Below are 144,179 nucleotides of genomic sequence, written 5' to 3' on the forward strand. Positions count from 1 at the left end.
CTGTTTCTCCTGCTCTATTGTGGAAGCAGGTCGAGTGCATTGTCTTTGGACAAAGAGGCCATGCACGACCCACAACAAAAAGTGACATCAGCGCAGAGGAAAAAAACAAAAACACTGCAGGGGAGCGAGGGAGCGGAGGAGGAGGGGAGGAGAGCTCCCAGGACATTTCACTCAGAAGTGCGAGGAAGCAGATATTCAGCGCGTTTGAGCCGAAGCATTATGGGAACAAACCGCTGACACAGGAGACGTTTCACAGCTGAAACCCTTTATAAATATCCCAAATACACCAAAGTGATTATCTAAAAGTCCCGTGTATTTATAGGGTATATTCCAAGAAGGGCGGCAACTAACGATTATTTTCATTATCAATTAATCTAAAGGATAAATTCACACAAAAATGAAAATGTAGTCATTATCTTCTCACCCGAATGTCAAAACAGAGTTGCTGCATTTTTCCCCCCAAACAACTGAAGTAGATGGGGACTTCTTTTAAAGGGTTAAAAAAAAAAGAATGTTCATTTTAGGGTGAACTTTTCCTTTAATATGACAAATCGATTAATTGTTTAGTCTTCAAAATGTCAAAAAACTGTGTAAGAACACAAACACCTCCAAACTGCTTCTTTTGTCCAACAGTTCAAAACCCAAGGACTCTTCATCTACTATTATAAATAATCAAGAAAGCAGCAAATCCTTTCATTCATTTAAGAAGCTGGAACAAACAAACATTTGACACTTTTGCATGAAAAATGACTGAAAAGATTTAATTATTAAAAAGAGTTGCCGCTTAATTTTCTCTTGATTGACGAGTTTGCTGCTCTAATTCCCAGTTGATCAATCATCAAGCATCTCTGAAAGAGGCAACTCTAAATACTTGAAGAAGTTGTTTTCTCGGTGTGAAATGTTTGTACCAAGAGCTACTTTGCACCTCTACCAAATTAAAATATTCATGCCTCTTGATGGATTTCAGTGCACCGTTTGCCTTCCTTTGAAGAACTCAGCGCTCCCTGACGCTTGTGGAGCTTCAAATTTCTTCACATCATAAACAAACTAAAAAAAAAATAAAAAATCACAAATCCACTTCAACTTTTTTAAACACTTACTCTAACACGCTAATTCAGGCTTAACTGCTGCTCAGCCAGAAGACAATTATTCAATGCATGACATGCAATCTGCTAAAAAACAACAAACCTCCACCTCCAGATAACAGAGAGAGGAGAGAGGGAGAGAGAGAGGCCTGCTGACAAGGATTGGCCATTTCGGCTTAATCTCGGAAGGAATTTTTTTTTTTTAACAGCAGCCCGAGAAGTCCTCAGACACGATTAGGAGAGGAGAAAGGAAAAGACAGACGAGGACAGGAGGCAGAGAGAGGAGGAAGAGAGAGAGAGGAGGAGGAAGTTAGAGACAGAAACCGAGAGAGGAGCAGATGAGACAGAGCAACCCCACCCTGATTCCAGTGAAAGCAGGTTGACAAGAGCAAACAAGCTGCCCAGAAAGCAGTTCTGATGGCAGTTGAGTGCGGTTGGTCTTATTTGCCTGTGTGTATCTGCAACTGCAAGCTCGCGCAGCACAACGACGCCTATTGTCTTACGGCAGACAACAGGGCCGAGGCTTATGGCTCGACATGATGCTGCACTTCATCGACCCCGCGGCTGTAACGTAAACCCCACAGATCGTTTGTCCACAGACAGCATGAGAGTCCAGACATGAAAAACACATGCACCTTAACTCGACTTCTACTGACACACATCTGATCAGACTTACTCTCTTCTTCGTTTGCATGAACAAATGATGCTGCTCTCGACAGAACATCCAGTGGTGTCTCCATGCTTGGACGCCTGTGGGACAGAGGGGAGGGCACGGTGCTGAAAAGGTTGAGGTGAAATGAGAACTGTTGTAGCACTTTATATGAAGGCAAGGAAATATAACATCCGGAAGAAGGAGAGTTGATTACTGAGTGTTTGTTTATATTTGGCGGGCCCTGCCACCTTTCTTAAGTTATGGAAAAGATGAATATTTTTGAGTTTGTGTTATTACCTCATTAATGTAATCTCCAAAACTACACAGTGCCCCTTTAAGAACGGTTTCAAAGGTCTGTTGTAAGTTTTTGGTACTTTTTTCGTAGCATTGTTATTTTATGAATCGGGCTGGAGGACATGGCCTTAAAATAATATCATAGTATTTTTTATGCTTTATTCACTACACGATACAAATCTTGATGTTTTGAAATCTTCTCAAACCGGGCGACGAAATCAAACATCAGAACATTTTTGACTGAGGGCGGGAATCACAGAGTAACTCACGATATGATACGATTCAAGATATGTCGCCCACGATAATGACAATATCACGATACAGCGTTTCTGCAGTGATCGATGCAGTGCAAGACAATCATCTAATCATTTAATGATACGTCACGACATCTGTCAAGCTGAGGAAGAAGAAAAAATACCCCTTAAAAAGGCAAAGTGCAGGGATGATGTATTTGTTCACTGCATTGTGGTGTCAGCTTCACAGATTTTGACATGTGCTGAGCTGAAACGATGTTTAAAAAAGTGACTGTGTCCATGTGGGAAATCACTCAAAGTTCTGGAGTTCATATGTTTAAAGGATGGATACAACTACGGATCAGAAAGTTACACCACAGGGAGTCACGAAGTTAAACCCCTGCATGTTTTAATATAAACAGCAGTATTTGGCGCCAGCGTATTGATCATTGTATTGCAAGAGAAAGCTGTATGATACATATTGATATTTTGGTTCCAGCTCCTCTAATGTAAGAATCTGCTGCTCTTCTTTATCATGTATGAGACTAAATTAAAAATGATTGAGTTTTGACCTGATAAAGCAAAGAATTTTTTAACAAGAACAAACTTTCTTTGATTTCAAGCCTCTTGTCAACTTTTTAGACCAAATGATGAATTTATTGAGAAAATAATCAACAGATATACAATTTTAATTGCAGCCCTAGTGTTAAATGTTATTTGCAAATCTACATCAACTGCTTGTGCTAATAAATCGTGATATGAGACTATATATCCTCTTATATTTTGGATATTGTTATATTGTGATATGATATACAGTAAAGTGATCTAACTTACTGAACTTACCAGTTCTACTTGTTTTAGCACTTGCCTTTACCTTCTTAGTCATTATATCCACATGACTGGTGATCAGTTATCAAATATCTCATTGTTTTAAAGGGGCACTATGTAGTTTTGGAGAAGAAATTCAAGCTCAGAATTGTTATGTTTACAATAATAATGAGTGAATAATAAAAAAAATGTCTCCATAACTAAATAAACAGGCTGTTCTCAGAGGACAATAAGGTTCCCAGAACACTGTTTGAAGCTAAAGGTGGCAGGGTCCACCACATATAAACAAAGTAAAACAGTGTGAAGTTGTGTTGTCCTTTGAGGTCAGTTTGTTTATTTAGATTATTATGTCATGAAAACAAAGAAACATAAATGGTCAATGAATATCTTTCCCTCTGATTAAATTTCTTCCCCCAACACTACACAGTGCACCTTTAAGTTTTGATGCAGGACTCTTACTTGTATTGTAGCATTGGCTTCACTGTTATTGTCCTGTAGTTTGTTGTATTATCTCTGGCCTTCCAGCATATGTTTGAGCATTTGTTGGAGCGTTGCTGTCCTACATTGTATCAGGATCCTTCAGTCTATCTCCGCTATGAGAGGTATTTGTGGATAAGAAAAAAAAAAAAAAAAACTCTCCAGCGCGCTTCTCTTCCCTCTTTCTGCATTCCTCAAATACCTTTCCCTCGTTTTACCAGGAAAACAGCGTTTTGAGCGAGATCATTAAAGACTACAGCTTCGGACTGACCTGGAGTAAACACTTAGCGTTCATTGTCCTGTAGCTCTGACAACACGCACCGCCTGCGTGCTGCGCGTAAAGACACTTTTTAATGATCCACTCGCGCAAAACTGAAACCAACTCTACTCGCAGCAAGTGCGTCCGCTTTTATTCCCACCAGCCTTTTTTTATTTATTTATCTATACCAGCGCTTCCTTGTCGGGCTCGTTGAAATAAAAAGCAAATCACAGCTTTAAGTTGAAGTGAAAGATCGCGAATTGATTTCGGGATATCAGAGCGACGACTACATGTCTCCAAATCCCCCGGAGAGAAAGCATATGGCTAAAGAGGGTTTCTTGACGTGGGAAAGTTTGGGAACCCGCCAGCAGCTCCGCTTCATATCGTGAATGAAATTCCCCCCTCGTATAAGCAGGCGGGTTTCATCTCAGCCCTGTTTTATATCCAAAAGTGTTCCTTTACGCGCTGGACATTTCACTTAAAACGGCTGATTTTGCGCCACAGGACTAAAAATAAGAAGAAAACGAGCTCCCTCTCATCCTCCAAACCCGAAACAATGTCAGTGAGACACAACTTCATGTTCAGCAGCACATACCTCCTTCAAGCGCCACTTTGGTATCGTCCAGTCTGATAGAGTCCACACAGAAAAATAAATAAAAACAAAATATATCCCACAGAGAGTCACAACAAAACAGCCACGGATGGTTTGACGCTTCGGGTACGAGGGGAGACAATAGTAGCAGAGCTGTCGGGACTAACTTGGTTGTAGGCTAAACGAGGAAGAGGAGGAGGAGGAGGAGGGAGGAGGGAGGGAGGGAGGGAGGAGGGCAGGAATGCATGGAATGATGGAATTCAGTTCCTAGCAGGTGGTGAAAGTGAAGCGCGCTGATTGGCGGAGGGCTGCAGCGATGATATCAGCATATATTATGATAATAAGTGCGTTGCATCACATCCTCTGGAGGTGAGGCTGCTGTCACTGTGTTTATTACTCAGGCAGCCTGACGTGCTGAAACATTTAGGAGGTGATTAAAGCTGAATCCCTTTACTACTACTACTACTACTACTACTTCATAAGTGCCTTTGAGCCTTTAAGTCCTCATACAGTATTTAATCGGTCATGTTTACACAGGTAAAGCCTCAAGATAAGTCCTTATAAAATGCTTTTTGACATTATTATGTGTTACAATATAAGTTCTAATGATAGCACCATAAACATGTTTATTGTTAAATTATAAGATATTTATAAGCACTTATATAAACTTCACAGATTATAGACTGCTAAAGACCCATTTGTTTACAATAGCATTACAAACACAGAGCATGACTTTAATTAATGTACCTATTATGTCATTATTAAATCTTTACAAAGCTTTGTGTTGCTTTTTTATAAGACACACTTTATAATGCATATATTAGCAGTTATCTATGCACTTAACAAATAAAAAATATTTAGAAATCCCTCTGTAGCTGTGTACATTGTAGCATGTTGTTACCCATTTATTACATATTATCTGCTGCTTATAATGCTACATAGGGGGATTTAAGTTAAGTGTTACTGAAGATGGAAAAACTGAAGAAAAGTAAAAGTATCTTAAAATTGTATTTAATTACAGTACTTGAATAAATAAACTTAGTTACTTTCCATCACTTACAGCTGTGGTTGGTTGTGTTTGGACTCTGTGTGGAATTGCAAAAATGTTGACATGAAGCGTGCAGAAAGAAAGGCATGTGTGGTCAGGAAACTGTACACAGTGTACACAGAGTACACAGTGTACACAGACATGATAAAAAAATGCAGTAGAGGCGGGTAGATTACTGGTGAGAGGAAAGAGCAGACAAGATCGTACGAGGTGATGTGAGTCTACTTGGGGATGATTCATGTGTCCGTAACTGAAGTCATTCTACAGTCTGACTCATGATGAAGAGGCAAATAAAAAGGTGGATAAAAAAAGCGAGTGATGGTACCATGAAGTTACTGGTCCTGTCAACACTGACTGCACTCCGATGGAATGAACGACCAGTAGACCTTCATCGTTTTATAAGCAACCTCACCACAGCACTGACCTTAATACTTTTTAGTGATTTTTTCCCCCTTCAGATACGTTGGCTTTAGGATTTTTGATTATGAGAGGGAAGATGAAAGCAACAATGATGTGATCGACCTTTTTTATGGCCTAACTCTACATAAATAAATGTAACTGTACACTGCCTGTATCTTAAAGGGGAAAAAAGCTTTTGTTGCTTTGTATTAAAAGTGCAATATGTAAGAATTGGCCTCCTCTCCATTTCATATCTAGGGGGCAGCATATCAGCACAGTTACCACTAACTGCACTCCGTTCATAGTTAGCTCAGTTAAACGTGCAGCTAGCTGACGGGGGCTAGCTGTTAGCATGCTTTAGTAGATATCTCTGCAACACAAAACATTTACATCTTTGAGATGATGTCAAAACTGTTATTTCACATTGAGTGCATTATTTTGCTTCAACTAAAATTCTTACATATTGCACCTTTAATACTGATATGCAATTGTCTGTTGTACATGTTTGTACCCCTTGACTAGCATGTATTAAGTAATACCAAACTTTTTAATTCAATATTTTTTCACATTGTGGATTCAAAAATCAATCAATTAGGAAAAAAATACTAATCCATCATAGATGCTGTTGTATTAAATTTTTAATTACTGTCAACCCATTTCTTGTTTACAGCAAGTAATTGTGAAACAATGCATTTTCCCATTGAAGACCTCCAGTTGTTGATATGAAAAGCTCATAACAATAAGGTGTCAGAGAGGTGAAGAGTAACAGGTTAACAACGAGGAACATTTTAACAAAATAAATGGGATCCTATTTTTTAACTCTGTGTATACTGACATAAACAAACGCGGTTAAAAGACGAGGATGAGAAGTGCATGCGTTACATGTAACACCAGTCCACATGTAAACAGTCGTCTCTCAACACAGAGAGGATAATGTAGAAATATCGTTCTCAATTTATGCACTCTTTCAGCATCTTAGGTGTCCATCATCTTTGCTCTTAGCTTTAGCACCAGTCACATCGAAAATGCACAGAAACACTTACTCAAAAGACGACAGATGACACACAAGTCGTTTCTTCATTATACTTGTGGCAAGCTGTGTTCACTCACTGTGTGCTGTGGCTCTAGACACAGCCAATTCAGCAGTTCCTCGCCAGGCACTGTAGTCATTATCCAGAAAGGTCCAGTCTGTAGTATCATTAAATGTCAGCCATAATTCAGTCAGCCTGGTGAAATGTCACCCGCTTTTCTACTACTTTTATGAACTGTGTATAAAGGGCAGTTGTACAGACAGTTCTACACTATTCAAACACAGTCTTTCATCTGGTAAGTGAGGCGATAGCAGAGTGATAGAACCAGAGGCGAGTGTGCGATGGTTCCAGCCGCAGTTTGTTTCGGGGTAAAATCAAAGGAGAGGCTGACAGTCACAGAGGAAGACAGGCTCCTGGGAGACAGACAGAATCAGGACATCTGTGAGACAGACGGCTTCCTCCTCCAACCCTTCCACATCTTCATCAGTTTCTTTGAGCTGTACGACACCGTCTTCCACAGGCCTGGGGAAGAGCCGGACACACAGAGCACTGAACATTAACAACCACATCAGAAGAAGACCATTTCTGCGTGACAAAAGTTTGAAACACAGGTTAAAGACGTCTAGTTTGTCCAAAATGCCATTACCATTTCTTAAATGTGGAAAATCTTTCATAGTATCATCCATTTTTCTAATTAAAGGTGCAATATGTAAGAATTTTAGCTGAAATTATCAACAGATTGTGAAGAAGTAACAGTTTGGAAGTCATGTCAAAGACATCTATGTTTTGTGTTGAAGAGATATCTACTGAAGTTAGCATGCTAAGCAGCTAGCCCCGGGCCTGAAAACCTCTTTCTCCGTGCTGTCTAAGGCTCCCGTGCTAGCAATGTAAACATCAACACTCCCCTGGTAGTCCGGCTAGATGCACAGCTAACTGCGCTAACGGTAGCTACAGTAATGAACGTATAAAAAAGTTAGCTAAAAAAGTTAGCAGCAGTTAGCAGTTACTCTGGTGGAATGCTGACCCTATTTGTTGGGAGTGTGAATTCAAGCCGGCCAATTTCTTACATATTACACCGTTAAGGTAATAGACACAATGATTAAAGACCATGTTGAAGGAATAGTTGAACATTTTTGGAGAAAAGGGTTATTCATCTTCTTATTGACAGTTCAATGAGAAGATCAATACCACTGTCATATCTGTACAGTAAATATTGAGCCATCACCGGTTAGCTTTGCTTAGCATGAAGACTGGAAACAGGACATAGCAGGACTCGAGCTTATAGTAGAGCGCTGGACACTTTTGATAAGTGTCGCTCAACATAAAATGACATTGTATTTTGCGCTGTCATGTTCTTTGGTGCCATGTGATTGAGTAGTGTTACAAACATCGACATGGAGATAGCAGCTGTCTGTCAGCAGCAGCTTGTAGAGAGCGTTAACAAACTGAGTGACAGCAGACATCACTGGGCCAAAATATTTTTTCATGTCAGCTCCATTGGGACAAATCTCCAGTCTTCCTTTTTATTGATTCATTGATTTTATTTCCCAGAGGACTGTAGGGAGTGAGGGGATTCTGCTGCTAACATGCAGACTGGGAGCTGATCAATTAAAAACATACGGTATATGAAGCTGGATATATGTTGTATTTAAAGAGTTGTCTGTGGATTAGAGGGTGACCAATATGGTTTTATCAGGGCTGATACCGATATAGATTATTAGTAATCCAGGAGACCGATAATTGGAAACTACATTTACAGGAAAAATGCAAATCTTAGTCTCAAAGTTGAGAATAGTCAGTGATGCAATGTGAATAGAAAGCAAAAAGTGTTGAGCTCCCCATCATAAATCAGGCTCGACTCTGTCTAAAGGTGACAAAATCCACCTTTCAGCACCTTAAAACCATAAATTGTAATGTAATTAGCTTGAGAGGTGCTTGTACTTTAAGACAGAGACATGCTAGTTGTTCCCACCTGTTTCCTGTCTTTATGCTAAGCTAAGCAGCTGCAGATTTAGGACACAGACATCAATCAATAACTCCCGGCAAGAAAGCAAGTGTATTTCCTAAAATGTCAAGCTATTCCTGAAGCCCCAAAACAACCTTTACTGACACAACTTGACAATATATACAGCAGGATTTTGCCAAAATATCAAACAAAGAAGAAAAGAGTGCCTACCAGCTGTAGCAATGCCTTTGATGCTCTGTGTTATACTGGAGGTTTTCACAATAGATGAAATACCTGAGGAGGAACAAAAACATGTTATAGAACAATTAATATCTCATCACCCTGCAATTTGATTTAATGGCTGGTAGTTATGGGTAGAGGTTATCAAACAACCTCAAACTAATACAACAGTTTTTTTTTCTGCTTAAATAAACAACAAGGTGATGAAATCTGTCCATCCACAGACTTGTTATGGGTAAACATACAAATTCTGAGTGATTTACATTTGCTTCAACATGACTCATCTTGGAGCTGATGGGCCTTGGCTGCCATTGAAGGACATGTTTATTTGATTTACTACTTGTTTATGTATTGTACATTGACTCAGGGGATGTTTTGGCACTGTGTTGGCTGTGTCAGTGTGTGATTCCTTCCATTATTCATTTGTCACACAGTCATACCTTATTTTATATTCACCACATGTGATAAGGACCATCATCTGTACTCTCGGATACAGTGTATCATAATAAAACATCGGGGAGTGATGGCTTTCTCCTTCCATCTACCCCTCTCTCTTTCTCTGCCAGTCGAACCATTATCATGCATCATACCCAGAGAACATATTATAGAGTAGGTTGTCTTCAGTCCGAACCTTGCTGTACGACAGCTCCACAGTCTGGGTCCTGAGCGACCTGCAGCAGGATCTCCTCCACGTCTCGGTTTTTCCCCGGAGGATCCACCAGCTTTGTGATCCTTTGCTGCAGAGTCCGAGGCAGCGCCATCAGCTGGATAAACTGGCCCTCTGGGCTTTTGTCCACCTGCAGGCGCACAAACAAGATCAATTAACAGAGACACAATCAGTGGACAGAAAACCAGCAGCAACAACAGCTAACTGGAAACTAATGTCACTGTGGTGAACTCGGCAACAATCCAAGCTTGAGTTTTAAAGCGCATCCTGCCTTTTCCTTGCTGGCCGTTGTTGAGAAAGCAGTCCAAAGTAAAATAGTTAGTGCCTGCATATTTTTCCAATTTTCATCATAACAAAGATAATCCATTCGATCTTGGATGGTCGGAGTAGATAAAGACGTCTGTGTAGGTTCTTGCAGACAACAACGGAGAAATTGGGGTGTTTTGTTGACCTTCCACATGTTTGTGTTACCGAAGTCAGAAAACAGTAAGTACTGGATGTAGCTTTAGTTCTAAGAGTACGTGTTCAGCCATTTAACTGCATGTTATCACAGCCACATTATTTCTGGTATGCTAAAACACTTATGGCAGTAGTGACGTTATTGCAAAATCCAATGTCGTAGCAGAATGCGACACCGGTGACGGTCATGAAACCAAGATACCGCCCACCCCTCAAACATATCTGTGGTGTTCATGTGCTGCAATATCTTGTTATTCAATCACTGGAGTGAGTATATGTGGCTTTTTTTGTGTGTGACTCATTTCACTAAGTGCCAAACATTTATCCTCAACTGTTTGCCAAAGCTTTTTTCGGGTGTTAAGTGAAATTTTAGTGAAATGTTTGACTCAAATCTGCCTTCTGGGTGCACAGCAGTCTGCAGCTGGTTCAGCATGTGCGACTTCTGCTGCACTGTCTAATGACGTACAAGGGCACAAAGGTATTTAACACGTACAAGGCTCACAGTGCACAATACCCCGGAGCACTGTTTACTGCGAAATGTGTTACTCACTCACACACACACACACACAGACACACACACGTATTTCATGATGGTGTGATAATAAGTATTTTCTTAGTACAACAGGGAGTGGTGTTAACAGTTAAATAATAATAAAGAGAAGATGTAACCTTACACCACAAAAATGAAGAGGCATATTTCATTCCTGCCATCCAGTGTGTAAATGCAGACCAACCCATGTCTTACATGTTGTACTGGTTAATACTGTGTGTTAAGCAGGTAACACGGCAAAGTGCCAAGTCAGTCACACCCCATTTAAAATGTACTACCAAGGCTGTGAGGACACTCTGTACTGTTCTAGTCAAGCCTGTGTTCCTTTTGAGTTTTGTTTTTGTTCATAGACCAGGCATCACACAATGTCTGTTCATTTTATGACTCTAATTACAAACCATGTGTTTTTGGTAACATTCTTGTAGCCATGTTTTGTGAAAGTTTCAAGGTATCAGATAAAAGTTCAGAGGATTTTTGACATTTTACGCCCCTTAAATAATGAGTGTTAGGTGAACAGAGGCGTTACTGTCAATACAGCACACACTGTACTACTGTCGTAGGTGTGTGTCCTGTGCATTTGTGTACGTGTCATCTGTTACCTCTAGTTTTCCTTGTTGTGGTTTGTACACCACCTGAGGGCAGTCCCGCAGGATGTTGCTGTACAGAATCCGGAAGTGCTGAATGTTGTCTTTGACGATATTTGCCACCTTGGATTTATCTTCTCCAATCACCATTCGGAAATCCCCTGAAGAGACAGACAAAATGCTTCCCCTTAAGTTTAATATATTTGCTGTGATAGCTGTAGTACCACACTGTAGCAGGAAGGAACTCCTTCTGGTATGAAATTTATGATGGTGACCTAACACTCATTAGCTCTTTATTCATGACATGACCTTCTGCTTCTGTAGGTCAGGAAACTACATGTTATATCTGAATCCATTCTTCCCACTGGAAGAATTATAGCCAAAAAATGAAAAGCCCAAAAACCTGAGAAATGCTAATGCCTTATTTAAGCTGGATCTAGTCTTATCCTTCTGTCTTTTATGTTTGTATTCCCCGTTTGTTGTGTTTTTCTGTCTTTGCTGGGTCTTCCTTAGAAAAGAGATTTCAGTCTCAAGGGGCTTCCTGGTTAAATAAAAGTTTAACAAATACATATAAACACTCCCACTGTGAGCACATTTTTAGCGTGGAAACATTTGTAGAAACAACACAAAGGAGAGAATTAATCAAGCTGCTTCAAATCAAACAAATTAGTTCTGTGTCTTGAGGTTCTAGAGCCATCAATCAACAGCAGCCAACTGACTCATAACCTTTCTGATAGATGGATTACAAACAACATCCAGCATGTTGGATTGCATTAATATTCAAAGCGTTTGAACCACACCAGCATGACTGTTTTTTGTATGAAAGCCACAAGCTTTGATACTGCTAACTCAGCTGTCTTTGAATAACAACGATAAGAAGTGTGTGTGAGCAAAAGAGGAATTATTTTCATATCTGCATCTAGAACGCTTATCTGTGTTTACTGAATGTATTGGATCTTTTTTAATACAAGAGTTTTAAAATTGTGTTCGTATTTGATGCGCTCAGTTTTTTGTAGCTGTGCAGTTGAATTACCGGCATAAGAGAGACCGGCTATCTGCAGGAAGAGGTCTTCCTCAGTGAAGCTCTCTGGCAGCATGAGGAAGGAGGCTGTCACAGCACTCTTCAGGTTGGCAACCAGAGCAGCGCGGAGCTTTCCGTTCTCACTCTGCGCCAGCATTTTCACCTGCACGAGAAGCAGCAAAACATGCATGCACAAATATAAGCATGGATGAAAAAACATTTGTGCACATACGCTTTAGTAAAATTAAGAAAAGATTTAAGTGAATAGGTAGTCATTTTGACACAGTCAAATGTGCAAGAACTACTAGTCATTTTAAATAACTTTTATTGTTATTTGACAATAAACATAATATGTAAAATGTAATCAGATTTATACATCTCAGTTTTTCTTATCCAAAACAGTGTGATCGTGGTACTGACTGGTTTGTGAAGGCGTCCAGCAACATACATGGTCTTCCAGTGCATCAGGTCATCTATCAGAGCCTCTGTACTAATCACACCATATTTGATTATCTGAAAAGAGGATACGAAGATTTAAGTATGCGGTTGATAAAGTCAAGCCAGACAAAAACAAGAAAACAAGCTTAGATAAAGTTTTGGAAGCCAGATATGACAAAGTCTGTCCGTGCTCAGACCCAGCAGCGGACTTATATTACTTCTGCCAGTAGCGATTATCTACAGTCAAAACAAACACTAAAGGATTACAAAAGTGGATTCCTGTGAAAAGCAATCACACAGTGAGAAACTATGGCTGCTTAAAAAACACGAGAGGAGAGTCCAGTATTGAATGAGAAATGAACGGTTTCAGCAAGAAAAAAAGGAGGTGAAGAAAAGTAGAAGGTTGATGCGGAAAAAGATGCAGATACATAAAAACTAAATTTACCCTCCCGTCCACAGGCACCAGTGTGTTGTAATATACTGAAGCCCCGTGTTCATTTTGTATGGAGCTGATCATCGTGGGCCCCAGCAGCTTGAGGATGGAGTAGTGTTTGCGATTCTGCAGCAGATTCATGGTGTGCCACGTCACTGGGTCGTCCACCGCAATCACAAAGTCCAGCATGTTCTTCTGTTAATATAAGGGGTAAACAGAATAGGGAACATCACATCATCTCGTACAATGACTTAGGATACAGCTTTAAATTCTAACATAGTAGTCAGTTGTGAGCAATCAATTCAAGTGGCAGTGGCTCAGGAGGCAGAGTGGTCGTCCACTGATTGGAAGGTCGATTGTGGTTGGAGTCTGTATGTCAAAGAGACCTTGGGTGAGATATTGAACTGAAATTTGCTCCTGAAGGCATAGCCAGCGGTGTGTGAGTATGTTTGTGAATCGGTGAGTGCTGGCTTGTGTTGTAAACACAACCCAACACTTGAAAATCACTGTATAAAATAAAGTCCATTTACCATTTGTTTATCAACTTTTACTGGAATCATATTGTGACGATATAATCACATTGTTCTGTTGCCCAAACTAAAGAAATTGTAACACAAAAAATAACAATGAGTTATGATTGAGATGTGAATATTGTAAGTGTTATTATTTATTCAGGTTGATTTTGGTCGTTGCTCACTACATCTGAGGTGTGCACGAAAAAGCATAAAAATGTCGGTTTCTATTATCTGTTATCATATCGGCTGAAAAAAATCCATATTGTGCATCCCTGGTTGTAAACAAAAACAAGTGTTGAATAAAACTCTTCAAACATGCATAACAATAACTTATTATTGTGATATATGTGTGAAGAGTTTTATTAGATGTAATGCATAACAGTTCATTGTACTGAAAACAATGACGATGTTGTTACATTTTTGTAAAAGGTCTTTGGAAAACTGTGATCTTAATATTAACATTCATATTAATATAGAGACACTGATTTCAAACACCCATAGTAATATAGCAGTATTGATTTCCCATATCAAAAGTTATATTGACTTCAACCACATTGGCTAACTCTTCATGTTTTAAAGCCTAAACAATATAAAAATTTTCACTGTTGACTGACTGAAAACAAAGAAAGTAAAGGAAATACAGCAGTAATAAAGTGTCTCCTTTTAGGAAACGGGATCATCAGACCTTTTTTACTCGAGCATGTGCAGTTTAAATTGCTAACGATGTGTTAATGTGGTCCAGTTGACTTGACGTGCAAGTTTAACGTCATGAGCAGAGTTTGGAAACTGGCAGGGCAGCTGTCACTAACCTCCATTTGACCTTGGCTGGTCCCGTGTTGTTTGAAAACGCCAGATCCATAGGCAAAAGCTAAACTGATATCCTGAGGAAACTGTGACAAAATCCTCCTGTAAACCACACCGGTGCCGTGCAAAGCTGGAAGAGTCATTTTGAACTAGCTAGGATAGCTTTCCAGCAACGACACAAGCTTGTTTATCAGCGGGATAACCGGCTAAATAACGTATAAAACGAAGTTGCGGACACATAACCTGTGAGATACATTTCAGACTGAGAGGCTCGATGCCGCTAAACACGACAACAGCCGCTACATCGCACTAAAATGATCACTTTTAACGTTCAACTGCGTCTTTCAAGTCAGTTTGGGTCAGCGGTGTGTTTGACAGTCGACTAAAATATACGTCACAGAGTGCGCTGCGAGCCAGGGGCTCATGGGAAATTGAGTCAAAGATGGAAGGTCAGCAACTTTAATCGTTTAACTGCCGTAAAAGAGACGACATGAGGATTATTCTGTGAGTTATTGTGTACTTAGTTACTTCTATGATGGATAAAGTCGTTAAATGTCAATTGGAAAGAAAACTGATGCATTTTAATACTTTGAAGAAAACATTTTATCAGCTCTAAGTTTAGCCAGCAGAGGGTGGTTGTCGACCAAGTTTAGCTAGGTGAGGTAATTCTGTTTTCTATGGTGTGTTAGAGATGCTAACTGCAACTGCAACAGTCAGTATTCACTGTATTATACAGTGTGAAAGTACTATCAAAAGAAAAATTATACATACAATCTATATATAGCATGTATATTTCCATCTCTATTGACTTAATGCATTTATCTTACAGAAGTGTATCACAATTGTGAGATAATTTGAATGCAATAGAAGTATTCAATGATTGACTGTAACTACATACATTTACTCAAGTGCTATACTTAAGTACACTCTTGAGGTACTTTTACTTTACTTGAGTTTTTTCAATTTCTGGTACTTCATACTTTCACTCCACTACATTTTGGAGGCAAATATTGTACGTTTTGCTCACTGCATTAATTTAAAAAAAATTACTTACTTGTTACTTTTCTGATTACATGTTGCATCAGAGCCGAATGAGTGCATGTTTAAATAAATAAAAAAAAACACTGATTCCAATAATTAAAGAAATGCTGAATATTGGATCTGATATTTGTCTAGGCCGATGATTTAATGACCCATAGTATAAAGTACATACATACATACATGTAAATATATGTTTAATATATGTGTACTTTTGATACTTAAGTCCATTGAGTGACTTTCACTTTTACCAAAGTAATAATATAACATGATAGCACATTTTCTTTTCTTTATTTTTTGTTTTTGTGAGAATAGAACAGATGGCATAAAAGTTGGGGCTGGTTATTCAGTGAGGTTTGTTTTCAATTTTCTGTTTTGTCTAAAGTTCGTATTGCATTACACATCTTGTAAAAGATACATAAGAATTAAATCATGCTGACATGATAATGATGATTTCTGCTGTCAGGATCCAGACCGTCATATTTAGCAGCAGTGTGCTGGGCTGAAGTTCTGGAGAAACTGTGAAAGAAAAGCATATAATGTATTTAAACATCACTTTATACTGTATTTGACAGCTTGTTAACTCTCACTTTGCTTGAAACCAAATGCTTAAAAGAACATTTGTGAAAGTGAAATTAATCTTGACTGTGAGATTCAGTTTAAAATACTGCAGCAGCACTAAAAGCCAAAAAGCCTGTGAGGCCATCATCAGTCTTCACCCCTGCAACAGTTGCTTGGCTTATTGGCCCGATGCTCACATCTATTTGAATTAATTAATATTGAATGTAGATTCATGACAGTTAGCAATATCTCTGCAGCTCATTTTGGGATTGTCAAGAGCAGGATAAATATTATCTTCTCCATAATTGCCGAGAGCCATCTTTCAGCCAAATGAATATTAATAAGGTCACTAAATCCTCCTGACGAACAAGCTCACTCACTCTTTGCCTTAATTCAGGAACAGTTAAGCACCAGTAGGAATAAAAAGGTTATTTGTTCATCCTATACTGCATCATGTACATCGAAATAAAGCTTGAGATTATGACCCCAGAGACCTACTTTAGTCCATATGCTTTCTGCTTTCCTGCCTACAATTTATAATCAGTGTGGTTTCCTTGGATAGGGATGGACCAATATATGTTTTTATTGCGAAATGCAATAAAAAACAATAATGAGAAGTTGATCAAGATGAATTTCCAGTATTGGGATTTTGTGAATCGGAAATTATTCTCCTTTGATTCAAGTCTGGCTATAGTCTACAGGGCATTTCAAAATTGAGAAAAAATAAACCCTATTTTAAGATTGTGAATTGTGATTGTGATTAATGTGATATTATTACCGTTTTGTCCATTTAGTCTATTCCAATTTGCACCATTCTGAGTGATTCATTAGTTTTCATTAGTCATTAATGTAGTACAGTGTGCTCAGTGAAAAAAGAAAAAATGAACATAAGTAGAGAGGGCATCTTTGATTACAGACGATGCTACAGTGACTAATAAAACAACAACAAGGTTGAGTTATAACAGTGAAAGTTATTAGTGGATCAATTCATTATTCATTTAACATCCTTTTTCCTCTTCCAGACTTTGTGTCTGACAAAAACAAAATGCAAATGCACCAATTTCAAAAAGCGTAAAAGGTCTTAATCAAACATTGGCATACGCTTGGTATGTCATAACTAAAGACATGGTGCCATTTAAAATAGCTGGAGAGCCTGGCTTTTCGAACCCCAGAAAATGGAGAATCAACAAAGAGCAATTAGTGTTCATCACTACAGATAATGCTGCAAATATGCAAAAGACGCTGTCAGAGCCTGCTGCCGCCCTGTCGAGGGGTTCTTGAGAACGAGAGTTGAAGGCTAAGCAAGCCCCTCTGGAGCTGCGACTGAAGTCATTTATCCATGATGTGGTTATTCAGTGAGGATCAACATATCACCCCACATACCCAACTTTGATACATCTTACTTAATATAGTATGTGAATATATCATGAACAAAAAACAGATAATAATATTGCTAACAATTGTTTTTGTTGTTGTTTGCATGTGTGTGCTCTTTTGACAGGTAAGCCAGAGGTTAAGATTTGTCTCTTCCATCCATTGAAGCAGATGAGGCCTCATTGCTGTGGTTGAGTGGTCATGCAGGAGATATGCCTCAGCTTTCCAGGGCAGCATAAAGGCTTCTGCACATACCCACCACCAGTGTTCCCTCCGAGAATTTTTTGTTCCAGTGGGCAGATTCTCACACCTCAACTAGCACAACCACAGCCAAAAAAAACTGAACTTGCTGATTTTTTTATACTTGCACTTTAATCTATCTTGAAAAGGACTATGGCTAGTCACATCTCGCTCTCTAGGCCAGAAGTCTTTAATGTTGGATAACTGTATTACTTAAGTCGGGGCAGGGTAAATAAATTTATGCAGATGATGAAATTCTTGTCTGTACCATTTGACATAATGGCAGATGCGTGAAAAATGTAGCCTGAGACCTGGGCACTGTTTCAGTTAATGCCTGATCAGTGGACACCTTTTGAACTAAGTAGTCCCAATGAAACTGTCTGTTATTGGAACACATTAGCAAGCTAAGATCTCACTATAATAATGAGTGACTTCAACATTACTTTTAACCTAACTGGAGAACATGACAACTTTAAAGACTGGGTTACCACTGAAAATGGGGAAATTAAAAAAGAGAAGGAAGAAATGGCACAAGGCGGTAACACCAAGAGGATAACATCTAAAAGAAGATGACAAAGATGGGATCAACACAACAACAACATCGAAATGGGCAGTTAACACACTGAGGGACTTGAACGGATGCTCTGAATGAGACCCTGCAGGAGATTTATGCCACTATCCAGTCCACCAATGCAACAGAAGAGCAGCCTAAGGAGTCTGAGGGCTGGTGTAAGCCATCGTTTAACTAAATTCAATGTCATGACGGAAACCAGACTCAAGACCGGAAATGTGCTGTTTAAAGCCACACTTGAACATTACGGGACAAGCTGTAAAGATTCCAGCCTCCACTATCCCCCAGATCGCTGAGTCTGACCATCAACTAATTAGAAATTCCACTGCACTGTCTCCCCATACACCCCTTGGCCGGGTAAGCAAAGTCTGGCTTGACATCCATTTGTGTTTAGCTTGGCGTGAAAGGGAAGGCAACTGGGAGCTAACCATGGCATCTTTCATCCTCCAGTAAGATGAAGATGGGGTCACGTGTGTCAGTCTGGCGCCAATCCAGAAGAACAGAATGACCCAGAAGAGGAAAGCCTAAGAGGTTTTATGTTTGCTACTGTGTACAGTTGCAAGTTTTAAGAATTATATTTCCAAATGTCCATCAGATGCCAACTCTTTACTACCTCCACCTGAAGTGAGCTGAAGGTAAGTGCAGACTTGGATGATAATTCTCTGTTGGCCTATCTCTATGAGACAATTTCTTTCTCCATTGTTGATGTAAAACAATATGAAAAATTATGGCAAATGTTCTTTAGAGCTGTTTTAAACTTGCAAAACATTGACCCATCAACACCTTGTTAGCAAACAGTCGCAAATTTTCAGATCTGACAGATTTTGACCAACATTATGACTTGGAGTCATGTTTCTGGCCACCTGATGAATCCAAGTCCAATCTTTACTTTCTTTTAGCTATGTTTTGTGTCCACCAAGTCTTGAGGGAAATATCTGGCTCTCTCATCTGGCTCGAGCTACTAAATGTTCCACTATGTTCACCAGCTTGTCGCTAACTGTGTCTGGCTGCCATTAAGCGCTGAGCAGGTAGGGGAACAGTGGGTTTCTTCACCAAAAACAGCTGCCTGCTGTGGCCGATAATGAGACCAGTGAGAGTAAACAGAAACAGTGAAGTTACAGGCTGGACAGTGAGCTGGGAGCTGCAGTTTTAGGGGATCATTCCCTATAAGCTCATCACTACAAGCCCTTTCACATATTGTTTTCATTTGATACATTTACAAATATTTATTATAGCCGCTTTAAGGAAACCACACAATATAGTCCATATGTGGAAATTCAGGACTTAAACACTATTTGTACTCAGTGTTGCCAATTATTTCCAGTGCATCATTTAGGCACAGGGGGTAGCGGTCTTAATACGTCTAGTGAGGCAAAGAAGAAGAGTAATATTTCCTGATTTCACAGCTTTTCTAGTCTTTGAGTCCACCACTCATCTACTTTTGTAAAGCTTGTGAAGGGACAGTAAACTGTTTGCAAGCAAGTAGACAGGAACAAAGGCTTGTAAATATATATTGCTAATCACGGCGAGAATCCTTCAATCACACCTCAATCTTTCCTCACAGTGTTTGTGTGGGCCAGTGTGAAAATGGCTGAAGTGATTGGAATGAAAGCAAAGGCTGCCTTTGTAACTTTTTGCTTGGAAGGAGAACAACTAATCAAATTGGATCAATGTTTGCAATGATTGCACATTGATTTTCCAATTTAAATCGATTCGAGCAATGTTTCTTGTGTATTAGTCTGAAAGTGGCTCATGATTTACAGCTTACAGTGCCTCTCCCTGCTTCTGAGTGTCTGCCTCAGGAGCAATTAATTTGGATGGCTACAGCTTTGATAGGTTGGCTGGCAAAGACCAAGACTGCAGTTCAGCCTGCAGTTAAGTGTTGCTGTTAAAATATAAATACCTGCCAGTCTCTGAGTTCAGTAGGCATATGATAATAAAACTACAAGAAAGGGAAAACAGATTATGGTAAAAGCTCACCTGACAGTAATGCGCCAGCTTGCACTGCGTGTGTGGCTAAAACCCTGATACAAACATGTACACACACACACACACACACACACACACACACACACATGCACTTACTATGATAATCTTTTCAGCTTTCGCATGCCTGTTGCCATGGCGATTGCCATTGCTGCCCATGCCTAGTGAAGAAACATCAAAAGAAAATGCACCATTAAGCACACAAACAGACACATACTTCAGCAGATGCACAGCTGCTCCAGGGCCCCATAAGAGGAGACAAACAGAAGCTTCCTCTTCCATCTTACTCCACTGAACGTTGTGTTGTCACTGAGCATGGAGTAAGTCCATAATATTCAAAATAGGGAGTCAGAAGCGATTGAAAACTGGACTAAAACAAGGTAAAATTAGACACTGAGTGACAGTGTTGATATTAACAGGATGCTCCGGTGTCCTAACCATATTAATCCTGGTTTAAAATACAGATTTTTAGTTTTTCTGGTTTTTTTGGATTATTAAATAACTATTTGATTATGTATATAAAAAAAAAAGTAGGCTAATATTGTATGTTTCAGTGGTGGGGTTCATGTAACCATAACGTGAACACTCTTCATGGAAATTGCCATTAGATCAATATTTGATTTCAAGCTGGATTGTGCCAGGTATATTAGTTCAATAGCTGTTTTTAGAACAATGCACAACCACATACATGCATACATATTAATCAGACGCTATGAATTTTCCACCTCCTCCTGTTGGCAGATGTTTGTTTTTAGAATGTCATGATATTCCAACTCATTCTCCCTCCCGACAAATACGGCAGCTTGGTCAGTGAACGTAAGCTTCAAACTACGACACTCTACCTACCCCTCTTGCATCTTAAACTCTGTCAGAGTTGTCAAGTCAACTCTGACTTCTTTGCTCTTTATACTACTGCACTAGAGGGGCACTTAACGAAGTGACGCAAGAGTGGTACCTACAGCGTCAAACTAAGAACTATAGAGTCACTGACATACAAAAATGTATGTGTTGCTGTAATGATAATAAAAATACTACTTTACTTAAATTACTGCACATTAAGAAGTCTGTACTTCAGCCAGGTCACAAGTTTTTAATTGTGTGGAAATGTGTTGGTGGCATTTTAAAGCATGTGTCGATACATTTGTTGAATCGGGGGTGGGGGTTGAATATTCCACTATAACATACCTGTAACGCTTCCGTGTCCACGTTTTTTTGGTCACCTTGTACATCCAACAAACCCTTTGTAATATGCCATCTTATTTAACCCCTCAGTGATCTGCTCACTGTTGTGCTCTGCCTTGCCTGCTGAAAGCTTTGCTGTAACTACTGCTGTTCGTACCATTTGATAAGCTTGCCTCCAGCCTAATTTGATAAGCGATAAGCCTCGCCTCCATCCAAGCATCCACCTGTCGAACTGTTCTTAAACTGTTACTGTCACTTCCCAGTCCCTGCTGCGCTGCGCATTGTGTATCACTGTGGTTATAGTTTCTTGTGTTGTGAATTGCTCATCATCAGTACACGTATTTATCACGACTGTGGAGCTTTTATTGTTGAGCTTCTCAAGCCAACTTCTGCCCTACTTGTTGCCATGGCAGTTTTGAATCTTCAGTTTTCTGTTCCTAAAAATATACAGTACAACTGAGCTTAGCTAAAAAATACAAGCACGAGTCTCTTCAGCAAGTAAGTTTTGCTGTGTCCGTGCACGTGTATGTGTGTGGTGCGCACAAAGCTGGTTTGATGGTGTTTTGGGGGATTTGCTGCAGATATCTGAGTTGTGTGTGGGTGTTTTAATCTTGTTGCTCCATCCATCGACACGGCGCTGTTAAAGTTCATTCAGAGAGCTATCTTTTATAATAGCTCGACTGAATCTACAATATTCCCTACAGCAGCTTCAAAGGTGTGGATAGACAGTTTAATCTTTGTTTTTCTTGTTTTTTCTGGTGTTTCTGGCATCCACACTCATTTCTAATGCCGGAGGCACAGTCAGATGACTTCTGTGAAGGTCTACCATTGTAAGACCTTGTGTGTAACTTTATAATAGCACTGCCCCGTAACAGCCCTGTTGTTTCCTGGGTTGAGCCCCCTGTGTTTTCAATTAACCCGTAGGTGCATCTGACGTTACCCCCCGCAACGCAGACTTCCATTTGTTCACTTTTGCACTTCACTATTAGCTGCCTCATTATGTCTAGTCATTAAAAAGTCATTTATCAATTTAATAACAGTGTTAGCATGTTCAGGATTGAGTTGAAATTGAATTGAATTATTCATTAAAAACTTGATCATTTGCAACTCTATGCATACTTAACTGAGGTTGTAACTTGTATTACAGCATGTCATGAGCACCTACCGTTGATACCAGATGTGCAAAGAGCTCAAGTGTTTAGATTTTCCATGGATTATCGAAATTGAGCCAGTGAAGCCACAGGAGGTTTGACCCTCATATATTCACCCGCTCGGATATCTGCTGCAAATCCCCCAAAGCAGCATTTATCCAGGCTCGTGCACACAACACACACAAACACAAACAATAAAAAACATGAAATGTGTAAATGTCCTACCCTCCAACAAACTTGTTTTATATTTTAAAATCCTTCATCTGCTGATAAAGGATCTCATTAACATTTTTATTACTGAATGAATTAGTGTTAAATAGAATGACTTATTTTATTCATTGATGCAAAATAATGAATTCATTTATCTACACTCACTCAAAATGTGTGTATGTGTCTGCAATTATACTAACCTTATTAACAGTGATGAAGCTTGAAGCAAAGGGCTATCTGTGTTTGTATGTCAGCATCTGCGTTTCTGCATACATGTCAGAGTGTGTGTGTATGTGTGAGGATGTGTGCATATATTTGAGTCTGTCACATGCGTGTGTGTTGACAGATGAGTGCTACTGGCGTTGTGGATGTGCTGTTTGCGTATCCATACTGTGTTTCTTCCAATGCAGCAGCACAGGGCAGATCATATCATGCTCTCCTCTCTAAGCTATAGCTAAACCAGACTTAACCAGAGTGAAGAGAAGTAAAGTGAACATGAGGAACGTTGGGGGGCATAATCCTTTTCAGATTTATGATATTATGTATGTTATAATTGCGTGGGGAGAATGGGAAGAAAGTAGGAAGAAAAATACACTTGATTCTGATGCACAAGTTGCCTGACTCCATTGTCAGCATAATTTCATGCACACACGATTTATTTAATGGCCGTTTGAAATGTGTGCTGTATGTGTGTCATGAAACATGTAGGCCAGGATGAGCTTAGGCCGTCGCTACAGTTCACACTGCAGCTCTGACTGTGACTCACTCTCCGGCTCTCTTCTGCTTGACTGACCCCCCCAACCCACCCACCCCTACTGGATTTGACTCATCGTGACTTGCTACAAATGTGCATCCTGCATGTTATGCAAGACGGCCTCTTTTGAGGACTGAACACAGGTTAATTTATTAATTATTTTTCCAACATCATATTCCACTTTACCGTGGTGTTGCTTGAGTCCAAGGAACAGTGTGCGTATGGACATATCTCTTTGGTCATGTCGTTTTCTTAATGACAAGTGGGTTCATCTCTTTTCTGCCATCAGCACATTTTCCATCACGCGTATACACTGTATACATTTAGATGCACCCTTAGGGCATTTAAAAGCACAATTTGATGTGCTGATGCTGGTGGCCAAATGTGGAGCAATATGTGTGCAATATACATAGGATACTCGCTTCTCGCCTGCAAAAAAACCCCCCCCAAATATGAGTCATTCGAAAATAAATAGCTGAGGTTCAAAAGAGATATGGCCAGATGAGTGTGTCATAGTAAAGCTGAAAAGCAGCCCTCAATGGCATAAAGGTCAATGAATACATTTCCATCAATTGAGATCAGTATCAGTGCTGTATTGAAACCTGCTAGTTTCCAGAAATCTCAATGCGTGACGGTGAATGAACAGTCAGCGTTTCAGATATACATGGTTTGAAGAATATCTGCTTTACATCCCTGAGGGAATAATTTCCGAGTGAAGCCAAGATAGAACTGCTGTAGGTCCATATTTCCTTTCTACTGCAGTGTTCTTGAGTGTGTGGTTCAGACGTGTGGGATTTTCTCCCCAGTTTAATAATCTTCGTTCTCTCTCTTTGTTCTGTCATCTTCTGGCTGTTTTTTCTTTTTTCTTTTTTTTTTTGAAGTGACGTGAGCAAACAGCTGCGGCTGCTGCTGCTGATGGCATTTAGGAATCGTGCTCTACACTCATGCCCTGAAATGCATAATAAAGCCAGGCATAGGGAGGAGATATTTGTTTAAGATGTCTCTTTAGAAGTGAAAGCAACATGAAAACAAATAGTGTGGAGTAGTGTAGAAAAAGAAACCGTATCTTTAACAGAAAGGAGATGATGTTTTTAAGTGTTCTGCGAGGAAATCGAGGTTTGCTAAAACTGTGCATTTACTGGCTGTACAGAGAAATGTGCCATTTGCGACTTTACACCCTGATGGCAGATCCTCTTACAGAGATCAAAGGATGATGAAAAATGCATCTAAAATCATGCTGATCACTACAGGGGTTCCTCCAGCTTGGCTGCCATTTACTACCATTACCTCCATGTGCAGCTTTCTCAGGCTGCAGAACAGGACACATTTATGAAGAGCAACACATTCCATCCGAGGGAATCATATCACTCATTAAGTCAGTCGATGGAAACCATGAGAGAGTAATAAATCTCTGTTCCTACTGACCTCTACGAGGGTTTCTCCCTCATGGAAAATGAATACAGATCAACCCTGCCCTCCGATGCTTTTGGTGCAAAATACAGGCATGTGTGCATTCTCAGTTGGGGGTATTTTTTCAGTGCTACTCTCTGTCGCATCCATGAGCAATGGTGGGAAAAGGGATGAAGGGAAATTGAGGAGGAGGGTAGAAATGATAGGCGAATGAAGGGATGGTGGGAGATGGAGGTGGGGCTTGCAGAGCAGGGTGGATGGTGTTTCCATCTGTGAACTCCACCTTATGCACACTAGCAGGAAACCCCTTCCAGTGGTTGCACACGGCACGCAGCACCACAAGGCTGCAGCACGACACACACACGTAGCCAGTGATGTAGGAGGATGATGACAGGAGAGAGGAGGGGGAGGGGGAGACGGCGTGCCGAGTGAGAGTGAGCGAGAGGAAAAGGGCAGAGGGAGCGTGAGTGAGTGAGCGGGTGAGATAAGGAGAGAGAGAGCAGCATCTCTTGAGCGCATTCGGCTTGCAGCAGCTCAGGAGGCAGGAAGGCAGAGTAGAGGGGGGAGAGCAGCAGCACCTCGCAGAAGGGGGCGACACCACACCTCTCTCTCTCTCAGACACACACTCTTTTACGTCACACACACACGCATTTTGTGAGGAGGCGTGAGGCTCTCGAGGAGGACCACTACATACACGCGCACCGTTCTGCTGGCTTAGCTGCGCTTTGGAGAGCTGTCTCTTGAAGACTGGACCAGAGCTGTATCCATCGCTTCATCCATCCTTTCTGTCCCTCCTGCTCTTCATTCCTCCAACAGAGAAGCAGCTCTCCGTCACACGCCTCCTCGATCATTTGGACAGATCTGCTCTCTGTCATTCATCATCTGACCTCTGATCTCTCTGTACCCATTTCTGCCTGTCGCTGCTTTGACTCCATTTACAGCCAAAAAAATCAAGAGACACACAAACCCATCGACTGAGAGACCGACCTTTCAACCGCAATCATGAACTTCCTCCGCCGCCGTCTCTCGGACAGCAGCTTCATGTCCAACCTGCCCAATGGATACATGACAGATCTCCAGAGGCCTGACCCACCTGCTCCTGTTCCCCCCACTGCCTCCTCCCCTTCCCAGCAGGGGGCACCTCCAGCCACGGCGCCTGCCCCTGCCCAGTCCCCGACCAAAGCTCCAGCACCGTCCCAGGCTCCAGCCAGCTCCCCCGCATCTCAGGAGCGCCGCCTGAGCCAGCTGGCTCAGCAGCCTCAACAGGCCCAGTCCTCCTCCTCCTCTGGTGGCTCCTCCGGCTTCTTCAGCTCCTTCAGCTCCATCACCAACGTGGTCAAACAGACGGCTGCATCCGCCGCCGGGTTTGTGGAGCAGTCGGCTCCCTCTCCCTCCCTCTCCAAGAAGTTCAAGATCCTGTTGGTCATCGATGAGCCCCAGCATGAGTGGTAAGTGTCACATGCAAGTGACTTTAATGATCAATTGAGTTTAGTCCAATTGACTGATGGAAGTTGGTGCAGTCGCTGGTTGTGTTGATTGGCACACTGTCCCCGAGTTTTTGGGATGAGCTACAGATTTGGCGTAAAAGATGTTTGATAAACAGTCAGCTAGAAGGAACATGATGTCTTGTGTGGGTGAAGTGGCCTTATGCTGATTGACACAAATAATTATGATTGATTTTGATCTAAAATTAAATGAATTCTTACATCCTCATTTCCTATTCCGTGTTTTTGTTTGTACTCTAAGTCTTTTTATTAAACTGTATTCTCCCCTCTCACTAAAGCTGATCCCAAAATAGAAACAGCTCTATTAATCTGAACAGACAGAGGAGCTTTTCTCCGGGGTTTGTATTCACACATCCCACCACCTAGCCCTGTTACCTGCCTCTGTTTTTATGTTTTTATGTGAGCCTCTATGACGCCATGTGTGCGAGCATGTTCATACTAATGTGAATATGTGGGTGTTTAGAGAGCTATGAGTAAGTGTTCCAATCCCTTGACAGCACAACTTGGCCAACAGCATATTATCCTTACGCTATCAACTTGTACGTCATACACTGTCATACAGGAGCATGTAGCTCTGAATAAAACATCCCCTTCTACAAGTGAAGTTAAAGCCCTCGGCTCTGTAATAGTCTTGCTAACCCACTCACCGCTTTCTGTTCCTGCAAATCACATTTTCCAGCTATAAAGGTTTTTTCTGTGTGGATGTTGATGATGGATTTTACAGCCACTTATCGCTGCCATTACCTCGGTGTGGTTATATCTTGTCAACCTTGTATTGGATGGTGGTGTGATAAAGCGGCGACCGCATGAGACACTTTTGTCCTTTTCAATTTAATGGAGTATCTAGAGTATTGTCAGATGGCAATAATTGTTGGTATTCACGTAAAAATGAGTGTTTTCACAGAAAAAACTGTGTGCTATGGTCCAATGCATAGCAGAGCAAAGGGTAAGTAGATCTTGAGTTGAGATTGTTGCAGTTTCCAAGGTCAAGATTAAAGTGTCAGGCTTTTAAGCCAACACAGACATAAAGTCCTAAAGGGGCTCAGACTCTAAAGTTTAGTCTAACCTGCTAAAAATAGGTGATTGATTCCTTCCCCATTGCCAGTAGACGAGCTTGCCTTTAATTTTTTGTGTGTGTAACATTTGACGCAAACAACACACAGGGAACAGTAGAAAGCACCAGAACAAATGCAGCATTCACATGCTCCTCGGATGGTCCCGTTTCCCGAGTTGGGAAGTTGTTCTTCCAACTTCGGTGTGTTCATGTTGGAATGTGGGATAACAACATGTGTCAATTCTGATTGGAGCTGGAGCTGATTAACACCTACAACCACTGCAGAGTCGTTCGACCTGGGAATGAAAGCAGATTGTACCCTTTCCCATTGAAGACAAAGCCAGATGTTAGTGGGAGTCAGTGGGTTTCTCTTGTCCAGTGTGAAAGGGGTGTAAGTGGACTTTTTGAGTTGAGATTAGTTTGTCAAGCTTGCATGAAAACGCATCTTGACAAATGTTAAGATAGATTGGAAAATTGAATTTCCAATTCTAGTTCAGTAAATCTTTGTCATACAGATATATTTAAACAACTTTGCTGCACAGAGAATTTATGGATGTATCCCTCCTTGGGATCTTGCCATTGTAGGTGTCTGATTCTGAGATTTAAGTGTCTGCAAAATATAAAATGCAAATGTAAATGTAATGCAGTGTCACTGTTAGACAATTTGGCAAAAGTTCCAAAAAGGTATTGTTCAGTATTTCAATGCCATAATATTGTCCGGCTACAATACCTAGTTAATTACTGGCATCTGAAAAATAAACTGGTGCCATGTACCACTGATTAAGTAAAGTTTGAGTTACAGACACTGGTGCTTAAAAGTAATTGTGAATTGTTTTCGCTGTTGAGTGCAGTGAATACGATTTCCAACACAATCAGCCCAGGATTATCTCCAAAACAGTGTATTATGCATATACATGCATGAGTGTCTGAGGTTCCACTATGCTGCCTGAATGTGAATGACAGCTCTACATTATGGTAATCCTGCATCTCTTGCTGTGATTGTTTTGGTGGCTCATGATTAAACGGCTGCCACCATTGTGATGTGATGTCTGGACGTGAGACACTGCAGTCTACATTCAGAAATAGTTGCACTTGAATGCATGGCTTTTCATTTACAAAATATGTAATGACCACACATCAGAAGTACATGTACCGCACATAAAAAATGCTGAGGGTGAAGAAATGTAAAGTCCAAGTAGGGTAGAGATGGGAACGTTAACCGAGGAGTTCTTGTCTGGTATGAAACTAAACCTAACTGTGACCGTTACTGTTATGCTATGGATCTACTCTCCGCAGAAGTTAATAGGAAGGACTGGCAACAGACAAATGTGTGCTAAGTGAATGCAGTAAAATATAATATATTTAAGATGTAGCTAATGTAGAAATACATGCCTATGCCCTTGTAAATGTCTTTGCCTTGGTAAAATACAAGTGTGTTGCAAGCAAGGGCAACTTTTATGATGCCAAGTACGTAATATAATGTATCATTTAAGAAATATAATGCAATGAATTTGCAACTTGAGTGGCACTTTTTTGTTTGCAAACAATATTTTACCCAAAGAGCTCAACATAAATATTAATGTTAATTCTTTGAGATAGAGCAGACAGAGCTTCCCTTAAAGCATCAGGGACAGAGGCATTCTGCTAAATGTTATTGATTTTCCACTCAGCAAAGAGCCAGGCCAGAGGCTCTCAGTAGTAATAACTTGGAAACAAAAAAAATCACACTGGAAATTTCTACTCTGTTCTGATTTTATGTGAGGTTCACATCAAGGCCATGTTCTGATTAATCAGAAATTAGAGGACATGGTTGTCAGTTTGACTTGGTTTGTATCTCTACTCATAAAAACTTTTTGATGGATAGCATCAGCCTGAAGCCAGACTTCAGATGACTCCTCGTTAAGAAGCTTTTATCCTTCCTTTTATTTTGAATGAAATCACAAAAGTTATTCTGCAAAATGAGCATGTCTGATTACTTAGATTGAAGATGCCAGTTGGAGGCATCTTTATGCCAGTTTGTTACAAATAGGGCTGTCACATTTATCATGACGAAACATATGCACAGTAATGATATTATCGCAATATCTATAAAAAAATGTTATCACACAACTTATACTTCTTTAACTTACTTTGTGTTTTGGTTCTTTTTTAGCAAATAGAGAACACATTATTTAGGGAGGCGTAGAGATTATGTAATCATAACTGTACAAAGTTAACAATTACACACCCTAGTTAGAAAGTTTGGTGTCTCAAACCTGTCCAGAGCCAACCATCTTCTAAATTAATCACGGATCTTTGGCAATGTTATCATTTAGGTCCAGTTCAGTTTTTCCTCTTCAGGGACACCTTTATCAAAGGATCGATAAAGGATCTCTGAAACATCTTACCTTGGAACCACTGGTAAGCTAGCTGTGTTCTCTTAAGTGTTTTTGAAGTCCTCGCCAGCTGCAGTGCCAATTGAGCTAACTAGCTAAAGGTAGCTACAGTTAGTAGCAGTTAGCGGTTACTGTGGTGATATGCTGCCCCCTATTTGTTTGAATTCGTCAGGTGGCCAATTCCTACAAAAAATATCTTTAAAACAGTTTGGTTATTTTTTGATAATGTAGATTTCTTTGTTTCTGTGCCACAAAAAAGGGGTCAATAACAACAAAAACAAACTGAACAACAACAAATAGGTACATCTTTACCTAGAATCTAATACAAACAGGGCCCTCTTACGCCCACACTAATTAATAATAAGCTAATTTTGATTAACAGATTGATGGAGAAGCTAAAAGGGATGGGCATACAATTAGTATTGGTCAATTCTGCCTGTCAATTATGATTAACTGTAACATCGTAGTAAATATTAGTCACAGTGGTTTTGTTGATACCTTTAGAGCAGGTCATATTAAAGAGAAGCAATGAGGCTTTTACTCTCTCTCTCTTCAAGTCCTTTGTACCTTGATTCACCTCTTTCCCAAATTAGAATTCTTCTTCTATTCCCCAATTTAACCTTCCCTTTCCACATCCATTTTACCTCGCATCAAAAACAGACGAAATTAGCATTATGCACGCTTTGCTCCTTGATGGAAACCAAACAAGCAGTTACAAACACGCTGTAACTCTAAATAATGCTGGCATCCCCTTTAAAATAGCTGGCAGTTGCATAAGCAACCCCAGGTATCACGACTCTCTGCGTCTGACATCTCATTCTCTGAGCTTTCAAATACCTGATGGCTTTCTCTGACTGAGCCACAAAAAAGACCACAATGGGCATCCAGCAATAAAGCTGCAAGACGAAAGAGTGAATGTATTTTGCAGTCAACTCAGATTGCGAATGTGTGTGTGTGTGTGTGTGTGTGTGTGTGTTTGATGTATTCCTTATGTAACAGACCCAAGCCCATTGAGGTGGGTGAGGGAAGAGACAGCGTCCTCCGGGGCCTTTCAAGGTGATGTCAGCACAGAGGGGAGAACTGCGAAGGATAGAGGACAAAGAGCTGGGAATCTCCCCTCATGGCATTCTCTTTCCTGTTTGTCTCACCCCCCCTCTCTTTTTTTATTTTCCTCTGTCGCTCTCCTCTGTGCTGCCTCTCTCTGCCTTTTAACGCAACGGTCTCTCTGTGCGTGGCTTTAGAGAAAGTGCCCTGGGTTCATGATGCGATGAAGTAATGAGAAGAGACGTGGTGATTCAGCAGTTTCAGCCCAAAGGCCACATCTGCTCTCTTTCTTTTGCTCTCCATATCTGTCTACATCTCTCCCGCTCCCTCTATTTGCTCTCCCTTCCTGTATCTCTATTTATCTATTGAGGATGCAGCTTCTGCCTGAGTACAAGTGAACATTTTTAAGATCTATTTTACATAAATACCCATCAGAGGAGATTATTTTGGACTGTTGACTTTTCGATATGACTCATAGCGGAGGGTTTTGTTGGTTTGACGCACGGTTCTCCGACGAGCAGGGGGTGATGGCGAATGTCAACCCAGTTGCCCTGCAGATAAAGCTCGAACTTTAAACTCCAGCTTTTACTGGTTGGTATTTAAAAGTGATTAGCAAACAAGTCCCAACATTTGAAGCTGCTTCACAAAAGTGGTGGGGGTATAAACATTATTTTAATTAGTCATGGTTATTGCATCAGTACTCGCGAAATTCAGTCCTCTTACCAACAAACAAAAACTGATGAGAGAAGAAAAGCACAATATTTCTGTTAGGGTTATTTGGTTGTCTGTGGTTGCACAACAGAAAATGTGTTGTTTTTATTAACACATTTTTGGTATGATGACAACAACCTAAATTAAATGTAAACAAAAGTGTTCAGTGAGATTATGCCTGTGTGCTTGCATTCATGCATGTGTTATAAAAATGTCTCCCTTGTCAGTGGAGAGGGGAGTACACAGTGAGAGCAGGTGGGGAGGTGGAGCTTTGTCTATCTCCATCAACATCTTACACACACACACACACACACACACACACACACACACACACACACACGTATGAGCATCTGCATTCTCTGCTTCTATTTTCTGTCATCCAATTATACATGACAGGGGAAAAGTGTTACATATGCAGTGCTGTTCCTTGTTTCTGCTGACCGAGTTCACTATAAAACAGTGGTTTGGGAATAAAGCTCATTCATTGTTAAAATATTTCCTTTGCTCTCTAAATGCACCTTTTCACAGCCCACCCACACGCAGATGAGTACAGACGCTATAATCAGCAAACAGGTGAGATCATTGTCACGGGTGCTTGTGATTTTGGCTAGATGTTGCTGGCAGTGATTAGGAATTATCTGTGGCATTATGGTTCACCGCTGTAGGCCAGAATCTCGACGCACACCGGCTGAGGACTGACCTTATTAAGACCAGAGTGTCATGTTGACATTAAGAGGTCCTCTTGGTTTCAACCTGGTGATGTCTTGTACCTGTCAGCCCTTGTCATACTAGACCGGTGGCATTTTCAGCCTGAGAGGGGTGATACAGAGACAACTCCGAGGTAAAATGTATGACTTCGTAAAGCAAAATACGACATGATAGTTTTACAGCTTCAAAATTTGGTTGTTGTGTTGAAACCAGGGATGTCAGTTTTGGTTAATTTTGCTTTGGATAAGCTAACACTCATTAAACGTTAACTAATCGGTTATTTATTGACTATTAATTTGTAATAAAAAAAAAGTTTTATCATAGCAACTTTTTAGAAGTCACTGAGATGAGATGTCATCCTACAGATAGCTAGGACAGATTGGAAAATCCTCATAAAAAGTGTAAAAACAATGTAGTAGTATGTTTTCTGGGCTTGAATGCGTGGCCATGTATACAGTACAGTATGTAGAGAAACAAACAATGACATATTAAACACACGCGCAACATGAATTTCGACCCGATTACCAAGTTGTTATTCCTTTAAAAAAATCAAATCGATCTATAAAATAATTTATATGTTGCCGCTGGTTTCATTGTGCAGCTTTCATGATGAGCATGTTCTAATAATGCTTAATATTTCAAACTGTCCCTGAGAGGAATACTTAAGTAAACAGAGGGCCTGTGCTTGCTCCCAGGAGACCAGACTATTAGTGAATGCAGATTTCTGGCACCGTCTATGTCAATACTGACTGAGTAATAAGAAGCTTTTATCCCTGAGGCCCGGTGAGGGTTGAAGATCACCCCATTATATTTATGTCAAGAGACAGTTAGCCTTGTAGCTAATTTAAATGCGACAGGAGGGAAAACATCCCGTGTGTATTGGTGAGTACGTATGTTTCCCTTTACATTTTCATGACTTTGCTCTTTTTTTTCACGCTGTCAACCGTGGCAGACATTTTGTAAAGACAAATACATAAGCACAGTACTTAGCAACTGCCTGTCCTATCTGCATAAATTTACACCTCAACAGGCTGTTAAGCTAAATGAGCCAAACAGCTTGAGAGGCTTTATTCCACAAAATTGAATCTATCCAAGAAGCCACAGGCAGCAGAATAGGTTGGTGGTTTAATGGTTAATTGAATGCTGAAACAAAACTAATTGATCTCTTGTCACAACAGAACAAAGAGGCTAACTGCCAAGAGAGGTTATGTCATTCTTTTCAAAATATGTACAGCTATAAATAAAACTGTCCATTTATTAGAATAATACTCAGGAATACATAAAAAGACATTTAGCAGGGACCTCTAACCAGCTAAATAAAGAGTGTTAGCTGGTTAGCTAAGCACCACCTCACAAAAAACACATTTTAAAAAATTAGTGATGGGAATGATAGAAACATCAACTTACAGTATATCCCCAGTGAAAAGGCCACGGCCCAGTATACATGCCAGCTATTTCCGAATTTGTTTTAATCCAATCTTGCATTTTGACCTTCAGTCTGATTGTAGCATGTGCTTATCGTAAAATAACAGACATCTTCAATCCTCTTCTATTAAATGGCCTCTTCGGTAGGATGAGGAGGCTCCACTAACGAGCAGCTCATTACCAGGGCAGTTCTGTATAGATCTATTGGAGGTACTGCGAAAATCTGTACCACTTTATTACTCGTAATATATTTGCATTGAACCAATAGTTCAAATTTTAGAAGAAGAGTTTGGTAAAACTCTTGAATTCTACCGTAGGAAAGCTCCAGCTTTATTAACCAAGATAAACTAGAGATGATGAGGCCGTCATGGCTCATTGTGTCCAATAGCTTTTTTCCCGCAATGGACTGATTGACCAACATAATTACCTTTACTATCTGCTGTTTACAAGTAAAGTCACATAGAAAAAGGCACCTGGGAAAAGCAACGTGTTCAGTAACACAAAGACAGCAGAATTCTGTTGATTGCGTTGTTGGTGGTATGATTGTATTTATGTTGGGTGCCACTCTGAGCCCTCTGCAGTATTCCAGAGATAAACCTGTTACTATGCATGAGGCATACGGGTACCTTGGAGGGCCATAAAGGAGACCAATCAGCATCCCAACCTCTGGTGAAATAGCCCTCTGTTGCTATGGCAACAGGTAATCCTCTTCAATAATTTTAAAATTTTATGGTTCAAAAGAGCCGTTGATGTGATTTTGCCACAAAGAAGTGTTAACAGTTTACATGTTGTTGCACAAATAAAAAAATACATGAATTTAAGCTGTCTTATATCACATCTCACCTTCTCTTTCTTGCTTTTGTAGTTGTTTTATCAGAATGAAATACAAAGTACAACAAGTAGAAGTATTAAATTCAGTCAGGATCCATGACAGTGCTAATGATTAATCAGTCAATTGATCCGTAATGTCGTGTTTTTACAGATACGTACTTGCATTTCTGACATTATCAAATGGTACATCAACAGTTAACATCCTACTACAGGAACGTTTGGGACTTTTTACATTTTTATTTCAGCAAATGGCTCAAATTTGGAGAATTCCAGTAAAAAAGATATTTGTGAAATGTCCATCTCTTCTTGACACCATGTAACTGGACACGTTTTGACGCTTGCCAAAATAACCCAACAGCTAAGGGCCATGTTATGCCAGAAAAAAAGGCAGTTCGTACAAGAAGTCCGTCAACCATGTATGAAGACAAAACTGTTTACACTGAGGTTGGATGAAAAGCCTGCCATCATAGAGAGGCAGAAGACGTGATAATCACTTAAATGTGATTATCCCCCCTTGGAGCCCATCTTCAGACATCCACTGCTGGAGGAAGAAGAGAGAGGAAGGGAGGCTTAAGGGAGTTCAAACTCTGCCAACTTTCTCACCTTCACACACCTAGCCAAAAGCTGTGTGAAGTGGGTGTGAATGTTAGATCGACAGTTAGATTTTGACGCAACTCCCCCAAATCCCATGTGGGAAAGGTGAGGGAGGGCGGGGTTTCTGAAGTTGTTTGACCATCTGACAAGACCTTCTGTTTAAGGCATGCTGGCCCCTTGAACCCCCATGAGGTGATTTTGATGTAATGGCCACAATCAGAATACTGAATCTAGTCATATGAGCCACTGTTTGGCTTAAACAGTCTATTTCCATACACAATCAATACAAAACAAAGAAGAAGAAGAAGAAGAAAAAACTTAATTATTTCCTGACCATCACAAACATGGACAAATGGATGTACTATCAATATCAATATCAATATCAATATCAATTTGAGCCATTAGTTCCAGGATAAGGTCCAGCGTGAAGGACTGCGAGAGATGGAAGATAAGGAATCTTTGACAAACATCGACTGCTGTGTACATCCTGATGCTGTGCTTCCAAATACATCACTTTTCCTAAACAGCATTGGGATCTGCTGTTCATGTTATTGGGACTGATAAGTATGCGTTGGTATTTGTGTTTTGTTATTTTTTAATGAGTTTATAACATTTTGAAACAAAATTTGTCTGAGTGGCTGTTCCAAATATGTGCTAATTCTTCATCCAAAAATCATATTAATAATGGCCTATATATATCACATATTACACACATTACACATCAAAAGTGAGCTGGTTTAGTGATTGTGAAAAATTCAAATAATGTTAATAACTTTTCCTCCATCATTGTACTGATAAGTTAAGCATCAGAGCTCTTGAACATTGTCTGATATCTGTGTTGGATGTGGTTGTGTTGGACTGTCAAACCTCTTCAAAGATGTGGATGCATGTTCCCAACCTTGAGAAATGTATGGTATGCTGCATTAGCCGATAATAAGAGTGGGCTGCGTGAGGTCAATAGAGAGAGAAGAGCAGCAGCAGTTTGTCTGATTAATTATGATTCAGCCTTTGAAATATTTGATGTACTGACATTTGGCTTTCAAAGGTTTTCAACATATATACTGTTATGGGATGAAGACACGAAACATTTCCCTTATCTGGAGAAATGTATCTCATGTCAACAGATCCATCTCCATGAAAATTGAGTAACTTTCAGTTGCTCATGAAAACAGCATAATATGTTGAAGACTCCGGCAAGAGAACAAGTGGACATTTTCTCGTGATTGTATGAATGTCCACCACATGTCATTTTGTCTTATTTATGTAGACTTTACAAAGCACCTGATGGCACAACTCATTCACAAACTATTCTTGAGCCAGTACAAGTTTTTAGCTTTTAGAGAACATTGTTATGAATCCGTCAAAATGTGGGATGTGGTAAGAAAAGGGCGATCTTCTATGATCCTCCTGCTACTGCTGAGAATGAAATATTTTTTGACATAAGGAAAATGGCCATGATGTTTAGTACAGAAATAGACAGACTAAATATTGTGCGAGCATTATTGCTGCATTAAAGCGAGAAATATGTTATACTCTGTTATATTTTTGTGCTAAAATTAGTGTATACTATGTATGTTGTCTATACTAATAATCATTTAGCTTCTGAATGTTTCAGTCTGTAATTTTTTTCTCGTGAGAGAAGTGTGAGAGAACAGTGCAGGCACTTGCTGTGATAATATCCCCAGCACAGGAAAAGGAGTTATTATGGAAACACAAATATTTAACTTCTTCCTTGACTCTAATAACAGCTGAGTCAAGTAGCCAGCACTTACATTCAGTACAGGTTTCAATAATAGTGGCCCACATGCATAGAACTGAAAGAACTGACACTATAATATTTGTATTCAAACTAAAGCCATTGAACTCAAGGTAACAAGTACTGTGTCATAGGTGGCATTAAAAACAACTGAAAGATCTGAGATTAAAAGCTCATGTCTGATAGAATTCAGTTAATTGGCAGTAGAGTCATATCAGCACAGACGCATAAACACATAGACAATAGCTGACTACCACAAACACAGGAAACACACTAGCACAAATAACAGTCACACCAGATACAATGATGCACCGTTACACTATTGACATGTACTAATTATTTGTTAGTATTTGGATTGTAAGATGGATGGCTAGCTGTAAACGTGTCCGCAGGTCTAAAGGCGTGACTTTACTACCTGATTAATGACACACTTTGGACTAATTCTTCAGGCTGGTCCTGTATTGTTCACTATTGTCCATATGAACAAATATCCAAAACTAAAACCCTCCTTAGTGTCGGAACAGCTCTGGTCCCAATAAGGGGACACACTATTTGGCCAATTGTAATGAAATTCACCACAGATAATGAGGGACTCCATCTTGGTTACAGCAACTACTCTGTTGTTTTTTCCCTTGAACAAAAAAATGACAACAATGATTTTTGCACTGCTTTCATAATGTTTTTATCTCAGATCTAGCAGCAACACAAAGACACACACGGTCAGTCTCTTCTATCCTAGTTGCCATGGAAACATACTAATTAAATAGTTTTCCATTAACAGTCAGGCATACTGAACAATATGTGCTGTGGTGTTGACATCATTAGTGTACAGTTTCAGTCTGTAGAAAGTGCTCACTGTGTAACACACTTTCACTGAGCCTCACAACAGTCGGTGCTGCACTGCTCTGGGTTTACAGGGAAATGTATCTCTATGACATGGTTAAATGTTCCCCGTAATACCTGAACGTTTTCTGTACTGTAGTTAAAACTCCACATTTTATGTATGTATTTATATTCACAATGGGCTCATACAGAACAAGAACAATTTCATATTCCTATTAAAAAACACTCTTACTGTATTCTGTGACGTTTGCTTATATGTCAGACTTTTTAAAATCCTAACCAATTTTAAAATCAGGTTACATCACGCACTTAGGAATAAACTTCACAAATGCTATTTTTTTTTTGTAGTCTCAAACATGTAGACACTTCATGATTTGAAAATAATGCATCACACACTACAGAATATCATTAAGGTTATCATGCCAGAGGGAGCAATGTACCACATCCCGTGAGCAGAAACAAAATGGAGACTGGTATGGTGCAGCTACTAGCTGTAGTAATGCTTTGCAGTGAGACACAACAGAAGCAGAAAGCTAAAATATATGATAAATACATATCACATGGTTGGGGAGATGAGGTCACCACAGGTGAGGAGCATGAACTGGAGGTGTCAACAGTGGTATGCTAGCTAATGTTAGCCTAAAGGGATATGTTTCCCGTTGCTTGGCAACATGGGTCCATCCTTCTGTTTCCTTGCAGACTCTCATTGGCTGTTGTGGTCCTGCTCGGAAAGTGCTAGCGTTAAACCCTTAATATCAAACATGTCAATATCATATCAGTACATGAATGTTCAAATTATTAGGTCAGCCCTGAAGAATCTGCAAGCAGTTTGGGAATTTTAAGACTCGATCTGTAACATTCACAAGCCAGGTTTTCATCCAAAAGTAGTGCCAATTATAACAGATTATTCAGAACATCAGTAAATAGAATTTATGCATATTGTCTCCATAAGCTAGAAAAAGAGGCTGCAAAGAGATGACATAGTTACAACTAGACCACTTGTGAATTTAATTCGTGCTTAAGAGAGAAGTCTAAAATGGGTAAATGCCAGAAATGTTCTTAAATCATTAGCACTGCCACTTACGGATGTGTTCATACGAGTGGTTCTCACATGAGGCCCAGTGTTTCTTGTGGCTAGCAGCTCATGCGGTTAGTTTATACTGTAATTGTGCTGAAAGTACACATAATTTGATCAGCTCAGCAGTAACTCAATGCAATAAGCTGACTGGGCGAGGGTTTTTCCCTCGAACCAGTCTTGCATGTTCTCAGAGAGCTGTGCAGACCTTTGGAAAGAAGCATCTACCAAATGGCGTATAAGTCTGCTGTGTGATTAAGCGCAGGGCTCCCGAATTAATTACGGAGGTTCTGTGGATCCCCTCTCGCAGGATTTAGATGGAAAGTCAAGTCTGCACGGTATACCCCTTTTTGTCTTGGAGCTGTGAGAAGAGCAGGTTCGGCCTGCGTTTGTTTGTCCTCCATTAAGCTACGGTCAATATGAAGTGCTGTTAGTTTTGGAGTCAGCAGGGAATCAGGGGTATCTGAAAGGCTGAGGATGTAAGGAGTAAGGGGGAGATATAGAGAAGAGGAACCACACCGTAGACAGAGAGAGCTGGTGAGAAAGGGGGCTATGAACATGAAAATGAGCTCAGCAGAAGAAAAGATTGTTCATCCATAACCATTAGCTGCTTATGGTGTATAACAAGAAGCTGTATTGAATGGAGCTCTAGGCTTTTCTCCCCTGGTAACCATCTTCTCAGTGCCTGTTGCTCTCTCTCCCTTCTTGCTCTCTCACACTGTCTCAGTTCAATCCATATAATGAGAAGCTCCTATCCATCAGAGGATCAGATAGGCCTAAAGCCAGTCTGAGCCACTGGCTGCTCGGATCACTACTGATGTTGGTGCTGTTGCCTACGCATTACTTGCCAAGTGGGACCTCGTTTTAAGATGGAAACAGTCGAGACGTCCCCTGTGCCTAGTATTTATTTTTGTATTTTACCAAATCTCGAAATAGATTAACTGTTATACCAGATATATGTGACATAACTTCAGTTACGTGCGCAATATCAGATCATGATAGAGACATACAGTATATGGAAATATGGCAATTTTCTGCAAGACTGAGTGATTGAACTGAACAATACGGGGATCTCCACTTAATCCAAATTGAGGTACTTCATCATATTGATGCAACGATTCAATGCTTTAATAAAATGTCTCCAGGCTGAGTCACAGTATACCTTCATTTCACCCAAACCTCACTGGCACCAGCAGCAGGAAATTCTAAGCCTCGACACTATTTTAAAGTCGAAGTTCTGGCTGCTGGTGCACTGTGAAATTAATCTGATAAAGTGTTTTGTGAAAGATGAAGTGGTTTAGATAATGAGGCGGCTCTGACCTTGGTCCTGCAGTGTTTCGTCATCACTTTCTGTAGCATGAAGGGTACATTGCATCAACAGAGAGGACAGAAAGTACCACACAGCAACATGGAAACTGCAGACCCCACACATATAGTGACATTTAACACAGAAGCTGTCTCCCACCCTGCATCTAGTCACCATTAGTTCAGCAGCATCCTCCAAATTTAGTGTCTGCTCAAACCTGTGCCTCTCTCAGTTCTAACGACCAAACTGAAATGTCACATTGTACAGAAGCTGTTTCTCTGAAGTGAGCAGACATGAAAAGAAGATTTGATTTTTGCAGTAATCACGAAGTACAGCAGCACTGAAGACAGAAGACAGAAGACATCAAGTGGAAAATGGGACTAGCTGAATCTAGCTGTGACTCAAAATTTAGTGAGGCCTGATAGGCTAGCCAGGTTTTTAGGGCTTTAGCCAGCTGCAGCGTAGCGTCAAATAGTAATTCTCTGAGGTCTTAAATGGCTCAGTTGACCATATGGTGTAAGGTGCAATGGTGCATTTTGGCAGGAAATACAGCACAGTTAACACACACACACACACGTATTTGCACACCTACACTTGTGAGGTCCACACATGCAGAAAAGCACGAAATCATAATCTTAACCACTGTAACTACATGTGTTATCACAGCTTCTACTCTTAATATGCGTAGGTCCACAGCTATGCACCAAGCTTCATTACTTGACCTTTTACTACGAGCACTTCACTTCCAACTTTACTTCATGCTGTTTACAACGTTCATTATTAGAAGGTAGGTCAGCTCAATTTACGTGTATTATTATCATTAAAACACCCTCCAAAAATACAGTAAATATATCTCTGTCATGTTTTCTTCTTTGTTTGCCACTATTTGAGGTTTGACTGGCACGCTTTAATTGTGGTTAATCTTCTTGCGCCCTCGTCCTCTGCCGTGGTTTAATGGCACCCCACTGGAAAATTAGCGCCACTAACTGTTTATCTCAATGCTTCCGACTCCTAATATTCAAATGATTATACTAATTAATTTGCTCTTTTGCTGGTGATTCGGTTTAAATTTGCACTACATTTGACACCTGCGTGATGAGTTAGTATGGTAATATGGAAACTGGATTTGCCAAAATAAATTTGGCCACATTGTCCCTCATGCCAGTGAGAGACAACCCTCATTAGTGAAAGATCGTCATTAAGGCTCCCTAGGAGGTACAATAGAGTAATTAATCTACTTAACATACAGCATTACATTTTAATGTGTATAATACATCTACAGAGCTTGTGGAATAGTGCAGAATAATAGTGTCTCTTTTCCTTAAAAACATTATTATGATTATAAGCAAGTTGCGGGGGGTTTGTTGGAAAAACGTGAGAATGGCTGAGGTCTTCAGTATGCACCCAACAACATTCTTAAGTATGAAGAATGTTGTAATAGCAACACATCTCCTCTGACCGCTTATGTAATGGCTAGCTTTTGTGAGCAATAAACTGTTCACAGGAAATCTAGCAAATCAGACTCACACAATATCAATAAACACTAAATTTTAACCCTTTTAACACAGAGACAACATTACTTGGCCTAAACTAAAACCACTGACAAATTCGTACCATACCCTCCTGTCTCATGGTTGACTTCAGACCATGCTGGCCAGTTTATACTCTGGCAGAACAGGAATATATAGAAGTGGATAGTGTGACACAGCTGATATATAACTTCATCCATTATGGAGACTCTCCAGTTCTCTCTGCCCACACAAAGGTCAACTCTGTCAAGATGATTTGTGAGTGGTCTAGGGTGCAAATGTACGTGCCAAAGATCACCAAAGTTGAAGAAACTGCGAAAGCACCAAGCCATTTACTTGAAATGAAAATGTATTTAATCCTAAAATTTGGTCCTTATGAGCTTGTATCAAGAACCTGTCTGAACCTTTGAACGACCATTTTTAAGAAAGAGAACTTTCCCCAAAACACTAAACAGCAGATTTGGCTTCAACAGCACACGAACACGCAGAATAAATGTATTTTACTCACCGTTTGTCTCTCTCTCCCTCACATACGTACACAAACACATGGTGCATAGCTTGCTCATGCCATGCAGCACTGTGGTAGGTGTAAGTGTCAAACTGTCAATATGGAAGCACTGTAAGCTGCAAAGGCCGAGCGGGAGATCGCTTCCTGTCGTCTCTCTGTATAAACAAACAGAACACACACACAGTACACAAAACAAACACTGATACAATCACAATATGATATAATGATGCATGATGTATCAGCTATGTAAGCCCACACCTGCTCTCGGATGAATCAAAAGGCACTCCAACTTTGTGTTCGCAATTATTTCCAATCAAGACTGATGTCTTCAGGGATTTTACAACTCTCTGCAGCACAGATGGGTTGAGAGGAAAAAACAGAAAAGAGCTATTGGAGCGAATGTGAGATGGTGACTGGTGATTAAAAGACTATAACCCCGAAATTCCACCAGATCCGTGTTCGGTCTGTCGGTAGACAGGAAGTCACACACCGAAACAACAACATAACATCCGGTTAATTTCCAGAATAAAACACTCAAAATCTCAAAAATGAGACAAATCCAAGCACTTCTTCTAATTTTTGGGAAACGGTTGGGAACACTTCTTGTTGTTGTGTTTATAACACATACCGATCACTTTAGCAGTCCACCAGGATCTGTTTCTGAACAAATTTTGGTGTGACCCAGTTGCTCATATCAGATCTAAAAGGCCTAATTTATAAGTTGGTTCCGACACTACTGCATTTCCTCTGTTTCGGGTTAGTGAGCGACTTTAGTCCGAATCAATCCTACTGTCTCACTAGATTTGGCGACTTTTCAGATCCTCTCAGTGACTTTATTTCCCAAAGGCGACTAGCAACAAATGTTGCCACTTATTCAGACCATCAAGGAAAAGGCGAGAAATAAATAGAAATATATTTAATTATAATTAATACCCATGCATGCTGCTCTTCTGCCAGCAGTGCCGGTGTCGCTCCCCTTTTTCTTGCGCTGTGTGCAGGCAGTCAGTAGGTGTGGCTTGTGGGCCTCGCAGGAGGATGTTGCTCACTGCAGAAGTGGGAGTTAGGTTGTAGTGACTTTCTATGGTTATGTAAATGTGCTCGCTCTTAAAGTAAATACTATGTCTCACTGGATTAGGGTATTCCTACTGTATGCTTGTAAATTTTTAGAAGTAGTAGTAGTATGTGTGTTTGATCTTGTAAATAAATAAATAGTTAACTTTATTCCCCCACCTTGTGAACTGTTAGCAATGCCAGGCGAGTAGACGTCACAACCCAACCCTCTTTGTCCACCTGCTTCTTTCTGTCATTTTTCTGGTTGACAGTCATTGCTTCGATGTCTTCCTGCAACTGTTATTCATCCTGTCTGCAAACAGAGGCCCCATAAATCAATGCTTAAGTAATTGGACTTCTGTATGTGATAGCTGGGAGCAAATGTTACCACACCTAAACTGTACTCTAAAGGAATAATTACCGCTACGCTGAAGAGATTAGGAGTGGAGGAAGGGACGAGCCAAAGATGCTTTTTTTGAATGTGAAAACTAATTGTGTCGGCTGCTTTCTGTCCTCTGTAGATAAGTGTGTGTGTGTGCATGCGAGTGTGTGTGTGTGTGTGTTTCCATATGCGCTTTCACTGTAGGTGTGGGCTTGCGTGGGTGGCTTTCCAGCGACTGACTGTGTGTGCTCTCATGCTGAAGGCTGCATATGGATCCACCATTCACATGTTTGCATTTCACGCTCCTGCAGGGAAAGTCACATGACTTGTCTCAGCAAGCACGTTTCGAAAATGGCATGAAGAATTATGGCAGGAAAACGTCAGCATTTGTCAAAACGTGTGTGTGCGTGTGTGTGTGTGTGTTTGCATGTGCAGTGTGTGCTGCCTTTGAGTCGTGACCAGAAAATATCCTCCTCCCTGAGCACGTCTCGAACACCCACACTCAGGGTTTGCTGCTGCTGATAGTGAGCTGCAGCGAATACAGTGTCGTGCATGTATTTGCTTGTCTTACTGTACGGTGTAGCAGGAGCAGAGGGCAGATAGGAAACTGTGGTTAAAGTGTTTTACTCTCTCCAAGACCACAGGAATCCTTAAAACATCGATTACCAACTGGCAGAGCCCCAACTCTTAGTGATGAGGCTTGATTGGCCACATCGTCTGCTCGCAGCTTCCCCCTCACAGGTGGTGCAGCTGCTTTAACCCTTTAGAGTTCAATAGTAAGCAGTTTATCATGGGCGAGCCGGGTTTGAAAACATCCTCAGGGGTCAGATCAAGGTCATTAACTTTTGGCCACAAGACCCAGATACTGCGCCTTATAAATCATCTATCGTCTGCCTCTTTACTCAGCCTACTTGGTTTGTCCTTTTCTAATATTCACACCCGTCCTTATCCTTCCCAACTCAGTGCCAGTGGGACAAAGAGCTATAATAAAAAAAAAAGAGGCCACCCAGGGGAGATAATCATCGATCAAAGTGAAAAAATGACTTCTTCTTGCCCGCAGCATGGTGTATTATTTTGTTCTCAAAGTCTTCTCCTGGGGTGCCTGGATAGGTGTGGTTGGAACTGTAAGTCATTTTGGGGCAGTTTATTACTTTTTTCATGCTAAGGAGGTGTTTTTGGAATGTAATTTGGAGATAGAAGATGAAAATCCATCCACTTTCACCTCCGCTTCCCTACTCCTGATGTGTTGTGAGAAAAGAACAATCTCTAAATCCTAAATAATGTTCGTTCTCTTGTATTGTGAGCTGCAACTGTTGTAGAGACACGAATATTAGTGGATTATTTGACTCAAACTTAAAGTGTAACTCCATCACTTGTAATATGTAACATGTACAGTGTCTTTGTTGCACAATGGGCAATGTAGGCGCCAGGTTTTGAAAAACAATCCACTGGTCTGCTTTGCACTCCTTTTCACTTTTCAAAACCTGGTACCTACATTACCCAAAATGCAGCGTGGCCACTGTGTGACATCACTGGAGGATGTTAATCAGATTACATGCAGCTTCCTCTGGAGCCACAAACGACTTTAATATGTGAAATTGGTGGAGTTAACCTTTAATTGGCAACTATTTTTACAAATGTTAAATCTTTTAGGTTGTGGTTTATGCAAAAGTGCCAAGTGTTCCCTCAAATGTGAATATTTGCTGGTTTTCTTTGTCTTTGGCGAAAACAAAAACAAATTGGACAAAACTAACCTGAATACATTAACATGGGACATTTCTACTATTTTATGACATTTAATAGGCCAAACAAGAAATGTAACATTAACAATGAGTAAACCTGAACTCTAAGAGGAGGAATTTCGTAAAGTAAAGACAAAGATTGAAAGAAGGAAAGACAAAACACCTTTATCATTTAGCTACAGAATTCCTGAGACCAATTTCAGGTCCTCAGACAACTCAGATAAGTGGTAATTAACAAGGCAATTAAAAGAGATACAAGTTCCACAGACAGTGGAGGTCAGGGGAGAATTAATCTTGTTTGATCCACTGGGACATTTTGTATTATTAGTGTTCATTTAGGAGAGGGTAGTGGATTCTCCTCTGCATCATATTACACTATTGGGTATTCGTCTCGAGAGGCCCAAATTGTCATATCAATTTTATATAAATGCACGAAATTTGTCATACTTCTCTCATCCTAAAATCCACATTTAAAAGGCTCCAGTCGACAGCTTGTCATAAAAAGCAAATAATTAGATGAGTAAGTATAATGAACAAACTCTCAATCTCAACTTTTAAGACAATGTAAGGGGCAATTTGTGAGATTGCAGTCCAGGCAAACTTCAGTCAGCTAATAGGGCCACTAGCTCCACGGATAACTGAGCTACTTAGCTAACGGTAGCTAACTGCAGCCAATGATAACTAGCATATAGCAGCAGTTGTATTTGGCGTTGTGCTGCCCCCTATATCTTTGGGGCTACCTTACAAATGACACCTTTAAAGGTTTCACCAGGTTGATGTGTGCTTGCTGATCCGTTTGGAGGGTACTGAATCTATATATGTTTGAGGCTAAGGCTAAGGCTAATGTGCATCAAAATAGTTAAGTCAGTTTAATGTTTCCAGGGTTGTTTTTAGCTGATATAAATTCAGTTCTTAGCAGCCTCGGGGGAAACCGGAAAAAGCACCAATAAAAATGTTGCTGCTGAGTTCTGCTCTGATTTTCTACATGGAGCAAGGACACAATACAGTCCTTGGTCTGTGGAAAAAATGAACTGTGAAAAAATAATGTGAAAAGTGACACCATCAGAGGTGTCCGCAGTCATTTTCTCCTATATAGATGTAATTCAAAAAATACAACAAAAGGTGTGATTTTTGAATGCATTTCTAGATCATGCTGCGCAGTCTTGAAATGAAAGTGTAACTGTTTGCTTTGGCATGAGATAGATATAATTCTCCGTTCGTTACAAGAAGATGATTTTTCATAAGTGACTAACGACACCCAGAGGCAATATATGCTTTATTTGTTGAAGCCCTTGACTTTTAAACAGGAGCGAACACAGAATATTTAGCAGCCCTGCACGGCCTTGTGTTTTGGTCGATATGTATGCAAGGAGTATAATTAAATTTCAGAGGAGAGGATAACCAGTGTGCAGCAGCAAGAGGGAAGGATTGGGCTGAAGGCTGAAGGCTGAAGGCTGGGTGGAGGATGAATGAAAGTGAATAGAGGACAAATATAATTTGCCTGGACATGTTCTTACTAAAGAGTGAGAGAGGATTAGGCCGGAGAACCGAGGTGTTTGAAAAAAACATGTTAAGAGATGAAAAGGGTGGACTGACACAGACAGAGAGGTAAATGAGGAGAGGCAGGGGGAAAAAAGCTGAGAAAACAACAAAGAGCAAAGTAAAAAAGGCTCTGAAGGACATTAAGGATACATGAATGGAGAGAGATTGTGTGCGAGAGAGACAGAGGGTCAGAGAGAGAGACAGGTTTGTGCTGAATGGTAACCGGAAAGATCTGCCACACGTGTCTCCATCGTCCGAATGCTCACCCCGGCACATGACTGCCCCAGGGCTGCTGCACTCAGCCATGTCATGGCTCAACGATCTCACGGTCTCACACACACACACAGGAGGAGAGACTGACAGGAGGATGAGAGGGTGAACGAGCAGGCAAGAGAGAGAGAGAGAGAGTGAGTGAGAGGTCATAAGACAGGAAATGGAGAGTGAGGTGTGGAGAGATGTCAGCTGAAGGAGTGAGATAAGGCGGAGGAGTGAAAGAAAGAAAGGCACAGAATCTTTAGATTCAGCTGCAGAAAATATTTCCACGCTGCAGCTGTGTTAATCTGTTCCCTTGACTCATTTATTATTTGTGCACAGGTGAGCCGGACTGTCCTGAGGAATTAAAGCTCAAGTTCATTTAATAGCATGCGACTGGAGAGAAAGTGTGTTGGTGGAGTAATGAGAGTACAGCAGATCTCTGAGGCGAAGCCACAGTAAGGCCATTGAGCCTCAGTGGGGCTGCTACTGCCTGTGGCTTGTTGATCTACAAAAGGCTCAAATTTGATTATCCTGTTTGTGTTTGATACCTTTTGTACAATGATTTTGAAATAGCATAGCACTTTAGCGCATATTGGATTAGTTAGAGCTCATATGGGAGTACTGGCACCTGCACGGTCAACATAACTAAACTCTAATCGTGCATGAGGTCCCTGTATTTCTCTGGCTATTGCCCTCTTGTGCATTTTGTATATTAAGCAAAAAGGCTTGGGAGTTTTTTGTTTGTTATCATGCATATTCTGCATAATGTACACACTTTTCTTCTCTTAAAATATGAATAAACACTTTTGTTTCCTCTGTACGTATCAAAGTGAGAGGAGTGTTATTTCTTATCATGTGATCTAATTGTAGGCAGAGCTGTCTTTTTTTGTCCGTATTTCTAACCGGTTATTTGTGAAGACAAAGACCTTGCAGGTTGTAATGTTGCATTTAAACATTAAATATGTAACTTCTGCCGCAAAGGGGCTTGCCACTGCTCAGCCGCTAAGAGCCGGCTAGGGATTCTGGATTAGAGCCAGAAAGATCTTATAATAATTGCTGTGCAAAGATGACGATGGTGCCAAAGTTTTAGGAAAGGACACAGCTACATTTAACTAGATGTTATTAATGAGTTAGAAGACAAGTCATTAAAATGGGTGAATGGACGCAGTTCCAATGTCACATAGTTTTAATGCCTGTTGGACCAGGGCGCCCTTTAATGAGTCATGGGGACAGTTAGACTCGAGTCGTAATGACGCATTTCTTTCACTCATTTCTGTTAGAATTGATTTCAAACTACCGTTAATCACTTTCATAGTGTAACAGAGTATATAACTGAACTTCTGACTGCTAATTGTCCTGCGAGGCCCCTCAGAACCCCCTTGTTCCGCAAGTTTAAAGTTGAATTGCTAAAGGCTATGGTGATAGAAGTTAAAGCAGGTCAAAGCTTTTGTTTTACTGGTTGTTTTGGTCTATAACAGCTTGCCACGTATCATCCAGTCAGTCTCAGCTTATATATCTTATCTGAAAGCAGTGTGAAGTTATGTGTACATTCAGTGTGCAGTGTTACTGAGCTGAAAGCATTGTGTGCATCCTTGAGGTGTAACAAATGTGTTGAGTGCATTTATTTCCTCATAAAACATTAAAGTCAACAACGTATTTTAAATCCAGCAGAGTTCACATCCATGTTTACTAGCTTGCACTCCTTTTCTTCTCTGTATGTACTGGTGCATTGCAGCACATCTTGCCACTTCTTGATCAGAGGTGTAGAGTGAAACCATTGAGGCATATGTACTGCATCACCCACGTAGTACATGTGTGTTCATCCATGTGCATGTTCACGAGATAAACAAAATGGACTCCGTGGCGCTACTCAAAACCTCCACAGGGAACCTTTAAAACCTGGAAATCTAATTCAATAGTTACTCTTATGATAGTATATTATCATTGTTATCATTATTACACTTAATTAAATCAGCCTTTGTGTTCCCTATTTTTTTTTTTTTTAACCTTTATTTAAAGAGGACAGTGCACATTAATGAACGTAACCGTAAAAGTGCCAGTGTTAGCCAGAGGCTAATTTCCAACTGTAGTCCTCTGGCAAGATTTAAAAGCCATTTAAATATACAATGACACAAGGGACATGAAAACACTACTGAGAACAAAAACAACAGATAGACAGTAATACACACAAAGAAACAAACAAAGAAATCGAACAAAAAAAACGAACAAAACTTAGCACAACTCTTGTTGGAGTTGTGCTACAATGGATTGAGAAACACAACGAAACCAAAGACATACAATATAATAAAGTGCTACAGTGCTCAAGTAAAGTGTTGCAGTGCTCATTTAACTCTCCATGCTACTTTGCCTTATAGTCTGACTTTATAGTGACATTAGCAAGCTGTTTTTTTCTTTGTATACATTACAAATGAATACAAAAGATAATGAATGAATGAGTGCTGGTCCACATAATTTTACCTGGCAGCAGAATGATGCTTCTAGAGTTGTTAGATATATATGATTATGATATCTACTAATGTTTAGATGAAAACTGTACTTGAATGAGTTCATTTTTTTATTCAGTAAGAATACTGTAGAAGAATAGAAGAGTAGAATAGAAGACTGTACTGGGGCTGGGACCTCAGCTGTGTATTGTCATCGCTTCTTCAGTAAACACCCTGTTTTCTAACCTCCTGCACGTACTGCTGTGTAACTTACCTGACGTGGTCTAATTAAAAGTGCAATGCCATCCGCACCCTGATCCCATATGTTAATGCAAATGTCCCCGACTCTCTTTAATCACACACTACAAGCCCTGGACTGAACATTTTAAAGCGCTTTGTGTAGTAATTCTCTATAAGCAGATTTCCATAGGGAGGAGGGACACAAGCAATAGCTCATTGAAATTCTGTACAATCAGTGTGAGTCTCCTTTTAAACTCTTTCCCTGACACATACTGAGAATACGGGGTGTAAGATGCAGTTAATAAGTTGCTCTGAACCACAGAAAAGCAGAGGTCCTTGGTGTTGCCATTATGTCACAAGTAATTATACAGAACAATGAAAGAAGGAAACCACTTTGAAGGACTTCTTGTGTTCGGGCATTTGCTGCATGTACATGCAGAGCTGAACAACCCCAGTGAGTTTTTTCCTTTGGATCTGAGCTCAGAGGATGATACAACAGACAGTTCTTGCACCATGGCTAAGGAGGACCTTGGATTGTCTCTGATGTTTCCATGTGGCAAGAGTACCTGCACACTGTGACTCTAAGACAAGTGAATTTACTTTGTTTTGTGTCAGGATGAAAAAAGCTCATTTTCTTTTGTATTTTATTTCATATTTCATCTTTGGTAGGATTTTCTTTCCCCCTTGGATGTTCTACATACCCTTATTTGCTTTCTTGCTGTTAGTTAGATGAAAGCATCGATACCACTCTGGTGTCTGTACGCTACAGTAAATAGAAGCTGGAGCCAGCAGCTAGTTATCTTAGCCTAGTATACAGCTAGCCAGTCTCAGTCCGAAGTAAACAGAAGTTGCTTACCAGCACCTCCAAAGCACAATAATTAGCATGCTTATTTATTTAATATGCCCCCCCCCAAAAAAGTGTAAAAATGACATGATATAGTTTTAAGGAAGTAATTTGCAGGAATTGAACCTCACGTGACAACAAGATACCTTTCTGATCGCCAATCAATTTTAAAGATATAATGTGTCACATTTCTGCATTAAAATATATCTTAAAACAACTTAACCTTTGTTGTATACATTGTTGTTGTGTACTTACATTATTCCAAATGTTTTCAGCAATGTTCAAACCCAGAGTAACTTGTACTTTTATTCAAGTTGAAACTGCGTTTCATCAGGCCTTTCACTATAACTTCTGAGAGAGAGTCAGAGAGTGAGAGGGGAAGTCACCGAACATGACTAAACTTAATGTGAATAAACTTTAAAACATTATCTCGTCCATGAAAATTTCTGCCTGAGTCATGAAGAAAGATTTCATCCGCAATGGTAGTTGGTTAAAGCACCGAAATGTAACTTCCTGGAGAAAGATAGTGGAGTGCTGGATCTCATCTCACGGTCTTCGAATTCTGACGTCAACCCAAAGCTTCCACATCATCCTCAGCACTAAAGTCATGCTGCTTCCACGTTTGCTTCTGAAAGAGGACAGTTGGCAGAACCACAACAAGTCAGTTGTTAGGTACACATTGTATGGCACTGTCTCGCACAGAGAGGACACAGACTGCTGCTTTCACCTCTGATACACTCATCATCATTTGCTTCTTTTCACCTGAGGTTTTATCTACACACTACACCCACGGCCAAGTCTGTCCAGACACCTGATTAACTAGCAGGAGATACCACTTCAGCGACGAGCCTTCCCACCCACAAACACTGCCAGTTGCCTTCGATCGAGCCAAACCAGATTAATTGAGAAATCTTTAATCTATCCTTCTGTGTGGGGCAGAGAATTGTAAACACACACATTTATCATGACTGAATACATTCTCTGTACAGTGGGGAGGTGCAGATTAGCTCGTTGTTGTCAGGTCACACCTGGTTTTCAGTGTGTGTAAAGTTACACATTAAAACTGTAACCATAGTGATGATTTCAGCTGGAGGTGAAGAATTTTGATCCCGTTTTCGTGCTCATTGCCTCGCAAGTCGTATGAGGAGACCACAGCAGGCATCTGATTATACGCCTCGTTATAATGCCACTTAAAAATAAGTCAAAATGAAATGAAACAAGGTATTTCTTTCTCTTAAAAAGAAAAAAATCTGCCAATGAAACAAGTGAAAATTAGACAAATATACTTAATAAGATTTTGAGCTTTTGCAGTGCTTTGTGTGTGTGTTTATTTGTGTGTGTGGGCGTAGTATTTTAATTATCTCGCAGTGATAGATGGGAACTTACAGTTCAGGTTTAATCTCTATTAACCCTAGTGCAAGCTGCTTCCATTTCTCATCAGTTCATCAGACTAAAATGATTAATCCATTAGAAATTGTAAAACAGCTCTTTCACGGTTTCTTTTCATCCAACTGTCTCCCTCCTTCTCACTGTTAATAGCTCCTTGTACCGTTCATGGCGTCTATGACCTTCAGTGTCTCTCTCTCGCTGTTGGAGAGTCTGAAGGAACCACTGAAGGGAAACACAATCATCTGTTCGGTTACTTAATCAGTAACTCGGAGGCTATATAAGCTATAAAGCTTGGTATGATATGGAGCCAACACTGGACTGATATAGCGTGAATTGCTGCAGATGCCCAGTGGAGCTGGTTTAATGTTATTACTACAAGCAGCTGTTCTACACAGATGACCTGCAATACATGTACATACACAGACACGAAGGTCCTGTTCTGACCAGAGAATAAAGTTACACTGTGCATGTTAGTGCACGTGAGTTACGAGCTACAAGCTGCTACAGGACTCCAACTTGACTCAGACCTGAGCTTTCCTCTCCTTGACGCACAATTAACTTGATGGGTACATAATGTTACAGGCTAGAGTTGGCATGATAGTTTATTAGCTAGTTACCGATATTATGAATTCTAGATGTTGTTGAATGTCAGATATAGCACCTTTAAGTGAGATCGCACTCACTTCTTTTTCACTTGATAACATACAATTCTGCAAAAAGTGGAGTTAATACTTTCATAAACTAGTAGGAAAGTCAGTATAATATAATACAGTTACATCGAACTGATCCAAAAACACAATCGCTACTAGTTTGCTGTTGTCTCGGTAGCTAACTAGCTACCTAGCTAACGTTTCATTGCTACTGCGGATTTGTGTAAAAGAACGAAAAGGAGCTTTAATGATCAGCTGATGTCCAAAATCCTAATCATAGGCAACAAAAGGCAGGCAAAGGACAGTCTAAGGAAAAAACTAAAGAGAATTACGAAACTGAGGACAAACCAGATGATGAAAATGTAAGTGAAGTCCAGCCATGAAGTTGCTTAAACCGCTCCTCTTAGATCAGCACAGACTGGCTAGCTAGGAGCAGGGGTTGCTAATGTTAGCGTAAAGAACTGCTCATGGTCAGGTAATGAAGCAATGTTCTTTTTTATTCGATGACTTGCTTCATAGCCTGAAGTTACGAACACATTTTGAAAGCCCATCTCCATCATATAAATGGCAAATGGCATTGTGATAATACCAGGATTGCTGCAGTAATGCAAGAGAAATCACCAGACAGCATATTGGAAATGTCCCATCGTGTCCGTGTACGTGAACATTATCAACGACAAATGAAGACATTTGAGGGTCTTGAACAGTTTCTATTTCATACGGGACGATTTCAACCACTACCTCATGTAACTCTGTTCTGAGGGACTAGAGGGCACTTGAAAATGAGGGGTATAAAAATTGGGAATGGTATCCAGCCTGAATATTACAACCTTCATGAAGGCAGGTCTATTACAGGACTGTTATTACTATCAGCTAGGTCTACCTAACCAACTTGAGAGTGTATTGCCTGCTGCTATTATCCTCATAATAGTCCATGATCTCAGGGAGATGAGCTGATAGAAATGAATTTATTGGTTCAGAAACTAAATTGAACTCGAACTTGATTATCTTTACACTAAATTTATGTTATTCCCCAGGTCTGTAATTTTTGTGTTTTCTGTGATGAAGCAGCACTGCCCCGCTCCATCCATCTGCATCAGGTCTGAACTGGATGAGGAGTTGTTCTCTGCAGAAATCGGCACAAAAGAATAATTTAAGTGAGGCACATTCACAAATTCATCATTTCGTCAATTCGTCTTTTTAGATTTTTTTTTTTTATCATTTCAGACAGGATTATCTTGCCATCAGGAGATGGATGTGATATCTGTAGCCTCAAGGAATAATCCATCAGTACATTTCATTCTGGCACGTACACGACAGACTGCTTAGACATGCAAATTGTATTTCGGGAAACAGTTGCCACATCAAGTAAGCACAGACAGTACCTGAGCTTCAGAGACTTTGTAATAACTCTGAGCACAGCAGCGATTACTGTGCAGCATGCGCAGTAATACAACACTAACGATAGTCAGGGGTGTGTTTTGGTTTTGGTCTTATGCTTATTGGTACAGAGGTATCCTCAGCTTCTCCTTTAGAAACTGATGATGATAATATAGTTACTCACAGAGAGTGAATTACTCTCATATGAACACAATCCTAATTCAAACACTTGTGAAGCCAAGTGGTTCACTCAATAATCCCAGTCCCATCAGCGCTGCAGCCATATGTCCTTTTCCTTATACACACCAGTCTGCCAAAGTTTAATTTCATTATGGGTATTGTATAATTTAGTATTTTTTTTATGGGGCTTATTAATAGAAATACCTTTCTTGGGCTAGTTTAAACAGGGAAACCAGAAAAATACCAATCTTTGGTGGAAATCATCTCAACTGGTAGACATACTGTTTTTAATTATTGATGAGGTCATGCTGACATTGCTTTGTTTTTGTCAGATTTTTACAAAAATGGACCCAAAGGCAAGACACACACAGAGGCAAAGGAAAGACGAACACTGAATACAAACCAGAACACCATAGGAAACAAAACAGGAACACTAGGAACACACAGGGACCAGGGAACAGACACACAATGAAAGCAGGATGACAACAGACAAACTGAAGAAGAGGAAAGGCTTAAATAAACAGGGAGTGATTAACTATTGAGACACAGGTGTACAGAGAATAAGAGCGGGAAAAACGGACAAAGAGGAAGTGGACAGTGAAACACGACAGATGAGACTATAAACTACAAAATAAAAACAGGAAAATATCAAACAAAATAACTGAACCATGACAGTTTGGAGGGGTTGCAAATGAAGAACCTTGGGAACAACTACTTTAGAAGTACTCAAATGGTTACTGATTTTTTTTTTTATTCAGCTTTAAAAACTATTATAACTCAAAAATGTCCAAAAAAAAAATATTTTAAAACAGAATTAATCAATTTTTTGGAGCAGAATTTTGGCACTCTGGTCAAGTGTGTAATCCTTGTAGACGTACTAAATTACCGGACATGTGACTCAAGCCATTTGGGCTCAAGCAAGTCCCAAGTTATTTTTTCTTGGGCATGACAAGACAAGTGAAGTTGCAGGTTGAATTAAGTCAAGTCTCTACAAAGAGAATGATGAGGTGTAAGTACCTGTCTCATTTTCATATAATTGGCCTATTTATCGAACCTGTAAAAAAGTAGAAAGAAAAGCTTTTTTCTGATCCATGGACCATCAGGTAACGTCGTGAGGAGCTTGTCTGACAGGGTAATTATCCAATCATGACGATCCCATTGCCAGTGTGTGTAAGTCACCTGCTAGCAGCTAATTCAGCCCTCCACAGTAGCTTTATCAATACTTCGTATGCTCACACAACATTTATACTTTTTAATTAAACCTTTGAAAATGTACCGGCGTATCTCCCTTTGTGCCTGAATAAACTGTTCAGACAAAAAAACCTTCAGGTAGAGGAGGTTTTGGAGAAGGTTCACTCACACGGTGTCAGTGATACTTCTGGAAAACAGTAATTGAGGTATCGACTCAAAAACAGGCTAGTCACGGCCTGGCCTAGTGCCAGTACCCGGTAGTGACATTGGATTGTTAGCGTTCTGTGCACCGGAGCAGTAAATTGCCAAAGATTTCATCGCTTTATTTTCGTGTAGTGCGGTGTGTGAGTGGCATTGGAGTATATCAATATTTTTTACTTTGAAGTATAATGTATGACTCAGCAGCACAGGACATTTGAGTGTTTTGTTTGTTTTAGCTGTAGGGAGAGATGAAAACAGGCAGACAGTCAGCTAATAAACATGAACATAAACGTGAACGTGATATGGCACATTTTGTACAAATGTCAGAACAGTACCTAGCCTATGACACTACAAACTTGGACATATCTGTTGTTTGCGGAAACGTTCACTGCTAACATTAAATCCTGGCGACTAGGCCGATGTGACTGACCTTCAGTAAGTAATATACTTATTTTAACCCAAGGCATGATCTTTACCTTAACCTAATGAAGTAGTTTTTGTGCCTAAATCTACCACAACCATTTCATAACATTAATAAAAATCAAAGAATGCCTTTTTGTTTTTAAGTTTAACCAGGAGTTGCATATAAATTACTGTTAATGTGACTGCGGAGACCTGCATATGCAAAAATTGACTCCAGGGGGATAAGTGGAGTGTTAAATTTGTCACTGACAGACTGAGGTTGTTACTCTAAGTCTCTGATAACATTGAAAATGAGGAGAACAAGAGAGGAGAAGTCTTGCTCTGAAATGTGAGTGTTGTAAGTTGTTACAGTTAGCTGTGTTGGTTTAAAATACAGAAATGTCCCCTTTTTCTTTACCACTGACAAAGCTGCCTTATTTGACGCGTTGGGAGTGAGAACATGTTGCACTTGCACCAATATACAGTTTATAGATGCATATTTAATGTTATAGAGGAAGAGTTTATACTTACTCAGTGTCATGGAAACAGCTTAAACAAACTATTACTATTCCCAAAATGAATATTTCTAATTGTGCCATTATTGTGAGCATATAAATGTACTCAAATATGATACATACAACATGATTACAACATTTTCAATTTCTTTAGTCAAATAAAAAATACGCAACTGCCAGTAGTTACGGAGTCACATTTTGTATCTATAACACATATTTTATTGTAGGTTACTGTACTGAAGCAATCACCTGACTGTTGTCTAGAATAAACGTGGCAACAGGAACTTATCATCATCTAAAGCATCTCATTTTAAAAGCAGCATTGTCCTTGGACGCACTTTTGGAGTGCTGTATATTTGTGCGGTGGGACTCAGTTTTCTCTGAGGCAAAGCCAACTGGACTCCCCACACGGCCCATTACGAAACTGTCTGCTGCTTCTAAAGATGGAGCTGATGTCATCAGGCATGGTTGGATGCCTCTCTCCCGGCTCCACCTGCTGATAACGTATTCCCTCCTACTAACGATGTAAAGCATTAATCTCGCTCCAGCCACTTCTTCAGATTGCACCGAACTGAGCCAAGAAGGCTCTTATGTCCATGATCATCAAAATCGAAAAAAATAATGTGGTAAGAGAGCACTTGTGACACGTGTATCTAGATGGGTTTTTATGCCAGAGCCTAATATTGTCCTTATTCGGCTGAGCGACAGATGAGTGTAATCCCTGAAAGAGAAAAAAATGAAGCTCAATTGTTTTATTTGTTTGTTTGTTTATGTTGTTTATTTCTTTTGGCCACCAGGAGGCAGTTTCTACATATTTTTCTTTTCCGTTTTAATCGCAGGTGGCAACCGACATCAAGGTGCATTAAGGAAGGAACGGAAAGTAGTTCAGAGTCGCTGGAGTATTTACCCAATATTATCATGTGTATCATTGACACAATATCAATATTTAATTTGTAAATAAAACAATTATCGTCACTATCAGAATAATGCGGTGCCCTGGTGTGCCCCATGGGACCTTATTCAGAAAGATTTGGTACAATAATCCATAAGAGGAGACAAATAAATGTTTGATCCTGTTTAAATTGTGCCATTAATCACACATATGATGTTTGTCGATTAAAAAGATAATTTAGCAAGACAAGAAAGTCATTAAGATAGTAAAATACCACTTGATTTGTGTGAAAGCAGTCAGTGAACTACTAAGTCTTCTCGCTACCATCACCAATTATGACCATCACCTTGGGACAGAAAAAGTACTTAAATAGGTGAAAATCACAAAAAGTCTGGCCATTTTGACAACTGCAGTTATGTGAAAGGAGAGTTTGTCAGTTATGTAAGAAAGGTTATATACGTGGTTCTTCAAGACGACATCATGTATACAACTTGTGGGTGTGCAGTTTATCTAATTACTTACCATCACAGTCTTATACTTGATTAGTTTTATGACAAACTGCGACTTTCTTGAGTTGAAAAATAAAAAATGAAAACTCTTCTCAATTGAAAAACATCATATTCGCCTCTCACCATTTAACACCATGCAATAGAGAGGTGTGACTTTGCCTCTCTGTTAGCAAGCAGTTGACTATTTCCACATCCTGCAGACAAACACCAACATTATTATTCATTACGAGTCGTGTTTTTTGGGGAAGTCTAATGAATGTGAGTCCAAAATTCCCTCTCCCTTTAGATTTGGTGTCCACTGACTCCTCAGGGTCTCTTTTAGTTGCTACACCAGTAGACACTAATTTTAATGTATTCTGTCTGCCATGTGGTGCTTGACAGGTTGTGGCTTCATCAGAGCTATTTCACTAAAAACAGCTGCCTGTTACCAGCCGGGGGCAAAGTTGTTGAGAGGAGTGAGACTGAGGAGAAGCCGTAAAAACAAAACAGTGAGCTGAAAGATGCTAAAACCATCTTTAAAGCAGAGGGAAAATGGCACACACAGGTGAAAATGACCTGTTGGTTAGTGACTATAAATGACCCCTTACACAGTCATTTGAGCAGTAGCTTATATAAATATGTACTATGCAGCTTTAAATATTGCCCGAAAAATCTATAATTGTGACTTAAATGTCAAACTTAACCGAGAGTGGATGAGTGATTGAGTAATATCCGAAATATCAATGACTGCTCACCCACAACTACTACAATCAACTTCAAATTATAGTAAATGTGCCTCTCACTTCAGATCATTACAAAGCACTTGCTGTAATGCTTTAAAGCGAGCGATGGCTACCTCTGTAAATGCATCATTTACTATAAACCTCTGTGCTGCTCTTTCATCCAGCCGGCTGTTGAAACCTGGATCCTTTTGTTTGTGACTCTCTGGCAGAGTGCCATTAAGTGGATCAGCGGTCTCTGTCCTCTGTCCGTCTGTCCTCTGTCCGTCTGTATCGCACTCCCTCTAAAATTAAACACCGGGCTCCGAGCATTGTCATGACAATGGCGGCGTGGGCGACGGACGAACAGGCATGCACACGCATGAAACCACACACAGCGCTGCGCCGAACGAGACAAAGCAGAACAGCAAATGAAGCGACGATGATTTTGTAGACAATTAGATTGTGTTAATTTAACAGTGATGAGTAATTTGTAGGTGTAAGCTGTATTAATTTGTATGTGTTAATATTAATCTGAGGGAAACGGGGGGAGAACGCTTCACCTCACAAGACAGTTGTTGTGTAATATATCATGGCATCTCTTCATGAAGCAGATGAAAGCAGCAATGAAACTCCTTCAATGTCCACTTGGTGAATTTATCCCTTCAGTTGTAATGGTTGTAGAGTGCTTTCCAGTGTATTTATTGCAGCTTTTTCTGTGCAGCTGAGTAACAGCGAGTGCAGTTAATCCAACGAGTCTCAGATGTCTAGAAGTCTCACTGAGCAGCCACTTTGTCATAAATACAACACAGGAGCAACCGGTGTGACTGTTTACAGCGCAGCCAAACAAAGTGAAGTTGTTTTATACGACTTTTTTCTTTATGCAGTGAGCAGCTACAATCTGATTTTATGCTCCACACTGCTCAGGCTGTTTCCCACACAACAGCAGATCAAAATAACAATGAGTTGATTACCTTGCTGAGGAGTTGGAGGTGTGCAGCTCCTCTAACAAATCACTGTGGCTGCTCCATGTTGTTCAGTTTCTAAAGGTGTTCCACTGTCACGGCCAGATAATGATAGTTGTTTTGTGTTTATTTGTGGACACGTTTTTGTATTTGATTTATTTTATGTTGTGCCTCACAACAAAACCCACGCCGTGTTTCATCTGTTGAATACTTGGTATGGATAAAAATCTGAAAGATTATAACTGTAAAAGGTCAGTTAACCCAATTTTATCACACATGCCTTGTGTTATCCTGCCATGCTCGTGGCGCTCAAAGTATTCAAAAATCCCAATTCCTGACATGCACACTAATATTCAACATTCTTTCTGAATATTACGTTTCTACAGGTTATGTAAACAGTGTAATACAGTTTGGATATGCCGAGTTAGGCCTTGTAGGAATATAGACAGCCGTTTTTTTTGGAAGTATTTTCTACAGAAATATGACTGCCGACTGCCTGTCTCTAAGTACAGATACACATTTCCCAGTGCTCCTGTTCACAGTCCTCCTGTACAAGAGCTCCTGGAGGGCCTGGGTAATCTTATCATCAAACTGAGACATTACATTAGATATGAGACCTGACTGGGGCCTGAAATCCTGTTTTTATTCAAGTGACAAGAAAATAGTCCACAATGAGCTGACTGCAGTTTAACAGTCTCACTGCTGCCTCACTGACATCACTTGTGATGTCATGACTGACTTTTATCAAAATCTCGCCCAACCTTGAAATAGTCCCGCTCGAGTATTTGTGTGAGGAGACTGTGTTTACGTGTGCATACGCAGGCGTGTTTGTGTGCTCATCTGAGATAGTCTGTGATCCGGACAGACAGCGGGACTAAAAAAGACGTTAGCCTGACGGACATCTGGATAGAGTGCACATAAAGTCTCATTTGTGCCAAGCCACGGCAGGGCTGTCCGCGATGATTTATCTGCTCCCCATCTTGCTGCAGACAAACACTCTGTCTCAACCCGCCATTAAAGCAGGAAGAGCTCTCACCTGAGCTTCACCTCGCTGTGCGGCTGTCTTTTCAAGAGTGGTCATCTCATTGTAAAAATAAGTGTGCCAGAGATTGTGCCTGCCTCTTAGAACTTATACATCTCTCTGCTGCAGTGCGATCGAATTGTCCTCCCAGTACGAATGTTAGGGAATATAATAGTGTCCTGTATGTGCAAGAGACTTGTTTTATATTTTTTCTCCTTGGAGGCCCCGTTTCGCAGTTGTTCCATCACAAAGGGACCTGATTAGACTGATGTACGGCTTTTCCAACACAAGCAAGTGTAGAGAATCCTTAACTGTCTCCTGAAATCTGTATCCATCTCAGGCTTTCAGTCAATAAATAAAACATTCAGCAGGAGTGAGGAGCTCAGTATCTAAAACTGAGAACCCAACTCCGTCTCTGTGAAAGCCCGAGTAACTGAAGTGCATGTATCCTGCCATGGCATATGTCTTACTTTGGTGGTAGAGAAACAGATAAAAGTTGATGAGTTGAACATAAGTTCAGCCTGTGAACTTTTAACCAGTCGTACTCAAGCTTTCTCTTGAGCACATCCCATGTACCTGAGTACTTTTGTCAAATCCTTTTGTATCCTTCTCTCTCTGATGTTAAACCGGTGTTACACATCCTCAGAGTCTCCGGCAAAACTTTCAGTAACCTTGGAATTAACAGGGATAATAGTCATGAGTTCACAGTAGAGACAAGTGAAATAGCAAATGACAGCAGGAATCGAACAGAAATCACAAACAAAGAATCAATCTGTCTGATGTAGCCCACTGTCGACATGCTGATCAACCATTTCAGTAACGTCGAGGCTCTGTTGGGAAGGAGATGCGCACTGAAATACCTCAACAACTACTGGATGGACTGCCATGAAGGTTTCTACAATATTCATCTTTTACACAGAAATATGAAGCAGTTAATCCTGCCCTTTAATGTTTGTTTTCCTTTCCAGGTGTCTCTTACAGAACGAAAACAAAACAGGCCTAATCAGACTGTTTGACCACAGTCACAGAGCCCTTTGTGACTCAGCCAATAATCGGCAGTAATAAGGAGGTTGGTGTCTTCTGCCTGGAGAACCTCATTTTGAAATGAGCAATCATGCCCCGTATTTGCCAATAATTGTTTGGCTTTGTCACTCCCGCTAATTAGTGAACTGAAAGCCAAATACCACTGCAGTCAGTCTGAATGAATTCTGGCTAATTGGTTGTACAAGTCATGCTCTGATGACAGTGATGATAGCAGAATGTTGATACGACTGTGGCACCAAAGCAGATTCATGTGCATCGGAAATAGCTGTACATGTCCAAAAATGTTTTTTAAAGCTGTTGCAGCCGCTTTAATTGACTTGTTAGCCGCAGGGCTACTTCTTAAGTCAATTTACAAAAACATCCAACAGGTGTACATTATGGATTTCTTTTTATAAGCGCATCAATTAATATTTCCTAATTACCATTTCTACTCTCAGTGGAGCGCTCAGTTTGTCAGTTTCTCTGTCTTCATGTTAATTTACATCTTGATATTAATATTAATGACTGAAAGCCATAATGAGCTGACACGGCCGATCAGTTTATAATCCGTCCCAGGCTCGTCTGCCAAGTGTTGTGAACAAACTTTTAGTCTAGCCATGGTAATTACATTCAATCACAAATTCAGCAAATGCACTGCTTGCTTTTTACGCCTGAAATGTTTTCGAACCAGCCTTTTGTGGTGGTGAAGTTCAGATTTTTTTTTCTGCTCAAGCTGTCATGTTGTTTGAAAATCGTAGACCGAATCATTTCTGGTGACTTGCTGCCTGTGTCAGATGGCATTCAAAAGTCGACTGTGAAAACTCCTGTTGGAAAATGACTCTGTCTCGTTGTAAAAGTGGTTTGTCAAAATAATGAAAATAATGAAGGGGGAATGGAAGGGCTGTGTACGGAGAATTTTATCATGTTTGATATATCATAGATCAAACCAAGAGAGCACTTTCACTTTTTGAACAGTAGCATTAGTTTAGACCTGGAGTCCGCTAACATGACCTAACAACCGGCTTCCACAGAGCCCCTTTAAGTAGAAGTGTGTCATTATCTGAAGTGAGATGTACTTAATATTTTAAAATTAAAAGAATTAATTCTGTAAATAACATATGTTAATTTGTGTTTTTTGAACCAATAACAAACCATCATATTTTATAAATTGACATATTTTGTATTTACCGTCCAAATTTTTATTTGGATCTGCATCAAATTGTACTCGCTCATGAATACCTGCCACCTACAGTAAAAATGCCCGATTCGATCAGAAACAGATAAAAACATAACCTCCTTGGCAGAGCTGAAATAAAAAGTAATAGAAATATAAAAGAAATATTTTAATAGCCCCTCTGAAATGTCAGTAAAGGCAGTAAAGTTACCTTGTTGCTTTCCACCACTGCGTACAGACACAAAGGAACAGTTAAAACAAGAAGAAGAAAAAACATTTTACCTGCAAATGCACTTTAGTGAGTAAAATCTAACTGTGATGTCGTTCTGCTCAGAGTATGACAAGGTAAATGTTAGGAAATGACTGTGAGGCTGGGCAAAGAACAAGAGAAGGTACAAGAGAAGAAGAAAGAAATCTGCAGCTTGAAGTAAAAACAAAGCTGTCAAATTACAGAGAATAGATAAAAAAAAATTGTCACTCCTGCCTGCTTTCCAAGGACAAGAAGCACAATAAGTGCGCTCTCCCAGACACCTAAACCCAACCCACGCTTAGCACACACACACACACACACACCAACACACACACATGCTCTCAGTATCTGCAGGCAGGACTCAAGAAGTGAAACCTCAAGAAAACAATCGACTCCGCTGTTAGTTTCAAGATGTTCCCTCGACGAGCCTTTTCCAGTAAAGCAGATGTGCTGTCAGTGGGCGCTCTAACACACACACACACACACACACACACACAGCATCTAAATGTGCATGTGCGTCTTCGTGAGAGCACAGCCTGGCCTGTAGAGTATCACAGTAATGTAATAAAACCACACAAACAAACTGATGCTTCCCCCGCCACACAGACACCAACACAGTCTCCCATCGCTAACACTCGTTTCTTCAATGATGCAGCAAAACGGCTCGACAGCCAGAACATTGATGACTTAAATATAAGTGCATTATTTACTTTTCAGGACAAGCCAACTGAAAATACTGCATGTTTTCTACGCACGCTTTATATAGCATTATTTAGCTATTAACAGCTGACACACACCTGGCACGCTAGGTGTTACAGCCTCCTGTGCTGCAGCTGAATAATTCAAGGGGCACCTTTGCCTCAGGGCAGAAACACATAAGCCAATACCTCTGACTTGAAGTTGTGTATGCTGTGTGTGTTCAGCCGGTGCAGCCAATCAGAGCTCTGGGGCAGATGCTTTTCTTCACGCGTACTGTAACGTCCACTGAGAACAGTCAGACACTCACAGACGCAGAAGGACGAATCTCAGACCAAACACCGATCCCCTGCAAAGTGGAGGATTGAAAAGAAAAGTCTTGTTTGTTTGTTTGAGCACTCAGTGTCTGTGTGATGTGATGAGTCTCTGAGCGATTTACTGCGGTCGTCTGTGTCATCAGATGGCTGGCTTGTTTATCGATTTATTTATTTAACCTTTATTCAGCCAGGAAGTCCCTCGACAGTGAAATCTCTTTTACGAGGGAGACCTGGTGAAGAGAGTTCACCAGTTACAGTTTAAGAAGAGTCAGCCTCATCCAAACATCAAGCACATGAGGAAGAGACTGAATCCAGCTCAAGTCAGACAATTACCGCTCTCAGGTACATAGGAAACATTATGAAATATGACAAACATTAACCTGAGCAGCAAGTCAACACAAGTAAAGTTTGTATGAAGACATTTACATTAGATTATGTAGTTAGTGGACAAAGCCATGTAGAGGAAAAGGAACACGTTTTCTGTTATTTTCATGACTGTTACTGAACAGCTCGTGTTTCTGATGTTTTCTACTGTAGTCCGACATGAATGAAGAGCCTCTCAGCCTGTGTTGTGCTGCCGCATCACTTTGGCATTACCAAGTACAATATCAGTGTTGCTGGGTGAAATGCAGCCAGTCCTCTTTAGTATGCAGCATGCTGTTTTCTTACTCTCAGCTTTCCTCCCTCCTGTCTTCTATCGGAGTCGTATTTAGAATAATTTTTCTAGTAATTTAGCACATAGTAGTAAAATGCTCAAATGATCTGCTTCACTTTACATCTTTATGACCTGACTTTCATTTCCGTGACTTCAGTTTTAATGCATCTGAGGTGAATTATCAGTTATTTTTATTTTGGGTCATTGCTTACCGTCTTCCCAACATCACAAGACTGATTTCAATCAGCTTATATCACGCACGGCAGACGTAACAAGACGAAAACACATAACAAGACGGAAACAGACACAGAGGGAGACTCAAATGTGGAGAAAAGGCGTTCTAGTGTCTCGTACCAGCAGAGACCCTGCAGCAATCTCCCTGAATTTCTTTTATTAATTTATTGCTGTGCTCGGGACGCTTTACCAGCCCAGAATGTCTTTTTGCTGGTTAACGAACAGCTTGGACAAATCCTACTGATTCTAACTTAAAGGTTAATAGTCTCTGAATTATATTTATGTGACGTGAGGTTCAGTTAGCATTGCACAGAAATGGCCGGTCGAAATGTCCTTCGGGGACACTTTTTACTTCTATACTTTGAGTACATTTCAGAGCCTGTGCTTTCTTACTTTTACTTGAGTAAATAATGTGTGTACTTTTGCCACCTCTGCTAGAATTGCAACAGTAGATACCTCTGTGGCGTTCACTAACTGTGATGCCTTGAATAAAATACAGTACATGGTGGCATCCAGTCAAAAAGCTTCCGGAGAGACCGAAAGTGAGTTCTTGGTGTGCGGCCAGCAGAGTCTGCAGCCCCTGTGTCTCTCCTTCCACTCATTTTCTTGCCCTCGCTCTGTCTGACTGCACCTGCACACTAACGGTATGCCAGCTATCCAAATAATTACGCTCCTGCTTCCTCCCACTGCACTCGAGATGACGGGACCGCTCGAACACTTTCTGCGCCCTTTCAACCCGGTAGTCAGAGTCTTGTTTCACGCCACTTGTAAATCGGGTGGTGAAAAGGTCAGGGCGTGTACAGTCAGGTGTTGCCAGAGCCATTGTTCGGCGCCAGAGAAAGATGGTGGGTTTTCGTCTAGGCTTTGTAAAAAGAATTCTGGCTTACGTGAATTTCTTGAATCTCATCATTGATTATATCCATTGGCTGACAATAGAGACTGATGATGGACGTTTTGAAACACCATGGCAACGCAACGTGCCCCTGCGGGATCGCTGATGTCTCACCAAACCCATTAAACTGCGCTCGCTTATCATGCATGGTTCATTTCTATGCATACATCCCATTAATGCGTCTTTGCATGGAATCGATCATGATAATCACAAAGGGGACAGAAAAACAGATGGGTCGGAAAAAATTATTCATATAGAGGGAAAGTGGGTATTTGGCTGTGATTGGAGAGAGAGGGATGAGGAACATCGCCCGTCGTAATGTGATATTTGTCAGTTTAGCTCACTGGTGAAGCTAAACTGGACTTCAGTGCATGTAAACATACTGTAGCTTCAGGAAGATGTACCTCGAGCTGATTCTGACCTTTTGATGACCCTTTAGCGATCAAGCACCCATGTGTAGCCAATTTTAGGATTTTCTTGCAGTCTGTGGGAACAGAGGAAATAGTTAGCAACCGAGTGATCATAAATCATGGCTCAAACATGATGAGGATGATATAATGATGGACGACATGACAGCTACTCAACAGTGGAGCCAGAACATCTCGATCTCCCCCTGGTGTCTGGCTGGAGCAAAGGTCATAAATCCCGTCCCCCTAATGTCAGCAGATGGGACATGGGCCAAACTAAAAACTGAAAAAAAATGAAATACATTTTTCCCAGATGAAGATGGTTTGTGTTATAACTTGTTTTAATTGATTGTTTGATGCTATAGGGGTGAATGTTTTGATTGACAGCTGAGTCCTGATTGCGATTAAGCGGACAGGTATCTCCGTAATCTTCCATATTTCCCAACTCGTCATTCCTTTTATTTTTCTCTTCTTTTCTATTTTCTGCTTCTTTTTGTCAATTTTTCCACTGTGTCATTACCTGGCATTGATTTGAAAGGCTCAATTTTTATAGGACTGTGCGCCTGTCTCAGACTTTTTGACTCCACAGATCAATAAAGAAAGTGGGAGCGCATCAGATGACCCTGAAAAGAAAATTGAGTCAACAGAGCTCAGCTGATTAATTTAGCCCAGCACAGAGCGACATCCTCGTTAGCTCCACGACCTGCATCACGGCTGTTACTTAGCCGTTACTAAGTTACACTCACTGAGGAGGACAAGGCGCAACAGTGCAGCAGATTACAAGCGGTACATTGTCAGAAACAGGTTATGATAACTGAAGGAGAGGAAACAGGGAGAGGGCAAAGAAAAACAGGTTTTATTTAGTATTTGATCAGGAAGAAAATTAGTGGTATTGCACATCTCTACTCCACAGCAGCCTGTTCAAATATGTTGTTATTTTACGTCCACTTAAGTTAAAACTATTCGTAATTATTGTGCACCACATGCTGCTTATTTAATCAACGTTATCACTTGTATTTTTCCTACATATACTGTATAAGTTAGTGTTTCTTATCCTCAAAACCATCTCCACTTCTCAGACGTCGATGTCGATGTCAATGTGGATGTGTCTCCTTGAGATATAAATTCACCTTCAATTCTGTCTCTCTTAACTTAAAGTATTTCCAGCTGCATTTGTATAATAGCGAGAATAAGGTCTAAATCTTAATGTCACCCACACAATGCTCGAATAAATCAACAGATATGCAGCAGTTACTATAGAAACTTAAATGGTTCCCACTTGGTAACATACTGCATCTGCAATTTGGGATTACAAAAGATTATGTTGCCTCAGGCCTCTTTTTTAAAGCATTCATCGCACAGTTTGGGGCTGGTGGTGCCAACAAACTGTAATTGGCTCCATCTTAAAATCCATTTAAATCACACTTGAATTTATGCTTGCATCGACAGTATCTCCATTTATTTTTAATCCTTCACACATAAGATTGGAGTACCAGCCATTTATGATTCAGAGAATTACACAGAAAACATTTCTTCAAGATGTTGACCTCTGCCGCACCAAACCTCAGTGGTGTGTACTACCGCATGAATAATTTAAGTCTTGTGCCGCATGTAACACCGGCATGTTTTAGCAAGACATGTGGGTATCTGTCTCTGAGGATGTATTAACTCTCTCCTTATCAAAGTACTTGTGCTTGCTTAATAATTGTCCTATTGAGAGAAAAAAAAAACTAATTATGTGTAAAGATCTTTATCAGATCATAAAGGAAATATTGCTGACTTGCACTCAGTTTTCAAATCTTGTTATAAGCCACTATTGGGTCTAGCAATTGAATACAGTAAACTGCAGGGATGACCTGTCAGAGATGACATATTTCTTACAAATTCTTAAAATTTGCAGCGTCATTTAGACGAACAGGACTCAAATCTGTTGCCATTTTAGCTTCCTGGTGAGGCTGCAATGCTCATTACACACCAGAATCATGAAATGATGGATGGATGAGAGAAGAAAGAGGCAGAAAAAAGAGAGAAAAACATTTCAAATCCCACATTGTTAACACTATGTGGAGTGAGAGTTTGGCCTGAGGGCAAAAGCGATTGTAAATTTGTGTTGGTAGGTGACAGAGCTTCACTCCACAGTGCTACATTTTTCAGTTTAGAGCCAAGTGTGATATACAGACTTTGGGTGTAAAGTCTTTAACATGTTGAACATTTCTCCTTTTAGTCTGAAACGGATCCTACAAATCACAGATAAGATTAAGATTGTTTGTGTCTTACATCGTCTCAACACTGAGCAGTACCAAACTCCAAATGAATTAAATTAATGTAAACAGTTAACACTTTTGCTATCAACTTTATATGTCAGTGGTGTGTTTACAGCTTGTTCTGTTGCCCACAAGTGGCCAAAAGATACTGCTTTAAAACATAAAAGCATTACTATTATACGGATTGTCTTTTTCCTTTCGTAGCAAGCATGTGTGTCCTGTGGAGACGTCTCACAGACAGCCACAGCTCTGGTAGATAGAGTAAAATTTGGTGTGTTTTGCTGTGTTGTAGCTACATTACGCTGTTAAATGAGTAAGTTGCATCAGCAGCCTTGCTGTCGAACAATGTAATGTCCATTACTGTGTTTCCCTGTGTCATATCTTGGTGTATTGTTTTGCATTGTGCACCACAGATACTGAACACATGCCGAAAGCTGCAGGGAGTGACGATATTTTTCAGTCAGAAAAATGTGCTCTGTTTGTGTTTGTTTTTAATGATCTCAGAAAGGTTTCATTGGTTGATGTTTGGGAGTCATCACAGCTACATCGCAGTGTGATCAAGCAGCTGCCCATTCTTAAAATAAAAAACACACACACCAACAGAACTGCACCTTCTCGCTGGGCTGAGAAAGATCTATTGCTGTAATTCTGAGGACACTAATATCCCTGGCATGGTTATTGATTGTTGGAAGTTACGGCTTCATACCCTCAGAGTGTTTCCCTCACAGATGGTCTGAACCTAATGAACCAGACTAACAAGCCAGATGCCTTCGTGCTGCACTACACAGTCCTGTGAGGTTGTATGGGAGGACTCTTACATACATTTTTAATTTCATTTGGCAAGGAGAAGGAACCATAAGCACAAATATGATTTGATTTAGCTTCATATTATGGTGCACATGTTGGCATAGTGTTTGGTGGAGATTAATTTTGTTTTACTTAAGGAGCTGCTAAGGTGCTTAAGGAGCCGTTATATTTCACTAAATATTCTATATTGCAGATAACAAAAGTGAAAAAAGACAAGACTGGTGGAAGATCAAACACTGAAGAGTAATCTCTATTTCAGGACTATTATCAGGACATCAAAAACAATAGTTATTGCTTCATTTAGCCTCCGTGTATGTTGATGGACGCAGAGTAAACCATCTGCGATCCATTTACAATGTTGTGTAAGATGAGATGTCCGGAGCATTTTGTCTGTTTGTGTGTTGGCTGGCAGCCTGAGCCTCCCTGCCTGTCTCGTCCTCTCTGTCTGTCTGTCTTTGTCTTCTCTCCATCTGCCTGCCCGCCTGCGTGTGTTTACTTGTAATCTATTCCTACATCGCTTTTGTGCAAGTGGCAGTCGAGATATTAAGAAGTCAACACTAAACCCCTCTGTTATTGGATACATTCATCATCCAAACTGCAAGACGGCATTTAATATTGTAGCAGAACTGCAGCCCCCAACCAGAATGTGATGTTACCACCCGCTGACATGACACTAATTGCAGTTTTGGCATGGCCACATTGATCTGCTGCGTCTTTTGAAGCTGTTCCAAATGCTCGTTAGAATTTACATTCTCCTACAGCTGAGAAAGTTTGACCATTAAAAGTGGACTAGCAGGCATCCATTTTCTTTCTGACATTTGCTCCACAGGGAGAGTGATGCCCAGCAGAGGGCAGCATAGACAACTGAGAGCGAACACATGACAAAACTAAATCTCTTCTCTTCTCTCTCTTTCAGGGCCAAAGTGTTTCGGGGAAAGAAGGTCCTTGGGGACTTTGACATCAAAGTGGAGCAGGTACCATTTTGATTTTATAGATCTACGATTCAGCAGAATCATTCGTAAAAGGTTGAAAGGGATCAGAACATAGATGAAAGTGAACTGACACCGTAGTTGCTTTTGATATGGAAATGCACAAGTTTTCACAGACAAGCTGAGACACAGGTGCCCGACCACATTTATAATGAAAACAAAAGACTCTCTCAGAGAAGATCTACTTGTCTGCTGCTTATGCAGCTGGTTATAAGTTCCTAGACAGAAACTAAAGTGACAAAGAAGCAAAAGATGTCAATTTAGAAAAGTGTGAATAACATTAAAAAAAACTTCACCAAGTCTATCCTCCTGTGTGTGCCGCTGCAACAAGTTCTCCAGGGCCTGCGTTTGTCAGCTGGCCAGTCTACTAATTAAAAATTTCCACTATATGATGGTTTCCCATTACATTTTGTACACATACATGGCTCCACACAAATCCTATGGCCTGCTGATTCCCTGACTTTTCGTGTGGTGCCAGAGTAGGGGTTTCTGGCACCTCCTTCCAAGGTGCACTGAGGAGGGGAAAAGTCAAAAGAGGTCAAAAAGCTCCAGCATTGCTTGTAGTATAAAGAACAACTTTATTATTAGACTGATATGTTTCAGCTTGACCCTGACGAAGGCCACCAGCTGACAAAGGCCACAAGCTGAAAAACGTCAGGCGGTGTTGGTGAAGGTGTGCTGGAAACCCATACTCTGGCACCACACGAAGAGTCAGGGGATCAGCAAAGTCCATAGGATCAACATCCCGGGAATGAATTAGCGCAAAAGTTGGAACAGACATTCATGGTCCCCATAGGATGAATTCTAATGACTCGAGGATGAATCCTAATAAAGTAAAATTAATTGACAACTACTGGATGAGTTTATCTACAGGTATTCTAGGTCACTAGTTATCAAGGGTAAAGTTAATAAAACTGGCTTTTTCTTCAGGTCATTGTTTCCTCAATTCTTTGGTTCTTTGACCAAAGACTAGTAAAACTAATGACATTATTCTGTACTAAATAGCTTTAGTAAAAGTTTTAAAAGTGAAAGTTTTAGCATGCTAGCAGGCTAGACCAAGATGGTGAACATGGTAATTTCCTGCTGAACATCAAAATGCTGAGATTGTCATGTGAGCATATAAACATGCTGATGCTTGCATTTAGCTCAAAGCACCGGAGGACCTCTAGCACAGCTGTAGACCATTGACTGTATAAGATACTACATAGGAGCAACTGTACTGGTAGCAAAAAGAAGTCTGATTGTATATAAACTTAAGATTAAAGTGACCCTACTTCTCACTTGATTTATTACCTCAGTATACAGTTTCCTAATGAGTTTATAAGCTCAATTGTAAGTTTCACGTCTTCTTCAATATGATGTTAATATTGTATATCATGGTCCCGTTTAGAGTAAATCTAATCAGGATATCCTCGCCAGCACCACCCACACATCCAAATATGGTTGCTTGCGGCTCCAAGAATCAAAGATGGCAATGGCTGCAATGCCAAACTCAAAGCTTTAAAAAGGTAGTCCACAAACCAGTGGGTGATGTCACATTGGATCGGCACCTGCTGTGGACAGGAAGTTTATCGAAACATCATGTCAGTCAGGAATTTGTGTTTCAGTGGTTTGCAATCCCATCTGTTTGTCATCCTCAGCAAAAAATATTTTTATGCTGTATATATTTAATTGGGTATAAATGTCCAACCACACTTTCAAAACCACCACTCCTTCAAAAGTCAAGTTACGCCACAATCTTGATATCATGTTAGGGTCACTATACATGTGCATGAGACACTTTGATTTCATTTTGGTTGAACTGTCTAAACTGCAAACCATTCTGCAGTACTTGGTTACTGCGTTTGAGATGACTGTTGTGTGGGGTTTCACACTGAACAGTTTCACACCTAATGGATGTTGACAGTTAAATTACAACCTCAAGCCTCACCACAGAAACGAGAATAGGCGGCAGAGGAGACAGGAGTCGGCAGCTATGAGTCACAGAGAAATCCTCACTATGTTTGAACCACACCAAAGACAGGCGTACGTGCAATACTTTACTTGAAAAACCATATGCCATATATTATATATAATGAGATCAGTCTCTAGTGCTCCTGCAAGGACCGTTTGTTTGAAGAAAGTAACTCTTTATTTAATTACAGTTTGTTTTGCTCAGAGTACAAGTCATCATTTCAAATGATAAAAAAGAACGATGTTCCTGGTATAAAAAAAATAGCTGTAATTATGACATATTACACATTATCCTGCACAATAACCTTGAACAGTGAGAATATAATCATCTGATATTCTGCTTCCTGGACCATTTACAACATTGCCCTTTATGATGAATGCAACATTTTCCGCTTAATGGGATTCATGTGTATTTGATCACCTCTGTGTCTAGACTTAATGTGTACAGCTGATGAAACCGTCTGCTTGTGTTCTGTCCTCTTTCCATCCTCACAGGCTGAGTTCTCAGAGGTCAACCTCGTCTCACATTCAAATAACACCTGTAACGTGGACATGCAGGTCATTAGGGGCGGGACTAAAGTGGTCAGGTCAGTACCTCGTACACTACACCTTCATACATACATAATTATGTTTCCATAACTTTAAGGGACATAAGACTTACATTCATTTATTGGAGAACCTAAACCTAACCTTACCCTTACATGTACCTTAAACCAAGTCCTCACCCTAAAGTTTGGTGGTTTACATGGGGATTGTGAAGGTAATGCCTGCACACTTACTCCGAGCCACAGAAGTTTTTTAAAGACATCGTTTCAGTCACACTTAGATCTTCATCGAGTCAAACTGTTTGTCTGAATTGTGTAACGTCCCCATAAGGAAAGTGAGTCCCCACAATGTGACTGTAAAGAGAGTTTTGTCCCCACAACATGAGTAATACATCTCCACACACACACACACACACACACACACACACATTTCTACCCTTGAGGACCCTCATTGACATAATGCATTCCCTAGCAGCTTACCCCAACCTCCACCATTACAACTAAATGTCTAACCCTAAAAAAAATGCAGTGACTCTGTGATCAAGATAAGTTTATTTTTGAGTCAAAACCATTTCCCAAACCTTTAATACTAATTTAACTACAGTTCTTTAACCTTTTGACAGTAACATTCATCTCAGAACACTAACATAATCTCACCTGCTATCCTACCAAATGGTCATCATCCCTGGACACTAAACTAAAGCAGAAATAACCCTCTTTCCTTACAGACGTTCCCTGCTTCAGACATGAATTTTATTATTTTTGGAAATACACTTGGTCCTCATAAAAAGGTATAAGTACCCAAAAGTGCTTCACCATTAACCCGCTCACCAGATCTAGGAACTGCATCAAATATCCTGGATTCGTAGCTTTATCCAGATCTGCATCAAAAGTTAATGTGGTCTTTTCTGGGCTAATCCTTCATCAAGTTTCATGGAAATCCATTTAGTGTTTTGTAATTCTTCTAACAAACTAACCAACCAACAAACAAACAGACCAAAACAGACGCAGGTCCAAACATAAAAACTCCTTGGCGGTAGGTAATTACAAGTCCACAATTAAACCAAAAACTTCCAAACAAAACCCAGCAAATTATCTCACCAGTGCCATTAGCACCTGTATATTTAAACTATTTTCTTATATTCTCATATTTTGTACTTAAGCCTACCCCTGAATAGCCGAGAGTCCTCACAACAATGTCGGAGGACATTTGGCATGAGCACAAACAGACTTGCATCAATTTTCAAACCCCAGCCCAGTGCTGCTGAACCATGTCTGTGCATCAGTGCATTAATTAATGAGAGTCTGAAGACCTTTCTGCGAGCTCAGACAGAAAAACCTCAAAACGTTCTTGGAAATAATAAAAGCACTTGTTTACTTCGACTTCTGATCAGTGGAAAAGGAGCAGAGGCGTACGACCACAACCATTACAACCCACTGACTGGCACAGTGGATCTGCGTCCAAACATGTGAATGGACTATAAGCCAGACAATAACACAGACCCACTGACACACCACAGACCACACTGACACAGACACCAGTGTCCCAGCTGAAGTCTGCAGTGATTAAGCAAGACTGTAACTCCCACTGCTCACCAACAGGAAATGAAGACGGCAGCCTCAGTCTGACAATTAACATCTCTGCCCTGTCATTACACTTTATGAGGGGTTGGTCCGCACATGCTCGACACAAACACACAGTGACCACTGCCTAAGATAGTCTGGATTCATCACAGGAGACAGAGTGATTCACCTTCACCTGTCGTGACTCTGTCTTTTCCACAGAGATATTAATCTTTTACGACACGTCTCATCTGAGCTCCTTATCGAGTAGACCTCCAAAGTTGCATCGTGTTCTCCGTCTCAGCCAAACATAAACTCGCCGTGGAGAAAAGTAATGAGTTCACAACATAATTCTCAGTCTGTCTTCTTGTCTGAGCTCATTGCAGGCTTCTCAGACTTTCTAACTCTGCATTTGTCTCTCTAATTGCACCGTGTCCATCGATCTCAAGTCAAAGCAGTGATTTTGCTCATTGCTCTGAATGTCAATGTGGCTAAGTAACCCTCACCCCGAAGAAGATGTTATCTTATCCAGACTCCAGTCTCAACAGGGTCTGCAGCTTTATTCCAATATTGTATCACTAATTATCTTTTATAAAGTTATCAATTTAAAGAACCAATATTGTGTAAAAACATCACAAAGATGAAACCAAACTATCACCTATGATTTATTAGAAATGTTAACAGTTTAAAAGTTATAATTCTGCAAAAAAGTCAATCATAGTAGTGTATGAAAATGGCCATGGCTCATTCGTTCCAACTGACAACATAAATCTTGGTAATCTGGTAACAAATACACAGTTTAGATCTGTTTTTAAAAGCTAAATACTTTCCTAAAACTGCAGGGTCTGTGAGCTTCACAGCAAAACAGTGTTGCACTCTCCTAAACAGCTGAAGTAGATAGGGACTTGTTTTAAAATCTAATAAAACAACCCAAAAAAACCCATAAATGCCCTATACAGCTTGTCAAACGAAATCCAATTATCCGCAAGCCTCAAGATCCAAAATTGATTAGAAAAGACGTTAGTTACACCCTTGACAAGCACTCGAGCTCATGCACCCACTTCAGACAGGGTTTGTATGCTTTTCTAATCAATTTAGGATCTCTGGGCCCCCAGAGACTTATGCAGATTACGCAGGACTAGCTGTATGGAGCCATTTTGTATTTTCTTTCCTGTTGTTTTTTTTTTTTACATTTTTAATAAAGTCCCCCATGTACTTCAGTTCTTAGGAGAATGCTGCAACACAGTTTGCTGTAGCTGTGAGGCCCCAGAAATGTTCTGAAGACCGCAAAACTTCACCCGACCTTCCATCAGCATGGCCGAGAAGATAATGACTTGATAGTGAACTTATCCTTTAAAGAATCGCTGTTAGAGTCCAGCCTGACAGATCCTCTAACATTGCTGTAGATTGTTAGTCTTGTTTCATCTACGTCTTCTGGGCATCGGGTTAAAAGTGCACGCTGGAAAAATCCAAAGTGAAAGCTACAGATAAGATAACTGTGGCGTTGGTGCAACACTGCTTCAGAGCATTACATTGAGAGTCATGACCATGTTGATCTTTCCAGCCTCCTGTCAGTAATGAAGAGATTACAGTCACATTAATTGCTGTGTCCTCTCCAGCAGAGTCTTTTTTAGTTTCTTGGAGTGTCTGATTAGTATGCTCGGTGCATGATGAGCTGGTGGTGGTCACACTGTGCCAGAGCTTTCTCTCTCTCTGTCTCATTTCTCTCACTCCTCTCTACATCTCTTTTACTCTGTGTTTTTTTCTCTCAGTCTCTTTTCTCACACCTCTCTCCTCGCTCTCTTTCTCTCTCTCCCTGCTTCTCCTCACATTCCCTCTCTCTTATACACACATTCGAACACAAAAGGGAAAAAATAACAGGAGTCATGCCATATCACCATCAACCTTTCACTGAGCTGAAATGCACTGAATATTGTTATGCCCTTAACCCGCTGGTCACTAATAGCTTCTGTGAGCTGCAGACCTGTTGTTTTCAGTGTTCTTTCTGCGGAGGTCGACACATTTTAAAGTAAAACGTAAAAAAAGATCATAAAACCTCAAACTTTTTTCTATAAACCTATGTACTGTAGACTCTTCTCCCATTTTCCAAGATTTGAATACCAGATTCTTCAGTAGAGTTCATTGTAATGTTTAAAATAATAATAATCATGCACTTAAGGTGAATCGGTTGGTCAAGCACAACGAAAATGCTGACTTTCACTAGGAAACAGGGAATGTACAACTGTCTGCCGTGTTTTGTTGACCCATCTACCCTGACTTCCTCCTCTGATGCAGTCATAATTACTGCAGCTGCTGGAGAGCCTTGTCACTTGTGTGTAAACACATGTTGTTTTGAGGCACTTGCTGAAACGATTGATGTTCTCATTCTTCTTTGCAGGACAGTCTCCTAATGTACCGTCATGTAGGAGAGAGCGATGCATCATGATTTGACTTCTGAATACATTTTCATGACCTCTAACTGTGTTGTCATCACGTACGTTAAGACACAAGACAGTCTTTAATGGTAAATAAGAAATTATCTGAAGTTGATGAGACAACCACTGTCAGCTACAGAAGCAAAAGCAGAGAGGAACGTGATCTAATGTCATGATCTACACTGAGAAAAGTCCAAAATTGTGTACAAAAAATTGAAGGCGACAAAAACTGGCAACAAAAAGCAGGCAAAAGGAAAATACAAAAGTGATACAAAAACTGAGAACAAACCACAAAACCACAGGGAACAAAACAGGAACACAGAGAACACATGAGCACCAGGGGAACAGGCTCAGGAGATCAAAGAGACACGAGGACGAAAGCAGACAAACCAACAAAGAGTGAGGGAACAACGCAGGCGTAAATACAAACTAAAGTAACGAGGGGATGAGGTGCAGGTGGAGAGACGCTGGGAACAGGGCAGTGCTAACGAGGCTGGTGTGGGACAGGTGTGTGGGGGAGGAGCACAGGAACACAGGAGGGAAACAGAACAGGAAGTAGAAAGTGACAACAGGGCACAAGAGGATATAAGTACAAAATAAAACAGGATGTCAACAAACTTAAAAACCCAAATATGACACACATGGCGCAGGCAAGCTAACCAATCGGATGGACTCACTTTTGTGCAGCAACAATGACAAACATAGCCAGTTTCACTTCACTTGATACTTTTTGGGGTTTGCTTGACATTTATGTAATAATGAAGGACTGGCAACAGTGAACACTTGGAAACCAGTTCTCCAAAATCATTCGAAGATTATTTTTAACATCGTTCCTAAGTGGTATTTTGATTTACGGCCATATATCTTTATTGAGTTAATCATTACTGACTAATGCTTACTGTTATACTAAGTAATTTATTAAAGCATGAGGGGTCAATGCTTGTTTTGCTCAAGACGGACTGCTCAGTTTTGCGCTCCAGATCCTCAGCTCTCTGTCAACTTCTTGCTGTTTGAAATAAAAGTAAACACAGAAAAGTACAACCATCATCTGAGCTGATGATCTAACTCTTGCTAAACTTTGTTGTTGCATCAGAGGGAGGACATGACATCTCTCTAGAGGAGTGCACAGTTTTTGAAATCTTAGCTGAAACAATAAAGCTTTGTGGAGTGTTTCTCAAATCTATTTTTTCAATGGTGAATATCAAATTTTTCAACAAAACATGTGAAAATCCTACATGAATGATGCTATTAATGCCATGGACACATTTGCCAGTGAGAGAGCAATGCTTGTCTAATAATTTATAATAATACACAGGATTTAATAGTTTTAATGAAGATAATGTGGTCAATCAATAACCCACTTAAAGCTCTACTTACCATCACATTTCTTCATTTGTGTAATATGCCAGGGAAACTGATTTATCAATCCAAAACAAAGTGCTTAGTGAAAATCCTTCACAGATGATGAGCTATTCTAGGACGAAAAACATTTATTTTCTTCTTCGTCCACTTTTAGTAATTTAAGAGGCCAGAGAGGCTTATCCTCCCATCAGCAGCCTCAGTGGAAAACACAAGTATACTGTCTTTCACTTGTGGCCATATCAGTTTTTCCTCTAGTGTCATCCCTTCTATTTCATCCATGCAGAACTGCCACGAAGTGTCATGTAAAAACATCTGTTTTTCAAATCAAATACCCAGGCTTTGACCCTTTTACCTGACACCATGAAGTGACTCCGACCAGATAAATTATTTACATTTTTGTGCACACAGATACTATGTTGGGAAATACTGCTTTAAGTAATCAGAAATAAATGCATTCTTATCTCAGCCTTCCTCATTTCTTCTCTATCCCTCCTCTTCTTCTCTCACACCAGGTCTTTTAAGCCCGACTTTGTCTTGGTGCGCCAGCATGCCTTCAGCATGGCCCAGAACGAGGATTTTAGGAACCTGATCATCGGTTTGCAGTACGCCGGCATCCCCTCAGTCAACTCTCTGGACTCCATCTACAACCTCTGCGACAAACCCTGGGCTGTAAGCAGTTTCAGCAAAACTAATTTACACCTACAACAACCCGCAAATCTGAAAAGATGTTTAAATGGAGCTTGCAGCTGTTCATTTAATTTTAATTAACTTCCAGGATTTTCTGTCATTCTCATTTGACTCTCTACAGCTCCAAGCACAGTTTAAGAACATGGCATTGATTATATAAACGATGTGTCTGTGCAAATTGCAGCTGACTCTCTCTTGCTGTTTTTTCTCTTCCCTCTCCACCAGTTCTCCCAGCTGATCAATAATCAGAAGAGGCTGGGCTCAGATAAGTTCCCTCTCATTGATCAGACTTTCTACCCCAACTATAAAGACATGGTAAGACCTTTTCTTTTTGTAAATGTTTGCACATTTTGTCAGTTACCCTGCAGCAAACTCAATCCTCCAAAACACCGGCTTCTCAACAATCGACAAAACGTCTCCATTAATGATCTTTCTTGGGATTTATTTGTTTATATTACTGGGAGTTTAACGGTTTGTCTTGGGGCAGTGAAATGTTCTTTAAAAGCAGGAGACAATGCTGTTTTAGGACGCCCGTAATGAAGTAAAATATCATATCTTAATTAGAATTATTTTCCAAAATGCAATTTATTGTTTATATGAGCAGATTTAGCTGCTGCTTGAGGTTACGGAGAGATTACAAAATAAGACTTATATAAAATAAGTTGAAAATTATAAGAAAATAAGAATGTTACGGCTTATTTGCTATATTCACTTGAGCGTTTATGAGGTACTGTATAATATAAATATGTAGTATTACAAATATATACTGTTCTCTGTAGACACCAGAGTCCTTTTCACTTAACAAATGTGCTCATACTTTTCTGTCTTGTTAGAGATATTCTGTCGCAGCAGGAACCCTCAAAAAATCTCGCTAAAGTACAGCAAAGAGTATTATTTTCGAAGAAAGAAGAATAAAAGAGCCACACTTTTCAATCGAGACATTTTATATACAATCTTTTTTGGTACATGGAAATAGAAAACTCTATTTAGACAGAAACAGAGACATAAATACAAACCCAAACAATTCTTTCAGTATAAAACAAACATGAAATTGTTTGATAACGCTTCACTAAAGCCACACAGTTATTATGCGTTATTATCATATCAGTCACGAAAGTCTAAATTATTCATATATTTAACATGTGTCAAAATAGTATATTTCAAACCTGTCAAATAACTGCACTGTGCAGCTAAATTTTAATATTTTATTGTCGAACGTCATCCTGATATAATCTTTAAATAGTGGCTCAAGTGATGTAATGCATTATAATCTGTATGACTTCAGTGAAGTAATCCAGTAACAAGACAGGGGTCAATTCAGATTTGTGTCTTTTAATTAATGTTGAATCATTATATTAAATAATGCCTATAAAACAACAATTAAATCACTAATTACAGCTCATCCATGAACATCAGTTATCTCTCTCTTTGTTGGTTAACGTCTTGTGCCAAAGTTTTTACTTTCTTTTCTTGAAGAGAATTGAGAATTGAAGAGATTGCACTTCCTGTTTTACCGAGTTAAAAAATAAAAGGGAATTGAACCTTGTCCTGTTACATCATTTCCTCGAAGGAGAGGTGGCTTGGCGTCTACAGGTGGCAGTGCTGTTGTTTAGGCGCTGGATTAGATTTTTGGCACAGGAAATAGTACAGAGTTCAACCGAGGAAACTAAACACACAGAACCACAGGGTGACAAATTCTATGCTATAAAACAAGATCCGGTTAGCCTTTAAAATGTTAATTCTCACTGAAGTACAGTATTTACATTCTGAGTGTATAAACTGTGATGATTTAGATGTACAAGAATTACGGTCAAATATAATTAATTGGTCAGATTTTGTCAAAATACAATTAATCGGGGAATATCTGGTTTTGCTTTCTTTAATCTATGTACAGTGCATTTTGATTTGCATGGGACAGTTATTCAATAATATATAAAGGTAAAAATTCAACACCAGAATGTGTGGGGGAGAGGTGGCAGTCCTGCCGTCTACCTGCAAACATTTAGTGCACAGAAGATGTTTTTTGTTAAAGTATGTGAAGTACATTTTATTGTGGAATTGTTGGCAGCTTTTTCTTCCTGTTGTTTAACAGTAAACTAAAACTTCCTTCGGTAAATGCATAACCTAAATTCCTACATAACCTACTGTAAGTTATGCATAAACAAAGATGAGGCTCAGTATTTGCCAAGGTTATGCATTTACAAGAAAACTATTCTTACTCTGTGGAAAATAGCAAGTGAAGAGGACTGTGCGAGAGTGAATAAAAGACTCAGAAAAATGTTGAAGGCCCCTGCACTTTATAAAAATGGCCAGTGCTGTAGAAACCATCTGAAATCTGCTAAGAGAAGCTTAAAGTTGGGTTTAGCTCCCTCAAATGTCAAAATCAGCCAATTCTTCAATGAAATAAGTTGCTACTTTGCGCGCCGAAATTGAAAAGCATAAGCAGGAAATGTTTGACTTTGCAGGAGTGAAATGCAGTAAAATGAATGTCGGGATCACAGGTCAAGGGTCAGTCATGTCCAGGAAGTCTTTCTCAGGTGGAGGTCCACCCCGGTACCAGCTGCAGGTAGTGTCAGAGCGGCGGATGCAGGCGTACTGCCGAGCCTGCTCCCCATTTAGACTGTTGTCCAACAGCCAGTCAGTCCACAAGCACTCGTTTTCTCCTGTGGACGCACACGGCACTGTGTAACAGGTGTTGATCTGAGGAGAAAAGAGTCTTTGGTTCATTTGTTACTCCTGAAGTTAGCCTCGCCTGTGTTGTGAATAATGTGACCATTAGGGTGGGGAAGATTGGAAGGAAAAGGATCACAACATACTTGAAATTGTGTTTTAGCAAAATGGAAAGAAAATTTGCACAAGGGGAGTTGAGACGTGTGACCTTTTTGCATTATCAGCTCTGTTGTTTTGTTTCTTGAGGCATCTCTCAGACAGACAGAGCGGGACAAAAGATAAATATGTATGAATAGGGAACGAACAGCTCTTACTCACTCTGCATTCACAGCCCATCTGGTATCTGTAGTTGAGATTCTTCTTCTGTGACAGTGACAAGTTGTCCCAGGATTCTACGAGGTCACACTGGCCAATAGAAATTCTCCCATCACTCCACATACTTCCTGTTTCGGGACATCACAACACAGCCACTTAAATGTCATCTTTCATTCTGCACATCAAATGTTGCTGTATTTAACAGCCTATATAAATATTGCAACAAGAGCTGAATGCTTGACTGTTTTTTCTTTATCGATCAGCTGATTATTTGTGCTAAGCTAAGCTTGAGAGACATGAGAGTGATATTGATTTCTTCTTAACTCTAAGCAAAAAGGCAAATAGGCGTGTTTCCCAAAATGTCAAATCAATTCCTTAAGAGAGAAAAGCCATTTGGACAAAAAAAACCACTCTGCTGCATATTCCTACTGAGAACAACACCGAAGTACTGATTTAACATTACGTTAACTTTACGTGCTAACTTTTCTGCTGCTTTTTTCTAGTGAAAGTGCAATATATAAACTGACCATAGCACACTGTACCTGAGATCAGATAGCCTGCTTTATTGTTGGAGTCCAGTTTGACGCCGCACAGCGAGGAGAATACCGGAGTGTACACGTACTGGATGTCCTTGGCCTTGTCAAAACCTTTGAACATCTGCACACAGAGACATTCAGAGAGAGGAGAGCATAGAGGGGAAGGTATAAGTCAGGTCTAATATAAATTGCATTCAGTATATATGTTGCAGCAATGTATACAGGAATAATAACAGAACTAGAAACACTATTATATCTCAAATACATGTGAAATCAACAAAAAAAATGTAGAAATAAAACAGGTTGTAAATCAAAATATATACATTTTGGATATTTAGCAAACACTCTTATCCAGAGCATCTTATAGTTCTGATCAGTAGCCACAATGTCAAGTGGAGACTCTTGTCTTGCATTACAATGCTGTCAACCCTAGACGGATTGAAGGCATCTGAGCTGATGCAGCCAATCAGAATTTGTTTACTTTTCCAGACGGATCAGCCAATACGCGCATTTATCACCCAGCTTTACACAGCAGCATAAACAGCAAGAAAAAATGATGCATGTCTGCAGCAGCAGCTGTCCAGAGATCTCACCTTGATCATTTTGATTTCGTATTGGATCATCTTCATGTAAGGTGAGGAGCTGTTGCTAGGCGACACAATCTTCTCTCCAGAGATCTTTGCCCTTATCACTGTCAAAAAAACAAAAAGAAGACGAGAAAGGAGGATTAAGATTAATTGAAATGCCAAATAAGTACAAGAAGCACGATAAGGAGGTGATTTACGTGCCAGAGACAATGGAAAACATGCTGAATTATGCATGTTTATGATCAATAAATTAGAAGCATTTCCCTACTCTAGATAGATAGATAGATAGATAGATAGATAGATAGATAGATAGATAGACAGACAGATCCTCCTCCTCCTCCCTCCTTTTCTGTCGTTTTGCTTGTCACTCGTCTTTCTCCCCACACAGACAGTGTAGCAGTCCCTCTCAGTAGTGATACCGGATGTGTCTCTCTTCTCCTCTGGGAGGGAAATCAAAACCCACATGGAATATCAAGTAGCTCTCTGCTTGCACACTCCCATTAATCGACTCCACACACACACACACATTTATTTGTACAGTATATACAGCACTAGTACCACACGACACACACGCTTACTCAAGCCGCACCATTTTTGGCACAGAAGCGACTTTCACATTATTTTATCCCAAACTGTAAGTCGAGTAGAAGTAGCAGGATAGCTGGTCTCTGGGTCTCATCAAGGAGTTGTATAATTGTGGACATTTTAGCACTATTAGGCCGACACTTATACTATCACTAATGTTGTATGTTTTATTCACACAGACCACACTATCAGCATTGTGCCAAATTAAACTGTATGACGACAGACTTCCCTGATTCAGAACTACTTTTTTCCTTCCATCAAATTGCACTTGACATCTACATTATTCATGATGTTAACTGAGAATTTAATTTCACTGTCAAACATTTCCTTTAAACTAATGACACTGCTGCAGCTCAAGCAATCAAACATGATTACGTTTATTATTATACTAGCTTTTGTTCAGATTAACTGATATCTCCGATCCAAACATCCTACACAGTGACTGTGAACATGGCAAACAGCTGCGTCGCCAACAGGAAAGGAGGTTTGTTTATTAAGAGTTTGGATGGTGGTTTGTTGTTTTTAGCCTTTCCAAAACCAGAAAATGAAAGAGCAAAACTGTAAGGAATTTATTCAGTGGTGTGTTTGTCTGCTCTAAGTATTAGCATGTCCAGTTTACGAGCTTACTACCTACAGTAGTAACACAGAATTATGTTCAAGAGCAATGGTATTTCATTTCATTGTGGGATTAACATAATTTAAGCCCTGTTTATGACCAGCACATCCACGATGGGAGCCGGTTGTGCATGCAAGGCTACTATAGAGTTCAGGGCAACCCCCAGGAAGAGCGTCAGGCCTTGAAGCCAACTTTTGTAGTGGCCAAATCGTGTAATTACATCATTACGTGATGCACGGTTACATGCTGGCATTCCGACATCCCAAAGTTCCAACATACCGCCATTCCGAAATGTCACCATTCCGACATACCGCTATTCAGACATGCGAACGACAAAGTTTCGTCCAGGCATTCCGACAAGGCTAATACTAACCCAACCTATAACCGTAACCCTAACCTTAACCCTTTGAAAAGATGTGTCGGAATGGCAACATGTTTAAAAAACGAAAAAATACCGCCATTCCGACCTTAGGAGGAAAAATTTGTCGGAATGATGGGACGTTTAATTAAAGGTATAAGTGTTGCCATTCCGACAATTAGGGCCTCATGTCGGAATGGCGACATGTCGGAATGGCGGTTGCCCCCCGTGATGGACTGGGACCCACAAAGACTTTTTCCATAAGATTACACTGTAAAAGAAGTGGCTGTTAAACAGTGGATATTTTTTTTTGTGTCACAACCCCGCAAAATGACTTGTCTGACTATAATAAGTTAAGTCATTTTGGTCCAATAAAATTGGGAAAGTCTAGAAGAGTCGCAAGATTAAATCATTTTATTTCTATTCAAGTTAGCCGGGGGGCTTAACCGGAGGTTAGCTGGCTCAGTCGGCAGGAGTCACTCTTTGGGCCGCACAACGAGGAAAGGTCGAACCATTTTGGCTCCAATGTGCCACTGAGCAGCTTCATAGGAAGGTACGAGGCTCCACCTCCAACACTGTGTCCAGATTTTAATGTAACGTCCTTGGTTTACGATGATGTTAGCATCTCTGTTCTGTTTAATAAATTTGGGAAAGTTTACATTCTTGCGACGCAAGGCTAACTTGCTATCTGCTACGTTCATTGGTCAGTCTTCAACATAAAAGCCTCGTAACATTAACATTGAAACGTACTGTGTAAATATATGAACAATAAAGCATACATTTAATCCGTCCAAGTAGGCCTCTGTTAGCTAAGCTGTTATGTTAGCATAAAACAGTCTACTCTAACCAGGCTGCTATAGTAACTATAGCTCTAACATGAAATACAAGAACAACAGTGTTTTCTTTACTTCCATTAACAGATGGGGATTCTAACGTTTTGTATGATACACACGCTGTACTTTAGCACTATGTCATGTAACATAAGCTGTGCGTTCAAATGCACATGTAAGACACATTTACAGGGTTCTCATTTTAAAAGGATTCAGTTGGAAACATTAAAAAAATCAGCGACAGACAGTTTTCAACCAACAACGTTTGATTAATCGGCTAGCTATCTACAACTTATGATGTCTGCTGGCAACAGTCGTCATTTCAGCAGAGAAACTCAAATGCTGTGTATGAAATCAAGGATTCAAAAGAAAGTGGAAGAAAAAACATTGCGTTATTCGGGCTACTGTGTGAAAAGGTTAAGCTTGACAGGCAAAGCAACAGTATCTAAGGGAGTCTTCGAGTGAAAACTATTGGTTTTGCAATAACTACTGCTATTTTTTTGCTGATTGCTTGCATGATTGCATATCATTGTTGTTTGACCTGGTGAGCAGAGACGATTTTCAATAAGATGCCTGTAATGCCCATAAACACTGCTGCATAACTGTCACTTCTCCTCTAAAAGAGAGAAAACGACCGCCTGTAGATGCACCACAAAGACAGAGAAAAGCTACAGTATAATAGAGAGAGAGAGAGAAAGTGTGACCCAGCACCCTGCCTAACCCTCACCCTCTCACGCAGCTACACACACCACCCACTTATTTTTGCATTTTCTCTCATCACATAACTACACCACAATGGTGTGTGTTGGTAAGAGGAGGAGGAGCTCGCTGTGCTCTGTGAAATTGGTTCAGGAGAAAAAAGAGCCAAACACGCCAGAAGATAGAAAGGCAGGCACATAAACAAATATATACAGGCAGAAATTGAATTCACTACTTCGCCCACAGCGAGACCGCCTGTTCAAGGATCTTCATATTATAGAAAATGTCAGAGAGCACAAAATGCCTGCTTGGTATAACTTTAATATACTTCATTCACTGCTTTATTCGTAGCCTGAGGCTCAACAACAGCGTGGCAGACAACTGAAAACATGAGAGCTGCATCCAACAGAAATACAATACCGTTGCAGATAAAATGGCGATCCAAGTGAAGTAGAAATCATCTCTTCTCCTGACCTCTAACATGTCTAACAAGTAAACATAAAACGTGCACCTGCACATAGATGATCTGTAATATCTTACAATACACATCACAGTGTCTGACCTCAGAAGGACACACCTGCCGGTAAGCTCACCTACACACATGCAGCTGTGACCTTAAAAATCCAGGCAAAGAGTTGGAGCTCACTCCCATTAATTGGTCCGTCCTACTGCTATTAAGTAGTACTAGTATAATAGGTCGTAGTATTACAGTAGTTATGATGTAACACCAAACTAGTAAGATACATTAAAATGCTGCTTAAAGTTGCACTATGTAGTTTTGGAGAGGAAAATTAAATCAGAAGCGGGAAAATCTTCATTGATTGATTTTATTGACTCAATAACAAACTGTCATCAAAGGACAAGCCAATTTCAGATGTCTTTACTTTCTAAGGAGCCATGTTTCTAGCGTCAAACAGTGTTCTGGGGACCTTATTTCCCTCTGAGGACAGCTTGTTTATTCAGTTATGGAATCGGCCAAACAGTTATTTTTACTGTATTTATCATAAATATTACCTCTCTGACTTTGATTTTCATTCCAAAACTACAATGTATCAATAATCAGCGCTCCCGAGTGAGTCATTTAACAGCAACTGCAATCATTAACATCATGTGTTAACTTAAAATGCAGTATTGGTTGCACCTAAGTAATGTGCTGTGCAACCACTATACAAGTTAGTCTGGTGCCCTGATCATTTATTACTCAACACACACAATAATTATGATGCATTTTGCTTCCCTGATTTCCATATTTCATCTAATTAGAGCCTGAGGGTGTTTCAGGCTGATGCCGAAAATAGATATTTGAGAGTTTAAAAACAAAACATCAGCCGGTATTGAGTTCTTTATGCATAAAATCACAGCATAAACATATTGATGATACATACATATTGATAAACAAATCTTAATAAACAATTTTGACCAAGAAATGTACTGAGCAGGACATTTCATTTGTGCTGCAATTATTTTGTTTCTTATTGGGCGACATATCAACCGATATGATTAATTTGATGATGGCCAGTAGACTCCACAAGAACTGCTAATTTACTTCTGTTTGAGCATAACCCCACCCGAATATATACATCGACTACAGGTGCGTATCGGATTTATCAGTCTAGCTTCATTATTTTTTCATCGTGGTATTTGTCTTTCGTACCACTGCTGGTTAATGGTACTCAAAAAATGCAGCAGTATCTTTTTATTCTCCACCTCAACTCTGATTTCACGACTGACTGACACAGAAGTACACTGTACAAGCGATGGCTATCACATTATTGCCCTCTTTGTTCGGTTCAGCTCTCTGATCTGCACTTCCTTCGGCAAGAACAATCATATCTGCGAGTTGATGAAGTGCTTTGGCAAATTAGCCGCCCCACTTAAATCTCCTCTTCTTGAGTAGAATAATGAGACTGTATGTGGGTTGTTAATGATAATATAACACCAACACATAACCATGCTCTGTGCAAGGATCAAAAAGTTGGGAGTCTAAGCATTGGCTGCAAATCAATGCAACATGGAGGAGGACAGAAGTTGATATAGTAAATAAACCCAGAATAGTACAGTTAATTACAGCAGATCAGTGGTTGTAAGCATTTGTTGAGAAGCTGTGTGCCCAGTCCAGATAAAACGGAAAAACCTGGGATGGATCACCTTCAAGGCAGTATAGTTTTCAAGCAAAATTGTACATTTTTAATTTATTTTACTGTAGAAATAACATGAATTAACTGAGCAGCGAAGCTCGAGTTTGTTGTCTCTACCTAAAATGCTTCTCTTGGCCCAGATTTTCTGAAATGTTTACCCCCCACCTCGACATCTTTGAACTGCGCAGGCTAGGTTACCCACTCAATTCAGTTGCTGCAGCTGTGTTATGAGCAGGAATAAGGACAGGCACGCCTGCGGAGTGAAAGTGGCCGTGCATCTGCCTCAGAGCTGCATAACCAAAGAGAAATATTGCAAACTTGTACCATGAGAACTGATGTAGTAAGTAACTTCCCCCCTCCCTGATGAATCGGCACCCTTGTCATGCTCACAAAGCTGGACTGTCAGCGGGCTTTCACACTGATATTGTTAGTATGCAGACCATTAGACCAAGCCTATAGACATGGAAATGAAGTGGGGAGAGAGAGGGAAAGAAACAGAGAGAGATGGAGTAGGCTGTGTTGGCATGGCTTGGCCTCTGTCCAACACTCACACGCACACACTCGCACACACACACAATCTCAAATACACAAACATGGCAAGGGAATCGTCGAAGGTTTGTCCAGATGGGATATTACTCAGATGTACAGCTTTATTCAAAGGGCTCATCAACTCTGACAGCACTGTCAGGTCAACTGAAGGCCACCACCAGCCTTTGCTTAGAAAACAACCACTTTAATCACAGACGCTCTTAGTGTAAGCGAGGGATTTGTCTGATTTGTTATTCATGGGTCTAAAAAGTTTCATCCTACCTGAAAGAGGCCACTGACTCTTGTGTCCATTCAGCGGTGGACTCATACATTTAAAACTAAACACAGACCCGAGCCCCGAGCATACCCAGAGGAAATGGTATCTAATTACAAAAGACCCTGCGGTTAATTGACTAATTGTGAACACCCGCTTATGCCTGTCAAGCTGTCCGTTCTTCCATAACATATTTACATTTACATTTACATTTAGGGCATTTAGCAGACACTTTTGTCCAAAGCGACTTACATAAGTAGTTTAGAAAGATGATAGTCGCAGACTAACCACTACAAATGGAAACAATCCTTGAATTCAAACAGAGAAAGACAAATAGTTTCTAAATTCTGGGTAGTAACCATCAATTCTGCCTGTTGAAAACTGTCTCTGGCATGTTTAATTCTTGCTATGTAGCTAACTACTTATGATTACCTCCATGAGCTGGTTGAAAACTCCACAGATATATCGGTATCGGCATACATGTTGCCCGATATGTGCCAATATGAAAACTTTCTTTCGTGAGATAAAGATGCTTGGGGTCATTAATCATTATTAGTGCACTGATGTCCTTTTAGACTGTAAAGTTTGTTGTTTAACTGTAAAATATCCTACCTTCATATCCTACAATCTTTTCAGTATGAAAAATGTAACCACACCCAAGAGATGTTTTATGTGTATAAACGTGTATATCGGTTGATATACACACGATATACTTCGTAATTTCGGTATCAGTATTGATGAGTACTGGTCAGGATCTAGTCTTAGATATGCACTTTGTGGCAGCATGTATGATATCGTGCTAAAAGACTGACGTGAAGCAGGGTTGCTTTTGAGCTGCAGAGTAGAACTAGTTAAAGCCAGTATTCGATACAGCACGATAAGGGGAAATTTAACACCAAACTGCAGCACAGAAGTTATGATAGTTACAAGATTTATGCTTCATTGTTTGTAATTTCAAACTGTATGTTTCTCTTTAAAAATTGTAAGAGAAACAGTCACTTTGAAGTGACTGTGTGTAACATAACACTGTCTCGGGTCACGACCAACTATGATGGGGTCGTCGCAGTGTTTACTTCCCCGATTCAAGACATTACACTGAAATGACACTACAGCTGAAACTTCTGATAGTAGCACTGAGAACTGACAAGACTTTTTCGAACATAACGTGTAATCCCACAAAATGATGTAGACAGTAAATGACCTGCTGCTTGGCCTTGGAAGTATGGCTTCGCTAATGTTGCTTTGTTAATGTTGCCACTGTGGGATGTACGTTAGTTAGTCAAACTAAAAAAGGCCCTCTTCAACGCTTCAACATGTAGGGAAATCCAAAGCGTGACAGAGCTGCTTTAAATAGTTACAGCTGCTAAGCTGTGATTGGACAGTTGCTGTTTGAGGGAGGTTTTTAGTGAGAACAAAATGGATCAACGTTTGCTAATGCTTGTTTCAAAGACTCTTATGTAACAATTGTCACACCACACACACAGGGGGCAGCATGTTACCACAGTAACTTCTGCTGACTGTAGCTGCCTTTAGCTAGTTAGCCGTGCAGCTAGAGTGGTATTACGAGACAGGACTAGCCGGGACTAGCTTGTTAGCATGCTAACTTCAGTAGATATCTCTGCAACACAACACACAGATGTCTTTAACATGACGTCAAAACTGTTATTTCTTCATATTCTGTTGATCATTATTTCTTACATATTGTACAATTAAGTTCCAGTTTCTAATGCTGCCTGCACGATTTAGGCCTACATTTGAGTAGCATGCACCAGGCATTTATTTTGTGTCTTATGTAATGAATGAAAACAACAGAACAAAAGACCAAAAGATGGTCATGAAACTTGCTACACCAGCTCGGACCAGAAAGTCTAGACTGAGATCTGGTTCAGGTCCAGGCCAGCTCAGTGTCAGGCCTGTAACAAAACCTTGCAGTTGGAGAAAACAGAGTAATCATACTTGCAGGACCTCCATCTCACTCTTTTATGACACACTTCACATGTTAAACTCTGTCCTAAAAACACTGGCCCAAATACCCTCATTGTGTTCTCATAACCCAGATCTAATTTGCCGTTATGACAGTTTCAAAAACAGGCCTCAGCCTCCATTTCATACTGACATTTCTGAGACACATCTTCAGTACTTGGAAGGAGCCGACCCTCTCTAAACGGTAAGCTGGGTACAAACCACTTAGAGAACAAGACTTAAATCCCCTAAATGCGATTTCTCCTTCTACTTCCTCTTTCTGTCCGTCTCTCTCTTCTGCTGGAGTGTAACCTTTGACAGAAGCACATACTCCAGCTTTCCACAGTCTGGAGCCAAGTACTCAAAGTCAGAGCAGAGTGTTGGTTTTGGCCTGTGCTTAGACAAGAAAGAACTGGATGATGGGGGGTGTCAGGCAGGCAGACAGAGAGACAGACAGATAGATAGAAAGTAGGCCGGGGCCACTTGGCGCTGACTGTTTTTTAGGTTTTGTTTTTCTGAGAGCAAGAAGACTCAATTATGCAACTACAGAAAACAGATAGCAGACTAGCCTGTTTTCACATAATAATACAAAGGCTGATTGATCTTGGTATATAATCCATTCATGATCCACCACACTAATATTTTATGTACTGTATAAAGTGCTTTAATAACTTTTTTGACTTTTTTCTCTGCATAAAACTGCTCATTTCTATGAATTTAATTGGGATGAAACACAATAATAAATCCACATTTTTTCAATTTACTACCATGAAAAGCTCAGTCCTGAAGCTCTATTGATTAGGTCATGCCACAATAGGCTTGCACTGTAGATTGACACTGTTACAATCACAGAAAATATAATTAAGCGCATCAGTAAGCCAAATCATTACAATTTCTCCTATTTATAAAACCCCCTTTTGCGTTATTGCATATTAAGTTCTTTAAATTCAGCAGCTCTAATATCCTTTAATTTCTCATCCGAGTCAACAGAAACCAAACTGCTCTTTAGATATTTACTCACCGATCTCAGCACTGCAGAAAAGCTGCTGTGGGTGTGCTGGGTGGCAGCTACATCCCTCCACAACTTCCTCCATGCCTGCACCGAGCAAAAGAAGCACCCAGAGCCCCAGACACGCACTCCGCTCCTGGGACATGGCCATGACGACTCTGACCGCTCCAGCACTCGATAAACACTCAGCAAACCTCTTCTGATCCTGTTAAGTTCCGCTGGGAAAGCAAATCAGGCCGGCAGTCAGCAACTAGGTGGGGGTGGGGGTGGTGGGGGGGGGGTGAGACGGTTGAGTTGAAGTAGTGAGATGAGCTCTGCTGAGCTGAAAGGCAGCTGTGGATAGAAAATGTTTTCATAAGTTTAAAGAACACCTCTGAATTCAAGCTGGAGCAAATTAGTTGAGTTGGAGGGAAGGCTGCTGCTGCTGCTGCTGCTGCCACCTCTCTCTCTCTCTCTCTCTCTCTCGCTCTTTCTCTCTCGCCCCCTCTCTCTGTAGACAACACACAGAGAAACTTACAATAGTTGGATCCCCTCACACTCTGGTCTTGAATGCTGAGAGGGTCGCACACAGGGAGCCTCTTATGTACTCAACAATTTAGGGACAGCCTCCTCAAACGCAGAAAAAAAACTACCATCCTTTGCCTCCTCTTGTACCCTCTTTTGATGTCCTCCCTCTTCTCCCATTGGCTGCTGTGAGTGTATTCACGCAGTTAGTCATGAAAACTTTGAGTGATTAAGGTATTGTTGGACAGGTTTGTGAAGCAAAGATTAAAAATGACCTTTCCCCACTCAAACAATGCTTTTAAAAACACTTTCTTTGTAGAGTGCTCAAGAGTGTTGTTGTGCTTTTCAGATGGAGCCGTGTGATCGTCTTTGCAGCATCTGAGCCATAAAAGCGCATCATGATGTTGAAAGTTGCTGTCGATTCGTGTTTAATTCACACCCTTTTAGTGGGAAATGGAGCAGTTTCATGTCAGGGCCGCGCATCTGAGCGTGTGTCAGCACATCTGACGGAGAAACTACAGTACAAAGAAAACCTTTAAAGAAAAACAAATGAAATAGCGCAGAGTTACATAATCGTTAATCATTTGTGAATCAGTACCAAACAGAGCAGAGGTCATTCTGTTTCAAAATGTCTGAACAAATATCCTCTACCTGCATCCGTGTTTGAACTTCATGTTTATTTTACCGTGTCAACACGCCCACTGAGCAACACAACACAACACATCTTTCTGTTTCCTGTTTTTAAAGCTGCACTAATCCGTGTTTTAATATCAGTGATGGATCAAACAACTACATGTAGTAGTTGACCCTCTTTCTCCTTCAGCTTTATGGAGCGTTTTAGTGACTCTCAGCTCGTTGTTTTGGTTCTATGGCCCTCAACCTTGCTGTTGTGGTTCACTCTCATATTTGGTTTGAGCAGCATCAGACAGCTGTTGAACTAACTGCTCAGCACCGAATGTCAGACGGACAAAGTTAGCAACTAGCTGATGTACATAGTGGAGCGTTTAGAAGCTAACGAGCCAGATATTTCCCACATTCTTGGTCGGTCTCAGCCGAACCAGAGCAACGATATCTGCAAATATCTGACTTAAGTTCGTTGAGAAACACAATTTCAAATACATGCTAATTGTGCTCATTGTCTGCTGGATGTGTGAATATACCTCAATACCAAACATATGCAAATAAAGAAGATATTCATTTAATCTTAATAACGAGTTTCAGTGGTCATTTTTGGACCACGAAGGCGACATCATCTACATAGATCTGTGAACGTGCTCCAAATAAACACTTGTTTTTCACAGCAGGGATTTTCCATTGTGCCCGTGTGTTGGTGTAACAGCTGTAGTCACTCCCTGCTCTATTATTTTACAGATTACATCACCAAGTTTCCCAGTAGTGGTGAAGATCGGACACGCCCACTCTGGAATGGGAAAGGTAATGTTGCTCCTCTCCTCTTCAGCCATTCAACAGCTTGCTTACTAACTGACAATGCTGCTACATGAAGGATCTGACCTCTTGATATCAGCTAAGAGTAAAAGCAGAATTTTTGATCAAATGATAGAGACATCTCACTGTTTTATCTTGTTTGAGTGGAAGACACTTTCACTTTAGTAAAGTGGGGTAAATGGCTGCATGATGGACGATGCCCACCCATTAGACTGTTGCATCATTTGACATATTGCCATTGGAAAATGCTTTAAAGTCCTTCTGTGTGCCCGGAGATAGTTGAATTCTTTATACTAAGCACTAAGCGCTGTCCGGAACCACAGCGTTTGTAATGTTTCCCCTGACATACACTCCCAGTCTCTGTTATCCTCTCATCTGTCTTTCCTAATCCTTTCCTCCTTAAAATAACTGCACATCATCTCTTCTTCTCCTTCAGTCCTCCTTTTCCCCTCTCATTGATTGACAACTGTGTTAAAATTTTCTGGGTGGAAAGTGTTTATCCTATTTCCACCACTCCTCATCGATCCACCACACTTCATTCCCACCGACCTGCTCAATCTGATATTGTGTTATCGTCCACTCTCTCCGTCTAACCAAGCCTCTTATCAGCCTGGTCCTTTTTACCTTCCTTTATCCTGCCATCTCATCTCTGTCACACCTGTATTGTGCTACAGATGCAGCTTTTCTCCCACAGAAATCCCTCTTTTATGTCTGTGTCAGTGCTGTTCCCTCCGAGAGGAATAGTTTAACAGACAGTCATTTATGATAAGTACTGGGGCAGAGCACAAGTACAATCATTTCCACTCTGCTTTTTGATTAAAGTGGGACATGGCACTTCTAGGACTTTGACAGCGGCCACTGCAGTGACCGTCACAACATAATTTCATCCATGTAGTCATTAATTAGATCTGCAGACAGTATTTAGACACTAGCTACAAATGCAAATTACAAGCAGAATGTCACTCAAGGACAAACTACTCACCTCTTGTACATGCTTGAAGAAAGAGTTTGACATTAAGTTATTTGAGTTAGACAAGAAGATTGACACCGCTTTGATACGTGTACTAATAATATGCAGCTGGATCTAGCAGGTGATTAGTTTAGTAAAGTCTGGAAGCAGATGGAAACCGCTAACCGGGCTCTGTCCCAAGAGAGTTTGTTCAATTTGTTTTTTGTAGGTATTAACAAAGATGTAATGTGTTTATTTGTGAGCTTTAGAGGTGCTGGCAGGCAGATTTCTTTTACCTTTGCAAAGCGGCAGGCTAACAGTAACTGTTTACTCTTTCTGCTAGTCTTTCTGCTATGCTAACTGTTAAGCTAACTGTCTCCTGGCTGTTCATCTTCATGTAATATACAAAAGGTATCAAACTTCTCAGCGAACTATAAGCAAGAAAACCAACACTGAAGTATCTTTTTAATAAACAAGTAATTTAACAAACAACAAAAAAAAGTAATTAAAAAAATGACCAAGTGAAGAGACTGTTATTTTATCCTTAAAGCTACAGTATGTAGCTGTTTGAGGACATTATTGCAAGTTGATAAAACTTTAAAAAAAAATATCCCTGTATTGGAAAACAAGGTATATAGGCCAACCTTACTGTAAATTATTGGTGTTTCTCCATGTGTAACTCTTCTGTAGGTCAAAGTGGACAACGTGAGTGACTTCCAGGACATTGCAAGTGTGGTGGCCATCACACAGACCTACTGCACCACAGAGCCATTTATAGACGCCAAGTACGACATCAGGGTCCAGAAGATCGGCGCCGACTACAAAGCATACATGTGGGTGTTGCTCTTACTCCTTAATTGCTCTTTATATTGTGTGTGTACATATGAATACTGTACAATTTGGCCTTAACTTATATTTTGGGCTCAGGACAAGTGCACCAGGAGGTGACATACATATGTCTGATTTAACAGAGCATCAGCTTAGCAAGGTGACGTAAAATCCTCAATTAACCTTTAAAAAAAGGGGTGTTTTTCTTTCATGCATGCCTTGGGTCATGCTTTGACTCATAGACTGGCAACAGCCAAACCCAAATTAGTCAGGACAATTATCACAAATTACTCGCCCAAAGTGGAAATTGGCCGGGAAAAACACTTGCAGTAAGGGTGAGGCAGTTGAGACAGATTTATAAGGTTCCCTCACTGACTGTTATTGGACGGTGTCGTGAGTGTTGTCTCATTCAGAGCTCAGAGCTTCCTTCGTCATTCTCATGCTCCAGTTCTGCTTTCAAATGATCTGATTCATAAATGACAAAAAAACAAGTCATCAGTAGCCTTGGGGACACCATCATTTCCTGAGCTGCTCGTCATCAAAACTCTACAATGTCAAAGAAAATGCTGCTCGTCTCTAAAGCTGACACACAGGTGCTACAACATCATATCTTTGTGACAGTAAGCTAATACAAACTTATTATAACAGGGAGACAACAGTGCCATCTTGAGGCCAAACATTAAAACACATCACACATGCTAAATACCTGCATCTAGCGAACCTCGAATAAAAATGTGTACCTTGCATACCTTGCGTCTTTCGCGACCCTATGGACTTTTTCAGAGAAAAAAAATTTTTTTTATCCCTTTTTCGACAATGGACACCAGTACAGAGTTAACGTATGTGCTTAATTTAATGATAAGAATGAATTAGACAGGGTGCGCTATGGTCCCTGGTCTGTTACGTGTAAACCTGCAGGCTACATCCGCTGTAAAACAAAGAGCCGGTGCTAACTAGCAAATTTATGAGGATGCTAATCTGCTTGATAAGCTGCAGCTGTGCATGTTGCCTGCATACGCTGTCTTCTCTTCATTTTTCTTCTAAAGCTAGCACTGAAACCACACTCCTCCTCCTCCTCCTCTTCCTGCTACAAGGTTGTCTAAATCTGTCTTGCCTGTAATTTATCATTTCTAAAAGTGTCTGTAATAATTTAACACATAATTTCCTCTTCTTCCAGGCGAACATCCATCTCTGGTAATTGGAAGAGCAACACTGGATCTGCCATGTTGGAACAAGTAGCCATGACTGACAAGTGAGCACTGCTTCTGCATTAGTGATGCTCAGGCTGCCCTGGTGTCACACGTCACTGTTAGTCATTGTGCGCTCGCTCACACATCGGTAAACACACAGAGGTTTGGAAATCAGTTGATGGAAAGTAACTAGGTATATTTACTCAAGTACTCAAGTACTCAAGTAAATTAAGTAAAAAGTGAAATTTGGAGGCACTTCTACTTCACTTGATTATTTACATTGTCTGCTACTTTATACTTCCACTCTACTACATTTTGGAGGCATATATTGTACTTTATATTGTACTTTATATTCTACTACATTTATATACACTGATTCAGATGATAAAACAATGCTGAATATCGGATCTTGTAATCGGCCTGGTCGATAAACAGTATAAACATATGTGTGAATATATGTATAAATTACTTTTATTTGTACTAATGATACTTAAAGACATTTAGTATCAGATAATGACATACTTTTTTACTCAAGTACTATTCATATGAGAGACCTTCTCTTTTACCAAAGTAATATTGTAACATGATAAGACAGGAAATAAAGTGTGTGGTTTGTGATAACAGGGTTTTCCATTATGAAAGGCTAAAAGAAGAAATTGTAATGTTTTCAATTTGAGCTGCTCTGTTCATGGTTAAAATCTGAATTATACACCTATTTTCACAGCATCTATTTTGACCTGTCACCACAGGAAATGTGCAGGTGTAATTAAAAACATTAATAATGGATGCTGGCTCACTGGCACAGCTAACAGAGACACTAAAATGGAACAGAGACTCGTGCTTTTTCTGCTACAATGAGTGAAAACGTGAGCTTTGAACACGTTCATTAAAGCACAAATGTCTGAATGGGGCACCACTGAAGAAATAGTTCAAAAAAACAATATCAAAGTAACTATTTTCATTTTAAATACAGATTCTGATTTGTCACACAGTTGTAGCTCAATGTGCTCAGATTTGAACTCTCCAAAACTTACACTGCCACTAGCTCAAGCCCACACAGAATGACATTTCGCCACTTTTCCTCATCAAAATAAATCATTAAATGACCTTACGGCCAGACTGCAAAACCAAAAAACATAAAAATCAGAACAAGCGTCTTTAACCTGCATCAGCAAGTAACAGGACAGAATGCAGAGACTTTAGACCTCGCAATTGTGAGCTAATAATCCTTTTTCGAGGCTGTAGAAAGTGCTGAATATCTTCCCCTTGTCCAGCTACGTTATCCTTTTGGCCATTATTGATGTGTTGTTTTTTGCCCTAGTCTGATTTGATGCAGTTTTCCAGACAGTTAGTCAATGAAGCCCTTTACAGAAGCCAGCAGCAGCACCTTTGTGGTCTCCAGCTGGGGCGAGAGAGGTTCTGTAACGGGTTTACTGTCAGGATAAACGCCCTGAAGAACAATATTTGCACGGACATACTGTGCTGAAGTGATACATGAGTCAATAATTTTGAGAAAGTGGTGTGCAATAGCTAAACTTTATTTTTTTCCTGACACTAAGAATGGTCTTAGGCGGGAAAAAGTTTTTATTTCCTGGTTGTTTTTTGTACAAAAACCTGCAACTTCTCTTCACCCAGTCCAAACTTTGCAACTCAACAGTTTTTCAAACATGTTTTTGTTTGCCGTATAGGGTTTATAATTCTTTGCAGGCCTAATCCATTTCCCTCTGTGATAGGTACAAGCTGTGGGTTGATACCTGCGCAGAGATCTTCGGAGGGCTGGATATCTGTGCTGTCAAAGCCATCTGTGGCAAGGATGGTAATGACTACATCACCGAGGTGAGACACACTCACAAAGAGGGGAGGGAGGTGGATTTTGTAGCAATGATTTTATCACTTCACCACTGTTTTAATTGACTCCTGCCTTTTGTTTGGAGACTTTCACCATATTGACATCAGCCTGTGGGAGTTATGTTTCACTAGAGTATTAATAAGGTCTTTCAGTTTTAAATTTAGCGTGTCTGGCCTAATTTACACTGCTGGGGCCTTAGATTGTCTGACTGGGAATAAACTGATTGAACCTAACCTGGATACACATTAGGAGTCTGATAACTAACATCTGGTGATATCTCAAGAGTAAGTATGGCTAATCTCTGTGGTATCTACTGTATTCTGTTAGTCTGTTTATGTGTCTTTCTCAACACAGTTTTCTGTTGGGTTGATTTCTGCGACACTTTTTCTGTTTTTTCTTTCCAGCAATTTTACAGCATATCGGTTTCATGTTTCACAGTCTTTAGTGTTGAAGTCATGACCACAATGGTTGTAAATAACACTATAACTTTTCTCTTAAATATCTTTCCTAAAAGTCAAGACTCACTATGGAAAATCGCAAATAATTCTCTGATCCCATCATCACCACTAAATAGTTTAAAAATGAGCTAAAAGCTCAAAGGCGAGTAGGAGATTTCACACAGCACATGATGATATTAAGACTGAGAACATGCCACTGTTCAGTGGGTCATCTTCCACCCAGTTGTTACAGTTTTGGCTCGAGGTCACGAAAAGCAGACACTGTGTAATGCAAACACTGTGGCACAGCTAGTAGAGTCAAACCAGAAGTGGCAGGTCATGGATGGACAACCAATCTCATTTCCCACAGTTGTAAGATGGCGCTGGTGGTGCGTTGTGAGAGCCAGGAGGAGATCCTGAGAAGGTCCTGGCTCAAGCTCAGATGCAGAGACATGCTTAGCCTCAGATACTGAGACTGGTTCAGGCTTTGACAGAGGGTCAGGATCAGACAGAGAGATGGGTTCGGTGGTTTTTAGGACGATTGAGCGTGTAGAATCGGCGGCGGCTCGTCTGTGAGAGAAATCTTTCTGGTGAAAAGAGAAATGGAAAAAAGAAAGGAAATAGCCCCTTGAGCCTGTTCCTGTAGTGAACATGATTTCACCCGTTTAATCCAGCACGGTTTCATCTTATTATTCTCCTCTGCCTCTTCACCAGTGCCATTTGCAAGTTTTATCAGACATATTTCTGATTAGAAGCGGCGCTATTAGCGACAGTGGTGTCACGCAGGTGCAGTGCGTACGAGCTTGTTGGTCACCAGCTGTAGTCTTTGCAGTGTGTTCAAGTGCAGCTTTTTGGCCGAGACTCAGGAGACGGGAGGCGACGCATCAGTCGACCTTCGACGCAGCAACTTCTTTGATGTCAGTTTGCTGTTTCAGGGCCTATAGATCAAGAGACATGATGAGGCTCATTAGCACAAAATCATGATCAGACACAGAGACAGGTTTAGGTTCAAGCTCAGTCATGTCTTTTGACTGCATTGGTGGATAACAGTGAAGCCTGAGGAGAGCTGGGAGGTGGAATGACTGGAGAATGACAATGAGAACTAATGGAAATATACTTGCACCCAATTTGACAAGCCTACGAATGATCCTTGCTGGGACTCTGAGGCAACAGCTGACAGGACATAGGCAAGATGGCTTCCTGAAGAGCCAGGAGAGAGTTATCCAAAGGGGTGCAGGACTAGAGAGCCACGAAGCAGGTAGAAGGCTAACATACAGGAGCTAGTTAGAAATTAAGCTCTAGAAGTATCCAAACAGGAGAAGAAGAATTGAAAGACTCAGGATCTGGAGCAGGGACTAATTTGGCCACAGGATTGAAGTGTTGAGTGGCCAAGAGTTCTGCCAGCTCAGGGAGCAACTCAACAAGCCCGGGTTTGTAGGACACAAACTGGAGTGCTATAGAGACAGCTGCCTCTCTCTGGATGTATTTTGGCAGTAGGTGCAGTGTAACTCAATGGTGTAGGTCAACTCAGTACCCCATCCATGGTAAAAGCTGGGCTAACTTGGTCCATTTTTGTTAATATTCTGGCAGCTGACAATGAGTAGCTGGACCAAGATTGTGTCAGTGACACTGCACATATGTTTCAAAACAGTTTGAAAGTCAGTAAACAAGCTTAGAGTTGGTCATGGACTGGCAGTCAAAACAGGCAAACAGATCCAACGGCGGTGAGGCAGGGCAGCAGGTATACAGACAGGTAGGTGTTTACAACTCGCAGATGATAACTAGCGGGCAAGAATGACTCAAGGCCAGTAGTAAACCAAGGTTTATACAGACGAAACAGGTACAACAGGCTGCTGAGCGGGAAACTCCAGGAGGGACAATGAGTGGAGGAGTGAGCATGACAAAGTTTGGATAATTATGATGACAAAGCCCAGTCAGAGAGTCTGAGGAGGATGAAGAGGGAGATGATACAGGAGCCACAGCGACACCAACACCCAGTCTCTGCGGTATAAGCTTGTTTCTAAACATCCCACTTACACTTTTAAACAGCCCGACTGTCAGAACAAAATAGTCAGTAGTTTAGTAGAAGGTTGATTAGACACTGAAGTGGGAAAGACGTGAAAAATCCCATGAGTCATCTCTACTGGAAAGTGTTTCGGTCTCTATTATGCTGCAATAAAATTGCTGGGTGGATATCCATTTACATGGATGTTGATTGCTCCTTAAAGGTCCCAAATGCTCATTCTGGGTGTCTGCTAGAAAATGTTTACATGCTTTAATGTTCAAAAAAACATCTATCTGAACACAGGGTTCAGACGCGCCTGTCCCCTTAAAGGTGCAATATGTAAGAATTGGTTGCAAAAAGCAACTAGTAACTCAATGCAGTCCTAACATCACAAATGGCACCAAAATTAAAATGCTATAGTATGGCATGTGGTAATAATTACTGTATGTCTCATATATCATCATTTATTTTAAAACATAAACTTTCCGTGTCCATAAAAACATCTATCCATATAAACTAAAACCCACCACTGTAACCAAATCTAGACAAATACTACACAAATGTTCTGTCTGGAGAAGTTACTGTTACACCACAGAGCACTTACCACACATGACCACTGTGTTGTTTAACCTCCTTTGTTTGTCTGTCCTGACTTTGTTATCCAGTCTGGGTCAACAACATTTCAGTCATGTAATCTTTTCAATAAAAACATCCCCATTTTCTGTGTCCTCTTTGTCCAGGTTGTGGGTTCATCTATGCAGCTGATTGGTGATCACCAGGTGGAGGACCGCCAGCTCATCTCAGACGTGGTGCTGGCTAAGATGAATCAAGCTCTGGCTGCCAGGTCATCTAGTGTTTCCCGCTCACCTGCTCGCTCCCCTCAAGGCCAGAAGCCAACTACTGTGCAGCCCCAACAGGTAGAGGCTGTGTGAAACCCCCCAGAATGGATAACCTAAAATTAATATTAACAGTAACATTTGCTTCAATTCTTGTATAAGATATAAGAAGAAGCAGGACCCAAGATGTTCTTTACCAGAACCCTCTTAACCATGTTTGCCTTTCTTTCCCTCCCTTTGTCTTTCTGTCTCCTCGCTCTCTCCCAGAGTGCTGCCCTTAAGGAAGGACTGGCAGATCCAAACAGGACCTCGGGCCAGCGCCCTCAACCTCAAGGTTGTCTTGACACTGCTCTCCATTGTAATACAAGTGCTGCCACTGTAGGGCCAAAGCATGTCTTGGGAAAGACTCTCTGAAACAGTTGTAGGACAGTTCACTCTCTGACATCGGAAGAGATTATTACGAAATGAAGTAGCCACTATTTGAAAAAATTAACATCCTCTGTCAAAAACACTGCTCAATCAGCAGAATAAAAGTTGGCACTGTATGTTTCTGCAAAGCATGGCAGACAGATTTGAAAGGTCATAAACATGTACTGTGATATGACACGTATTGTAGAAACGTCATGAATCAGTGGTTTGCCGAAACATTACCGCCCACTTTTTGTTGCTGCGACTGGTCTGCAAAATAAGCACTGCCATCAGAGAAAAAAAACTCACCTGGAAAAATTTCAATTTACTAGAGGAAATAAAATCAAACAACTAAGATATAACATGTTATTTGGTGAGCTTTAGAGATGCCTGTAGGTGAATTTTCTTACCTTTGACAGAGCAATGCTCACTGTTTCCCCCTGTTTACAGTGTTTTAGCTAAGCTAAGCTAAAGGCCTGCTGTGCTGTGAATCTTCCCATCTAATTTTTGGCAAGAAAATGAATGTGTATTTTCCAAAATAATTCCTTTAGGAGTAAGAGCAGTTTGTATTATACCGGCATCCTTATCTCTGTTCCTTGAAGGTAACACTGTCCGTCATCATTGCCTTAAACTAACACACTGGTTTCATGGATTCAGTGTAGATAGCGATGATTGCTGCAGTGATCTGGGTCCAAGAAAAGAAAAAGATCTCTGCTGTCTGTTTGAACTAGAGCGTTGTCTCTGTCGAACTTTTACCACTTGACTTAACAAACAAATGTTCAGTGCAGTGCATTTATCCAGCCTGTTGGGTTTAATTGCAGCCATAGTGTCTGTGTGAGTGTGGTGATGTTTGTGCTCAGGGCTGTTAAAACTAAATGTGCCTGATAAAAGCAGTGGTATAACATGCTCAATTAACAAAGCCATTATTATTGTTGTTGTTGTACTGTTTTCCGTGTGTGTGTTTGCATGTTTGTTAATTATCTTGAATTCCTTTTCTGTCGTTTTGCATGGATGTGCCAGTACTCCATGTCATGTTCGATGTATTTCGGCTGGTTGTTTTAGGAATGCCAGCTTTTTATGTTTTACAGGAATAGTTAGAGATGAATATGTGCAAGTAAGATTTCAGTTTAATTTATTTTAATCTTCCTGATTGGACAGTGGCAGACATGAGCGTATTTTTACATGTTTATTTTATATGCATTCTTAAATGGAAAGTAATTAAGATCCCTTCTTAAAGGGCGACTTCACCGATTTTAAACATCAAAGTGTGTTAACATGTTTTGAGGAGCACTGCTACATGGAAAAAGTAGTATAAAGCCTTCTGTGGCTCCAGAGGAAGCTGATAAATTGCCTCCAGTGATGTCAATAATGGCCTGAGTTGCATTTTGAGTAATGTAGGCACCAAGTTTTGAAAAAGAATTAAAAAAGGTGATTTCTGTGGTTCTGCTGCATCGATTTTGATCATTTGTTTTTAAGCTGTCCAACAGTGTTATTGGAGTACAATGCTAGATCAGTGGGCTGCTTCTCAAAACCTGACGCCTACATCAACCACAAAGCAACTTAGCCAATGAGTGACATCACTGGAGGCAATTTATCAGATTACATGCAGCTTTCTCATTTCCTACTACTTTTTTCACAGGCATAAATACTCCCCATGCCCTGTAAACACACGTTCATTTGTAAAATTGGTGGTGTTACCCTTTAAATGTGCTGCTCATGATCACTATGCAAGTTCTGGTCAGCTCAGTTGTGTTTCTGTCTTAGTGATGATTAATGCTCTGCTTTTGAATCCTTCTTGTCATCTTTAAATCATGTTTATTGTTCTGGTGAAAATCAGTTTATGGTGAACAAAACTTCCTGTCAAGCAACAAATCCCCTTTCCAAGACCTGAATGTTTTGTGAATAACTGCTCTGTGTTGTCTTTGGTTGTAAATTAACCCTAAATGTTCTGTGTTATGATACCTGAGACAAGACAAAGTGGCTTCATACGGTACACAATGCATACTTTTCTTGGCAATTATCAGACCTGGTTACGTGATTAATGAAAAGTCTCTAAGAAAATATGCATCTTTTTCTTTCTCTGCATGGTCATTGCTAATTTGCTTGGAACTCTGAACCACTGAATTTCTGATATTTGATCTTAACACGCTATCTGGCTGTAAATATTAGTTGTTTTGATCCTTCCTAATTGATATGAAGAGGTTTAGTTTAGCAGAAACACAGGTCTAAAGGTTTGCCAATTTGTTCACTTACATAGCTGAACTGCCTCTTCAGAAAAAGCATTCAACAAATGTATAATTGTGAGAACTATACAAACAAATATAGTTAACAATAATGACTAATTCAGGGTTTGTATCCAAGCAAATTGTTTGTGTCTCCTTTTACAAATTGTGTTTGTACAAATGGTATTTTCTTTGGTTTTTATGTGCCGTGAGTCCCAAGCAACCATTGGGATGCTTTATGACAAACTCTCAAACAAAGCTGATAAAACGTAAGACTAATAGCCATTTAGCTGCCCTAAAGAAAAGTCTGGGATGAATTTTCATGAAGGTTTTTGTAGTGATCATAGCACGTGAACATGATCATGTATATAATGTCATTAAAATCCTAAATATAAATGTATACAGTAATCATAAATTAATATACTCCTTCCAAGCTTTCTTCAAAAAAATCTTTTATAAAAGGCTTTAAAGGATAAGTTCACCCAAAATTGAAAATTCAGTCCTTATTTGCTCATCCCCGCACGAGCTCAACCATGCATTGAGCCTGTGAATGACGTCTTTTCAAAAATATATTTGGGATCTCTGGGCTTCCGGAGACTTGAGTAAGAAGGTTTTTAAAGCTGTGATCAGATTTTTTTTTGTTTTTTTACGTTTTAGAACAAGTCCCCATCTACTTCAGTTGTTTAGGAGAATGCTGCAGCGCTGATTTGCTTCAAAGCCCCAGAAATGTTTAATGAACTATAAAACTTGACCAGACTTTCCTTCCGCATGCGGGTGAGCAGATAATAGCAGAATGTTTTCCTCTTTTGGGCGAACTTATCCTTTATACGTGTGATTTACAACAAGACTATAATCCTGCATCCTGGAAAGTGAATTATGAGTCATTGGAAACTCATCCCTGCCCAGTCTCTTCCTTCTCAGCATGTGTAATCAGTTTTTTGTGCTGCATGATGAGTTGCTTTGCTGCCTGTGTTTGAGTTTTTAAGTTGTTTGATATTCGTTCTTGATTGTATAATTTATCTTATTTGTATTTCCTTTCTTTTATTTGCTTTCCTTTCCTCTCGTTGCCTTTTTTCTATCACTACACTTCATCCTCACATCACATGAGCTGTTGTGCATAAAAGCAACCAACACTTGATATTTGGCATGATAGGCGAGTCACCACACCTTCTCTTAACTGTTGATCTGCCGCCCCCTGCTGGTCACTGTAGTCCCTTGCTCCAGATGAGTTGGTTAGGGTTTCTATGAATGTGAGAGGTCATCATGTGAATGGGCATGTCTAGACTCAAGCTCATATCTGTATCATGTTCTGCTTTGGTCTTTGGTGAGTGTTACAGACGGCTGGTTTTCTAACTGCTGCACTTAAACAACAGGAGCTAGATTGAAGAAATAATTATGCTTATTTATTTCTTTACTTGTCCTTTTGCTTTTTTATTTTGCTTTTCTTGCCTTTATCTGTTAAATAGCGATCGAACTATAATCTAATTTAACTGTGTTGTCTCAATCTTTTAGGTGCACCAGTGAAATCACAGAGTGTAGAGCAATCGTCAGAGTCAGCTAAGAGAGCATCTGAACCAGTACCAAAGCCCAGCCAGGCCCAGAAACCTGGTCCAGGTCCAGCTCAGAAACCAGCTCAGGCTCAGAAGCCAGGTCCAATCCAGAGGGCGGGCTCAGTCAACAAGCCTCCAGTGCCGAGGCCTCCCCCGATGACAAGAGCCCCATCCATCGCAAAGTCAACCGCGGGCTCTGCTTCTTCCCCAGCCCCAGCCAAAGCTTCACCGTCATCCCCGGCTAAAGCTTCACCATCATCCCCTAAAGCAGCCGCAGCAGCTCCAGGTTCTCCCCCAACCAGAGCAGCAGCAGCAGCAGCAGCAGCAGCAGCACCATCAGCCTCCCCTCCTGCTCCAGCACCAGCTCCAGCTACTCCCCCAGCAGCAGCTCCTACTACAGAGCAGCCCAAGCCCCAGCCTCAGGGCTCCCCATCCCCAGCTCCTGGCAAACCAAAAGAGCTGCCCCCTAAACCCACACCACCTGTAAAGCCCATCCCTCCTGTACGCAGGAATTCAAAGCCACAGATCCAGCCAAAGCCACAAACCCCACCTCTTCCCAAAGCTTTGCCCAAACCCCAACCTGCCGCCGAAGCCCCAGCACCCACTCAGGCCTCAGATGCTGTCTCAGCCCCTGCCCCAGCACAGGTTCAGTCCCCAGCCAAAGTCAGCCAGTCCCCAACTAATGTCCAGTCTCCAGCCAAGGCTCAGCCCCAGGCCAAGCCGCCCTCTCCTTCCCCAAACCCCGAGTCTGTCCCAGCTGAAGCAGCCGCGGCCCCCGCTGAGGGTGAGGCCCCTGTGGAAGAACAGCCAGGATCCCAGCAGAAGACCCATCCTCTGCTGAAGTAAGAGCCGTATTATCAACCCACTGTTGATAATGCAACGACATGCATTTCAATGGGCCATACTTTGTGTTTAGGATACAAAATTAAATCTCAAAATCAACTCTTCTATAGAAAGATAATGTATGTCACTGAAGTCCAATCAATAGAATATTTTTTTTTAAAAGTGTCAGTCCAACTGGTAACACTTTGGGTAACACTTTATTAAAGCTCCCTATTTAGCATTCATAAGCAGTATATAAACATTTAATATGTAGCTATAAGCAGATATGCAGCAGTGTGCAGTGATATTAAAGGGTAACGCCACCAATTTAACCCATTAAACTGTCTTAAGCAGTACCACTACATATGTGAAAAATGTATTATGAAGCCTTTTGTGGCTCCAGAGGAAGCTGCATGTAATCTAAAATAAATTGCCATATTGACACTCAGCGGCTAAGTTGCATTGTGGGTAATGTAGGCCCCAGGTTTTTAAAGGAGGAAGAATGTGTGGAATAAAGAAGGATATGTCTCTGGTTCTGCTGTCCCAATTTTGATCATTTGTTTTTAAACTCTCCATAATGAGTCAAACAATGTTAGGAGTGCAATGTTAGACCAGCGTGCCTACATTACCCACAATGCAACGTAGCCACTGAGTCACAAACCAATAATAAATGACAATATAACATTAATTATGCAACACATATCATTATTTAAAATACTGTACATTAATGACCACTTGTCCTTATATCTGCTTATTACTACATTCAGATGTGTTATAAACAATTTATTATATGTTCATAAACTGCTTATGTATGAATAACAGTGTTAACAATTTGGGATGTTTTTCAAAGATAATTGTACAAATAAAGTTTTTGTGACTTTTTGGCCCCCCTACACATTTCCCTATTTGTCTTCCCTCCATACCATTCCCCCTAACTTCCTTTACTAACATTCACGTAATCCTCTTCTCCCTTCCTTCATTCCTCCCTGCATCCTTCCTTCCTTCCCTCCTCTCCCCCCTTTGTTCTCCTGTATCTCTTCTTCCTCCCCTTCCCTCCCCAGTAAGTCCCAGTCCCTGACCAATGCCTTCAACGCCTTCAGCGACTCCACTTTCTTCCGCGGGGTCTCGAGCTCCGGAGGTGATGGCCAAGACGAGGCGAAGGCCGAGACCATCCGCAACCTCCGAAAGTCCTTCGCCAGCCTTTTTTCTGACTAGACACAGCCGAAACCGTAGTCAGCTCCTTATTGATTCTGGCCCACCCCCATTTAACTATTGGCCAGTGATGACTTGATTGACATTAAATGTGAACCAGTCTGAGATTAAACTTTGTGTGTTAACTGTACTGTATCCCCTCCATCCCCATCCCTCTTCTCCTCCCTTTTCAGCCTCACTGTGTGAGTAACAGTGAGGCCTGCTGGGATATTCAGCTAATGATGCTGTGCCAGAGTAATTGGACTGAAGGAGTTACGTCATTGATACAGAATAGAATAGAATAGAATAGAATAGAATAGAATAGAATAGATTAACAAAATGTCTATTTTTCCCAGAGCACACTTTAAGGAACACAGTATATGGAAAGTATAAAAGTAAAGACTACAGATGGAATGTAAATACAGTATATATACACACATATATATATATACAGTATATAAATACAAACATATATAACTATAAATGGAGATAAGCCAATAATATACAAAAAAATCCAGTAGCTTGTTTCAATTAGCTGTTGCCAGTGACATAACTCTTTCATTCAGTGGCTGGATTCATACACGTTTTTAAAAAATAATTAGATATTTGACATTTGATGGTTTCTCCCACAGTGAATCAAGTTTTGGTCATTAAGTGAAAGTATGTGAGTGAAAAAATCAATTGTTCCTGTGTAAATCCAGCCGTTGTGTCTCTGGTCCTTGGCTACTGTCTACTGGGCTCATCATTGCTGCCCCCTTTTTTCGTCTTACAAGCCTTGAAGTTCATTGTTGTGTGAGGGAGTTGGAAATATGTGTATGTTCCTCTGTGTTCAATTGTTATGCATGGCTCCTCCAAGTGGCTCAGTGTGACTTTTGGAGCAGGTGGGAGCTCTATCAGCGTTGAGTTTTCCCTCCGTTTTCCTCTCTCTCCTTCTCTCTCTCTGTCTCTCTCTCTCTCTCCCTCTCTCTAGATGTTGTAGCCTTATTGTGAACATGTTTTCAAACCACAGCTACATGTGTTAGCTGTGCAGGCCTGGGTCGATTACAACTCGAAATCCATTCACTTGCTCAAAGTGTTTGAATGCTGAAGTATCGAGGGCCAAATCAATAGCAACTCGTGTAACTTTGGGTGCATTGGGATTTGGCCCAGAGCACCAGACTGAATAAATCAATCCTTGAAAAGTAAGTGAATGCATTTCGAAGAGTAAAAAGACTCATGTCTGTAGCTGTGACTGGTGATCTCTTGTTTCACCTCTGTGTAGATCTATCAACAGTATTGTAATTTGTTGATTATTCTCATGAAAAGACATTGAGACAGTAGTGCAATAACACCTCGACATGACTGTTGAGCGCTGTCACCCCATTATAAATATAAATATGATCATACATACAGGACATGTGTATCTGTTAAATACCTTATTCTTACATTCCCTTTAAGGTTCCGTTCAGTGGCGACTTTCCAGGTTGCTTTGTGCTGCAGTCAGAAGCTGGCTTTCAGATTAATATGCCATTTTAAACTGTTGGTTTTTCTGATGAATCCTGTTTGTACCGTGGGACTGAATTTAAGGCAACCTGGAATGAACCCAGCACCTTGACTGGTCATTTTCAGTTGAGTTGCTGCATTTCGAGTTAAGTAAAAAGAAAAAGAAAAAACAAACAAAAAAAAAACACTTAAAAAACGCATATCAACCTGTCTGCTTATCCATCTCCAGTACTATGTTGAAAGTAAATTATAACATATTGTATTTGTATGTATGTATGTATGTGTCATCTCAGGAGTTTATTTTTTGTAATATATTGATCGATTGATTTATTTTTTGAGGCTCCATATTTATGGTACAGTATATATATTGTTTGTTTTGTATTGTGTTTTTATTTGTAACGCAATACTGCTTTGCATGATCTGGTGACTGGTAATGTTTTTGTTTTTTTTCTGTACAGATAAAAGTTAATAAAGATGTGGTTCCATCATTCCACTGATTCACTAAGTAAGATTCATGCTGGTGGCTGTGCTTTTTGTTTAAGGGGCGCATAAAGATGTTGTGAAAGCAATGAATAATGTCTTCTGTGACTTTTGAGGAGCTGTGTCAGAAATAATTTTGATGGTGTCAACATTGCATTTAATGATAGATATTTTTGACAATTTCCAGCTGTTCTGTTGCGTTTTTAGCGGGAAGTCGGGTCATCTCCAGCCGTGTTCGTGGTGACAAAAACAGCTGCTTACAAAGACACCTTGGGACAACTCCAACTGAGTTTGCGACGATCCAAACAGGTATTTTATGCCAAAACATGATATTTTCCTAACCCTATCCAAGTGGTGTTTGTGCCTAAACCTAACCAGACCACAGCATTGTGCCCATTGAAAATAGAAAATTAATGTAAAGTACAACATATCTTTGGTTTGCACAACGTACGACTGGGTTGACTTGGGGCATAGAGCGATATGGGTACCACGTAGGGAAGGGCTTGAAAAGAGTAGATTGAGTTTCATTACGGGAAATGTAGGATTCAGTAGGATGCAGCCTGAAACAGTCTAGGGACAGAAAGTAAAGATATCTCGGCTTCAATTATGACCATTCTTTTCTGAATCACACACACACACACACACACACACACACAGTAAAGTCTGCTGTGTTTTATGTAGCTGGACAGTTCAGTGAGGTATAGCGACATTTCATATTACATAAACTGCCTTGATTAAAGTTTTTCAACAACTTGCTGTACACTGATAGAAACCATGAAGTCATTATGATAAAAGCATGTAATGGTCTTCCAGTAAGTGCCCATTAGAGAAATTGCTGTACTTTGGCTATTTTCCTAATTTGACAAAAAGGCATGCTAATGGTGGAATCAGGTGGAAAAAACACCAAAACCTGTTTTCAGCTGTTTTAATGCGCCAAAGACTTTATTTTGGTGTGCAGTGCACAGAATATTCCATTATTCTGCCAACTGTGACATGGTTTTAAAATAAATATAAGTTAACAGTATATAACTAATTCACCTTTGTTGTATTGACTGAGTAAAGGTCATACCATTGTAATTAATAAAAGGTTTTCAGACATTTTCTTCCCTACGCCAAGGGTCTGAGGATAAAGGGTTGTATATGCTGTACAGGTTGGGAAGTCTGTAATCTGAAACTTGTGATTCTTTTATTTGACAACAACAAAGGCATCATTGAATGCTTTATCGAGAGTTTATAGCGTAAGGTCAAAGGCAGCTCTGTTTGTTTGAACAGTTTATACAAATACCGGAGTCAAATTCCCTGTTTGTGTACACATACTTGGCCAATAAAGCTGATTCTGATTCTGACAATTACAAAGACATCCATGGCTTTATGATCACAGGATGGTCATTAAGAAATTAGTAATTGTTGTACTCTCAACCCATATGGTTTTAAATCATTCTCCCTATTAAATATATTTCATTAATAATACAGAAGGGGAAAAGGCCTTACTTTGTACCTTTCAAAGTCAATGCAAAAAACCTCAAACATACAGTCACAAGATCCCTAATGGTGGAGGGCTGGGTTACACTGCCTGTGCTGAGCCAGCAGGTGGCACTATATACACATGGAAATATTAAATACGAGAACACTTCTCATCTGCAAAGATTGGTGCTTGTTGTGAAGCATTTAAGTAAGTTTTACAATCCTCTGGGTCGTTTGGATGTGCCTTGTTTGCTCTTCTCTTGCAGGTTCATTTAAACTTGAAGGACTGTCTGCTTCTGGTGACTGGGAGCACCTGGGCCCAGTGTTCCCAGTCACTGTAAAGTCTGCCACATGAGCCCTGTCCTAACAACTCTCTCCATTCTTTTCGTTTGGTTGCACACATATTTACCACATTGCATTTATTGTGACAGTCCTGACAATCAGAGAGATCGCTTACACTCTCTAGACTACCTCAAATGTATGAGTCAAAAACCATCACTGATGTCATTATTGGCCCTGTGATTACTGTGAGGTGCTGATCATGAAAGCTACAAGGTGGAGACAGTAATGATGACCCTTAATAATGATTCTTACTTTTGGTTTTTCATTCGTCATGTCATACTGCTCACCCCTCGCATTGCCAGCGTCTCACACATACCCCCTCTAAACTTTACACACTAACACTGATTAGCATCACCTTCATATATAGAACTACAAACACATAGAAACTACAAACATACATCTAAGATATCCAATCCATAACAATCTAGTTTACTCTGCACATAACAGCAGATTTCTCATGTTTTGTCACTCAAATTCTTTTTCATGTCTGAACTTTGATGTCAACTTTGATGTCAAACAAAATGTACATAAAGTAGGAGGAAAGAGGCCCTTTCAAAGTGTACTTCTAACAGTTTTACATCTTTAACATAAACCACAACACTTACGACAGTTTGTGTGTGTGTGTGTGTGTGTGTGTGCATGTGTTTAAACTAATACCAAATTTAAAAGGTATAAGCGATTTTAAACTTTAAAATACAAATCTGACGGACAGAGCCATTTCTCCAACAAGGCCTGCCATGACAGATGATGTGAATCACGTATCCAGAACTTCTCACGCAAACTCTTCATAAGCATCAATGTACAACTAAGGCAGAGGAAGCACGTTCTGCCTTTGGTTCTTGGTCCATGGGATGACCACGTCACTGGAGATCTGTGGGAACGTCTCCATTAGATTGCTCATAGGGACATGGACGTGGGTGGCTAGCGCACCAAAGCAAGCCTATACTAGCCAAACCCTGTTTGTGTTGGTGCTCATCCCACCCTGCTGGAGCCAGACAGAGCGAGGACGTGTGGAGTGAAGGCTCATCATTACATTGGTTAAACACTATAATATCCAGATTTAGTTCCAAAATTGATTGATGTTTGAGGATTGAGGGCGATATCAAGTCATTTTGATCGATTTTGAACAGCTTGCTCCCGTCATAGGCCTGAAAAATGGTTATCTCAGTTCCACTTTATAATAATTAAAGTGCCATGCCTGTGTAGGAGAGTCTTGTAAAGATACACAAGCGCTTTGATGATGAACATTTTCAGATACCAGAGCTCCTGTCCTCTGGGAGTCAACTGTATAAACAGTAAGAAAATATTGCTTCGTTTTGTTTGTTACAGCAAAACTCTCAAGGGCATCATTTCTTTTTAGTTGAGCACATAGAAATTCTGCGTGGGGAGGATGTTTCAGCATATGAGAGAGCACAGGAAAATGTGTGTGTGAGTGTAGGTCTGTAAATAAGCAAAGTGTGCCAGCTGTCTTAGTTCATGGTGTCAAGTTATGATAGTTCAAAGGCAGGTGAAATGACTGCTGCAAAGTGAAAGTGCTGAACTTACTGAACTACACTTACACTTTGTGTCTTTTGTGTTTTAATGCTTTAAAACAGGCTGTAAAGCTACACGCAAGAGCTAAACTTTGCCTTGATTTTCCAAACGCATCACTGTCATTGTTACAATGAGTTACTCGTTACTGATTTCTACAGTTAATTCTTTTGTATTGTGTGTTTTTAATTAGCACTTTTGGATATCTTTATGTAACTTTTTGATAATTTTTTTGTTTCATAAGGTGATGGAATAAATGTATTAATATCTTTTTGTTGCAAATCGAAGGACCAATTCGCTGCTAACACCAAACCAGAGAGCATGATTAGGGCATTAACACTGATGTCATTTTTTAACGAAAGTTTCTGTGGTGCACGAAATATAATGGCCGGTTCAAATAAATTGCGGCAAAACCATGGATACAAATTATGGTGTATAAAAATCCAAACTGAATAGGAATATTAAAGCCCTTTCACCTACATACCCAGCCACCATGTCATGTAGGAGCTGTATCGCTGGACCAGAGAAGAGGTCAGAGTCTGGTCAAGTCAAAAACAGGAACATTTATTTCTTCATGGACTGAACTTTTTGATAGTGGAAAAGTTTCTTCACCAGGCTGATCTGCTCCCCGTTGCATGTTACTGTGTGCTACCGGAAGTTCAAAACCTAATCAAACCACAATCTGTCAGCAGTCAAGGGAGCAGAGGGGCTCACATGATGCCACCTTTCATGTTTCATGTTTTAATGAACATTTCAATCTTCAATCTTCTGAAAAACATTATTTTTATTTCATGCGAGCAATATTAGTAGGCCTACATTAAAACATCCAGTACCTTGAGATTACAAGATGTGATTTCAAGAAACAATAAACACAATATAATAAGGTTAAGATTAACCCCAGTGGCTTTCAGTCAACAGAGAAAATACACAGTATGTAGATTTGAGTGTCTGATTAAGGATTAAAAGTGGAGTGAGGTTTAGGTTGGGGTTAGACCAAGGTCCTCAAACTTACAGACTGCACAATGAGACTCAAGAGATGCACATACTCAGGTGACTATTTGAGTGAATCTTTTTTTACACCTGATAGTTAGCTGAGTTTTAGTGGTTTACTATCCAAATGAAATTTAAGAAAATAATCATTACAAACTTTTTTTATTTTAAAGTTAGCATACCACTTAAAGGTTAGGGTTAGGGTTGATAAAGATACATAAAAACATTATTGTTCTGTCCACAACTAAAATGTTTATCAATGCAAGCTTGTAGTGTTTCCTTGACTACTTAATTGAGCTGAGTCCACTATCACTGTCTTTCAGCAGGTATATTCAGTCACATCTTATGAACCCAAAGCATGTATGCAAACGAGATTGTGATACCAAGGATGTGACTGAAATAGCCCCATTACTTATCATTAATATACTAACTGATTAAGAGGGCAGTAACCCAACAAGCAATATGTTAACTACACAGTCTGTGTTTATTGACAGGTAAGTAATCTCATGTCTTAAAAGGTACAATTTGTATGACTATGCAACAATTTGCATATATTCATAACTTTGTATTGCCAATGTGTTAACGGATTATAACGGAACTTAAAAAAGATGAGACCTTTCTCGACTTTCTTGGTTGCCTTTAAATGAATCCAGACTATTTCTAGACTATATCTATGTAAAGGTAAAATCAAAAGGATGTGAAGTTTTTGCTTTCTCCAGAGCGCCTTGCCACTCTTCACTCTCCAACAGTTCCAACAGTGTGCAACACTAGCTAATGTTAGCTTAGAAATGGAGTACGCCAATGTCAACCAACGTCTGGCACCCATCAAACGGAGTCCAACACCAAGTCCAAAGTCAGAGCTGATATTACTGCAAGACACGTAAAATCTGAGTGCATGTAGGCTTGTCAAATTACTACACTAGCTAACGAGATCCATGATACTAACTTGCAAAGGAAGAGATACAAGCAGGGGCGGCCAACTAACCTAAACTGTAATTAAAGCTAAGTTTAGCTAGCTAGTTGCAGCCTAACTCAACTGGTGTTGGTTGCTTTGGAAAATTAGATGATAAGGTAACTTGCAAACAGCAAGCTAGCTGATACCATGAAGCCAATGGTCCCAACAAAATGTAAAAAAAATTACATAAAGTAACATTACTCTAAATGTAGTTGTTTTGTACTTTCCTGTATTCAGTTTTTATTGCTGCGTTTAGTCTCATGTGGCCTATGTCACATCAGTGTTTTGGCTGCGCAGCCACTGGTGTCATTCATAAGAGACGTGTTTTGAATATTCAACTTAGTACCTTCAAAGGAATAGTTGAAAATATTTGGAAATACAGTTATTAGTTTTCTTGCAGAGAGTTAGTAGCCTGTGGGGTAGCCTAAGTATATTAGATGCTTAGCATAGAGACATGAAACTGGCGGTAACAGCTAGCCTGGCTCTGTCCAACAATATCACAATCTGCCTACCAATGACCAATGTCCACCATTTTACAGTGAGGAGTGGTAACTGTCTGGAGCCTCTTACAACTTACATTTTCAGTTTTGGTATGTGTAACCCACAGCATCTGAGCAGGTATTGACTCCCACAGCTTCTCTACACCTCTCCTGGACTCTGCCTTGTTTTGTTTTTTGTAGGTGTTGTGGGGTGTGGTGTGGCGAGAAGAAGGCACCAAACACTGGGTTCGGGATTGTGGTTGGGACCTTTGCTGCATTTTAATGATTCACAGAAACAATCCTCTCTTTGGCTCACAGTTAGCTTCATTACCTTACAGGGCATGGAAAAAAAATTCCTACTCAAATAATAATCTTATATAAAAAAAAAAAAATCATGAATAGTGTTCAAATAAGTGTTACTGTAGAATCAAGTTAAGTACAGCTCTGACAGGAACAAGCACTTTATACACAGACTGAAGTGCCTACTGACTCACAGCATGGCAGCCAGGTTAACCAAATCTCACCATCAGTAAGAAACACAGGAGGAGCTAACAGCATGCTACTGAACTTACCAAGTCGCAAAAACAGCATAAAAATGTAGTGGATAAATGTAATTTAAGATGTAAATAAACAGTACCAATGCACAATTTAAGTGGATGGGTGGTTTTAGTTAGTTAGTTAGTAAATTTTAGTAATATTTGATGATAATTCAGGCTGCTATTAACACTGCTTACCTTACAGGACATGGAAAAGCAAACTTTAAAAAAAGATGGCGGCCTCCGGGGAGCGTAACTGAAAACTACGGCATACTGCGAGGTACAAACAACAAGAACTACTGTATTATTGAGAGATAGACAGCGCAACATTGCCACCTAGTGACGTATACACGCCACTGCCTTACATAAAGATCAATCAAATAAGACTTTCCTTTGTGACCGTTGAGCGTGCTGGTAGGTCAATTTTATAACCTATAGACAGAACAAAATATATATTACAGAATACTTACTGTTTCCACCCGTTATTCCAGTGTTAGTATTAGTTTTTACCACAACTTTACAGGGATGAGAACGAGTCGACATCGATCTTAGCTAACGCTAAACGTTAGCTTCATTCTGTTGAACTATTCCTTTATTTAATCAGCCTTAAACTCAAAATGTAACGTTCAACAAAGAACGAACTAATAAAAAAAAACAAATATATCTTTATTTAAAATCTTATTTCACAAACGGAGTAACGTTAAGGCACAGCTAGGTTCTTGAAGACGTTAAAGGGTAATTTGATGCCGCTGCGTGTGTCCTCAGGACTGTAGAGAGGAGGGAGGAGAGAGGCAGACATACACACACAGGCAGGCAGGCAGGCAGGCAGGCACCGACCTCAGCAGCAGCAGCAGCAGCAGCATGACCAGAAGCCTCCACAGCAAACAGACCTGACCACTGTGACACCGCGCTCCTGTGGAAAGTGAGACACGCCGCGGCTTTTCGAGGCTGACACTTGAAAGATTTGCACAACCGGAGAAGAAACAAGAGCAAACCGCCAGCGGGCTCCGTCTGCTCCGCGCTTCAAAACACCGAGCAGGTCAGTCACCTTCCGCTCGGTTTACAGCGTGCTGGGAGCGTTGTGAGTGTTGTGGCTGCTGGTTGGATGTCAACGCGCTGAAAACCACCTCGTAAACTAAGTTAATCTGTTAAACACTAGAGTTTGGTATTTTAAAATATACAGGCTATCTATAAAACCTACCACTGATGACAAACACGCGTGCTTGTTTTGTGAAATTAAAACCCCACATCTGAACTCAAAGTTGTTGAAAGCTAATCAAACTGAAAAACCTCTTTTATCCATCCATGTCAAATGTACCTGCTGGTGTGAGGAGCACTGACACGGCCGGATGTGATTGTCTCGTTAAGGTGGACACTTAGTGGAGAGTGACAGACTGCCAGTGGCTACAGTCAGGGGGTGGTGATGTTTGGGGTGGAGGGGAGGAGGGGGGTTGCTGTCACAGGACTGACAACTGGCACACAGTCAGGTGTTGGTCCATAGTGTGTCTGTGGTCCATAGTGTGAGTGTGAGTCTGACATGCAAACACCAAGCAGAGGCTTTAACCATCAAAGTGGTCACGACTGCTCAGGTAAGAGACTGTCGCACTCCCTCTGAGCTTATAATGCCGAGCAATTTCGAAAAGCAACCCCATTAAGGGTGTAGATTTGTGTGAGTTGACAAGATTTTTCTTTAATCTATGTATTTTTATATATTCTTCTCTCATGTCTTTATCTTCTGTCTGTTGTGGGGAACATCAGATATTGCACAACGCTCAGGCACTTCTGTGTTTTTTTGAATCGACTGGAAAATCTTGGTCGTGACTCAGCAATAATGTGGACACAAGCGCCAGACACTGACTTCTGTGTGAGGGTTGCTTTTGTGGCTCCGTGGTGGCTGACTTGAACTGGCCTGATGCTGTTTTATTATGATGTAATAATGGCGCTTTGACGGTGAATTTCAAACATCATTTTGTTGTACAAGACTCAAACTTTCACTGCCGAGGGTGGGTCAAGATGTTCACCGTATCTGTGGATGTCCTTCTTGATCACTTTGTGTGAATATCCCTCGGCGAACAAACAGGGAAAACTTAAACAGAGTTATTTGGATATTTTAAAGCAAATACTTTTACATATATAAAGCTATTTAAGATACTTTTGACTCTTGATATTCATAGGTCGTACAAGTCTTTTCACACTTAAAGAATCATAGTGTTTTTGCCTGTTTTTGTTTGACATTGGTCAAATGCAGACCATCCATCTATCTATCTATCTATCTATCTATCTATCCTACACAGCAGTACATCTTACACAGTTCTCTTGGATAGATGACCAGTTTCAAGCTAATTTAAAATCTCAACAAGTTTATTTTGAGAAACAGTCGCTTCCCATTTGATGGCAAATCAATCAGCATCTTCTGAAATAAGCTGCCACTTACGTAAAGTAAATGCTGTTCGTAATAAATGGGCTTAGACATGCCAAACCAACTGTGTGGTCTTTGAGAGACACGCAATAATCTGTAATAACAATAGCCACATATGTATTCAAAAAAACATTCAAACAATTGACAAAAAGTCAGATAAACAATAGCTAAATCGTTGCTGGCGAGATGCTGAAAATAAATTTCAGAAAAAAAAGAGAAAGTAATGGTACAAATCAACTGTTCACACTTCCTGAAAAGTTGAATTCTTGAATGCGAGTAACAGGTTTTTACAGATAATTCTATAATGATTTAAGAGCGGGGACATAACTCATCAAACCGATGCCATAAATATTTAAGCGTTATTTAAGCGAGTGATATCATGTGTTTTAGGTTCATTAAAGGTTAACATGTCACCACAGATGTAATACGGCTATTTTAGAGTTGGAGAACTTGTGATTTATTTGTGGTTGAGAAATAATCTCTGTTTTGGAGAAGTTAAAAAAGGTCATTTCTCTGGTTTACAGTCCTCATCTGGATTAATGTCATAATATCCCTTTCATACTTGAATGTGGAATTCAGAATTTATGTGGCATTGGGCACAATTGTTTGCATTTTCTCACGTATTTGTGCATCAATTGTTCATTTTTTGGCAGCTGTTTGAGTTTTTGATTATTAACAGACTGAGTGTAGAAACTTGTACAATATCTGATTAAAATCTTCTGAGACAGGAAAACACATATCTTATGTGTGTTGTAATCTCTACATGTAGTGCTTTAAGTCTGACCGTCTGACTAAGTGTTGATACAGCACCAGTTGGTGATTTATTCCTGATCAAGTTATATAATTGCTAAAGAGCTGTGTGTACAATATATGTGTGTGAATGACTGAGACAGATTTGGACTTTGCTCTGTTGTCATAAACGGAAGGAGTGTCTCGAGATACCATGCTATGTTTATGTTGTCCCTCGCACGGCCCGAAAAGCGATGTCTAACTCTCTGCAGACAACATGCTTCCACGCAAAGCTTTGTTTGAGTTGGTATGAAGACTGAACTCAGGTTTTCAAAGACGCCTCCACTGCAGGATTCGTCTTGGTTTTGAAAATCTGTGTTTATTTAAAGTACAGGAAGCAACAGGTTCCAGTCTTCTGAGAAGTTGTTTGCAGCAGCTTTAAAAGGTTATATGTATGAAACCTCTGTAAGGGCTAAACATAATCACTGCATGAAAGGAAGGAAGATGAACTGCACATTTATACCTGTACAAATACACAGAGAAATATAAAGAGTGTTGCACTCAGTTCAGCCCACAGATAGTTAACCACTCATGCCTCTACACCGCTGACATCCTGGTGTTTTTACTCAGCTTTTCTTATGGTTATTGCAAACATTTTCAAAAAGGACGCCTTTGATTCAGTTTTATCAGATGACATTGAGACAATGTTGACACAGTTTGGCCTTAAGGTCATCAATTTGGTTTGTAAATTAGGTGTAATTATTAACTTAAAGGCTAATCATTTCACCATTTGCTTCTGGAAGCAACATGTTTTGCTGCAGACTTGGATTTATTTTGACATTAAATAAAAAGTGGCACGCAAGCCGGTTGTTTGCTGATGAAAAGTTAATCTTGTCTCCACCGTACTCTGTATAAGCACAATATGCTATTTGAAGTGTCCTCCTGAATTTATGTAAATTATATTTTAATTAATGATGAGTGGGATTTAGATAAATAATCAAGATCTTTTTTGATGTGCTTGTTTTTTACATTATTGTAGAGTTAGATCTCACATCCAGTATGACTGGAGAGTCTGTAATTGTGAGTAGGCGTTGAACAACGTGATCTTATTCTAATTCTATCTTTAGCTTTTAGGAATACTCTATAGGGCAAATGTGTGTCAACAAGTTTGACTCAAAAGCTGAGAAAGCTGCAGCTGTTTAAGTTCTTTTTCTTCTTTATTTCTATATATTGTCAACAAAGCCTACGTAACAGTTTTCAACATGAATCAGTTGTTACTGTTACACCTGTTTACATTTTCTCTTTTTCTCAACAATGACGAGATGTGGTGAGGACAAAATGCTTTAGTCACAAACACGTTCTGGCATCTGAGAAGTGACTCATGTTCATGACAACATCAAAGAACGTTTTCAGTTCTCACCTCTTTACACTTTGTATTAAATGCAGTCATATGTCTTGATGAGAAAAGAGCACACGTTAATGCAAGGTGTGAATGTGATGTCTCTCGGGCCATGTCCATACTTTTTTTTTTGGAAAATCCAAACATTTTTTATTTGAAAGCACCTTAAATCTCTAATATTGTCTCACATCCACAATTTCCACGCACCCAAAAGTGAACTTTTTTCCAGATGATGGGGTTTGTCTGCTTAAGACATGGTCACAGCAACAGAAGTAGGATGATTTTCTGTTCTGGATGGTGATCTGTTAGAGCTGCAACTAACATTTTTTTTCATTGTTGACTAAAAGTGACAAAAAAGGTCAACAAGAGTCTAAATCATGTAATTTAATGGATAAATCCAAAAATTATTAAGTCTTTAAAATAGTGAAAAAAGCCTGTTACACTTTCCTTAAGACAACATTGATCTTGTCATCAGATTCAGAAGCTGGTAGAGGCTTCGCCATTTTTCTAGTGATTAATAATCGAAACAGTTGCTAATTAATCTTCTGTAATACATTTTTGTTTTGTTTGTTTGCTTTGTTGTATCGCTGTCATAGTGTTTTTAGATGGCAGCAACTTACGTGTGTACAATTCTATCATAACTGAGAGAAAATTCAGCTACCCTTGTGCGTTAGTGTTGCGTCCCTCCAAACAAATTCACAATTTACTGAATTACCAAAAAACAAGTGACACACAGTGAAGCTGAAGCTTTTGAGGACCTGTACGGGTCTGAGGCAGTTCCCTAGTCGTGAGTTCACCCATGCACACACAAACATAAAGACGCACGTCAACTGACACAAATAAACACACAAACACTAAAATTAAGACTTTTCCTTGCCAATGCACTTTAACATAGATATATTTTTCAACAGACAGGGATATCGAGCAACCTTTGTCCTAAATTCCCTTTTAGAAAGATGTGGGAGCAAACAGCAGCTCATCAGGTCAAAACCTCAGTCTCTAGAGGGAACTAAGACTGACTCAGACTTCATGTGCCCAAGGTTCTCCGTGGGCTTAATTCTTGAGACATTAGTAGTTCAGGTCTTGCTAGGGATGATGTATGATTTTTGCAATCTGCCTACTCAATTTCATATTGGTTAATAATGGTTAAATGCCAAAGGACCTTGGAAATGAAAGAGGAACAATGACTGTAAATAGCTTTCACTCTTCCTGGAAACTTTTTGTACATCTTCTTGTCTTCTTCTTGTTTAAATAATTTGACCGATCTCTCAGCCCCGTTTGCGTTAGCTACTGTTGTTTCACCTGTCGAATTATCCTTTCTCACCCATATTATTCTAATAATGATAGGGCGGGAGATTTGCGTCTCCATATTCCTGTTCATTGTTGAAGCAGAAGGTCCTTGATTTCAGACAGGCAACCAGAGAGACAGTTTTGTTGCTGGCAGATTTTGTCAGTTGTAGCCAGCTAATTAAGTTCACACAGGTCCATTGGTTAATTATAAACACTGGCTGATTTTTTTTGTACTGTTTCCAGCTGGCTCACATTAAAAGCTAAAGCTGTAGTTTGTGTCACAGGCATAAAGTCTGCATCCTCACTGAAGGATGAGCCACACAGAGGACTTGGAAATAGAGAAACGACATTGTTCTTGCAGTTTAGAGGTAGTTAGTACCATACGGTATGATGGAGAGAAAATGTCAGATCTGACTAGTGTAAACAAGACATAGCTGCTAACACTACCATCATCACTCATATAGTAGCGAGCAGGACCAGCTGTCACACAGTTGAGGACTACTACACAGTGGATATGCTAGTCATGAACGGGGCTTTTCCTTTGTTAACATAAACCACAACCCTAAGTCATGTAAATAGTTAGCAATATGCTATCTCTTGGCTTTTGGGTAATGCTAGGAGGCTAACAATTGCAGCTAGGGTTTTGCGATTAGAGTCCAGCGCTGGTTGGTTTCATGGGGGATTTCCATCATTTGTTTTACTGATTTAATGGTCTTCCGCTGAAGAGCAAGTGAGAGACACTAATCAGCGACAGTATCTCATTGAGTGAGCTAACTCAGGAGCACAGTGAACATCCCCTGAGCCAAAGAATGAGATTGCCAGTAGCAAAAGCATGATGTCAGTGTGTAGAGCCAGAATATTTCCACATCTAACTCAGTAAATCAAGTGTGTATTTCAACCAAATCAGAGTTGATTGTTGCACAACTTATTTTGTTTCTGTCGGCGTTGAATGTGGTGTATTTTATGATGAGTAAACAAGGCAACTTAAGCTAGTGTTGCTTAGGTCAAAGAGAAAATTCAGAAAAAGTCAGAAGATGTATGCTCATATAAAAAGGTTATGCATGCCCATGAGCGAATTTAAATTGTTCCATTTGGTTCTCCTGACATGTATGGACGTATTTTCTGTTTAGTAAGAAAAATAGGTGTAAATATATTTCACTTCTTGACAGGTTTTGAATGTTGCAATCTCGCCGCTCACCCACATCTCCCTGTTGAATCTGCGGTGGGAGTCATTCATGAGTCAGTTCGCAAGGGGCAGGTAAACGTAAATGAACCGGATTACTTAAATAACTGTAATCTATATCACAAGTGTGGGGAGAGAGGACTCCGCCACCCTGTGCATGCTGCACACATACCTCCATGAATATTTCAAGAATTGCCAGTTGTTGAGCTGATGATGGCCAGTTGGAAAATTTTAAGATATTGCCCAACCCAAATGGAAGCTTACATTACAGCTCACAAAGACACCGTTCAATCCATTCCTTACACCTTAGCTTATGTGAATTTGGTTTTCAAAGGGATAAAGCATGTACGCCCAGTATCTTCCTCACTACAGTCCCATGCACAATGTGTTCAACGAGTTGATTTGACAATGACAGGGAGGGGGTTAGCGAACGGTCAACTCTGGCACTCATTTTCGTCATGCCAAACCCTCCTTTTTCACAGACAATTCTAAATCAGTTTCTTTTTGCGTACACCTTTCCTGGCACACGTGTTTACAGTTCGTTCTGTGAATGAGAGTCACGTCATGTGTTGTATTGTTATTGTCCTGCTAAACAGCGTCTGAAGGCAGCCCACTCCCGTTTTTTCCTTTCCGCTTCGGGGAACAGGGCATGACCCTTCCCACTCCGTACCTCTCCCTCTTCCTACCGTGTTGCCCTCCTCTCACTCCCTGTCTCTGTCAAAACACGAGTTTAGCTATAAATCTTTCTCACACGACTTCCACAACTCAGGTCATCCTCAAACAACGTGATCATTAACTTAAAAGACGTCATCGTAAGTGACAATCATTCTCCTTCTCTTTCTAACCGCCGTGCCTTGTTTTCAGTGCAGCGCCTCTCAGGCTTAGAGGTGTGTGTATGTTTGTGTTAATGTTTGCGGGTGTGTGAGACAAAGATAGATTGGATTTGGTTCTGCTGTCATAAATGGAAGGAGTGCCCCGAACACTGCTTTGTTTACGCTGTGTACACATGTCCTCATACACATATGTCTTTTAGTGTGACAGTATGGCACATGTATGTATATCTGTGTGTGTGCGTGTGCGAGCGAGCGAGTGAGTGTGAGGCCTTGACAGCATGCAGCTCTCCTTCCCTTATCCAGCGAGGAAGCTCTTGAGGCTCAAGAGACTCATCAACTATTAACTCATAACTATTTAGAGGAATTGGGGGAAAGTTCATGTCCTCAGATTATTGTTAAAACTACAGATTCCCAGACACACACACGCAGACAAACACACACACACATAGAAATATACTACAACTGTGGGTGCTTTCTCTTCCTCTCAGTCTCTCTCTTTACATGTGTCTGTAACTGACCTGTAGTTTAGTAGTTTAGTATAGTTTCAGTGTACTTATATGCCCTTGCATGTGTGTGTTTGTCATTAAACGTTTGTCATTGTTTGCATGAAAGGGTTTGATATGTTTCTTTACAGTTCCCCAGAGTGCTGTTCACTGGACTTCTGTCACCATGCCGCCTGTAATACAAGGTCCACCTCACGTCCCATTCACATTATGATTCTGACAGCAGTGTAGAACATATCCTGATCATCAGTGTAAATCTGGCAAGAATAGCCTTTCCATCACAATCACAATGGATAATTAAATTGTGTGACAAAGGTCAACTTCATTGTGACATCTTAATGTTTTGCAAAAAGTGTTCTGGCAATGCCATGATTTGACTTGAGCATGGAGATATAAAACCACGAGGAGGTGATTGTTTTTTTTTTTTTTTGTTTTTTTGCTAACTTAGGGCAGGGACTCACTTTCTGATTGTTGAGCTGATTATATCTTTGATATGGGTGTGACGACTAAACAACCCCAGGCTGTCCGAGTCTGTTGACACTGTTGACAGCTGGAAGATAAAATCATACAGTGTGGTGTTCTAGTCGTTGGTCTCCTAATTTGGTCTCTTTCCTATTATTGTATATTAACATGTTTGAGGTTTAGCTTTGAGATTTAACGATTCATCACAGACACCCACGAGATCTAGCAGGTTTAATATGTGTACCTGCCAGTGACTCCAAATCCTGTAGTGTGACATTTGTTTTTGACCAGGAATGACAGCAGCAATGACCTAAGGTCAATGAGAGTGCAAGAAGAGTAAAGTTATAAAGTAAAAAAATGATCCAGTCTCGCACGAGAACTCCAGTCTTGCGCAATGTCTTGCGTCTTTTCTGGTATCGCTTCCACGTGAATTTTGTTGCCTGTAGTTTGGAGACCAGACAAATTTGCCAGGGATTCCTCCTGAAAAGTTGAAAGGCCTTAAAATGTGTTACCTTCTGTGCTGATCACTCATGTAATGGCAACTTCAAAATGCCCTATTATAAGATTGACAGTTTTGTAATGTGATCAGTACAGAAATCTGACGACTTTGAAAGTCGTATAGTGTGTTGGCGGCATGAGGGGTAATGGCAGGCGTATTTTTTAAACTTTGGCCAAGTTTTTATTCTAAGCTAAGCCAGTTGTCTATTGGTTCTAGCTCCACACTTAATGCAAAGACACAAGAGTGAAATTGGTCGTCTCATCTAACCCTTCAGCAAAAAAGTAAAAAGGCACACTTCCCAAATCGTTATTCCTTTCAGTTGACCTCGCACATAATTGTGATCATAGATTAAGTGTTATCTCTTTTTTCACTCAGCTGTTCAGAATGTCTGTCAGTACTAAAAAAAACACTTGACATTGGTTGACACAGTCATCATGTGTGGTTTGGTCAGCTATCATACCTTTCAGCTAGACTTCACTTCTGTTCTGCTTTAGCAATTCGTCACAGCTCCACATTTCGGCTGGCTCACTGAAAAAACATGATGCAGCCCCTTGGCGACAACAGCTAGAGCGTTAGCAGCAAGGAGCAAACAACCCCAGTGCTCCCACTTATGAATCTTTTAGTGAGAACACACTAAAGTAAGAGTTTAGTTCGGTGGGTAAAGCTGAATTTGCACTGATCAGAGATAAACAAACTGTATGATATGATGTGATGAGTCAGTTTGTCACACCTGAGGTTTTTCAGATGCAGTTTCAACTTGTACCTGAGGTTTTATATGAAGATTTATGTCTGTACAGTGGGGATTGATATCAGTTTCATGAGCGCTTGGGCAACATATCAGATACCTAGCAGTCACCTCATCTATTCAGTCTTAATCTGTCAAAGAAATGACTGAATGACTTTCCCTCTTGGAAAATGATCAGTTCAGCATTTTTTCTAATTGTCTTTGCATCGTTGAAGGGATTGGTTACTCTCTCAGTGCTCATTTGTGATGAGAGTGCAGCTTGACCCTACCTGACCAACCTTTACCTCCAAAATAACACAGTGGTGAGTCGATGATTGACATTAGCAGACAAACTTAGACCATGGATGTGTGATGAGAACTGGATACAGGCGTTCATTACTATGAAAGTTGCTCAGTGGCACATTAAGTGACAAAAGCTCAACTTCCAAGTAGAAAATTAACCGGATGTTCCCCGCAGCTTCTGCATTGTAAGGTCCAGCATGCACTCTAAAGACTTGAATGGGGATAAAATGATTTGATTATGTGGTTTTTCTAGACTTTTCAAATGTTACCGGACTAAATGGATCAAATTCTGACAGTGAAAAGAGTCATTTTTCGTGGATTGATGCCAAAAATGTTTCCACTGTTTTACAACCTTTCCTTTACAATGTGTGCTTATTGAATCATGTATTTTTGGGCCAGTGTGCATCATGTGACAATGTTGCAATTACATGGTTCGGCCACTATGTCAAATTAGCTTCAAAGCCTGCTGCTCTTCCTGCCTTGTTTCAATTCGTCTGTCTCCTCGGCCTCATGCCCTTGATAATTGTTTTACCTTCAATAGGAGCACTTTTATAAAAAAAATTGCTTTGCGTTTTTTTGTGCATGCCTGCAAAGTCACGTAACTTAAATACAAACTGAAATGCAGGCAGAAGTTTCCCATTGTCACTGTCCAGAAAGAAGAAACCACTTCTCTCTGGTTTGACCAGAAAACGTGAGTGAACATTTCTGCGATTTTATTCAGTACGATTTGAAACAGATTTAGTGTAAGAGGCATACAGTCAGTGTTCTACTGGATGTTGTGCTTTTCAAAAGTTTATTTATTTTTAAAGGATAATTCACATAGATCAACATCACTGTGAAGTATCAGAGTTAGCCAAAAGAGGCTCACTTTTGTTGTCCGCCAACCAGATGTTCAATCATGTGAGATTCTAAATAGCCTTTCTATCATTATAACAAATTGTACTGTGCTATATCTGCTATGAATAAAAACAAGAAGGATCAACTTGCTGCTACAACTGCTGAAATCTGTTCACTAAAATTAGAATAATAATAATAATAGGACACGGTGAGCGTTCCTCTCCAGTTTTTAAACCAACAGCTCTCACGTTCTGGTTAGAAAGTAGCTGCTATGATTTTCTCTGTAATTAAATCAGAGAAGCAGCAGGCTTGTATCGTGTTGGTATTGCATGAGGAGGCAGAAGTGAGTGCGTCACGGCTGTCACATCGACACTGAGTGACTGAACAGGGGGAGAGAAGTGCAACCAGAGAGGCATGATGAGGTCGCCTGTCAGAGTGAAGCAACAGGAAATCATCTGCATCTGATGTCTACCACCCTACACACACACACACACACACACACACACGCTCACACAGAGACACTCACGCACACACACACTCACACAGGAGAAAGCATAAATACACTTTTACACACATGGGCACACATACACAAGTTTGAACTGTACGATTAAGAAGAGACCATTTGACCTAAAAAAGAAATGATGAAACCACATACATTTGCGCACACACACACACACACACACACACACACACACACACACACACACACACACACACACACACACACACACACACACAAGCAGACCACATGATAGTTAGCTGTCTGAACTTCTGCTGAGCCCAGACTCTGTCAGAGAGAGAAAATATGTGTGTAGTTCCCTTTCTATCGGTCATCACTTCCTGAGGAAAAGCATGACCACACACACACACACACACACACAGACACACACACACACACACACACACACACACACACACACACACCGGTCTCTATCTACTGTCACTGCCACTGTCACTTCGTTACTGTTCAGTGAGCTGACACTGAACACTCTCTGAATTGAAACGGGAAGAACAGGGTGAGTGGACTGTCCTGTGCCCTGTCTGTGTGTGTGTGTGTGTGTGCGCGCGCGTGTGTGTCACTCAGTTCATCAAGTTGAATCAATGCATGAGCTGTGGGTAGCTACATCTGATTAAAGGCTTTAGGTTGTCAGATAGATGCAGTGATACGACTGTAATTTTACGAAGTTGTGTGGTGAGTCCATTTCCACTTTTAGTCTTTACGCTCAGACATCAGTGCTTTATCAGTGAGATACTGTGCGTCAACCAGTTTTGTCTGATATGCAGTCCATCTTCTCTCAGACACTTTTTCAGGTCACAAGCTTGCCTGTGTTGTAGTTTGGCTGTAGTTAGCTTAAAAACCTGCAGTTCAGAGATTTCTTATCCCTAATCGGGCCAAACAACAGAAAATCTGTAACTAGGTCATGTGAGGCAGCACCATATTCTTCTTTAGGTAGTCTATTATTTTGTGTTCTTGTGCAAATGCATGAACCAGGTGCTCTTATGAAGTAAAACCACAAGGTACATTTAGAAATGAAGTAGAAAGTAATTGTTTTGGATTAAATAAAAAAGAAATCAAAGCTGCGTGTGCTTTTTCTGCGTGTGCAGAAAAGCACATTTACTTCACTTTGAGCCCATTAAGGAGACGTGCCCTGCTGACCTCAGGTTCACCTGATGTTTCTCAGTGATCCTCTTTCCTGGAAGTTGAAACTCAAAATTATACGATAAATCAAATAGAAATCAGAGAAAAACAGACGTTGTCTACGTGCTGTCATACTCAGAGTTGTGCCAAGCAGACAGAGATTGTGTGGTTTTTAACCTCCTGCTTTGTCAACCTTTGAAGTTCAGTGAGTAAATTCATTACCAACCGAGCAAGTGGGTTTTCAGACACGAGGAGACTCTCGTTTTTGTCAAGAGGGCAGTCCAAACCTCTAGCTGACACTTTGTGTGCACGCAGTTTTCCATCACTCTCCTGTTTGATCATTTAGGTGCAGAAAGGGGAAGGCCCTCTCAGGTGTCTCTGCCTGTAGTGGCTTCACACCACCAAACACCAAAAAGTGCTAATTTCCTGAAGAGTGAGGGAGGGTGGCTGCTTTTTCAGCATTTTAACACTTCATGCCACTTTTTGCAGACTGCTGTTTCTGATGCTCAGGTTCTTTCACATTTAAACAACAATTACAATGAAGCAAAATGATTTTTTTTTTTTTTCATTTACATATACGTATATAGAAAATATGGAGAAATAAAAATCATGTAAGTAGAACAAAATAATAAGTAAAATATAGGCTAATACTGACAGCCAGGTGAGTAATATTAAAAAATGTACTCTAAATTGAACTGTAACGTGAACAGTTTGTGCAGTAATGTAGTATGTGCATAAATATATAGTGCATGTGTGCAGGATGAATATATAGTGTGATGGAGTAAAATAGATATATACCCTGTGGTGTGTACAGTTATATACAGTAAGTAGTAACAAGTAGTGGCAGCATAAATTAGTTCAGTATAAAGCGACAGCCATGTGTCAGTGTGGTGTGAGTAATGTGTCATAAGTGTCTCAATAATTAAATGTGTTAAATCAGCACTGTAGAAACAAAGCACAGCATTATGACAACACATGATCTTTCCACAGTATATCCCACAGTTTCCTCATGCTGGACTAAACAGGCAAGAACCAAGCCCACTTCATTTTTTTCAAAGAAGTTGTGGGGACTGTGAGGCAGACGTGCAGGCGGACATATCTTTTTGTTTTAGTCATTGACACTGAACCACATGCTGTTTTACATGAAGAGGTCAGGAAGTCACAGAGCTCTGTGCACTCACTCCCTCTGTCTCTGGCACACACACACACACACACACACAGTCATACACAGGGGACGACTTTCATCTTAAAAATGACTTACTGTGCAAAAACAAAACACACACACCTTCTTCTAGAGAGGAAGCACTCTACAACATGTCATTTTGTCACCAGGATGTTATAAAGGCAACAACGAGGAAACTTGTCAAGTGTTGAGCTGAGCTAAATTAAGCAAATGTACAGCTCTGCTAGAGGGCACATATTTACACCTACTTTCACTCTGATGAGTTAAGTTGCATTCAAAGACCATTTCTATGAGTGTATGTCATCTCAATTTTAAAGTTCTCATGTAGCAACCCAATTGTTTGTATCCAACAAAATTAATTCAAATATCAGCACATGTTTCTGTCAGTGCTGTTGATTGAAGGATTGTCTGCTGTGACATGAGTGTTGTGGTTCTCACCCTCAGAGAGTGAACATACTTTTCTTTCAAACAAAAAAGATAAGAGTGTTAATGCTTCTGAATGCAGCGGGGCAGGTTCTGCCTTTTGTCCGACATAAATATACCAGACATGCTTCTGTGACGACTGCTTTCCTAAACTGCTCCTTACCTTGTGCATTTTCTTTGTTGGCATGTTAAATGACTTACTGTGAAGGAGTGGAGGAGGCTCCTACACCCACTGAAAAAATTATGATGATGCCGGATGTTTTCGGCTTATTCATTCAGAGCTTTTTCGCCTTTTTCTGAGCATTTCCTTCTTTGGAACTTTTGCATGGAATCTAATAAAGTTTGTTCATTAAATCCAATAAAACTCCAGGTATTAATAGGACTTCACCCACTTTCTGTGAGGCAATCTCATCCCCAGCTTTGCTTCAGTCCATTTTGGACCGACTTGTTGCTGCTGTGAAGAAACACGAACGCTAAAACATATTTCACTAGTTTTGCAACTTTGTCCCCGAAGGAAAGATTTCACATCTCTCTGTATGACCTCCCAGTTTCACCTCTTTTTCCTGCTTTCATAATGTCAGAGCAACTTCATTCCCTCTCCTGAAGTTAACTCTACAGTTTTTATAATGTTTTTAATGTTCCAGCTTTTGTGGCTCAGTCTGCACTTTTGTTCATTTCACTCCTGTCTCAAATCATCTCTTTGTCCGTTCAAAGATCCTTAAAAGCTTTTAAATGAGAAGGTTGATGCTCTCTACTGAGGTTGTGAAAAGTATCAATACTGAGATTTTTTTATCGATACCACATGTTTAAAATGATACGATCTCCGTTAATCAAATACTCGGTAGCATCTGAAATAGGGAAGCTATAAACAAAAAGATCTAAAATCAGATGTGTATATATATATATATATATATATATATATATATATATATGTGTGTAGCGAAGTTACCAGAACTTCTGGTATTGTGACAACCTTAATCTTTCAGTGTGCGTCGGCCCACACACACACTGTCAGTCCGGCCGGTCGGTACAGTAGCTTGCCAGACCTGCCTGCCAGTTTGCCGTTGGCCTATTGTTATTATGTCATGATTGAGGCAATAGCTGATAGAAAGTCCTCCTACACGTTGTACTCTCACCTGGAAGACGAGTTCTGACCTGTGGAAATCTGAGACCTGGCAGGAGACGGCGGCACTACTGTCACGCACGTGCTCACACAAACATACGCATACACACACACACACACACACACACACACACCTTTGCAAACATAGTACAAACTGCTTAAAACTTACTAATCTGTCACCTTTTATAATGTCTGACAGGCTGTTTGCCCACATAGCACTCACAGATACAAACATGTTGAATTCAGTAGATTCTGTACTACACTCTTAGAGGACAAGTTACAGTACAAACTTGTTTTCATGACATGATTTAAGCACCATGGTTTAACTGCCAGGCTGCAGCCGCCTTCCTTTTTTTTCTTTCTAAGTTGTGTTGAAGAGCCTGCTCAGTACCGAGCATGAATTTCCTAAGATAAGGGGTTTTTCTTGAGGCCTCTCGGGTGCAGTTTGGTTTTTTGAAGTGGTCTGGGGACTCGCTCTCTGTCACCCCCTTTCACTTTATCTCTCTAGAGCTCTCTCTCCCACTTGATTTCTGTCTCCAGATGTACTCGATGCCAACCAGGACACAAGTTGCTCCAATGCTCCGTCTATTTTAGGTTCGGATCGGCTGGCTACTGGCCAACAAACGGAAAAATAACCAGGTTTCTCTGGTTATAAATAGTCAGCATTTTCCCCTGTAGCAGCTTCCAAGGCAGTGGAAGCTACAGCCGGCTGACACACACACATGGATACGCACACACACTCCTCTTTCTCCCTCTTGTTCTGAAACAATGTCAGAGTCGAATTTTAAGTGGATCCCCCGCTAATTTTCACTGCCGCAGTCCAAACAAGTAAAAAGGAAACAATAAGTAGTTGAGAAAGGAGGATGTTTGCTCCGCGGGGATGTTTTGCCAAGTAATTTGGAGCCGAGTCAAGCTGTTTCTATACCTGGTGCTACTGTGCCATCGGAGTATTGCTATTTTAGTTTTGTCCTGTTGCATAATTCATCGCATTCTTTGTTACATTTTTTTCCAAATCAGGCACTCGAGGTTGATTAGCGGAGGTTTATTTTGAGAATCAGTGTTGGTTACAAAAGGTTGTTTGGCAGGCCAGGTGGTTCAGTGCAAAGACCTTTTACTCTATTGATTATTTATAAACTGTTGCTGGATTGTCTCTTCCTTTTTCTTGAGTTTAAAACAAGGTCAAAATTCAAGCATGGCATTCACGTGGGAAAACTAAATTGTTCCCAGTATTTATATTTAGAAAACAAATGTACCAGCCTTTTCCTTTCTACTGTGGAAAGATATTCTGACTTTAAATTTAACATGAAAAGATTTTTGATTTGTGAGAGAGAGCAAAAATCCTTATGTCTTAAAGGATAACTTTGGTGATGTTTTATATTCCTCTTTTTCTTGTCAACAAATTCCAACTAAGACCAAAACCAACAAGCTAATGATCGTACTAATAACAATCATCTGAGTATCTAAACCCTGATACAGCTTATTCAATGTGCCATGGATCTTAACTATGTGCATAAACTATTAAAAATACACAAAATGAACCACGTGGCCGCACTGGGTGCCTTGTTCTGTCATAACGAGACACTGCGGTGAATTTTAGTCGATCCCACCCACTGCAGCCTGCTGCAGTATATTCTCACAAGAGCATCAAATATGTATTAATCCACAAGCTAAAATAGTCCCCAGGAAATATACTCATTACTACTAATGGAATAAAGTTTGCTAAAAAAAAAAGCTGTTTTAAAAACAGAACTGTATATGTGTTGCCATATTTTAGTAGGGTAGGGTAGGGTAGGGTATTGTGAGGCACATTGTTGGTTTTGGACTTTTAATTGGATTTTTCTGGATGTTTTATCCTTTAATATAACGTTTGTCAGTTTTATGTCACCTTATTTTCAAGAATATAATCTTCTCTGCCTTTGGTTTGTAATCGATTGAAACACACATATCTGTAAGGCCTGTAGTTTTCAACTACCACATTAACAAATAAATACATCATATAAACAAGATACTGTAAAAATCTTCTGCATCACCAAAAGTTGTACAAACTCAACCCTGATTAAAGAGCCGTGTGTGTGGTTTGCTCTTCTTTGGATTGCAGTCATGGTGACTGGACTTTGACCATCTCGCCAGATTTCCCTCATCCAATGTCTGATCTGAGTTACATATTATAACGACTGTAGAGCATTCATTCATTTGTAAGTGTAGTGAATAATAATAATATGTTTTTGTCAACAGAATTGATAAAAAGACCAAAACAAACAATGAATTGATCCTAAAGACAAGTGTGTGTAGCTGATTTTTGTTGCGGTACTGAAGTTAATAAAATAGTCCCAAATGTTCAGCACAAGGCATGGAGTTGCACTGCTTTTTCCATTGATCGCCCGGTGGCACATGTAGCCACATCTGATGCATTTTTGAAGCAGCAGTGCCTGAAGCAACGAGTCTCAGTGTGATCAGAGCTTCTCAATATATGTAGGCCCTGTAATTTGTTTTGTGTCTATCCCATAAACATCGCCTGCTGCTGTAAATTCTTGATAGTGCTCCAAATCCACGGCTAAAAATAGGCCCCAACGACTCAGCACTTATTGCACTTGAGTAAGGTTGACTTAAAACCACAGTGTCCAGCTTTTTTGGGGAAATTATTAAGCCATTTTTTTTTACATATATTTGTGAACTTTTTGAAAGTATTTAGTACATATGTAGTAGGGATAAATGGGCTTGTAGCTGATAGCCACTGAAAGGTAGGAAAGTCTGAAAGCATTGGAAGAGGAACAAACGCATTGTTGGTCACCAGCTACGTATATCCTTTAATAATGCTGACTACAGTCTTCCTAAGAAATAATAATAAAATCCCTAGAAGTTGAAACAGCTGAGTAGTGAGTAGCAACCCAGTTCTTAATGAACAATCGGTAACACATTTCAGCATTCAAAACATCAATCTCTGACATCCTTGACCTGACAGACTGAGGCTCAAACTGTCCCTGCTTTCGGGGTGCTTTGGTTGAGCAATCACACGTCGTGCCACCCAAACAGCAACAGAGGAAGACAGTGTTTTGAGCTAAAGAGACGTTCCTAAGGGTTCGTCTTGTACTCCCTGTGACACAATCTGACTCCTTGTTCTAGATAACAGACTGCAGGAATGAGCTGGGGGTCCGGTGTTATGTATGTGTGTGTCTGTGTGTGTGTGTGTGTGTTTGGGTGTGTGTGTACGTGTGCATTGTTTATATTTCGGGCGTTTCTGAGCGGACATATTGAATCATTAACATTATGACAAACTCAATATGTGGGCTTGTTTATGACTTTTTTCATAGTCATCGTTCTTCTTCTGTTTCTCATTTCCTTTTCTATCTCATCCTCCCTTCTCTCTCCTTCTCTCCAACTCTTCCTCCTCCTCCCCTCCTCTCTCAAGATCTTCTAAGTGCTGTTTTCTTTTAACAAGGCCACATACAGTCAACAAAGGATATTGCGTCAGCTGTTGCGTCACTGCTTCATCTCTCTCTCCACAGCAGACATGGTGGACACCCAGCAGCTCCTCGCCTGGCCTGTCGGTTTCAGTCTCAACGCCGTGGACCTGTCAGAGCTGGACGACAGCTCCCACTCCCTTGACATGAAACATTTGTCCACGTTGGACTACACCTCCATCTCCTCCTCCTCCATCCATTCCTCGCTGTCTTCCTCGCTCGTATCCTGCATGTCCCCCGCCGCCGTGGCCTATGACCCCAGTCCACCGCAGAGCGAAGAACACCTGACCAACATGGACTACACAAACATGCACAGCTACAGGACGGAGCTGGACACACACAGTAAGTCCAGTCTGTGGAATTGGTGGAGCTGAATCTGTTTTCTTTATGCTGATTATGTGCACACACGCCAATTTTTACAGCAAAAGTCTTCTGCAGGGGTGGAAAATGAATCTTTAGCGACTTGTTTGCAGTCGATCAAGTCCTCGCACGAGAAAGCTTGAATGCAAAAATGCATCACTTGTGCTGACACATGAGAATAGTTCTTTCTCGCCAGTTAGAGATTACAGGAAGAGGTGAAACCAACAGGGCATTAAACCTGAAAATGTGCATAAGAGGTCAAGTAAAAAAGTGCTGTCTACTCCGTATCCTGCCTGCCTGATGATGTCTCTCTTTTATCAGACACGATCAAACTGGAGCCGGAGTCACCTCCACAGCTCTCTGACAGTACCGTGTTCTCCAAGCTCCAGGACGATACTCCGGCGTCAGCGCTGAACATCGAGTGTCGTGTGTGTGGAGACAAAGCCTCAGGGTTTCACTATGGCGTCCATGCCTGCGAAGGCTGTAAGGTAGGATAAAATAAGTTGTACTGGGGGAGAACGTATAGCATGTGTTTAAACACTAGAGTACACCAGAGGCATATATTGTACTTTTTATTCCCCTAATACGTAATAATAATAATAATAATAATAATAATGTAATATTGTTAAAATTAAACGTTATTGGTCCCTGAGAATACATTTTTCAAGCTACCCAAAAGATTAACTATATTAAGCAAGTAAGTTAGACCAACTTTACCAGCTTCAACATTAAAGTGATGAACATATGTATATATCAATAATTATAATCTAATGATGTTTATTTATAATTTATTCATGTATAACTTTGGCAGCTTTTTTCTGATGCTTATACCTTAGTATCAGCATACTTTAGTATTCCTACAAGATCTGAGTATGTCTCCAACCTGTGCTCAAAAAACCTATTTAAGCAAAACTATTTTTGCTTAAATAATACTCCTATCGCTCCGAAAGTTATAATCTGACATTATTGGCCCCAGGCTCAGACTGTCCCTGTTGTCTGGGTGCTTTGGTTTTGAAATCACACAGCCAGCCACCAACAGGGATCTGCTGTCACAATGCTATTTGTTTTTCAAGTAGATTTCTTTGGACAAAATCAGTTCTTCTCTCTTTATTCGATTAATTCTGGCCACATGAGAGATGCATATTATGGTTTAAATTGCAGTGCACAGCAGTGGAAAATAATTTGATTACTGCTCTCGAAAGGTAACGCTCAAGATCTAGAAGGAAAACAATTGACAGTCGTACCACTTCAGAGTCATGCCAGGAAATGGCACAGGGTGTAGCCATTTCTACTGCCAGTCTCTTTTTTTTTTTGTCATCGTGTTTCGCTCTTCGGTGAAACATGTTGGTGGAATAAATAATTCTATACTGCATGGAGACATGCAAGTGTACAGTTTTTCATCCTTTTGATGTCTGTCACTTTAACCACAAGACCCATACACTGTTTTCCACTCTGCAAGGGCTCATCAAGGCTTGTGTTTCTACACCCGGCCCCTTAAACCCTCTGTCTGTCTGTCTGTCTGTCTGTCTGTCAGTCAGTACAGAGTATAAATAACTAATAGAGTGGGGGTGAAGTTTCACACTTATTTCCATTTTCTTTGAAATATTGAGACATGATAAGAAGAGGAGCTATAAATTGTGACTCTGCCCTCTGAAGACATATGAGATGGATTCTCAAAAGCAGCAACACTACGTATGTGTTTTTTATTTTTTTTTCCACAAGTGTGAATTTACTCGAGACTGATTATAAACAAAAACAACTGTACATGCTGTGTTTCTATTACCTTCAAGTCTCTGCAGCATAAGAAAAGCTCACTTCAAGACCTTGAATAGAATACACTAGATGTTGTTAGATTAGATTACTTTATTTTTACTAGACAACTAAATTAGAGATCATCTGAGAATCTAAATGTTATTTAAGGTTACGACAGTTTTTTATTTATTTATTTAAATATGAAACTTTTTCCATTGCATTCTGGAAGAAAAAAACATTCACTATGATATCATCAAAAACAAAGGGAACTGTGATATGTACTGAGGGACCAAGAAAATGGAAAAACCTGCATGATGTAACTCAGTGAAATAATTACATGACACGTTTCACCATGAACAAGGACATTATTTTTGATCCTGCCAACATACACCAACCTGCTGCCGTAATCCTTATTAGCAAAACAAATCAGTGTCTAAATATAGTCCCCAACAAATAAGCTATTAACTCCTGTTTGAGGAGCAGTTTTTCAAAACTACAGTGAGCATCCTTTTAGCCTGTTTTGAAAATGAAAGTATGTGTTTGTGACAGGAAGAGGAGTGCACTGTTGTAAAAAGTAAAGATTTTGTGTTAAAATATGACATATGGTAAAAGTGAAAGTCATCCACACAAATAGTTGAGTAAAGGTATTTAAGTGTACACAAAAGCTTTATATTGTGTTGGAATTGTAATGGACTGCATTGTACTAAAAGGTGTCGACAACAAAAGTATTAAAAACAACTTTCAGACCGGTGACAAATTAAAGGAAAAACCTGAATGATTGAGCGGAGAAACAGAAGTGTTTCCTTCAGGTCTAGAAGGACAAGACACAAGCAGGCATTGAATGGTTTAATGAGAAGAGAAACGATATGAATGGGAGAATGGGAAGAGTTCCAGAGGGTGGGCGGGTTATGTTGGTTTTTCCTTCAAATAATCACCCATCTCTTCTTTTGAATACAAGCAAATACAACAGCACCAGTCACAGCCTTGATCATTACAATAGAGTTAAATCGGCACCTCTCTGACACTGCAGGGACTGTTGTGTAGGGTTTACTATAAGGCACAAGGGTTTCTGTTTTTTTTGTCCACTCAGTTTAAGTCATACTATACCTTCAGAGGCTGAATGAAGGTAAGGTACAGAAGTCATTGTTCTGCTGGAGTCTCAGGGGAGACTCACCAGAAGAGGGGGTCAGCCAAGCAGGCAAACGCTTAATTGTTTCAAAACAGAAAACATTCTTTATTGAGGTGGAGTCTTGACCCCCTTTAACTTCCTCTTTCTTTAAATAACCTACGATTAAAAAAGGGAACATCTGTGGATCCCAGGAATGCAGATTCCAAACATCAGCGTTCACGTAGAGTCCAGATGTTGATTTGAATGCTGACAGGAAAAACCTCTACTCATAAAGCTTACAGCCTTCAGGTTTTTCTTTTTGAGTCTATTTGACTTCAATTCATCTTTCCATTAGCTTTCTTAGTCAGCATAGACAAACACCGCTGCTGTCAACAAACTCGTGACTGTGCAGCGTAGGAGTGAGCGTTGGGAGTTTGACCAGGGCTGCATAGTTAATAGCTGAGATAAGCACAAGTCTTATGGCTCCCTTGGTCCTAAGGTTGAAAACATCAAAGCAGGAATCCACCCTGAAACACAATTGCCTTTAAACAGACTGATTGACTTCCTAACAGATTAGAAAGAGCCAGATATCTAATCTCCATTTATCAGTCAATAGATGCTGCATGGAGCCAACAAGAAACTTGAATCGCATGACGAATATCGAAGTAGAGCATTTAAAACCAAAATGATTTGTTATGCTTTTAAAGAAAAAGAGGATCTATTTTTCATCTGTTCTCTTTTCTGTCCCATTTTCTTTTAGGTTTTCTCAGTTACAGAAAACCTAGAATACCGATAAAAGTGTTATTTTATGTATTTATAAGGTTTCTACAGTACTAGGACAAGAAGAAGAATGAAATAAATGCCTCATCATACTTTAATTGTCTTATTTGCCAACACAAATTGTCTCTCAATCATATTTTTTCCATTTTATTAAAGATAATAGTTACATTAAAGCGCATATTTCCTGCTGAAGCGTGCCGGAAACCTCTTAACAGTTCCAAGAAAAAGGAGCATGATCAGCAGTGTAGAGCAAATGTCTTCAGTGGCGATATCTGTAGTAATTCTCTCTCTTTCTTTCTTTTTTTCTTCGTAGGGTTTCTTCAGACGCACAATCAGGTTAAAGTTGGTGTACGATCACTGTGATCTTCACTGTCGCATTCACAAGAAGTCCCGCAACAAATGCCAATATTGTCGCTTCCAGAAGTGCCTCAACGTCGGCATGTCACACAACGGTAAGATAGTGAAACTCTCCTACACACCTTTTAGAACAATTGGTGTACAATCACAGTACGTATGCCATGCTTGATTCATTTGTAGTAAGATAAATAGATATATATTACAAATGACACATTTACAGTTGAGGCCATGAAAAGCTGAATAGTTTCTGTACATTCAGGTGTCTTCATGCTCACTATAAATAAGCAGATGCTGTTTCAGACAAATTCTCCTCTGAGGCTCAGGAAACGCCTCCTTGCAGACCACCTCTTTTGATGCCCTCTGAGAACAGCAGCAACTTTTTCACCACGCTGCTGCCAATTTGGTCTTTGAGGTGTGGTGGCGATATATGCAGCATATGCAAGTGCACCACTGCCTTATTTGTTGCCATTTGCTTCCTCTGTGGTCTTGTCCTGTGTCACTACCCTCGGGCCATGCTTCAGTTCCCAGCACTTGTGCAATGTACCTGCACCCACAACAGATTGTCAGAATCGAAACAGCAGAAACTGTGTTGAGATGTTTGGTAAACTGAACAATCGAGCCACAGTAATCACTAGACTGGTTTTCTTTTCTTCACCTCAATATTTTAAGCTGAAATACTTCTTTAATCAATTTATTGTCAAGATATGTAGATCTGGAGTGTGGTGACAGCTATGGGTGGAGATATTCACGAATGAAGTACAAGGCGCCTCTCATCTTTACTGCTGTTTGAATGTGTGGAAAGATATGGATAGCGCAGAAGACATATACTTATTGTTTACAGTATGTTTGTACATCAGTGATGTTATCTCTGGTCAAATGGTCATTGTGCTGCCTTCATGGGCCTGTCAGAAATGTCAGAACTACAACCTGAGTGTGCGGGAACAATGTAAAACAGGTTGCATATGACAGAAGTGGTCGGGATTTTACAGAATCCCAAAGTTTATTTGTCTATGACATTTTTTCTGCAGTTTGTTCTGTTGTTTTATCAGCACATTAATATACACTGTTGTCAATTTAAGCATCAATTTCAGTTATAGGTTACAAGCAAGACCAGTTTAAAACACAAATTGCAATTTGCAAATGATCTTGTGCAAGCCTTGTTCAGCCATGATGCACCCACACAGGTGTTCTCACCTACAGTAAACACACCAGGTCTGGGTAGAACTGCACTGAATACTGCAAGGCTGCCGAGACCGCCCACGCTCACACACCTGTGGGCCGATCATTTGTGCCATCAATCCACCGGCAGTTTCCTGTTGCTTTACTACTGTTTAGATTCCATAGCTGTGTTTAAGGTTTTCATTAGCTGTGCACTTTAGATTTGCAGACAACAAATAACTGAGCTCAGGTGTGATTATAACTGCATTATGTGTTTATTTGAAATGACTCAAACTTTTCCCTCTGCACTTCCTGCCATCACACATGCTGTCTCTCTCCTCTAGTTTGAAATAATCAGTTAGCCACTGAAAAACAAGTGGCTTTTCATCAGACAGCAGATCACTAGCTCCAGAATGGAAGTACAATATAAATCTTTTACGTAATCATAAAACTCCTTTTCCCTCCTTTGTTTCCTCAGACATGATCGTTCAGCGGTAGAATAAGTTGTTAGCCTTTGTTGTCCACTTGAGCACATCAAGCCTGTTTTTATATCTTGATGACTATCCTCCCCAGGTGAGTTTCATCATGAATGTCACGGCTGTGTAGGCGTGCACAGGTTGTGCTTGATTGACATCTCCCAGACTCGCCTGTTAGTTTTGTTGCACCTGTTTGGGTGGGACTGCATTAACTCTTTATGCACAAACTTTGAGGGATTTCTGAAAATGACCAGCATAGTTGAAGTGTGAAGAGTCTGAAACTCACATTTACCTTTCGTCCAACAAAAGTGCCTCCTACCCTGCGCTGAAGAAATATCTGGTGGACAGGTCTGAGATCATAAATCTCTCTAGTGCATCACAGTTTCTATTGGCTGGCCATGCACATTTATACAGGCTGTTACATACTTACATGCAAGATAAAGTTAGCAAAAAAAAAAAATTATTAAATTATTTAAAAATATTTACAGAGATGCCAGTGTTATGTACTTATACAAGATTTTGCTTGGTAAAATGTACTTTAATCTGCAACATCTCACTTCAGTTATTTAGCCTGGTGAAGGGAAGTTAGACAGGAACTAACACCTACTAATAGTACTTTTCCGCAACGAAGAGTGAAATCCAGAGTGACAGCTTTTTTAAAAACTGGTGAAACCAGATAAATAACTGTAGACACCTACGTGAGTGCACAGGAAAGCTTAGCCCTATCTGCGCCTCGTTTCAACTAGAGCTGCAAGGATTAGTGGATTAATCGATTCGCTGAAAAAAAAAAGGGAATTGCCAACTAGAATGGCCTCATGTAGAGCACATAACTCCACCAAGGCTCAACAGTCGTTTTTCTCCACATCAAAAGTACTCACTCAATGATCCCAGCCGCCTAAATAATCTGGATTTTTTTTTCTTCTTTTTTTTTTTAACTAAGATTCATTATTCCTTGAGGGAAAAAAATCCTGGATTCGTCCCTTTATCTGGATCCACACCAAAAGTTAGTGGGGTCCATTCAAAAATGTCAGACGTTTGCTTATTCCAGCTCCTTCAATGTTTCAAACATTTGCTGCTTTTCTTTGTAATTTATGATAGTGGATGAAGAATATTTGGGTTTTGGACTGTTGAATGGATAAAGCAATTTAAGACATGACTTTGTGCTCTGGGAAATTGTGATGAGCATTTTTCAAAAAGATGTTTACACTTTACTCACAATTAATCGATTAATAATGAAAATAATCAACAGATTAAGATTTTCTTTTCATCTACCGACCTGTGTAACAGACAGTGTGTGGTCTAATTTTCATGAGCATCAAGTGGAATTTCTGATATTTTTGAACCATCCTCATTTTGCGTTGTGTCAAACAACTGCTATTTTTCAGATCTATAAAAGATGCATTACATTGTGGGATTGTTTGCAGAAAATCGTGGCCACTGCGAAAAGTGCGCTTTATCCACACGGTGTGTACCCACGTCATTCTCTGCCCTTTACTGTGATGCTGGTATTGGGATTTGAGGGACATTACGGCTCTGTGGTGTACACTGGAGGCTTTTGTATTTACAGCATGCTATCACACAAAAATCTGCTTAATTGTTTGTCCTCTCCTGCCACTTCACCTCTCTGTCCCAGTCCCTGTCCCTGCCTCGTCCTTCCCCCATGTCACTCTTAAGCTATTTCACGAGGTTCAGCTTTGTAGGTCGGCTCTGTGTGGGTTTTTATTTAATCAATGATTGACATCTCACAGTACATAGACCACAACTGATTTCTCCAACTTGCTGTGTCACCGCTGCGGGCTCAGTGCCAGCTGGTGGTAGGGCCACTTTAGTTTGTATTCATTTGCTTAAGGTGTGCATTTATCACACAGTCAGCATTACGCAACCACGTACACACTGCAGTAAATGCCGAGCGCAGGTTTGAATGGAGGGATAATTAATGACTTCCACTAACAGAAAAAAGTTGCGTGTAGCCATTTCGTAACTCAGCATCAGATTTCGGTGGGATTATAAAGAACATTTTCACCACATTGACCATAAAATCTAGATTATATTTAGATGTTTGTCAAGCGTGATACCACTTGAATAGATTATTATAAACCTGAGTAATGAATCTAGTTTTGAACCAAGATTTTAAAATGGTATACCCACTTTTATGATCAATGCAGCAGCTAAGTAGAGAAACCGTTTCACATCTAAAACAGTGACATTAATACAATATACAGTAAGTGATGTAACAATGTACAAGGCAAGCTAAATGTAATACATCCAGCCGCAACAGGCGGAAATAAACACAGAGGAGAAAAGAGACTAGGTTTTAAAACGTATGAGATCGTTTATCAGGTTTTGCAATGAGTTGTGGAAACATATCACCGATACAATAGATACATAAACACATTATGGAAGGAAAGTACATTTGGAATTGCTTCATAAAACACACGTCATAAAACCACAAGTGGAAAATTTGTTTCGCGTTGATGCCAATTTTCCTTTTGATTGATTGGTATGTTGGTGCAAGCTGTGCGACTCATTTGTAGAA

General features: G+C 40.2%; 5 protein-coding genes and 1 long non-coding RNA gene across 11 annotated transcripts in view; 3 read left to right on the top strand and 3 right to left on the bottom strand.

Moving 5' to 3' along the window:
- The window catches only part of vgll4b (vestigial-like family member 4b), a 43,150-nt gene extending 38,568 nt beyond the window's left edge, over window positions 1-4,582 (bottom strand). Inside the window, exons 1-2 of one of the 2 annotated variants that reach the window (XM_084349558.1) lie at window positions 4,424-4,582; window positions 1,762-1,835 (exon numbers count right to left, since the gene is read on the bottom strand). In XM_084349558.1, coding sequence (XP_084205684.1) covers window positions 1,762-1,825 — 64 coding nt within the window. In that variant the 5' untranslated portion in view covers window positions 1,826-1,835; window positions 4,424-4,582. Of the gene's footprint in view, window positions 1-1,761; window positions 1,836-3,551; window positions 3,581-4,423 lie in introns of those variants that run through there. The other variant, XM_084349556.1, reaches the window with a different exon arrangement.
- Window positions 4,583-6,487: 1,905 nt separating this feature from the next.
- Window positions 6,488-14,920, bottom strand: tamm41 (TAM41 mitochondrial translocator assembly and maintenance homolog). The gene is made up of 8 exons (XM_084348061.1): window positions 14,560-14,920; window positions 13,248-13,430; window positions 12,785-12,877; window positions 12,377-12,527; window positions 11,359-11,504; window positions 9,715-9,880; window positions 9,075-9,137; window positions 6,488-7,420 (listed from the first exon to the last, which is right to left on the bottom strand). Exons 1-8 carry the CDS (start codon window positions 14,695-14,697, stop codon window positions 7,329-7,331), a joined length of 1,032 nt encoding a protein of 343 aa, XP_084204187.1. The 5' UTR covers window positions 14,698-14,920; the 3' UTR covers window positions 6,488-7,328.
- Window positions 14,921-14,998: 78 nt separating this feature from the next.
- On the top strand, window positions 14,999-18,967 carry LOC311255366. Its single transcript, XR_014622361.1, has 3 exons — window positions 14,999-15,058; window positions 17,655-18,695; window positions 18,789-18,967. It is a non-coding gene; the product is annotated as an uncharacterized lncRNA (long non-coding RNA).
- A 6,393-nt stretch (window positions 18,968-25,360) lies between these two features.
- syn2b (synapsin IIb) lies at window positions 25,361-110,379 on the top strand. Its single transcript, XM_084349247.1, has 13 exons — window positions 25,361-26,479; window positions 70,423-70,480; window positions 72,944-73,035; window positions 78,866-79,022; window positions 79,266-79,355; window positions 94,023-94,085; window positions 95,737-95,879; window positions 97,052-97,126; window positions 98,798-98,900; window positions 102,096-102,272; window positions 102,459-102,525; window positions 106,334-107,213; window positions 108,255-110,379. The coding sequence occupies exons 1-13, from the start codon at window positions 26,034-26,036 to the stop codon at window positions 108,406-108,408; spliced, it is 2,505 nt and encodes an 834-aa protein (XP_084205373.1). The 5' UTR covers window positions 25,361-26,033; the 3' UTR covers window positions 108,409-110,379.
- Window positions 79,962-92,719, bottom strand: LOC311255074 (metalloproteinase inhibitor 4-like). 2 transcript variants are annotated; one of them, XM_084349249.1, is made up of 6 exons: window positions 92,665-92,719; window positions 92,160-92,480; window positions 83,155-83,252; window positions 82,568-82,682; window positions 82,029-82,153; window positions 79,962-81,740 (listed from the first exon to the last, which is right to left on the bottom strand). In XM_084349249.1, exons 2-6 carry the CDS (start codon window positions 92,296-92,298, stop codon window positions 81,543-81,545), a joined length of 675 nt encoding a protein of 224 aa, XP_084205375.1. In that variant the 5' UTR covers window positions 92,299-92,480; window positions 92,665-92,719; the 3' UTR covers window positions 79,962-81,542. The 2 variants fall into 2 exon arrangements, with proteins under 2 accessions (XP_084205375.1, XP_084205374.1); XM_084349248.1 differs by lacking the exon at window positions 92,665-92,719 and having other exon boundaries at window positions 92,160-92,607.
- A 6,610-nt stretch (window positions 110,380-116,989) lies between the features above and the next one.
- pparg (peroxisome proliferator-activated receptor gamma) overlaps window positions 116,990-144,179 on the top strand; it is a 34,009-nt gene continuing 6,819 nt past the window's right edge. Inside the window, exons 1-5 of one of the 4 annotated variants that reach the window (XM_084348964.1) lie at window positions 116,990-117,056; window positions 117,408-117,681; window positions 135,698-135,994; window positions 136,334-136,500; window positions 139,966-140,104. In XM_084348964.1, coding sequence (XP_084205090.1) covers window positions 135,703-135,994; window positions 136,334-136,500; window positions 139,966-140,104 — 598 coding nt within the window. In that variant the 5' untranslated portion in view covers window positions 116,990-117,056; window positions 117,408-117,681; window positions 135,698-135,702. Of the gene's footprint in view, window positions 117,057-117,407; window positions 117,682-118,148; window positions 118,232-135,697; window positions 135,995-136,333; window positions 136,501-139,965; window positions 140,105-144,179 lie in introns of those variants that run through there. The other 3 variants (XM_084348965.1, XM_084348962.1, XM_084348963.1) reach the window with 3 other exon arrangements.

This window comes from Pagrus pagrus (genome assembly GCF_965226575.1).
Source record: "Pagrus pagrus genome assembly, chromosome: 3".
Taxonomy (NCBI): Eukaryota; Metazoa; Chordata; class Actinopteri; order Spariformes; family Sparidae; genus Pagrus; species Pagrus pagrus.

Coding starts and splice junctions, on each gene's coding strand:
- tamm41 (XM_084348061.1), bottom strand. CDS start 14,697: ATGACTCTTCCAGCTTTGCACGGCACCGGTGTGGTTTACAGGAGGATT. Junction 9,881..11,358: donor CACAACAAGGAAAACTAGAG/GTAACAGATGAC, acceptor GTGCGCCTGCAG/GTGGACAAAAGCCCAGAGGG. Junction 9,138..9,714: donor TGGAGCTGTCGTACAGCAAG/GTTCGGACTGAA, acceptor GTTCCTCCTCAG/GTATTTCATCTATTGTGAAA.
- LOC311255074 (XM_084349249.1), bottom strand. CDS start 92,298: ATGGCCATGTCCCAGGAGCGGAGTGCGTGTCTGGGGCTCTGGGTGCTT. Junction 82,683..83,154: donor ACGAAATCAAAATGATCAAG/GTGAGATCTCTG, acceptor CTCTGTGTGCAG/ATGTTCAAAGGTTTTGACAA. Junction 82,154..82,567: donor AGCAGGCTATCTGATCTCAG/GTACAGTGTGCT, acceptor GTCCCGAAACAG/GAAGTATGTGGAGTGATGGG.
- syn2b (XM_084349247.1), top strand. CDS start 26,034: ATGAACTTCCTCCGCCGCCGTCTCTCGGACAGCAGCTTCATGTCCAAC. Junction 26,480..70,422: donor GATGAGCCCCAGCATGAGTG/GTAAGTGTCACA, acceptor TCTCTCTTTCAG/GGCCAAAGTGTTTCGGGGAA. Junction 102,526..106,333: donor CCAGCGCCCTCAACCTCAAG/GTTGTCTTGACA, acceptor TCAATCTTTTAG/GTGCACCAGTGAAATCACAG.